This window comes from Abramis brama, assembly GCF_963993115.1.
Source record: "Abramis brama genome assembly, chromosome: 8".
Classification (NCBI taxonomy): domain Eukaryota; kingdom Metazoa; phylum Chordata; class Actinopteri; order Cypriniformes; family Leuciscidae; genus Abramis; species Abramis brama.
Window position 1 is genome coordinate 4606919 of NC_139970.1, and position 123960 is coordinate 4730878.

At 39.4% G+C, this 123960-nt stretch overlaps 6 protein-coding genes across 8 annotated transcripts; 2 read left to right on the forward strand and 4 right to left on the reverse strand.

Annotated features, from left to right (window-relative positions):
• The first annotated feature begins 13440 nt into the window (after positions 1-13440).
• LOC311088189 (SH3 and cysteine-rich domain-containing protein 3-like) lies at positions 13441-95784 on the forward strand. Of its 2 annotated transcripts, XM_084121936.1 has the most exons (5): positions 13441-13488; positions 24943-25034; positions 85001-85052; positions 95095-95224; positions 95591-95783. In XM_084121936.1, exons 3-5 carry the CDS (start codon positions 85027-85029, stop codon positions 95687-95689), a joined length of 255 nt encoding a protein of 84 aa, XP_083978062.1. In that variant the 5' UTR covers positions 13441-13488; positions 24943-25034; positions 85001-85026; the 3' UTR covers positions 95690-95783. The 2 variants fall into 2 exon arrangements, with proteins under 2 accessions (XP_083978062.1, XP_083978063.1); XM_084121937.1 differs by lacking the exons at positions 13441-13488; positions 24943-25034 and adding an exon at positions 84794-84850 and having other exon boundaries at positions 95591-95784.
• Positions 16610-19296, reverse strand: LOC311088739 (uncharacterized protein). 2 transcript variants are annotated; one of them, XM_084123019.1, is made up of 4 exons: positions 19070-19296; positions 18153-18336; positions 17992-18071; positions 16610-17756 (listed from the first exon to the last, which is right to left on the reverse strand). In XM_084123019.1, the coding sequence occupies exons 2-4, from the start codon at positions 18153-18155 to the stop codon at positions 16787-16789; spliced, it is 1053 nt and encodes a 350-aa protein (XP_083979145.1). In that variant the 5' UTR covers positions 18156-18336; positions 19070-19296; the 3' UTR covers positions 16610-16786. The 2 variants fall into 2 exon arrangements, with proteins under 2 accessions (XP_083979145.1, XP_083979144.1); XM_084123018.1 differs by having other exon boundaries at positions 18153-18347.
• On the forward strand, positions 29507-32022 carry LOC311088905 (putative nuclease HARBI1; the record flags this gene model as incomplete). The annotated part of the gene is made up of 3 exons (XM_084123287.1): positions 29507-29539; positions 30895-31728; positions 31819-32022. 3 exons carry the CDS (start codon positions 29507-29509, stop codon positions 32020-32022), a joined length of 1071 nt encoding a protein of 356 aa, XP_083979413.1.
• LOC311088551 (uncharacterized protein) lies at positions 32631-34453 on the reverse strand. The gene is made up of 3 exons (XM_084122738.1): positions 34377-34453; positions 33414-33507; positions 32631-33329 (listed from the first exon to the last, which is right to left on the reverse strand). The coding sequence occupies exons 2-3, from the start codon at positions 33489-33491 to the stop codon at positions 32784-32786; spliced, it is 624 nt and encodes a 207-aa protein (XP_083978864.1). The 5' UTR covers positions 33492-33507; positions 34377-34453; the 3' UTR covers positions 32631-32783.
• On the reverse strand, positions 58833-61204 carry LOC311088186 (uncharacterized protein). Its single transcript, XM_084121932.1, has 5 exons — positions 60990-61204; positions 60509-60907; positions 60232-60359; positions 60020-60135; positions 58833-59921 (listed from the first exon to the last, which is right to left on the reverse strand). Exons 1-5 carry the CDS (start codon positions 61135-61137, stop codon positions 59786-59788), a joined length of 927 nt encoding a protein of 308 aa, XP_083978058.1. The 5' UTR covers positions 61138-61204; the 3' UTR covers positions 58833-59785.
• A 13574-nt stretch (positions 95785-109358) lies between the features above and the next one.
• LOC311088184 (uncharacterized protein) lies at positions 109359-116628 on the reverse strand. The gene is made up of 5 exons (XM_084121920.1): positions 116353-116628; positions 114102-114464; positions 113768-113895; positions 110648-110754; positions 109359-110549 (listed from the first exon to the last, which is right to left on the reverse strand). Exons 1-5 carry the CDS (start codon positions 116483-116485, stop codon positions 110402-110404), a joined length of 879 nt encoding a protein of 292 aa, XP_083978046.1. The 5' UTR covers positions 116486-116628; the 3' UTR covers positions 109359-110401.
• Between the last annotated feature and the right edge of the window lie 7332 nt (positions 116629-123960).

Genomic DNA, 123960 nt, shown 5'->3' on the forward strand with positions numbered 1-123960 from the left:
ATCATTGAAAATGCAGCACCTAGCCCACACGGCTGATTGTCTTTCTGTGTGGATTGTCATTCAGTTGAACTTCAGGCTGATACATTGGATCGTCAGGCTGTGATGGCACTCTCCTCAGTCTGGCTTTTGATCCATCCTGCCATAAAATTTCATAATGCATGGCAAAATTGTCTTTAGGAAAAGTCTCAAGTGAACTGTCACCTTTGCAGGCTGAATCAGTCTCCCCATGCTGACCCCTCTCAGAAGTCTCAACTTCCTCTTTCAGGAGGGCGGCTGCAGGCCCCACTTCCTCTTTTATTTTTCTGCAGTCATCCCAGTTTTCAAGGTAGCTGTCTGAAATTCTTGAACACTCAGAGAACCGCAAAAATCAAATTAAACAGCTTAACTTCCAAAAGTCTCTTCTGGTTTACAACACAGCAATTCCTCAATTTATTAAAAAGCTTAGTCCTTCATTGCGGAAAAAAGCAAGCACTTCTTCTTTGCAAAGACGCAGGAAAAAGCAGGAAAACTCCTCTAACTATAATACAGTGTATAATGTAAACGAAAAGAATTCTTTGTCTTTTCTCTTTTTTCACAAGAAACCAAAATAAAATGACTCTTAGATGTCTGTTATGTGCCTGTTCAAATCACAATTTCTATTTAAAGTTGGTCACCCAATCTCATTCTCATACTATGCACAATGCACAAACATTATCTTAGTTAAACATAAACCATTGTCTCTTAGAATCTCTTAGATCAAAACCATTTTTTCACACTGTCTCCCAGGGATAACGGGATACAAATTCTAGACGCCTTCATATAGAAAGTATAATATTTAAACACGTGCAGTTAATATCTCATTATTTTTTCATCACTTTAAGAGCACCTACATTCAAAAGCAGTGAATTGCTTAAATTCTATTGCTCAGTTTTATATATCTCATCTACTTTAATAAATCAAAGTCTAACTCATAAAAGTTTCTTCATTACTCAAAATTTCCTAATTATCACAGAATGCATATTCCTATTATTATGATTTATAATTTTAACAATTTCTAAATTGATTTCAAAATGTAAAAATTTCATAAATCTCAGGATAACAATATTCTATTTATCTTGTTTCCACATTTCTTTCTTTATCTTTCTTTAATTCAATCAAAATCAAAGTCTTTTTCAAACAAAATTTCTAACAAAAAGCAAGTTTCATTACTACAGCATCTCAGGGTATTTTCCCCTCCTGGATCTGGTTTCCAGCATGACTAGTTGCTACTTGCAGAACAAAGTTTCATTGACAGCTTTCTAGGCGCACTCTCAAAAACAACAACAAATAAAATACTCAACATATACTAATTTGGTTGAATTTAACCATAATCATTCATTGCCCTTAATAGACAAGGTCAAACATTTTTAGCAAAGGTAAAACATTTTTTAAATCACTTAAATCTTTTAAATCTGATTACCAATTTTCTTCAAAATTTTACTTAATCAGAAAAGCCAATTTTTAATTAAACATTTTAATTAATTTAGAAGCATTTTAAAGGAAAAATGTCAAGTCTGTCCATCCTACCTTAATACTTTAGGTCCTTTTAGCCCGACTGGAATGGTCCCTCTGTCGAACAGGGTTCTGCAGTCTGCAGAGTGAAGACAACGCGGTTCCTCGCTCCCATCGATCCGACAGAGGGAGATTCCGAGGACTCCTGGATGGCCCGCCAATAATAGCCCACAATAGCCTACATCTAGAAATTTAACTCACTATCATCTCTGGTTAACCTACCAACATAGTTTTGCATAATACGGGTTAGAATCTAACTGAATAAAAGGCAATGTATTAGGCTAACTTACCATGCTCATGGGTTGTGGATGTTTGTCGCTTATCCAAGAATGAAGTCTCTTGAGTTGTGTCAGAGTGGAAGTGGGTGCATGCACTGTGTGATGGATTTGAATTAATCAACTTTAATTAATCAACTAACATTTGTTTTTCTTGCCGGAACAACATGCATATGCTTTTAATGTGTCCAAACTCTTTGGGGAAAACTTGTGACTTTGAGTGTATGAGTGTATAAATAACAGAAAGGGGAAATGAAACTAGACAGTCTGTTAGAATCTTGTGATTAACAAATGAAGTCATCATTAAAACAAAGTTTGCTTTACCTAGTAACAGAGGGGTTTGCATATGAAGAACCAATCAAATAGTGGGGAAATTATGTAATGCAGCCTGACATTTATGCCATACCTCTATACTATAAAAACTGTTGTATCCGTATTTTCCGGTGGGATTCTCAATGGAATTTGTCTGAGATCCTCCGGCCTTGCTTCTTGGGAGAGATTCCCTGAGAACTGCTCGGGAAGATCTCCTGGCCGTGATTAAAGCATTTAAAGGACATTTGCAGGTCTGTTTGTCGATTTATTCCTGCGCAGGAAGCTAGTTTAGGAAGTAAGTTAGTTTAGGGGAACAAGTTAACCCTCTGGGGTCTGAGCTGTTTTCTGGGCCCTGGAGGTGTTCTGACGTGCTTATTTCTGTTACTTGTGACATTTTCATGGCTAAAGTCTGATTACACTGTATTCAGCACAAACTCTGCTACAATAATATATCAGCAGCATGTATGTAAAAGTTTGTAGTTTTGAGATAATGACATTTATGTGTGGTTTGTGAAAATACAAAAAAAAATTCTCACTGAAATAAGGCCATGAAACCCATACTGATTATTTCTTCACAAGACTTTTGAAAATTGTATCACGTAGCGTAGAATATTTGCTCCAAAACTATGTGAAAATCACCCTGACTGCTCATTCAGATAAGACAATATGTTGATTTAAAATTTGTACGACGTGTTTTGTGTGAGAAAGCTCTATGCGGGAGGTGTGATCACATCATTAATATGTAAGCTTTTCACACCTGAGGTAGACAAAGACCATCCCCTAACGGCCCTATTAGGAGCTATCAGGCCCTGTCATTCTGAGCAACCTTGCGCAAAGAATGAGGAGATTTAAAAAAGAATGGCTTTTTGATTGTTTGGATTTATTTACAACACAACATAATCCAAAGATACAAAACAAATGACAAAAAAGCACTTATTGAAAACAATGATCCAAAGACAGAGACCTTTGTGCCATTCCTAAAAACATTGTACATACCTTTCATTTCCAAGGTGTTTGATTTTCACTTTACCATGTTCATGTACAGAGACTCATGTGAATGTTGAAGTCAGCAGGACTCAGTGGCATCTGGTCCCTGAAAAAAACACAAAAAAAACAAACATACTGATATCAAGAGGCCTGCACGATTTTGGGAATAAATTTTAGATTTTTCTGGTTAAAATTGCTTTTTAAAATTCACAGAATACACACACACACACACACACAAATGTTTCCAACAATATATAATATAATGAACACCAGGTTTGTTGTGCCTTGTAGGCATAGGCTATGCGCAGTGCTGCATGAAATAATAATAACAATAACCTATAGCAGCCTATAAATCTTCCAAAAGATTTCAGTAACAACTAAACTAGAGAAAAATATATTGATTATCATATGTTACTTCAAATGTTTCCATTCGTTATGATGATATGAAATGTAAGCTTTCAAACTCGACGAAAAGCAGAGACTTGTGAAGTTTTTTCGTGCTTTGTTTTTGAGGTAACGATTTGCATGTGAATCTCTTTTGCGCACGTGGGCGTGGTCAAATTAAAAATAATGAGCAAGCGTTTGAGATACTGGACATCTTGTTGGTTTTATACAAATTACTTAAACAGAGAATATTTGTTTTCAGTTTGAATCCGATCATTTAAAAGTACACACTTAAATGTTTATAAAGGTATATGACTCATAAATGTGTGACAAGTATTCGCTGAGTTTGGTTTCAGTTTATAGACATGCTCAAGAAAAAAAAGTTCACCGCGACGGGGAGGCAGAATGCACACCCTGTTTATTTTCTTTATTTTACAAAAGCACAATGTTTTGATTTGATTGTAAGTGGGCACATACAAAAGTAGAAATATCACAGATTCTTTTTTTATATTTCTTTTTTCTGTATGACCATAAATGACGGAGTAATTTAAGTTTATTGTGCTACAATGTGAAGAAAATCCAGCAAAACGCACGGGCACGTTTGCCGACCCCAGAGGGTTAAGACTAGGTCACTTATTGAGTGGGGACGTCGATTTGTAGACGAGACCCAGATACTGATTGGGGACGTCGATTTGTAGACGAGACCCAGATACTGAGTGGGGACGTCGATTTGTAGACGAGACCCAGATACTGATTGGGGACGTCGATTTGGAGACGAGACCCAGATACTGATTGGGGACGTCGATTTGGAGACGAGACCCAGATACTGAGTGGGGACGTCGATTTGTAGACGAGACCCAGATAGTTAGGTTTAGGGAAAAATCCACTACAACTGTAATCTATGTAAGCAATGGAAACACAAGCTGGGTAAGTTAAATTGGTCACCCAGAGAAGACAATCACAACACTGTTAGCCAACTTAAGCACAGCAGTGCGGAGCATTAGTCTACATTTAGGTTCATTACAATTTTTTGGATAAATCGATAAATCAAAGGATAAATCATGTATTTTCTGAAACAGTTCATTATTTATGCATGCCATCATGCAAAATAAAGATGTTGCATAAACGAATTACTTACGAGGCTCTTCTTGCTCGTTCTGCACTTCAGTGTTGCTGGTCGAAGCTGATGCCTGACTCGCGTTAGCTTGTACCTCCAAGTTATCCTTGCACCTGATGAGTTTTTGCCTTTTCTTAACTGGTTGTCGTTCATAACCAAGGAATAACTCCGGATTGGGGTGGAGCTCCATTGGTTTGTGGTCGATGAAATGGTAAGAACAGACATAAACTCTCTTCGGTGGATTTTTTAGCTTTAGGGCTGCTAACCATACTCTTGTTTTTGTCTCATCTTTGGGCATTGAATGGAGTGCGTAGGGTGCTGGGCAACAGGTCAAGCGGCTCCGTTTATGTTGGAAACAGGTCCCATTCATAAACTCCTTCAGTTTTCGCGTGTTGTTTGTGCACCTGACAACAGCACACGTTGAGCCACAAGGAGCCATTACTTAATCTGTCAGCATTACTAACGTTACTTGTCAGTAATCAGTTTCACTCGTTTGTACCGCGAATATCCCTTGTGTGCTAGCTTCATTAAGCATTAGGCTAAACTGGAACTGAGATACCGTCAACAGGAAGTATCGAGTGTCATGGAGACGCCCAATAAGACTCGCAGGAATGTTGTGAATAGCTCCCTGAGGTTGTGTTCCAGATGACTGTGGAGATTAGTTTCCTCTCGACGTGGCCAACATTTTTTGGCACGACTTAGTGACACCCTCACTTATGTTCACATATCGCGTTTTTTTGCGCGTGCAAATTCGTTATTTCAAAAGCGCGCTCAAAATGGAAGCACATTTTTCCAGGCCCGCCTATGTCGCAACGAGATGAGAACATCTCAACTTTTCAGAATTCCGCAAGCTCACACAGGTCATGGTTGCATAGCAACAACAGACGCAAGCGCTTATGGAAATAAGGAGATGCGTTTTTAGACGTGATATGTGAACGACCCCTTACACAGTACCTGCATTTATGACACGTCTTCTCCATTGAAGCCAAAATATTGCCATATTTCAGGCGTACAGTTCTTTTTAGGCACAGGTTCTTCGCTGTTGTCATTTTCCTCGCTTGTCTCTACTTCCACCATTAGTTTTTATTTTCCACTCTCTGCTCTGAGCCACCCTTTTGGGACCGCAAAAAGACTGTTTATATATGAATCCTGCATGTTATGTGTGTATCTGTGTGAATGAATGGCGTGCTTTTGTTTACTACACGCACTTACAGTAAACATGCTATTTTTACATTAACATGTACACATGGACTAGTTTGGATTTTCCCAAACTACATTGCTATACTGAGATGAGTGAAATCAACTGAATATGTTGAAATAAAAATTTCTTTGTATAAGCAACGTATTAAACTGCAAATTAACATTTATATGCCCTATATTAATATAACATAAAAATGATATGTTACAGATGTAATATGAATGTTTAGACAAGATTCCATTGACCTGTTTTGGATAGATTATAAAGTTTAGACTACTGCTGCATCAATGAAGCTTTTGTTTGCAAATTTCTGCTCATTGTCACAATTATGTTTAGTTAGTTTTGTTTTCATGGACTTTTAGTTTGTATTCATCTGTTGCCTGTTTCCTTTGTTCAGTTTCCCGCCACTCATCAGTTTTCATGGACACTCATTAATTATCACAGCTGTTTGTCAATGTCTCATTATCACTGTGTATTTAAGTTCCTCTGTGTGCTCACTTCAATTGTCCGGTATTGTTAGTGTATTGCGTGCTACATGCTGTCTTGTTGCTGTTTCTACACTTTGGATAATATGAGTCTACTTTGAATTTAAATAAAAGGACTCGTATTTGATCTTTTCTGCCTTTCGTCTTCATCATCAGACTGACAACGTTGTTCACGTACTGTGCAATAATACATGCATGCATGAGATCCCAAAGATCATGTTTTTTAATGTTAATACAATAGTGACAAAATAGTGACAAAAGAGAACACAAAATCCTTTATTTGGAGGAAATAAACACAATTTTAGTACAGTTATGCGAATCACAAAGAAAGATTACACTTGAAATATTTTTTTAAATTGTATTTGTTGTTGATTTACCTGTGAAAACTTTTTAATAAAATAGTAAACAAAATCTTAATAGGTCAATATAAGCCTTCTCACTAAATAATTTATTATTGTGTTTCGTTAGTGACACATTTGGGGAGAGGAACAACTTTCTGAAAATACAGTATGAGAATTAACTGCACAATTACTAGAAATGTGTACCTTGGATATTATACCATTTACATGCATACAAAATTTGTGGAAAAATACTTTCCAACTCTAACCTTGTACCAATTCTCTAGAATGACCCATATAGCCTATTTGAACGGGATTTGTTTCCAGGTATGACTGTGTACTCAATATGTGCCTTTGACTTTGACTTATATTTAATTTATATTGTTAACTATCTTCTAAATAAACTACAAACAAAAAAAATATATATTTTTTTGTCCTCACATTCTTTCTTATAGTTCCCTCTCAGTGACACACCTGAATGAAAGGCTCATTATGCAGCTCGTTATGCAGGCCATTGTCTTCTCAGGTGTGAATCACAGGTGTGATTATTCATGATCATTCACGCCCCCACGCATATTGCCTTTCCAAACAAAAATTGTCTTGCAAAATTTAAATCAATGTATTGTTTTATGTGAATGATTAGGCAGGATGATTTTCAAATCACTTTGAAGCAAAACATCTAAACTACAACATCCATTAGTCAGAAGTCTTGTGGACATATATTTAGTATGTGTTTTGTGGCCTTATTTCAGAAACTTCAGTTTTTAATTTTTTCAATTACCATACATAAACATTATTCTCTCAAAAATACAAACATGTACATACATGTTGCTCACATACTATGGTAGCCCTGTTTGTGTTAAATAGAGTGTAATGACACCTTTGCTATTAATATGTTTATAAGCAACTGAAAAAAGCACAAATGTCAGGGCATGTCAGAACATCTCAAGGACCCCAAAAACACGTTGGTCCCCTAAGGGTTGATATGAAACTGTTACTAAAGCAAAACAGTGAACATAATAATGCTGAGGATGTGTAGTTTGAAAAGTATGTAATTTCTGTTGGTGCATCTCTTCCACTTGTCAGTGCTGTTTGTAATGCTGAGTCTGTCTAACCGTTTCTCCTCCTAATCTCCTTCATATCGCTTTAAAATACAGCAATTCTGTGCAGAATTCAAATGGGTCTGATACATGTTCTGATCAGCACCGAATTGCACATATGATCCGCTCTGTGCTGTCGTGTCTCTGGACCAAAGCTGCGGCTGATCAGGTGACACTAAAGTGAAACCAGACTTCATTCGCCCCAATGGAAAGTGTATTTACACTGTCTGAAATTGTTCCCTATCCCCTATATAGTGCACTAAGTGCCATTCACCATGTAGAAAATAGTAAATGTGTGAACAAGTGACTGATTTCAGCCTTAGCTTCAATGTATGTATAATGTAGGGAGGCGGGGCTTCAGATTCTAGAGAGCATTTGATTGGACAGAAAATCTGATGAGAAGCTGAAGTGCAGAGTGATGTCATCAAAATAATGACATCATAATAAGTGTTTTGGAGCACACTTACTAATCTTATAAATCTCATGAGATAAGACTCCTGTCATATCAGTAACTTAATGTAGCTTCCTTTAGGCACAAAAGGTCTGATCAACATGTAAAAGCTCATATATCAAGAAGAAAAATTTATAAGATTATAACACATCAAAATTATCATTCTTTAGGGGTGAAACATTTAAAACAGAGATACATTACAAAGAATGTGCCTTAAGGTTTCTGCTAATGCTGAATGTCATTCCTGTATACTGTAGGTCTGTGTAGGTTGGCAGCTCTGCTCTTTTAACACCAGTTTATCCATACATTATCTGCATTGGCAGAGATAATCAACCCCTCTCCATCTTCTCTGTTCATCTCTTGTGTCTCAGCAAGGGTTCTATTGACATAATGTACGTCCTCTCAGAAATCTTCTGTCTATTTGGAATCATTCGATTGGTAAATGTTGTTCTGTTCAGATGGATTCAGAAGACTGTATGGAGCTGAAACTGGAGTAATTATGAAAAAGTAATTGGATGTTGTTGCTCTTAAGTGTTCTGCTTTTGCAACTGTGGTCATGTACATGTGATATCTTGATAAGATGATAAAAAGGAAACTTTTTTTTGATAACTTTTGATGATATAGTATGTAGTTTTATTACAAATTATATTAACAGCCTAAGTGTGAAGTTGGATTGAAAAATGAACATGAAGTTCAGAATGTCATCATCTTGTGAGGTTTAATGGAGACACGTCAGCCAGACATTTTGTGCGAAACTTATATGACTGCAGTCTTGCATGAATGTACATGGTTTGAAACATCTCAAAAGCACTACAATTTTTGCATCTTAAAATTAAACTGTTTTAACCTGCTGTGCTAAAACACTTTAGAGGAAGTAGAATAATAAGTGTTTTCTCACTAAGAGACACAGGGCTGCCAACTCTCACACATTCAGCGTGAGAATCACACAATTGACACTTTTCACAGATCTCTCAGATTCTGTCAATTTTATTACAAAATTCAAACAATAGCGTTTTGTCGATTGTAAATGTGACGTGACAGATCGTGGTCGTGAACCGACCATCTTTTACTCTTTACTAGTTAATAGTAAATAAACACGAATGAACAATAGGTATCTTAAAAGATACAGTACAGCTTACCGAAATGTGAATGCCTCATACATAATATCGATCAATCAGTGTTTATCAACCGTGGAAAGAGGATGATAAAACAGCTGGAGACCAATGCCACATAACTACATTTAGGCTACCTCAGGAAAACCATTTAATAACCATGCACGTAAGTTGGTTAGAAAAATTAGCTATAGAGAGGAGTATTTTGGGGTCCATAGGACCATAGATCCCAGAGTGAGTTTTAAAGATTATTTGTTAAATATAACAAATAATTGTCTGATTTGTCTCAGTCGTTACATAAGACATCATTACTATATCACAGCATATTTGCATGCTCATGTCAGGCAGCCATTGGTTTAAACACTGAGTCCAAATAGCCCACCTTGGCCCTGTCCAAAATGGCACCCTAAGCACTCGTGGTCTTCCTACGAGTCCGCACTTTCGTGACCTAATGCCGCTTTGACTGTCGGGAAGAAGTCTGCTGCGGAGTCCGCATCAGTGCGGGCTCGGTAAAAGTGTGCATCGAGGGCGCATATCGACCGCAAAGGGGGTGTTCACGAGCCCCCTTCTGAGGCCTAAAATGACAAATGGGACACTTTACGCCATGATGAGGTCAGAGGGTGTTAGTCCCTGGGCAAGAGAGGACTAAAAGTCGGGCTAAAACTTAGGCCCTGTGCCAAATAGCACACTTAATATTGCGGGAATATCTGTGGGAAAAAAGTGTTTTCTAAATACCATTCAGATCAAAAAGAAGGTCAAAAGCACTTTTTAGAGGCACAAAACTTCTTTCAGTGTTAGTACCTGGAGTAGAGGAATCCATTCAGCACATAGGTTTCCATGTGTGAGAATCCAATGTGACCAGGGCAGGAAAAATCTCTTTTCAGTTGACTGAAAGTGCTCTCTCAGTGTTTCTTCATCCTCAAACGGTCCAAGTGTTGTTCTCTGGCCAGCTCATCTCCACCTCAAGCCTCTCTGCTATTTCCCTGAGATGAGGGGCTTTTGCACCGGGTAGTTATAGGAACTCAGTTATAGGAACTAGCTACCATTTCCAATCTTGCTAGCTGAGGAGAAATACATGTTTTGCTTGGTCCAAAGTTGTGTTGGATTTTCTCCTCAGCGTAAAGGTTGAGAGGCTCGTCTATCACTGTTTTCCTTGTTTGTAGAGTTAGTTTGTGGAGTAAATATATATAGGCTGTGGCGAGTGGCACTAAGGGAACTGACTACGCCACCCAGGGAATTTCACCCCGGGAAGTAGAGTTAAATTAGTTGGATAATTAAACCACCAAATTTACAAAAAGCACACAGGTTCGATTCATGCACGAAGCCAGAGACGTAATTCCAGTAAAACAACAATAATTTTATTTATACCATTAAAATGAACAGCAAAAATAAAAATACCATTCACACTAAATAAAGAGAATAAAGAAAAAGGGGAGTGCTGAGGCCTTACCAGTGGAGGAAACCGGGTCAAAGGTTTGGGATCTCAGGGGTTAAGGATTCCCTGATCACACATAAGCACACACACAAAAAATAACCAAACTCAAAATACACCAAAAGGGGGAAAACACAGAACACAGGAGGAGACACCACCACCGAGGACACCGACACCACCACTTCCGGCACTCAGCACTAAAAGAAAAACATTCAGTTAATAAAGAATCAAAAAAAAAACATCAATCAATGGAAACAACCACATAGAAAATCTTCTTTATAAACACTTGAATCAAAAGAAAATATAAACTAATCAAACGTCACTCAATCAATAATAAAGTAAATTTAAAGAATTAAACAAGAAACCATAAGTCAATGGAAACAACCACAAAGAAAATCTTCTTTATAAACACTTAAATCAAAAGGAAATATAAACTAATCATAATCACTTAATCATAATCAAACAACAAAAACCTCACAAACACACACACACACACACACACACACACACACATTAATAAACACAGGTGGGCCCCAGAAAGGCAAAGTTACAAAGTTGTGTAACAGTCACTAAAATACAAACAGGTCGAACGCCCAATTGCGCGTCGAATCCCGCGCTGTAAAGTGCGTCGAGGCGTTCAGAACCCCGAGGGGGCTCATATAGCTTTCCCCGTTAACAGTCCGTTGTTGAACACAAACTAATTGAGACAAAACACTCCGTAGAGACAAAACAGCAGCGGGGCGGGAAGGACGAGACTCGTGCAGATACCGGCGCCAACACGTGCTTCACCGTCCTGACGTACATAAACAAATCACATTTAATAACAAAGCACGATTAAACATACACGCAATGCCGGCTCGCATACATACATACCTATCAGGGAGCTGCACATCTATAGGCGATATATATACACCAATCGTATCGTTAGTACAGCTACACAAAGCCTACAATACAACGGCCCATTAAACTCAGGTCATGCAAATGTTTAAAGAGGAAACGGATTCAACCTACCAGCAGCACAACGCAACCCGGTTCCGTTGCAGGAAAGGTCGGGTTTATGACAGGAGAAACACTGCAAAAGACATTGCACATTGTAATGCCCATCGCAACACTAACAAGGTCTCTAAGCAGTGAGAGAGTTAACCACGCTATATTACCTGTCCAATAACCACGACTGACCCACAGCGGAAGTGCGCCTCTGACAACAACACCGTAGTGTCACGAGCGCTCACCCTCTGCCCATATAGCACGCAGCTACGTCCTGATTGGTCCAACGGGTGTGATGACACCACTACAACCAATCAACCTGCTACATAGGCTATAATCTGTGTTTACAAGGCTTTTTAAAAAGTGGCGGGTGCTAGTGTTTCGCGTGTGTTCGGCCAATGAGCAAACACTAATGTCACTGTAGTTCCTATAGTGTTGGTTTAGACCCGACTCTGAAGTAGGACCTCATTTATTTCCTCCAAAAGGAGTTCCTAGAACTAAAATCGTTCCTAGTTCTTGCGGTGCGAACGCGCCCGAAATCCGGATACTTGCGCCAATAATTCTAGGAACCATGAAAATGCTCCTCCGGTGCGAAAGCTCCTTTGAATCTATCATTTTGACATTCCTGAGGGATTTCTGACACAGTCCTAATTTCTTTCCTATATTTGGGACTCTTCAGGATCAATGGTACTTACCACAAAAGGCCATCTCTGCAGCTACTGGCAGATCCTTCCAATTCTTCTCCCAAATCTGCATCCCATTTCTCTGACCTGCTTCTTCATAGCAGTCAATACCTTCAGCTTTACAGCTTCAACACTACTCTCCCACCTGGTCGGTGTGTGACCATATAAGGAACATAAATGCTTTGCTATTCAATTCTAGAACTTTCTTTTAGACTCCATGTTTTTTTTTTTTTCTCCAAAAGCTCTGGCATTGCTTTGCTTAATTTGTGCTCTGTCTGTACACGAGTTCGGTACTGAGTCGTCCTTCCGTTGTTTCCACAGATGAGCAGTACTTTATCCATGCAGTGACACACAGTATCAGGAATCAAGTGAATATAAACTTTTGAACAGGGTCATTATTTATTTATATATTTTTTAGTTGTTGGTCTTGTGAACTGTATGTAAACATCTGTTATGTAAAATAACTTATTCGGGGCAGTACTAAATAAAAAGCAACGGTTTCACTTTATTTTGATGGTCTCTTTAACACACGTCAACTAACTCTCAGAGTATTAGTTGAATATTAGTAGACTGGTAGGGTTAGGGTTAGAATAAGTTGACATGTAGTTTCAAAGTTACTCAGTCAATTGAATGTCTGTTGGAGGATCATCACAATTAATAGTTTGCAGATATTAAGCAGACAGACTTCTAATACTCTAATTAGAGTTAGTTGACATGTAGTTGCTTATAGCCAACAGAATGTTCAAAAGGGACCATCAAAATAAAGTGTTACCAAAGCAACATGCAATTTTATATGATCCCTCTTTTCTGTTAATTATTAAAGGGATAATTTACCAAAAAATGACAAGTCACCATTTACTCATCCTGATGTCGTTCTAAATTCATAAGACTTAACATGAGACACAATATGAGACTGGCCTGTTAATTCTGATTTTTTTTTTTTGTGGGAAACAAAGACAGTTTGAATCAATCTACAGTATATTGGCTCTTTATATCCATTAACTCCAAAAAAGACATGTTGAATGGGCACACTTTATCCTTTATTGTTAGGAAAGCAAGATGGAGACAAGAAAGACAAAACAGCAGCAGATGACAAGGTAAAATACCGCTGTACTAATGTCAAAAACCTTGCAAGTGTAGCCAGGTCAGTAGAGGGTGTAATTTCCCTTTAAATATGTCACTTCCTTTTGGGTGGAATGGCTGCAGTGCTTGAATTGTTTGGCATGGTCGGTCGCTGGAAGAACAAGCTCTGGTAGGTTTATTTAAGAGATTATGGTCTTAAGAATAGTATTTTAATGCTCACTGGTGATGCTTTATGATGGTTTTGACGTGTTGGCCAAGAGCCAGTGATTTTGAGTGTCAGTGTGGCTTTAATAGGCTATATGCACACGGAGGTGATGACGTACTTCCGCTAAATTCTCAGCCAGCTAAGCCATTTCCGCTACGGCTGAGGTGATTGTTTACAAAGCGATAACGATAGAGATAGCGTAATGTCTAGTAAGAAATCATTTAAATTTCAGCGAACTAACAACAGTACAGCTGAGCATTGTTGTGTGCCTCTGTGTCAAGCCTCAAGCAAGTATAACACAGTACTTAGTTTTCACACATTTCCATCTGACGCGGAAATCAGACGAAAATGGCTTGTCGCTATCCGGAGGGACAATTTCACAGTTAGTCCCCATACCCGAGTATGTAGCCGGCATTTTAAAAAGGAGGACGTTCATGAGCCAGTGTCAGAGACAGGGAGACGGCTATTAATCAAGGGAGCTGTTCCAGCATTGTTTGAGTGGAACAATTACACCCTTCCCACTTCAAGACCGGGGGTATGGGAGAGGAGAGAGCGGCCGCCGGTGTCGCGGGATGACGCTGCGTGCGAGGAGGCTGACATCCTCATGGACCACGACTATGCTTCGGCTCCAGATCCCGCAGTTGTCGATTTAGCCCTTGATGAAAACACGTCTCTCAGAGAGGAGAACCGCAAGCTGAGGGAACAGGTCGAGAAGCTGACAATGAATCAGCGCTTTGGGATTAATCGTTTTTCTGCCTCAGACAAGGACATACGTTTTTTCACAAGGTAAGATGTCCAGATTGTTCTGTAGTACCTTTGCAGCAATGGATATAGGTGTCTGTGTGTGTCTGTGTCTGTGTGTGTGTATGTGTGTGTGTGAGCAGATAAAGATCATACCAGGAGAGGGACAAACAGCAGCTGTGTTATCAAATGTTCACACATATTTTAATTTGTCACATTTTTACAATTAATTTAATTTGTACATTTAAATTTAAGTTATGTTATACTATTTTATTATTTTGATGTCTTTATAATAATTCTATGTAGGCTATTCCAAGCTTTGGCAATATTGCATTATGTAGGCTACAGTCATGCCAATAAAGTAATTTGAATTGAATTGAGAGAGAGAAAGGCTAATTGAGTTACATATTTGAAATGCTTCCTATTAATTTCATAGTATACACTGATACAAGATTTAAATGCTAATATCTGAATTGTATTTATTTAGATTTGCATCGTATGACCTACTGATGAGATTCTGGGCCTTAATAGAGCCTTCGCTGCCATCTATGGTCAGTGTGACACAAGCACAGAGAGGCACCTTTACAGAGCCAAGTTCCACTGTAGTAAGTAGTTATTTACATGGACCATACAATACAACTTAACAAAGCTCATGGTTAATAGAAGTTGAGAGAAATGTAATGTACATTTTATTTCTTTTGAACAGACTCGTTCCCTGCAGCCCATTGATGAGATGTTCTTATTTCTCAACTACCTTGCACTGGGCTCAAAACAGCGTGACCTTGCTGACCGGTACGGAGTCCACCAGTCCACAGTCAGTCGGATCATCACAACGTGGAGCAACTTTCTGTACACTGTGCTAGGGTCTGTGAGGATCTGGATACCAGAGGAGAAAATAAGGGCACATCTGCCAGCTGATTTTAAGGACTATGCAGACACTACAGTGATCCTGGACTGCACGGAGCTGAGGTGCCAGTGCCCTTCATCACCTCTTCTTCAAAGTGAAATGTTCTCAGCATATAAGTCCCACTGTACTCTCAAAGGGCTGCTTGGAGTGGCTCCTCATGGGGCGGTCACATTTATCTCTCCACTGTACGCTGGTTCCATCAGTGACAAACAGATCATGCGGGAGTCTGGAATTCTCTCCCTTTTGAGACCTGGGATGGCCATCATGGTCGACCGAGGTTTCCTTGTTGATGACCTTGTGCCCTGCAAGATTTATAGGCCAGCATTTCTCTCTGGAAGATCCCAGATGTCTGCCTGTGAGGTCAGGGAGACCCAAGCAATCGCACGCCTCAGGGTGCATGTTGAGCGCCTCATACGTCGTGTTAAGGAACACAAGTTCTTTGACACCGAGATTCCACTTAGGCTTTTTGGCAACATTAATCAGCTGTATACTGTTGCATGTCTTCTGACGAACTATGAAAACGGGCCTCTGGTAAAGGCTTGGGCAAAGAAGCAAGAGTAGAGAGCCACTTGTCTGTAAATAGCTATTTATTATAATTCAAATAAAAAAAAAATTGTCAATATGTTACAAAAGTTGCAATGTTACAATAATTTTTAAAGCCACTTTGTTATAATTGTTCACTTTTAGCAATGTTTAAAATTGACCAGAGTATGTCTATAGAAATCTAATCAGAATTGACACCAGTACTGAGATGTTTATTTTGTTAACTTTTACAAATGGCCAGAGAATGTATTTGTTTGTTTACCTATACAAATGGTCATACGTAATTTATTTTACATTTTTGTAAGTACTTTCTTTAAATGTTCCTTTGTAAATTACTTTTTATAAATTTCATTTTATAGTACATGTTATTTATGAACTGCTGTACATTGTACATACTTTTTGAATAAAGAACTACTGAATTATTTGCATGTTATATGTACTTTAGCTCAGTGTTTTTAAGCCATCTGTTATAAAAGAATAATACTTTAATGCACAGTGAATTATATTTACTGAGTAATAACCTTTGTTTAGGGCTACCAAATTACAAACAACAGTTATAAAATACTATTTTTAGGTAATGAATTACCTAAAAAAAAAAATCTTAGGAAGAACATGTACATTTGTAATAATCTATTTATTAAATTACATGTTACATCTCATTACATTAGTATACAAATACAACAAGAAACATAGTAATAAATATGTACACATTAGTATACAAATACAACAAGAAACAGTAATAAATATGTACACATTAGTATACAAATACAACAGGAAACATAGTAATAAATATGTACAAATATTTTGCAATGGACTGAACTGATAAGAGCTGCTAGATTAGAACTGCCAGTAAGAGAAATAGAGAAAAGAGAAATTAACAGCATTCTGTAAAAGAAGCGTGACAGGCTATCAGCATCTAATTATCCAGGCAAGCATTGAGATAACAATAAAAAAAGAAAGTGTCAATTTTTTCTTTCATTCTTTTGGTGACTTCATTGTCTCTGGGAAACCTCTGAATAAACATGTCTTCCTGTGTGTAGACAACAAAGTCACACCAGTCCAAACCAGAAACCAACATCTGGCCCTGGATCTGCCAAAAGTATGGATGAGATTTCCTTAATGTGTGTGTGCCCTCACTGATCTTAATATATGGGCAGTCAACATAGCTTGCTACATTGGGGCATTTAATTTCAACAAGGCCAAACACTGTCTGCCCCTTTGGATCGTACACGATGCCATCAGGTGATGACCCCATCCAGGGTGCGTCAGGGTGGATAAGGAAGCCACAGGGATAGTGGTTAACCTCCCTTACTCTGCAGTACTCCTCTACTGCTGCAGGTTCCATGTCAAGCCCCCTCCTCATGTCTGCAGTCTGATGGCTAGGTCTCAGAAGTCTTTTGGCAAGATTTTCAGCAGAGCTCTGTGCCCTGGTGTGACAGACCTCTCTAAATTTGGAGGAGGTGATGCGGGGCCGCCTTAGTTGGTGCCACTCAATGCAGGAACTCTGTTCTTTTGTGCTGTTGGCAATTTTGTGTGCGGACTCTAATGTTGTTGCCAGGGACATCATGTGGTGCTGCTGATGTTCAGTGCAGACAAAAGAGCAGGTAGAGGGTCCCAGCCTGTAACCCTGAAGTGGCAGTTGTGGGGGAGAAGGAGCATCTGTGTGTGGACAGGTGTTTGGAACTCTCTTTGCTGGCATGTGATAGGACAACACACTTCCTTCTTGCACTTTTCCAAATACAGAGTCAACCAGAGGAACATTAATGTTCATAGCCATAGTTGTTATCATTGGAGCCGCATCACTTGGAAGATCATGGTAGACTTCATCCACCCTGAGTGTGGAAAGTTCAGGCAGAGCTGAACTGACACCCTTATACAAGTTGCTCCTATGGAAAAGACAAAATATATATATATTTTTAAATGAGCCATAAAGTAAGTTACACATAAGTTGAACAAACAAAATAAATAAAAAAGTTTGGACTTTCTTGCTTGAACAACTGACAGTATAAATACTAACAATGAATATTAACATACACTGTATCATATGATCAGATGACTACTTTATCTGAGGTCTCACTGATTACTACAGAAAATGTATTTAATGATAACAACAACACTAACCTGATTCCTTCCATCAGTTTTCGTTCCTTGGGTCTGGCTGAAAGAATCACCATGTCATTAACCAGACCAGGTTTAACACCCTGCATTTAAACAAAAAGGTTATCAATAAACCCACATATCCATAAATACAATCAAAGTACCCCGTTAGAAACATTAGTTACCATGGTTCTTGGCTTATGCCACTTCTGTTCAGTATCTGTGCAGCTGTGTGTTGGGGGAACAGAGTTGATTCTTAGCTGGCAAAAATGTGCAGTCTGATACAACAGTGCTGCCACATGATTGCACAAAGCTGTACCTGCCACACAGGTACACTGGCAGCTTTGCAGCTGCACAGGACGGGCATCCCTAAGCACAATCTGAAAATACACAAATCTGTTACAATAGGAGACAAAGGTGTACTTTCAGTTTTTAAAAAGGAGAATGCATGAGTACAGTGAGAATGTTTGACAAAACAAACAAATATGTACCATCAACATATAAAGATGACATGGAAAAAAATAACTGCTAAACAATTTGTAGATTGTAGCCAAATTATTATTTCTTATTAATATTATTATTATTTATCTCACTCTACTCATCATCAACAGTGGACACAGAACGTGTGTCAATGCAGTGACAAAACAGAACTCAGTTTCTGTGAATCCCAGTGCTTAGCATACATATTTAAATATCGATAAATATTCCAACACACCAGTATTATTTATGGTGTAGTAAATGAAATATGTCTTTAAAATAGATTACATGCGATGATTCACAGAAACTTGATCTGACGAACGGAACCTGTCTCATGAACCAGCCTGCACTGAACCTGCAGGATAACTTTCCCTTACGCTCAAGCTGTGAGGCTTTTGGCTTTTCCTCATTGATCTGTAGCACTCAGCTCTTATGGTTACCTCTCCTGTACTTGAATCCTTGTTTGAAACTGACATTGACAAAGGCGTTAGGAAAATTGGATGTGATTGACACATAATAGTAGACAGACCGACACAGACGTTACACCTGCTGCGCTAGCGTTAGATAGCATGCATGCTACTAAGGACGTGTAAACACAGTAAAACACTACACGTCCAGATCTTACCTTCATAATTGTGGATGTAGCTTGAAACGTAAAGCTTGAAGCCCTTCTCCTTCTTGGTTGTCGATGTATGGGTTAGTGCTTGAATAATTCGACTCACGTCGTTCACCGTAACACGAGGGACATCTTGAAGCGACCGAGTGAAAAACGCCATAGTTGCTATTGACGCTACGCGCGCCGGAAGTGGCCTAGCTGGCTGAATTCGAATGCGGAAGAGAGTGTGCATATAGCCTATTGGGCCAGGGGTGTTTAATCCATTCATTGTGTCTATGAAGTTGTTTTGTTTAGGCATGTGGTTTAAATACCTTAATGGTGAGAAGGTTTGACTGGATGAGTTGTGGACACTGGGTTACCATTGCAGTACACTGCACGTGAGTGTTTGTCCTTTATCAAAATAGGTTGTTTTATTTTCCGAAATGAGATGTGAAAAACCTTTTTGTATGTATTAAAACAAATAAATACTTTTTAGAGAAGTTTCCTTAAAAGCCCTCACATTGGCTATGCTGAACGAGACGAGCAGTGGACATTAACGACAGTTGTACTTCCAGTGTCTTCTGAAATAAGGTATCTAATTATTCATGTAATTCTGGAATAGCTAGTATATTTTAACATTGATTGACATTGTAATTTTACTTTGTACGGGCTGTGGTTTTTAGTAGGAACTGATGTTATGTCTAGAGATAATACTTGTATGCTTTGATAAGAATGTGTTTTTGCTTTATTGTTTTTTTTCTTTATAGAATTCGATCCATCCAGTGCAAATGACCACTGTTTTTCCCTACCTTTATTTTTAAGTTTCTTAATAGGATTATGGTATTGTAATCGGTTTATTTTGTTTATTTGTTTGGTTGTTGGCCCAAAAATTAATCCATTGTATTTTCTTTATGGTTTATTTTGTGAGCTCCAAGCTAGGTCATATCTAACAGCTCCCAATAGAGTAACTAGTGGGGGAAGATACTCATTTTGATTTATACACCCGTGTGGTGTGGAAAGTTTGGTGTGTATTTGTATATGTAGTGTGCGGTGTAGAAAGTTTGTAATTTCTTTTTGGGGTGTATTGTATTTATTCATTTGTTGTGTATATTTTCTTTTTTTGAAGTATTGTTACCCCACATAGTCTCTTCTATTGCCACCCTGTATCACTAAACGTGGCTAGCTTGTGAAAGAAACTGAATGAGACTAGAATCCATGTATTTAATAAAAGCGATGTATTCATTTTTATAGCAGTCTTGCCTTAAGTTTATTCATTTAATTGGATAGCCTCGCGGGAAATCCCTTTATTGACTTGGGGACTCCTACCCAAACAAAATTGGAGTGGCGTAGTCGAAATCAGTAACCAAACATCTCTATTGCCTCGTCACACAAGGACAGGAGCAAAGGTTGCATGGACTGGTTTGTCAACTTTATGCAGCATTTTCAAAGTTTCTACTTCCAGCTCATGATTCCCTCATGAGTTTGGGTGTATACGTGTGTGCCCTTCAGATTGTCCTGTTATATGGTGTTTGTTGGGTAGTTTTTGTTGTCAATAGTGGTGCTTGTTAAAGCATGTATCACTAATACTATTGGTTATATGATGGGTTAAGGATTTGAAGACACCCCTAGTACTAAACTATAGTGCATAACTCACACTACAACATTTGTGCTATGGGCATGATTTGTACGTCAAATTGTGTGGCTTGTTGAGGAGAGGTGTGCTATTTCTTTTCTAAAAGACTAAAAATCCTATAAACCTGAGCCATATCTAGAGACCAGAATTTCATAGAGACTTAAAGGAATAATTTACCCAAAAATGAAAATTCTGTCATCATGTTGTTCCAAACCCATTAGACTTTGGTTAATCTTCGAAACGCAAATGAAAGTTTTTGTAATGAAACCTGAGAGGCTTTGAAAATCTAGCTAAGCAAAACCTACCAGATCCAAAAAGGTTATAAAGGAATTGTAAAACAAATCCAAATGGATCGAGCAGTTTAATCTAAAAGAAGTCTTGTAAAGAGATATGATCACTTTATATGATGAACAGGTTTTTATTTACATCTAAACAAAGAATGACACACATAGGACATCACATATGGTAATCACAGAAGATTGTTCCTCACTCAACAAACCTCTTTGTTCTTGTGCATAAGCTTCTATTGTTTACCAAATGTAATTTGTGTCAATCATTGAAATAAGGCAGACTGATAGAGAACATAGAACATATCTCTCAAACCCTTCTATTAGCATCTCTAATAGATCATTTTGATATCTCAAATCCTGTATTTTGCCATAAAACACTGGCATATTATTAGAAAACTTTTCTGTTACATGGCCATCATGTATGAGGCGCCACGTAGGATTTAAATCAAACTTCGCTTATCAATACATACATAACACACGTGCATATACACCTATAAATTACTTGCATATACATGTATACTATTGGATGTTCAAAATACATATATGAAATACACGTGCACACTAATATGAAATCCATACCAATACATATTATGTTAGTCATGAATGCATATACACTTGTGAATAACTTGCATATACATATAAACTTGACGCACGCATACACATATAAACACTCGCATATACATATAAACTTCCATGCATATACACCTATAAACACTCGCATATACATATAAACCTCCATGCATATACACCTATAAACACTCGCACATACATATAAACTTCCATGCATATACACCTATAAACACTCGCACATACATATAAACTTCCATGCATATACACCTATAAACACTCGCACATACATATAAACTTCCATGCATATACACCTATAAACACTCGCACATACATATACACTTCCATGCATATACACCTATAAACACTCGCACATACATATACACTTCCATGCATATACACCTATAAACACTCGCACATACATATACACTCGATGCGCGCATACACATCCATAAAACACTCGCGCATACATACAAAATAAAACGTGGATGTGTGCTTTAGTTGTGTATATATGTATATGCGAGTGATTTCATATGTGGATGTGCGTGAACTTTTCAGTACAAACGGAAGGCATTTCAATGTAACCGGAAGGCATTTCAGTGTAACCGGAAGGCATTTCAGTGTAAAAGTCATTTGTGTCATTTTGATAGTTTGTTTTCCAATTTGAAATGAAATAAGCATAAACGAGAAAACGGCCCCTTTATTCGTTTTTTCATTTAAAAAAAAATAAAAAATAAAAAATGAAAAAACGAGATTTCGGCTTGATTTTTCGTTTTTTAGTTCACAGGCAAAAAACGAATAAATGACTTCAAAATTCGTTTTCCACATGTGGGCGGCCTGACACGCCCCCTTCCGCCGATTGGTCAAGCAAGTCTGAGCATGTGACGTCATCAGTTGTCGCTCGGGTCTGTTCAACAAAATAATAGTCCTCTACTATGGCTACAGATTCTTAAGCTGTACAGGGCAGGTCTTGCAACTTTACGCGTTTCACAGAAATCTTTACATCAGAAATATTAATTATTAGTCTGCCACCAGCCTGTTTTATTTAGCTGTGCGGAGTTAAATATGTGTGGTGAAGCTGCGCTTGACAGCGTCGAGCGGGAGAGGCTCACTGACCAATGTTCAGTCAGCAGTCAGAACTTTTCTTTTAGACGCTCCGTTTTGAATTTTTGTATTTTTTTACAGTCTATGGTTTTGACACAGGATGGTGATTGCAAATACTGTAATGTCAATCGGCTGAGGGTGGGTACAGATGATGGTGAAATACATTTTTACTGAAACTGCAATCATATCCGCGACCCGCGAGAATGAGACAGATGATTGACAGGACGATAGCGAAGGCAATTAAAGGCGCAAGATAACTTCTGTTAACAAAAAAATAAATAAATGTTTAATATAAGTGACTATGTCTTTGTTTTGTTTTTTTTATCAAATAATTGTGAACCACAAACTGAGCCTTCGTTTTAAAGGGCAATTTCCAAATATATTTTATTTATTTGTTATAATATGGGTATTTTATAATACAGCATAAATAAATAAAAATAAAAAACACATGTAATGTGTATGCCTATAGGCTAAACACCACAGATTTTTGGTTTTGTTTGTGTAAACTTTTATCCACAACCATATTTCTTCATGGGCTCCACTCCAGGGGTCACGCTCAGCACCCCTACTTCCCATGGTACTAACTGTAATTAACAGTATGCTGACCCAGTTTATATGTAAAATCTTTGGTATATGTAATCTATATGTAATATCTAAAAACACAGTGTGATGGAAATACACTTTTCTTAAAGCGTGTTGTAGCCTACATCACCACAGATTTATTGGCAGATCACCTTCTATCACCTTCTATCTGTGTTGTATAATAGACAATTGTCCTGCAAAATAATGAGTTTTTTTGTAAGAAAAACATTGCGAGCAAATGTCGAATTGTTGTTTGAAATATAAATCAACAACGTAAGAGGCTTTAGGCTTTTAAAAAAAAAAAAAAAAAAAAAAAACGAAAAAACTAATAAAAGGGGCCGTTTTCTCGTTTATGCTTATTTCATTTCAAATTGGAAAACAAACTATCAAAACCGACACAAATGCCTTCCTTTTACACTGAAATGCCTTCCGGTTACACTGAAATGCCTTCCGTTTGTACTGAAAAGTTCACGCACATCCACATATGAAATCACTCGCATATACATATATACACAACTAAAGCACACATCCACGTTTTATTTTGTATGTATGCGCGAGTGTTTTATGGATGTGTATGCGCGCATCGAGTTTATATGTATGTGCGAGTGTTTATAGGTGTATATGCATGGAAGTGTATATGTATGTGCGAGTGTTTATAGGTGTATATGCATGGAAGTTTATATGTATATGCGAGTGTTTATAGGTGTATATGCATGGAAGTTTATATGTATGTGCGAGTGTTTATAGGTGTATATGCATGGAAGTTTATATGTATATGCGAGTGTTTATAGGTGTATATGCATGGAAGTTTATATGTATATGCGAGTGTTTATATGTGTATGCGTGCGTCAAGTTTATATGTATATGCAAGTTATTCACAAGTGTATATGCATTCATGACTAACATAATATGTATTGGTATGGATTTCATATTAGTGTGCACGTGTATTAATAGTTAAAAAATCATACATTGTGATTTCTGGATTTTTTTTTTAGATTATGTCTCTCACAGTGGACATGCACCTACGATGACAATTTCAGACCCCTCCATGATTTCTAAGTGGGAGAACTTGCAAAATAGCAGGGTGTTCAAATACTTATTTTCCTCACTGTATATGCACGTGTGTTATGTATGTATTGATAAGCGAAGTTTGATTTAAATCCTACGTGGCGCCTCATAATCATGTCCTGGAGGAAACTGAGAAGCTTGGGACCAACACCACCTAGTGGTCAAAGACTTGATTACTCTGGCCTGTTTTCATGGTCTAAAGATGATCTGAGACAAATTATGCATATTTTCACTTGTCACCATGTCATAACCAGACTTCTATTGACCACAATGCATAGAAATAATAACACAAGACTGTTGTATTTGGATATGCCTTTAATATTTCCTGCATAATTAATTAAAACAGCTAAATGCATATTTTGATAGGTCAGTTACGTTTGACAGCATTGTGTATAAACAGTAGATGCTCATCTCAATGTCAAAAAATACTTTACCGATTTCTTGAAACCTAATTTTTTAGTTCCATTGGGGGAAAAAATCCAATTAAATTCTTTTAACTGCAAGAGACTTTGTGGGACACGTGCTTTGGCATGTAGTGCACACTCTTTAACAGGTTGCAACCGAATCTGAATCTGGTTCCTGATCTCACCCCCACTTCTCTGTCGCTGTCCATGAAAGAGGCAAATCAAACCCTCTAACAGACTGTGTTTGATTCGCAGAACAAGAAGCAGCAGCAGACGTTCAGTCAGTCTCACTATTATATGGCTCTGTATCACTTCAAAGCCATTGAGAAAGATGACCTAGACTTCCAGTGAGTCTATTCACATATTTATTAATATTTCAATTCAGTCATCGCATTCATGCAGTCAAAACCATCATAAATGCGGTAACCCTTCCTTTTACAGTCCCCTAATTACTAGGTATTTACCGGGTAAATATATGGTAAGTTATAGTTGGTTATTGGTAATTACCACAGGTAACAAATGTAAATGCAGAGAAACTACAAACTAATTACTAAGTATTTACCTGGTAAGCATATGGTAAATTATAGTATTTTAGTGTGTAATTACTTAAGGTGATTAGTATGCAATTACAGAGAAACTACCAGGGGAAAAAAAACACCACTGTTAAATATCAACTCAACAAAGTACTGTGTACTTGTTACCTGTTTAGGTTGGTAATAACTCAGATTTAATTGTGTACTTCCTCAGAATGTAGGCAGCCAATTTTTAGAAACACCTCCAGTATTACCCATCAATTCAAGTTAGGTTTGTAGTTATCCTAGGGTTATGTTGGTAACAGTCCATGTTTATTTATTACTATCTTGAAATTAAGACGGTAGTTTCCAATAAATTACCTTGTCTTACATAATTGTTGTTCATTGCTACACCAATTTATAGAGGGTTTATCAAATAATTTACCTTACACTTACCTGGTAACTACTACTACCCCGCAGGAACAGTTTTCCCTAATGTCATAGCACATCTTAAATACTGGGTATGTTCTTGCAGATGTTTTTACAATTTACTCAGTAAGTAAAGTGCAACTGTACTGAAAATGAAGCCTTGTTTATTTCCATGGTATTACCGGAATTGTACCGTATAACCTGATCATTCCCTTTTCCATATAGTCACAATTTTTTACCTCGTATGTCCTGCAACGTTACCAAAGAAAACATGACAATTTACAGTACTCAGTCCGTAAAGTGCAACTGTACTGTAAAAGGAAGCCTTGTTTATTTCTATTGTATTACCAGACTCTTACCACATCCTTTGCTACTGCTTAAACATTTTTGAATCACAAACTTTTACCGTGTGTTCTGCAACTTAACTAAAACATTCCAGCCTGGTCTCATTAATACGTAGTATTAATACGTAATTTTCAAAGATAGAAAACTACATAGGCTACAATTATGAAGAAAAACAACATACGTGTAATCACAATCATTTATTTATGTGTTGCAGTCACAGTCCTCTCTTTCAGTATATCTTCTTTTTCTTTCGGCTGCTCCCATTAGGGGTCGCCACAGCGGATCATCCGTCTCCATACCATCCTGTCCTCTACATCTGCCTCTTTTACACCAACTACCTGCATGTCTTCCCTCACCACATCCATGAACCTCCTCCTTGGTCTTCCTCTTTTCCTCCTTCCTGGTGGCTCCATCCTCAGCATTCTCCTACCAATATAATTCATGTCCCTCCTCTGCACATGTCCAAACCATCTCAATCTCGCCTCCCTCACCTTGTCACCAAAACATCCAACATGCGCTGTCCCTCTAATAAACTCATTTCTAATCTTGTCCATCCTCGTCACTCCCAACGAAAACCTTAACATCTTCAGCTCTGCTACCTCCAGCTCCGCCTCCTGCCTTTTACTCAATGCCACTGTCTCTAATCCATACAACATCGCAGGTCTCACCACAGTCCTATAAACTTTTCCTTTCATTCTTGCAGATACTCTACTATCACAAATCACTCCTGTCACTCTTCTCCACCCACTCCACCCTGCCTGCACTCTTTTCTTCACTTCCCTAACACTCTCTCCATTACTTTGCACTGTTGACCCCAGGTACCTGAACTCCTCCACCTTCTTCACCTCTTCTCCCTGTAACCGCACCACTCCACTGCCCTCCCTCTCATTTACGCACATGTACTCTGTCTTACTCCTACTGACTTTCATTCCCCTCCTCTCCACCACGTACCTCCACCTCTCCAGGCTCTTCTCAACCTGCTCACTACTCTCATCACAAATCACAATATCATCCGCAAACATCATAGTCCAGGGAGACTCCTGTCTGACCTCGTCCGTCAACCTGTCCATCACCACTGCACACAGGAAAGGGCTCAGGGCCGATCCTTGATGCAGTCCAACCTTCACCTTGAACCAGTCTGTCGTTCCTACTGCACACTCCACTGCAGTCACACTGTCCTCATACATGTCCTGCACCACCCTCACATACTTCTCTGACACACCTGACTTCCTCATACAATACCACAACTCCTCTCTTGGCACTCTGTCGTACGCTTTCTCTAAATCCACAAATACACAATGCAGCTCCTTCTGTCCTTCTCTATACTTCTCCATCAACATTCTCAAAGCAAATAAGGCATCTGTGGTGCTCTTCCTCGGCATGAAACCATACTGTTGCTCACAGATGGTCACCTCTTCTCTCAGCCTGGCTTCCACTACTCTTTCCCATAACTTCATGGTGTGACTGATCAACTTAATTCCCCTGTAGTTACTGCAGTTCTGCACATCTCCCTTATGCTTAAAGATCGGTACCAGCACACTCCTTCTCCATTCCTCAGGCATCCTCTCACCTTCCAAAATCTTGTTAAACAATCTGGTTAAAAACTCCACTGCCATCTCTCCTAAACATCTCCATGCTTCTACCGGTATGTCATCTGGTCCAACCGACTTTCCACTCTTCATCCTCTTAATCGCTGCTCTCACTTCCTCCTTACTAATCCTATCCACTTCCTGCTTTACTAACACCACATCATCCAACCTTCTCTCTCTCTCATTTTCCTCGTTCATCAGCTGCTCAAAATACTCCCTCCATCTTCTCAACAAACTCTCCTCACTAGTCAACACATTTCCATCTCCATCCTTTATTGCTCTAACTTGCAACACATCCTTCCCAGCCCCATCTCTCTGCCTGGCCAGTCGGTACAAATCCTTTTCTCCTTCCTTAGTGTTCAACCTCTCATACAGCTCCTCGTATGCCTTTTCCTTGGCTATCGCCACATCCCTCTTTACCTGTTGCCGCATCTCCTTGTACTCCTGCCTACTTTTCTCATCACCCTGTCGATCCCACTTTTGTTTTGCTAACCTCTTTCCCCTTATGCTCCCCTGCACTTCCTCATTCCACCACCACGTCTCCTTGTCTTCCTTTCTATTTCCAGATGTCACACCAAGTACCTTTCTAGCTGCCTCCCTCATCACTCCTGCGGTAGTTTCCCAATCATCCAGCACCTCTTCACCACCACCGAGCCTCTGTCTGACCTCTTCCCTGAACCTCACACTACAGTCTTCCTCCTTCAGTTTCCACCATCTTATTCTTCTTTCAGTCCTTACTCTCCTCCTCTTCTTCTTCGCCTCCAAAACCATCCTACAGACCACCATCCAATGCTGTCTAGCTACACTGTCCCCTGCCAACACCTTACAGTCTCCAGTCTCTTTCAGGTTGCATCTCCTACATAGAACATAGTCCACCTGTGTGCACCTTCCTCCACTCTTATAGGTCACCCTATGATCCTCCTTCTTCTTAAAATACGTATTCACCACTGCCATTTCCATCCTTTTAGCAAAATCTACCACCATCTGCCCTTCCACATTTCTCTCCTTTAGGCCATACCTACCCATAACCTTCTCATCACCTCTGTTCCCCTCACCTACATGTCCATTAAAGTCTGCCCCAATCACCAAATCATTTCTAGGTACATCATCTACCACTTCATCTAATTCACTCCAGAATCTTTCCTTCTCCTCCATCTCACAGCCCACTTGTGGAGAATAGGCACTGATGACATTTATCATCATCCCTTCACTTCCACCTTCACTTCCACCTTCACGATCATCACCCTATCAGAAACTCTCTTCACCTCCACTACACTCTTACTGTACTCTTCCTTCAGAATCACCCCTACACCATTTCTCTTTCCATCCACACCATGATAGAACAGTTTAAACCCACCTCCAATGTTTCTGGCCTTACTCCCTTTCCACTTGGTCTCCTGAACACACAACATATCTACCCTTCTCCTCTCCATCATATCAGCTAACTCTCTCCCTTTACCAGTCATAGTGCCAACATTTAAAGTACCAACCCGAACCTCCACTCTCCTCCACTTCTCCTTTCCCTGTCGCCTCTGTAGACGTCGTCCTCCTGTCCTCCTCCTCCTTCGGCCAACAGTAGCCCAATTTCCACCGGTACCCTGATGGCTAACGATACCTGTGGCGGTCGTTGTTAACCCGGGCCTTGACCGATCCGGTATGAAATTCTTATTCGTGACCCGCATATTTGATTTGGCACATGTTTTACGCTGGATGCCCTTCCTAACGCAACCCTCCCCATTTATCCGGGCTTGGGACCGGCACTAAGAGTGCACTGGCTTGTGCCTCCCTAATGGCTGGGTTCCTCTCTTTCAGTATATAATAGTTTTGAATGAGGTACAGAGCAGAATTTAAGTTATTAATCCATGAAAATGTTAATCCGGCTTCGCTCTATGTGAAGGCGCGCGCTTCTCCATTTCAAATGTAGTTTACCGACTGAAATACGGCATGTCGCAATCTGTGACGAACATGGACGAACAGGCGAGAGCCAATGAGCGTTTGATATCACTGCCGTAAAACATGTCGTAACGCTTCTTGAGGGCGCAATTTTTGAATTTGAATTCATCACAGCTGTGTCCCAAAGTGAAGGACACGTCCTTCTAAGGACCCAGCCTTCCCAGCCGTCGAAGGACGCTCCGAGTCTAGCCTTCGTAGGATTGTAATTGCCACCAGGTGTTCCCCATTATGCTGTCGCCTAGCAACGCTGTGATAGGAGAGCTGCCATCCTACGCTTCCAAGGCTTCATCAATTAAAAATAAAAATGGAGCAAGACTACATCATTTTATTTTTTTTATTTGATGTTTTACTGGAGGAGATGGTGGGGATGTTTCATTCCAGGCGCCGCCGGGTGATGTATCTAAGGCTTTGTCAAGACCGTGGCCAGGTAAAGTAAACTGGTTTGCTGCATCCCAATTCAGAAGTTGCGTCCTTAATTGCTGGAGTACACAAGTTGAGACTGTACTTGAGTCATGTTATGATAGGCTACTTATAAAAATACAAAATACACATAAAGCTGTTCAAATGTTTAGTTATAGGCTAAGTTACCTTACGAAGATGCGATTTTTATGTAGTTTTATTCTCTTGATCATGGTGATCTTATTCAGGCATGTTTCCAGCGTGCTTTGTTTTAACGCAGTCGAAGCATAAAACACAAAACAATAAATAAACACAGTGAAATATACCTCTTAAATAAATACAATGAAATATACCTCTTTAATATATATATATATATATATATAGGTAGGCTACTCCCGCTCGCCTTTGGATGCAGCCTTTTATATGGCATGCATCTGTATAGCAACAATTCCTTAAAATTGTGCTCGTTTCATTTTCAAAATAACCTGTGGTTGACTGTAAGCAAGTACATTCGTTAAGTATTCACATACAAATGTGAAGTAATGAGGGTTTTTTTCTCTTTCACAGGACAGCAACACTACAAAACCATGGTATTTTACAATATGATAAATTGTTCTATAGTAAACTACTCAACAGTAAATTACTTTAAATATAACAACCTTCAACATATTCAGAATTAAAATGCAACATACACATAGCCAAGCAGTAATATGAATGCAACAACATATCTAAAAACCCTGACAAAGAGTTTTTTTATGCAGAATACTTAACTGTACTTTTACTCTTGATATCTTAAGTAAATTAAATACAAGTATGCAAGATAACACTTGTACATAAGTAAGGTTTTAAATATAACTACTAAAATTTCACCAATGTGCCATTAATACTTACTAAAAGTAGTTTAAGTGTCACTGTATCTTCCAACAATTACATTGTCACAACTCTAAACAATTTCTCTTTTGTTTGTTTCTCTAAATCAGACCAGACCCCTGTACTGCAGGATAAACCTGAGCGTGCCAGTGCTGGACAGGTTTTTTAATGACATGGACACACGACCTGATTTTCGGCTGAGCAGGAATACCCTGACAGTGCTTCTGGGCCTGTTGAGAAGTGACCGGCAACACGGACGGGGTTCCACAATAGAGACCCTGGTATTTCTTTTCTGGCTGGCGTGTGGTACATCCTACAGGGTCGTCTCCAGAGCATTTCATATGCCACGTTCCACTGTCCACCGCATTGTCCACCGGGTCGCTGAGGAGGTGGTGGCCATTCGCCACCAAGTCATTCACCTCCCAAACACCCCAGAAGACCTGGAGGCAGTTTGCCGTGGGTTTGCAGGGCTGGCCAGACACAGAGCTTTCTTGAAAGCTGCAGGAGCAATCGACGGCTGCCATGTCCGCATCAAGCCTCCAAGCGGCCCTGATGGTCAGAGCTACAGGAACAGGAAACTGTTCCCATCCATAATCCTGCAGGCTGTTTGTGACCATCAGGGCCGCTTCATTGACACCTACGTGGGCTGGCCCGGGTCAGTGCATGACGCACGGGTGCTCCGGTACAGCCCACTGTACAGGAGGTCAGTGTACCCTCCTCCAGGGCACTTCATCCTCGCAGACGGAGGGTACCCGTGTCTCCAACACCCACTCCCCCTCATCACTCCCTACAAGAGGCCAGTACGAGGTGTGGGAGCCCAGCGCTTTAATCTTCATCATTCCAGGGCACACTCCATTATAGAGCGTGCTTTTGGGATGATGAAGACCAGGTTCAGGGCCATCTTCCTGCAAGCACTGGAAGTGCACCACACCTTTGTACCTCATGTAAGTTAAATGAAAAATACATTTGCAAAAAACATAATTAACTTCTTTCTTCCAGACCATATCATTTTTTGTTTTGTTTTTTCATTTCAGGTCATCACAGCCTGTTTCATCCTCCACAACATCTGCCTTGGGGTTGGTGACATCATGGCCCCGGAGGATGAGCATGAGGAGGATGATGCGGAGGATGAGGGGGAGCATGTTTTGGAGACGGTCAGTGGGGCTCCCTGGCGTGACCAGCCGTCTGCAGAGGTGTCTACCCTGGAGGAGGTTCCCATTGACCATGATTATTTGTAACAGGCAAGTCAGAGAACTTTAAATTTTATAATGGCCAAAACCAAAAATGAATGTCCATAGAATGTCCATGTTGAAATTTTTGATGCTTTGATTTGAGGATGAGAATTTATTTTATTCTTCCCTCTTTTTGAAATGATCTCAGTGAGATGGCAGCCGTCGATTGAGTCAGCCCTGCAAACCTGTTGTTAGACAATGCAGTGGACAGTGGAAATTATGCAGTCAAACACTCTGGAGACCATCCTAGATGATGTCCCACCCACCGGCAGAGAGGCCTTACCAGGGTCTCTATTGTGGAGCCCACCCGGGTCCAGCGGCACCACCAGGGTCTCCCTGCTCAGCTGAAATCTTAATTTATGTACTGTTCATTTAAATGATGTTGTCAGATTATATTTAAGTTATGTTGTAAATGGTTATTTATTATTTATAAAACGTTATTTATCTATATAATTATTTATTTTTTCCAAATGTTATTATTGTATAAAATATTGTTTGTTTTCAAATTGCCTGTCAAACCTGTCATTAAAAAAATAAGCAATGTCAAGAACTGTTCCATTTATTTCATATCCCAACACATCAAGTTACTTAAAAAATAAACAATGCACAGAAATGGAACAAAAATAATGTTTATTATTCATTTTAAATAAACTGTACACAAGTTTGAAAAAAAAACAAACATCATTTAATATAACTTAGATTACAAAAATAAACTGTACAAAACTTAAGTTTCCTCTTTCCATTTAATGTAAATAAAAAATCCTCTTTTATATATACATAAAAAAAAATATAAAAAAATATTTCTCCACCATACGCTCAAGAAGCGCAAACAGCCTGTCCATCCTCTCCCTGCTCTCTCGAGCTCTCCTCTCCTCTGCCTCCCTTAGCAGAGCCATGTCCTCTCTAATGAGGTCCAGCATCTCCTCCTCATAGTCCTGCTTTCTCCGTGCTGGTGGTGCTGCTGCTGCGGGTGCTCCTACTGGTGGTGCTGCGGGTGCTCCTACTGGTGGTGCGGGTGCTGCTGCTGTGGGTGCTGGTGCTGCTGGTGCAGGTGCTTCTGCTGGTGGTGGTGCGGGTGCTGCTGGTGCAGGTGCTGGTGGTGCTGCGGCGGGTGCTGGTGCTGGCTCCTCCTCACTGTGGCCACCCACTGCTGAACTTGACCCTGGTCTGTCCTCGGGGATTGAGGCGATGAGGACAGGGGGATTGGTAGAATGCCTCTGCCCCAACACCTCATCCATGAAGACAAACCAGGGCCACGTTTCAGCAGTGGGTTTCCCACCCACTCCCTCTCCTGTCCCAGGACACTTGCAATCCTAAGGCAGAGCAAATTAACCATGGCTTGTTAACAACAACAGCACAATACATTTCAGCAAAGACGTGTGTATTAACTTTCTTACTTTGTATTTTGTTTTTAAGTTGTCCCATTTTTTATTTTTTTTTGCCTGCATGGGGGTCACCTTCCCCAGCAGGCCCATTTTCTCCAGAATTGCTCTAAAAAAGCAGAAAAGGGTACTTAGGAAAAATTATAACACAGGGGTGCAAATGAAATATTAACATTAGTGCATTATTAAAACTGAAAAAAGACACATCAGGACATGCATTCAAAATAGTTTAGAAATCATATTTCTGGATACTCAAATGTGGTTAAAACCTTTGTAAACATAACTTGCATGACAACACTACAAAAACACATAAAAGTGAAACCCATTGCATCATCTACTGCTTTTCTTATTGTTGTGGGTTTTCTAGGGTGAGTGATATTATAATACACAAGTGAGACAGACTACTGCAAATTTTAGAAGTAGGTGTTGTCTTACGCTGGCGGAGTTTTTCACCCTGGTAAATAAATGGTCATTTTCAGACCGCAGATATATATTAACAAATGTCTCTAGTATTATTATACAAACATTACTTCCAAATCTACATTTCTCAAATAAAGAATTATCAGGTTCGATTCTATATTAAATAAAGAAATCAATATACAAGCAATGAAAATATGCAACACCGCCACCCGGTGGTCAGAAATGGCATAACATTCAAAACCGAAACTAAATCTGAGGTAATTTAAATGAACGGCACATAATCATAAAGATCGCGTCCTTAAACTCGAAATAACAAGAGTTTCAAATACTAATGTAATGATCACACATACATATGTACAATCAAACACTGGGTGCAATATAAATATTATAAATTGCAAGTAATATCGAACATAAACGGCACATTCACGAGCCCTCAACCTCACGCGATTAACGGATTCATCTCTCTTAAACATGCATCACTTTATGAAAGTATGACATCAAGGCTTTACAGCTCCTTAACAAGTATTGATCACCAAACTAGGTAAACAGTCAACTTACATATATTTATTGACGCACTTCGCACACACAGTCTTGCTTGTACAGTCCCGCTCGTCTGCTGATGATGATGACTGACAGTAAGTAGCGCATGCGCACATGACTCGACCTTTCCAACAGCCGCCGTCGATGTGTAGACGCGCTAGAGTATAGGGTTAGACTCGGCCGACGTCGACTGTAGACGCGCTAGAGTATAAGTATTATAGGACATAGTTAGGTTTAGGGAAAAATCTACGACAATTTGGCGGGCCATCCAGGAGTCCTCGGAATCTCCCTCTGTCGGATGGATGGGACGAGGAACCACGTTGTCTTCACTCTGCCAGACTGCAGAACCCTGTTCGACAGAGGGACCATTCCAGACGGGCTAAAAGGACTTAAAGTATTAAGGTAGGTAGGATGACAGACTTCACATTTTTCCTTTAAAATGCTTCTAAATTAATTAAAAGGTTTAACTGGTAATCAGATTTAAAAGATTTAAGGATTCTTTTTTTTTTTACCTTTGCTAATAAGGGCAATGATTATGGTTAAATTCAATCAAATTAGTATATGTTGAGTATTTTATTTGTTGTGTTCGAGAGTGCGCCTAGAAAGCTGTTAATGAAACTATTTGTTCTTGCAAATAGCAACTAGTCATGCTGGAAACCAGATTCGGGAGGGAAAATACCCTGAGATGCTCTAGTAATGAAACTTGCTTTTTGTTTGAATAAGACTTTAATTCTGGTAGAATATAAAGAAAGATAAAGAGAGAAATGTTGAAACAAGATCAATAGATAATTTCAAAAATTCAGAAATTTTTAAATTATAAATCATAATAATAGGAATATGCATTCTGAGATAATTAGGAAATTTTGAGTCAGGAAGAAACTTTTATGAGTTAGACTTTGATTTATTTATGTATATGAGATATATAAAACCGAGCAATATGTGCTCTTAAAGATGAATAAATGGTATATTATATTACATATACTGCACGTGTTTAAATATTATACTTTCTATCTGAGGGTGTCTAGAATTTGTATCCCGTTATCCCTTGTGGGAGACAGTGTGAAGAAAAAAAACTGATCCATTGCAGAGATTCTAAGAGTCAATGGTTTAAGTTAACTAAGATAATTTTTGTGCATTGTGTATTGTTTGAGAATGAGATTGGGTGACCAAATTTAAATAGAAATTGTGATTTGAACAGGCACATAACAGACATCTTAGAGTCATTTTATTTTGGTTTCTTGTAAAAAGAGAAAAGATACATTATAAAACTGAAATTTCTTTTGGAACAAAGTTTGCTTTTAAATGATGGAAAAGGGAAACTGATCTACTATACTATTGATCTACAAACTAATGTACTACTATTAAAAAAATATGTACCATCATAAATAAAAGACACTGTATCCCAAATTTTGCCATCTATTAATTTGATTAGTAATTTTAATTTCAATATTGAAAGTCTGTAAGACTTTTTGTTTTTAAACTTGTATTGTCTCCATGATGTACGGCTGAACAGTGGTTTGTTTGTTTTTATTGTTGAGTTTGAAATGATTTACATTATTGAATATTATGAAGTAAACAAAGACTTGCCTCACAAGCTTGTGATTTCCATCTATGTGCCAAAGTGACAGTGGCGAGGGAACGGAGTAGGGTCTTCTAGGTATGAGCATGACCTCAAGGCCTCGTAAGACACTTCCAATAGGATCAATGGATGGGAGAGTTGCTCGTACTCTTTGCTGAGTGATCCTTTTACGGGGGAAAAAGCATAACACTAAATGCATGGCACTAAATGCACTAAAGTTATTTTATTTCTTAAGTAAAACTTGTAGGTTAAGAACATATTTTTGGAGTACAATATAGTAAGCATCTTATTTGCCATACCTTATGCCTATGCTCCTCAGATATCCAGAGACCATTCTGTATCCAGAGTTTGGAGTGGTTGCAAGAAAGTCTGCCACAATTCGTTGGAGACCCTCCTCACTAATGTCTGTAAAACTCTGCTTCACTGATAATTCCAGTTCTTTCATTCGTCTTCTAATTGTTCTAACACTCACATCCAAAAGTCTAGCAATTTCAGGAACAGTGAAGTCAAATTCAAGAAGGAATTCAAGGTGCTCTTTTGATATGTCAAAACGAGGGTGTCGCCTTTTTCCTGATCGAATAATTGGTGCTTGGTAACCATTAAGAACTGTGCACTGACAACTGTCTAGTATTTCCAATGCAGACACCAGATTCCGCAAAACTTCTGGAGCATTGGGTATTGAAGTGGTTTCAGAAAACCTGGACAATACATTTAGAACTTGTTCAGTTCTTATATAGACAAAGTCCACGTCCTCATGAATGGATGCCAATCTACATCTAAGGTCGAGTAATATGTTGGAGACCTCTTCCAAAAATTATTGGGGTAGCTGTCGCTCATCTCTGAGAAGACAAGACAGCATCACTGTTTTTTGACAAATGTTACAAATACATGCAAAACAAACAACCTATAGCAATCTTAGACCGCTAGCTGTTGTCACGGCTGACAGAAAAAGGAAGAGGGAGATGTGGATCTAAAAAAACATGTTCTGTGCTTAAACAAAAACAAAGAAGGTAATCCATCATGACACAAGAAAAAAACATGCAACAGCTTCACATAATATAAAGACAACATCAGTCAAAGATTTGAATCAAAATTAGGGTACATGAACACGTGATAATGAGTAATTCAAATAGAAACAGGTGTGGAACACAATGAGTAACAACTAAAGCAAACTAGTGACTGACAAGATCAGACAAAACAAGAACTAATAGGAGAAAGCAAGAACAAAGAAACGACAGGGCAAAAATTGAGCGTCAGTGTCAGTTCTGGCAGGCCAAGTAGCCAAGACTGCTAACGCTATTGGCCAACAACACGGTCTCATCAGCTGATCTGCATCAGCTGTTCAACTCCCCTCGCTGCTAATGGCTACGCTCAAAACAGGGCGCCCTATTTAAGCAGATTCAGTTCGCTCCTAACCACTTGATGCTCGCTTCTCTGCAGCCCGCCACCTCCCCAGCTCCTCCTTGTCATGTATAACGTGTCATTTGCTTTTCTGTCATCGTTGCTGCTCTGTTCATATGGGGAATAGTTCAGCTCTCCCAGTCCTAAACTGTGTGAGCGTTCCCTAATGCTGTTGCTGCTGTCCTCTGACTCTCTGCTATTTCATGGTGCTCATGAAAGGTCAGAGGACTCCCTGAACAGAGCCATACCGCCAAAAATTTAATTCAGAATTTATCAACTTGAATTGCAATTTATTCAATAAAAATTTCCCAAATCATTTTTATTGTCATGTGTGTTCTTGACTTAATGGACCTGACAGAAATGAATACAAAATAATAGTCATAGAACACACACACAAAAAAAAACGCTGGTTAGCAGTTAAACCAACTTTTGATAGATTTTAATTTCGCCAACAAAATCCAATGTAGTCAGTCAGTGAGCGGAATAGGTGCAGATTCAACGAAATTAACACAGCAGGAGACAGACGTCACGCCGCAGCCAGTTTCATTGGTCAACTGGAGTAATGGGCGTGCAAAAGGTCTTTACGATTGGTCGCGAAAGCTGCCTATTCCACGCAAAGGCGGGCCGTAAACTTAAATGCCTTTGGCCTAAAGATTAAAAGGAAATGATCAATTCAACAGGTGTCAGACAAGGTGTGTACTTTGTATTCATAATCCTATCAGACCACATTTGTAGGAAAGGCTAGTTTTCAGAAATGGGCGTTAAAGCAGACCAGGTTTGTCAATAATAGCCTCTGCTACTTTCTTTAACTTTAATAATACACTGCACATAAAATCAGCCATTGCAATAATCATATGTGGACTAGTTAGAGGATACAATCGAAGCATAAGAAGTTAAACTAAGGTAAGAAAAACACAAACGTGTTACAACATGTCTTCACACGTAAACAACAGGTTGGGAAGACGATCAGTTACTTGCGCTTCCACTGGTCGCCATAGGAACGCGTTAACAACACGTGAGCACATGTAGGAACATGTTGCTTATGATTTTAGGAAAATAATCAATACTTTAGTTTTGGCTCATTGTTTATATGTGGCACATGTGAAAATCAACGAACCCTAATTACAAAGTAAAGTATATTCAGCTGATTATTTCTAAATGTAATAGAATGCTTATACAAATGTTTTTAATAAACCTTTCCTTTTTAACATTTATGATGTTTATTTGTGAAAGATTATGATAATTTAGTAATTTTATTAAGATTGAGTCTGTACTGAGATCTCTTAGTTCTTGAAATAAAAGATTGTGCTTGATTAGATTTTATCCACTTTTTATTAGTTTATTTGTTTGATATTATGCACATTTTTATGCATGCTTTTAATCTAGGCTACATTACAGTTTTTCTGAATGGCTAAAACACATTTCTCGGAACTATCACCCACTTTCTCAAAACCATAAACACAAAACCAAACAACAGGAAAACCCCTAAAGCAGATCCAGCCTTGACAACATTCTCCACACCTGCTCTTTCTCGTCCACATCCTCTTCCTCTTTGTTCACCACCTCTTACTGTATTCATATACTCTTCCTCCTCTCCCTCTTATATTGTTTCCATCCATTGTTGGTATCAACATTTTGAGTCAATTTTGGCACTCTGAACTGACTTGTACAGTTGGTTTAGTCACATCATTAGAAAAAGTGTGAACAATCTATTGAACTTTTGCTTTCCTGTGTTAAGCATTTTGAAACATAAGTGCATCAAAGTGCAAAATGTGTTTTAGTGAATGAGAATGTGTTGATTTTTTTTTTTTTTTTTTTTGAAGAGTGCATGAGATTTGCAAACAGTGTTTTAACTGCCTGAACTTGTTTAATGTTTTACAGAAAGACTGTTTTATTCAATAAATTGGTTTAGGCGATTGAGAATTTGGTTCAGAGAATGGAGTTTAGTGTTTTAGCATTTCAGAAAAACTGTAAAAGGCTTATTCAAGTACAGCAGGATTCAGGAAATGTTTTAGTGTTATTTTAGGTGTATAATATCTAACAATTACCACACATTTAATGATCAGGAATGCAATTACAATAAAAGAAAAGTTCAGTAAAATTCAGTAACAATTCATCCAATTCTCACTATTGACAAGTTTCTTATTAGCATGGATATAACTAGTATAATGGCTGTTTATTAGTACTTTTAAAGCACATATTAATGCCTTATTCTACATGACCACATTCTACATCCAGACATCCCAAGTCTCCCGGAAGTTCCAGGAGTCTCCCGCATATTGATAGCGGCTCCCTGATGCCCACAAATCAGTTAAAATCTCCCGGAAGCAAGAGCGTGCAAGCGTAGCGCGCGCGGCAGAGAGAGAGGGAGCGAGAGACCTTGCGTGTGTGCGCTAGTGTGCGTGTGTGCCTCAGGATTTTATCTCTACTCTCGAACCGAATTAATCAGACTTTTTGCTTTTAGTTCATGTACCGCGTTTGTCCGGCTGTACTCTGGTTACTTTTGCTGGTAAAATGAAGCCTCAAGAGAAGAGGAAGAGCGGTGCTAAAAAAACGCTTGCTAGCACGTGTTCTACCAACATGGCTGAAACGTTAGCTCCCACTGAGCAGTCAGATACAAACAACATGCTCATTGATAACATGCACAACTACCTCGAGTCAGACACGGAGGTACTGAAGGTCTCGTTAGTGGATGATAATTTTCCGCCACTTCCCATCACCCCGGTTAAATCACCTGCACCTAAATGGAGACGAGTGGAAGATACGACAACTGCCGCAATCCTCTCCCAGCTCTCCTCCCTCTCTCAGCTGATAAACAGCAGGTCAGATGCCTTGGAAAAGTTGGTCAGTGACAACTCCATGGTGATTGCCGACGTGAAGATGGCATTTACAGAAAACACCAAACAGATCGCCGGTATTAAAGATTCCGTTGATGCTGTTTGTGCTGAAGTAAAAAGCGTTAAAGAGAGAGTTGACCGCTATGAATCGCTGATTGAGGCTTGCAAAGTTAATACTGACAAGACTGAGCAGCGTGTTTCTCATTTAGAAGCGTACTCCCGACGCTGGAATCTCAAGCTCTACGGCCTAGAAGAGAACGATCAGCAGGATCTGCGACATGAGATCATCCAGATATGCCAGGGTCTGCTTCCAGAGGCCAAAACCAAGCTTCCAGATGCCATAGACGTCGTTCACCGCCTCGGCCCCAGAAAGCCTGGTAACATTCAACCGAGAGGTGTCATCGTGCGCTTCTCTTCCAGATTCTGCCGTGATGCCGTGTGGCGCTCCGCAAAGAACTCCGGCTTCCTGAAGACCAAAAACCTGAAACTGGCGGAGGACTTGTCGGCAGAGGACAGAGAGAAAAGAAAGAAACTGTGGCCGTTGTTGATCAGGCTCGGAAAGATGGCAAGCCAGCTTTCTTTGTGGGTGGTCGTGCTTTTGTGGGTGGAAAGGAAATTCTCCCACCTTGAGACTTTATAGATGAGGTAATTCTAGTACACAGCTTAAGGCTGTCTTTACTTTATATGTTCTTTATGTGATTTAGTCAGGTTTTACTACCTGCTATTTATGTTACTGAATCAAAGTTGCTTTTTGAAGCAGAGGAGTGTCAAAAATTGTTCTAACATGCTTGTTAATGTATAGCATGTCACCCTATGTTCAGCAATATGTTTATTTGTATTTTGATGCTTCAAACTAACATGGCTCAATAGCGTTTCAAAGCTGTTTATCAGCCTTTCATTTATGTATAGTTACTTTTCCTCGGGGGAAATAAAATAAAATAAAATTAATTAAATAAATAATAATTATCTTTATAATTACAAAATTGAGTTGGAGTAAAGGAAACGGGTTCTTTTTAGGCTCTCCTTGCAAAGGACTCTTTTCATAAAACGTTTACAGTCTGTTTGATTGTACTGATAGCATATGTTCACAAATTTCATATAAGGTTTGCTGTTCTCAGACCCATGTTGGCGCTTTTGTAGAGACCTTATCCTACTTATTTTCGTATACGCACTACCATTTTTCTGGTCTAGTTTTTCTTGTTTTTATTTATTTTATCTCTTTCCTTATGTCTTTATCTATTATTTCTTTAAACACAAGAGGTTTAAGAAACCACCTTAAGCGAAAAGCTGTATTTTTATACTGTAAACAGCTTAATACTGACTTTTGTTTTGTACAGGAATCACACTCAATTGAACAGGATGCTAACTTTTGGAAATCACAGTTGGGGGGGGGGGGGGGGGGGGGGGGGGGGGAGACATGTGGCTGTCTCACGGATCTGAGCGCTCAGCTGGTGTTTGTATTTTGAAAAACCGCTTTAGTGGAAAAGTTTTAAACTCTGACTGTGACAGATGCGGTCATTACATATTTCTAGTTCTAGAAATTGCTAGCGTAAATTATACTATAGTTAATGTTTATGGCTTCAATTCTCAAACAGAGAACAACAGTTTTTTTGATAAATTGGAAGAACGACTCCTTTACTGGTTATCTAAATTCCCAAACTCTTTTATCGTTTTGGGCGGAGATTTTAATATCGTGTTAGATAATTGCCTGGATAGGTAATCCTGCATTCCTCTAATATTTATGTGAAGACGCTCTTACATAGTTTTAATTTAACCGATATATGGAGAGATACTCACCCGCTACAGAAATCATATACATGGAGCAACAAAACGTTATCAAGGCAGTCTCGCATTGATTTCTGGCTTATATCCAAGGATCTGAAAAATGTAGCTGCGAACATTCTACCATCGCCCCTATCTGATCATTGTCACGGTTGTCAGATCCACTGTCTCATTCTAGTCTCATGTGTTTGTGTCGGGTGGGTGTGTCTCGTTACGTTCCTTGTTTCATGTGGGCGTTGTCGCTGATCATCCTGATCAGCGACAGCTGTTAGCCATCATCAGCCTTATTTAATGCCCTGTCTTTCGTCTCATGTTTGTCAGATCGTTGTTTGATGCATCCTCTTCGCGTGCTTGTCTCCCTGTTCCTCGTGTTTCGTGTGCACCGGATCCTGGACTACATCACCGCCGATCTCACCACTCACCAGCCGTCATCTGCACTCTTCACTGCCCGTCTCAGTCCCTGCGTCACCTCTCCTGCTGTCTGCGTTCCTGATCGCCCGAGAGTGAGAGCGAGTGAGAGAGGAGTCCCGACGACGCTGAATGTTTTCATGCTGTTTAACTTCTGAGTATTTCTTTACTGAAATAAACACTTTTACTTGCAATTGCTTCCGACCTGTTTATCATTACAATCATAAGACTATTCAAATTCTCATTCTTTCTCTCTCTCCCGTTTCTCCTAAAACCTCTTATTGGAAACTTAATAGTACACTCCTTAAACACAAGGAAGTGACTTCTAAGATTGAGAGTTTTATTCGGCTTTACTGGGACTGTAAGGCCCGCTATATTGGCCCAATCTGCCGGTCCGCCAATACACGGGGAAGGTAATCACGTGTTCTGTGCTTACTCGTGCAAAGTATTGGTTGGTTAAACGCTCTCAACCTCACGGACCGATCTGGAGTACAGAAAAGGCCCCGAACTCCCTGCTGCACTTCATTAAATAGCCAGACCTCTTTCACATGTAAACATGAGCTAACAAAAGAAATTTGCATTCAGAGGTAGCACCTCTGGGTGTAGGGAGACCATTTGTCTACAGGCCAACCCCTCCTTGTATGCTAGTTATCCATAAACCTTCAAAAACCTTATTACCTTGTGTTTTACTTATTCTGAAATGAGACATTTGTACCAGTCGCACTGTGACATTTTAAATGATACCAAACATGAAAATACTCTGTGATAATCATTCACATTAAACTATACATTTTCTTGGGAGAAACCAGGTGATCATCTGAACATGAGAGAGAGGGGGTGAGGGGAAAGGGAAAGAGATGTAGATTAGGATGACTCGGAGGTGAGACTTTCGTCTCGATAGTGCACGAGGGCCAGTTCAAATGGTAATCTCCAGAGAGGTCCTTTTGTCCTCTCAGGGTCTGGTCACCCCCAAAACAGACTGTCTGGAATTTCCTAATTTATCAATTCTTACAGTTTTCCCTCCTTGACTCCGTGGGTCAAATTCAAATGAGCTCCTATGGAGTCACTGATAAACGTCTGTTGTAATCCTTGAAAAAATTGTCTTTTCAATGTTAGCATCTGTAGAAGCTCAGAGGACTGTGTTCACCTGCAGAACACCTGGTCTCACCAGGTGTATGTTGCTTGAGTCCAGCAGGTGGATGAAAGCTTTCAGGTTTTCTTCCTGTGATCTTGAGATGTGAGCAAAGTTAGTAGAGTCAATCTGGACCTTTGTTACTTGTTCAGTTGACGTGTCATTCCTCCATGGAGAAACTTCTGCTTCTCTGGCACCTTCTCCACGATGATGATCTGACCCTTCTTGACCGATCCTGTCACCTCCAGCGGTGCGGTTGTCTGGGCAGACCTCAGTGGATGAAGGGCTTCTCCTTGGCTTCACACTGCTTTGTGTGAAAAGCCTGAGACACCTGAAAAGCATCTTAAATGTCCACTTCACGATTGAGCACTTATGAACTTGAAGTCGTATGGAAATGCATGGGAACACATAATGCAACAAAACAAAATCATGTCACGTCTAATATAAGATATCATGTTCATGTCAGCAAGTGCGAATGGTACATCTGGTCTCAAATGTTTCTCAGGGTCATGTAGAATGGTCTCATTTTAAATATCCAATTCTTCACTACCACTGTGATGTTAAATGGTAGTGGAATTTAAATATTCTTGGTCTGAATTATTCAAAGGAAATGCGAAGAGGTCGGTGTAACCTAAATAAATAAGGCAAGGCAAGGCAAGGCAAGGCAAGGCAAGGCAAGGCAAGTTTATTTATATAGCACTTTTCATACACAGTGGCAATTCAAAGTGCTTTACATAGAAGAAATTAAAATAATAAAAAGAAATAAGAATAATTAAAACAGTGTAGAAAAATAAAAAATAAAATACAGTACAGTACAAACAGTCGGACGAACATTGGCACAGTGCTCATTCATTAAATGCATAGCTAAACAGATGTGTTTTGAGTCTGGATTTGAAAGTCACTACTGTAGGAGCACATCTGATCTCTTCTGGAAGCTGGTTCCAGCTGCGGCTGGCATAATAGCTAAAAGCGGACTCGCCATGCTTAGAGTGAACCCTTGATATTTCTAGCTGATATGATCCTAGTGATCTGAGTGATCTGTTGGGTTTATATTCAGTGAGCATATCTGCAATGTATTGAGGTCCTAGGCCATTAAATGATTTATATACCAGTAATAATACTTTAAAATCAATCCTAAATTTAACTGGGAGCCAGTGTAAAGACCTGAGGACTGGTGTGATATGTTCATATTTTCTGGTTCTGCTCAGAATCCTGGCGGCAGCGTTCTGTATGAGCTGCAACTGTCTTATGGTCTTTTTGGGAAGGCCAGTGAGGAGTCCATTACAATAATCCACCCTGCTGGTGATGAAAGCATGAACAAGTTTCTCTAAGTCTTGTCTGGAAACAAAGCATCTAATTCTTGCAATATTTTTTAGATGATAGTATGCTGATTTAGTTATTGCTTTGACATGACTACTGAAACTAAGGTCTGACTCTAGTGTCACACCAAGATTCCTGACTTGATGTTTAGTTGTTTGACCCCTAGAGTGAAGGTATGCGTTCACCTTGAGAACTTCATCTTTGTTTCCAAATGCAATGACTTCAGTTTTGTCTTTGTTTAACTGAAGAAAGTTTTGACACATCCAACTGTTGACTTCATCGATGCATTGGCACAGGGAGTCAATGGGGCTGTAATCGTTAGGCGATAGGGCTAAGTAGAGCTGTGTGTCGTCTGCATAGCTGTGGTAAGCAATTTGGTTCTTTCTCATTATTTGGCTCATTGGGAGCATATACAGGTTGAACAGGAGTGGCGCAAGAATTGAGCCTTGAGGGACTCCGCATGTCATGGATGTCCACTCAGACTTATGATCTCCTATACTCACATAATAACCTCTCCCATCTAAGTATGACCTGAACCATTTTAGGACTTTCCCAGAAAGCCCCACCCAGTTTTCCAGCCTGTCAAGAAGTATGTTATGATCGACAGTGTCAAATGCAGCACTGAGGTCGAGTAGTACCAGCACTGATAATTTGCCTGAATCAGTATTTAAGCGAATATCGTTTATTATCTTTATGAGCGCTGTCTCTGTGCTGTGGTGCGGTCGGAAACCAGATTGAAAATTGTCAAAGTATCCATTCGAGCATAAGAATTTGTTCAGCTGATTGAAGACAACTTTTTCAATGATCTTGCCTATGAAAGGAAGATTTGAGATCGGCCTATAGTTGCTTAATATGGTCTTATCCATATTGTTCTTTTTCAGGAGGGGCTTGACAACTGCAGTTTTCAGGGAGTTTGGAAAACTCCCAGAGAGAAGTGAGGCATTTACCACTTCTAGAAGATCTGCTTCTAAACTATTTAACACACTTTTGAAAAATGATGTGGGAAGTGTGTCAAGAGCACAGGTTGATGTTTTAAGGTGCTGTACGGTTTCTTCCAAAATTTTGCCATCAATTTCTTTGAAGTCAGACATAGTAACTACTTTCTCAGGTGGTTTGATGGTCTGTCTAACCCCAGGGTAACTCAAAGATGTGCTGATCGCCTTTCTGATATTATTGATTTTCTCAGAGAAGAAAGAGGCAAACTCACTGCACTTGTTGTCTGAGAGCATTTCACTGGGAATCTGGCTTGGGGGGTTTGTCAGTCTCTCTACAGTAGCAAAAAGAGTGCGTGTGTTGTTTAAATTACTGTTTATAATATTTGAGAAGAAAGTCTGTCTAGCTTTGCCTAGTTCCATATTAAAAGCATGGATGCAGTCTTTGTAGATGTTATAATGGACTACAAGTTTTGTCTTCCGCCATATGCGCTCTACTTTTCTGCATTGTCTTTTCATATTTTGCACTGCTGTTGAGTTTCTCCAAGGTGCTTTTTGTCTGCCACTCTTCTTCCTGACTTTAACAGGAGCAATATCATCAATTACACTTTTAACTTTTGAGTTAAAGGAATCAAGGAGAAAATCAACAGAGTCTGCAGATATGCTTGGTGTTAAGGATATAGCCTTCATAAATAGTACACTAGTGTTCTCATTTAAGCATCTCTTCTTGACAGACACAGATCTAGCTTCAGTGGCAGGAGAGATCAATATATCAAAGAAAATACAGAAATGATCAGACAGTGCTACATCCTTAATAACAATCGATGAAATGTTTAGACCCTTACTGATAAGTAAATCTAGAGTGTGTCCACGATTGTGTGTGGGTCCATGAACATGCTGAGTCAGATCAAAAGTTTTTAAAACAGTATTGATTTCTTTTGCCATATTGGTTTCTGCATTATCTATGTGGATGTTTAAATCTCCAGCAATGGCAAAACAGTCAAACTCTGATGTAATTGTTGATAACAGTTCTGTAAAGTCCTCAGCAAAGGCTGGAGAGTATTTTGGAGGCCTGTAAATAATGATAAGTAAAATGCGTGGAGCACCTTTTAACACAATGCCCAGATATTCGAAAGACAAGTAATTCCCAAATGATTTTTGCTTACATTGATAGATATCTTTAAAAAGAGCAGCTAGACCCCCACCTCTCTTAACAGCTCTGCAGACACTCATAAAAGTAAAGTTCGGGGGGGCTGCTTCATTGAGGATTGTTGCACTGCAGCTGTCTTCTAGCCAGGTTTCATTTAGAAGCATAAAATCCAGATTGTTTGTGGTTATTAAGTCGTTGACTAGAAGTGATTTATTTTTAAGTGAGCGAATGTTAAGGAGTGCTAACTTAACAGACTTACTTTTCCCCACAGCAATATTAGTTTGACGTGTAAGAGGCACCAGATTAGTTAGGTTTGCTGTACGGCTATTGAAGGCCTTAGACTTTCTATCTTGTAATAGAACAGCAATAGAGGAAGATACAGGCACACTGGGTTCCCGTTTGTTCTGTAAACATTTGAGAAAGTTACTGTTATCAAAACGGGGACCCAACACATATCACTGAGAGCTGGTATCAGTTGTTTTTGGTTCACCTCGAGCAGATGGAGGAGGGTGTGGGCCCTGGCGTTGTGGCAGAGGCCGAAGAGCTCTCACAGGAGGGGGAGGGCGAGCTGGGCCCGCAGGCTTTGGTGGTAATGGTGCCTGTCTTTTTTTGGTTGGTATTTGGGGGCTTGCAGCAAAAGAGTGGGATAGTCTGGTTCCAGCATACACCAGTTCTTCCATTTTCTGTGAGAAGCACAGGAGTGGAGTTGCTGGGGAGAGGGAGAAAGTGTCTGGTGAAAGGGGCTGTTGCTCTGGTGTTATCGGAGGTTGTGATATGCTGTCCTGGATTCCCTGGCTGTTTTCCAGGAAGTCGTCCTTGGGTGGTGAATCTTGGAGCAGTTCTGATATGTCTGTCTGTGGTGAGCTGTGTGGACAGGGCTCAGCTGATATTGTGTCCGTGAGCAGAGGTTGTTGTGGCGGAGTGGTGTTATCATGTCCATTTTGCTGTTGAAGTGAAGTCCCGTGGTCATTCATACTGTGTCCAGATGTGTGTGTGCCGTTCAGATTGAGTGGATTGGCACACACTGCAGAAGGATGATTGAGGGAGAAGTAGATATTGTCCTTTAACACTCTTGAACCAAGTTTGTTTGGGTGATGGCCATCCCGATGAAAAAGTTGTCTCTGACTCCAGAAAAGATTGAAATTGTCAATAAAGTTCACTCCTTTTATATTGCAGGTTTTTTGCAGCCACGTATTAAGCCCAAGCAACCGTGAAAACCGGTTTGTTCCTCTTGCTGGGAGTGGTCCACTGATGAATGTTTGCACTTTCAGTCTTTTAAGTGTTTCAAAAAGTTCATTGAAATCCTTTTTAAGGAGTTCTGACTGCTCTTTATGAATATCATTCTTCCCCACATGAATGATGAGTCGATTTGCAGTCTTATGTTTCATCAGAATGTTATGAAGTTCCCTGTTTACATCAGAAGTTGTTGCTTGTGGAAGGCAGCACGTAGTTGTATCCCTGCCGCTAATGTTTCTGATTATGGAGTCCCCCACTATCAGAGTCCTGGGCTCGGCTGCGCTCTGAGCTGAGTGCCGCTGTCTGCTCGACCTTGAGCGCCAGTTAGCATCAGTGTTAGCCACTGGCCCATTCAGTCTGTGTTCGATCACATTCATCACATTTGGGGATTCCTCATTTACATTCATTAGCACTTCAAATCTGTTCTCAAGATGTATAGGCGGTGGTAGTAGACCAGTGTTTGCAATCCTTGTCAGAGCTGTATCTGGGGTAGAGGATGCTACTGCGGCAATATGTGATGCTCGTGACACTCTGATGTCTCGAGTGCCTTTAGGTCTCCCTCCCTGTTTGTGCCATCGATTAGTAAGTCGATCGGCTTGTTTCTCTACCTGTCGAGGAGCACTAGTTTCATGGGACTCACCGGTATGCTGAGGGTGTCCATGATGAAGCTCTGTTGTGTGCTCCGTCTGGTTTGGTGGTCCCGTAAGTAACTTTGTTTCAAGAACTGCAATCCTTTGTAAAAGTCTGTGGCAGTTGGTGCAGCAAGTAGATTTCAGAAGAGGCATTTTCTCTTATCCTTGTAGGCAGTTGTGTTTTCCTTTCCCGGAATGTAAGCTGGTCGGGTAAAAGAATTCTCAGTTTTTGTAGTAATCCAAACTTTGTCGTCTGAGCACTGTGCTGATTTGCTGAAGTTAAAATTAGGTGATAAAAGGAAATAAAATAAAGGAAATAAAATATTAGAAAATAGGAGATAAAATGTAAAAGCGATAGAGCAAAGCGCGGAGCAGTAAGCGAGAGCGTCCGAACAGTAGCTGAGCAGGAAGTGAAAGCAATAATAATAACAGCAATAATAATATTAATAATAATAATATTCAATCACAATTAGGATAATAATCACTTTGTTCATGAATCCTCCAATGCAAGCCACCTATGCAGATCTAAGAAGTGACTTGGAACATGTTTAAGCATATAAGAATGGAGATTGTTCATTCATTGCAACAGTGTTGTGTGTGTGTGTGTGTGTGTGTATGTGTGTTTGTGTTGGTGCGAGAGAGAGTGTGTGTGTGTGTGTGTGTGTGTGTGTGTGTGTGTGTGTGTGTGTGTGTGTGTGTGTGAGTGAGAGTGAGAGTGAGAGAGAGCAGGCTAAGTCACAGTCAATGACGGTTAAATTGTAAATTTTGTAATTGATTGAAGTGCTCACACTTCAGATCTATCCGTTTTTATGATATTTCTGTTATTAGTGGTAAGTTGAGAAATCAGGGGCCCTCTGATTTTCCAACCACCTTAATAACAATCAGAAAGTTTGAACATTTTGAAATTTTATAGCAGGTCTGTCTCTGCTTTATACTTTGCATCATTGACTTGTGACTGTAGTCATTCATATGTATATTTCAGTGTTTTCCAATGAGTTGGCAGTGTGTTGTGAATAGTGTATGCTATGTGTGTCTCTTTTAGACTGTCATGACCAATCTATGTGTGTGAAGCTATCTGGATCTGTTTGTGTGAAGATGACACATCTTCTTATTATGTGTAGTGTTCATTTGTGAGGGTATAGTGATGGAGGTGTGTGTTCAGTGTTCACTTCTAGGAGATGGGTGTAATCTAATCTATAACAATTGTGTTGCAAATTTAGTTCCAGTTCTAAACTGGGAGGCCATATTTATTCAGTGATGTACTATTGTGAGTGTGAATGGCCTCTTGAAGTGTCTTTTCACCCATCTCCCGAGGTTATGTTCTAACAATTCCGCTGTCCTGGCCTTGATCCAGGTGGGGTCCGGCCCATCCTGGCGTCCGTCCTTCGTGGAATTTGCAGAAGTAAACCTGAGACATAAAACAGAGGAGAGCGAACCACAGACAGATAATTCCAATATTTCAAAAACATTAAATTCAGACGTGTGGAATTCTTTTACTTGTTCCATTATCATGTCAATTGCCATTTTAATTCCAGATGTCACATGAAACCGAGTTTCATTGACCACGTCTGGATTGTTGCTGTTGTCTCAGTGTGTTGTGACACCTGAAGCTGCTTTTTCAGTTCAGCCTTCAGTCCGCTGCATGTGCAATGCGTTCACACATTTTAGTTAGTGCAGATATTTTTTGACCTGCAAAAAACTGTGGTACTTCTGTCTGCTGTTTAGCATTTCACACCCTCCTCGTAAATTTACTTCTCTGATTAAATTACATTTTAGTTGTTGCACAATTTGGTTTGCTATTACCTGTGCCACACAATTCTAGCCGTGTTTTCTAACGGTGAAAAATCAAGGCATACTCCGCCCCTTTTTGGCACTGGGTAGCACACAAATGAAATTCTGTTTCAGAAATTCAATTTTAATGACGAAAGTCACACTTCTCCAATTATTGTCCTGCTCGGCGAGTGTAATATAATGTTTATTATAATTCAAGTTATAATATAATTATATTCTTTAACAATACAAGTCAAATTATATTGTTTTCGGTCTCTGAAGAGTCTCTGGAACAACTTAACGCATGGTCAAGTCTCTACCTGTTCTCATGTCAATACATTTGAATATTAAAAGGCTTTTTGGCTCAGGGCTGATAAGATGTACATTCGCTGTTTTTCTTTTTTCCTTTGCTAGGTTTCAAATACCTTTTCTTCTCATTTAGTCTTTTTAAATGGCCATTATAACGTTTGATTCTTCTATTTACTCATTAAATAAACATTACATTTAAAGTAACATTAAATTAGAACAGAAGACATCGGAACACATCCTCCCACCCAAGTCGCCAGCACACTCCCTGATATCAGCTATTAGCCGTCGCTAATCTCTGATGCAATCTTGTGGAAATATACGAATCCGTTGATCTATTTTGGAAAAAACAAATCTCAGAGTAATTCAGAATACATTCAAACATAACAATATTTAGTTCTCTGAAGCCTTAAATATAAAAAGGTTTTTGTTTCAGGATTAATGTTAACGTTTTGAAAGCAACATGGACAATAGCATTTAGCATTAGCCTTGAGCGCAGCATGGCTTTAGCATTTAGCATTAGCCTTGAGCGTTTTGAAAACAGCATGCCAATAGCATTTAGTATTAGCCTTAATATTTGAGTTTTAGCCTGTACATCATATCATCCTGTTTTCCCTAAATTTTCTTTCCATAAACAATGCATCGATCTGCCTTTTATTTTGTAAAATCACGTGTTTTCCGATCGTTTACAAACTTAGATTTCTCTTTCTGTTGTTTGCTCATTCTCATCACGTGTTGCTAGTGTTTAAACAAAGCCAATACAACAGTGGGCGGAAAACATTTAGGCTTGACTTTTTTAGCTCTTCATCGAGTTATTAATTATTTGGAAGATGATATTCTTACTTTAGGTTTCGCTTCCTGTTGCTTAGGCAAAACAAGGAGATCTTTAAAATCGAATCATTCTTCATCTGGCTGCCGCATCAAACATTCCTTCAACACTTCTAAAAATGCAAAGAAAAGTGACTTACCACAACCGCAGAAGAAAGAGAAGATGTTCTCAACCTCTTGTTGATTTTAAAATCCCAATACTTGCTGGAAAGGACATTTCTCGTGAAACTGTTTTGATCTGTTTTGAGATCACGTCGCGAGGTCACCATTTTGTAAGGCCCGCTATATTGGCCCAATCTGCCGGTCCGCCAATACACGGGGAAGGTAATCACGTGTTCTGTCCTTACTCGTGCAAAGTATTGGTTGGTTAAATTTACAATACATTTAGTTATGTATTCTCTCGTTAATTCATCTGACTCCATAAATGAAAGGTTTTAATAATATCTGTGCCTCACTAAAAGTGAGTGAATGTTTGACTATTCCTTTTAACCATTAAATGAACAACGTCAAGATCAGTTAGAATAATCAAACGTTTACAATTTATTGACCAGGTAATGAAGCAATAATTCAAAATCCAATTCGCAAGAATAAAATCATCAGTTAATCATAACATACCAACAATTCAGAAATGGAATAATTTGTAGAAATTATTACCTGGCAACGAAAATTACACACAGCGTTTGTGTGGGCAGTCAACCTACAGACTCCTCGAGCTTTCTGTCCCTTTTCCTTATATACCCAGATAATTCAATATTCTTACCAAATGGCCGTCTATCATTATAATTAGATTTTGGTTCCCTATTCAGGGGTTCACACTGGGAGATCAGAATTTGTATTTGAATAGGTTCTTGTTTTACATACAGGAGGTACAGTCTGAATGGAGGATCTGGGGAGGGAACACCTTTAGAAGATACATAACTTTCTCATATTTTATAACTTCTTTTAGCTTTTCATTATGGTTGGGAGAATGAGACCATTTTACCAGGCGCACTGAGACGATCAAACATACATAGATACTTCTTGTACATACTTTACATTGCATAGGTTTTTCAGTGTATTTCAGGTGAGGAGGAGGGGGGATGAAGGGGAGACAGTGAGTGTGGAGTGTGAACTGCACTGTGTGTTGCATCTCAAAATCCCTGTTACATATGCAGGAGATAGTTCAAGTGTTAATGTCCAGGGGGGCCTTTGTTCCACCTAGAGGTCGACCAGACATACTGGCTCCAGCCTTACAGGACAAAGCTCAAAGTGAGAATTTTTTTAGCAATAACTGGGAGTTGTTAAAGTACGAAATTGGTAAATTTCTCAGGAAATACAGTAGTGATTTAGCTAAAAAAAGAAGAACAGAGGAAAACGACACTATACTTAAAATTGCATCCTTAACTTCTAAGCCTTTAGATGTACTCACTGAGTCAGAACAGTTGGAGCTTACTAATCAGTAGCATAGATTGGACGAGATATATAAACGAAAAGCGGAAGGTGCTTTTGTTAGATCTCGCCGTAAGTGGCTCGAAGAGGGCGAGCAGAATTCTGCATATTTCTTTAGACTAGAAAAGCAGCAATCAAAAAATAACACCATTCAGCAATTAAGAATTGATGGAACAATTACTGACGATTCAAAGAAAATTGCCAAGTACTGTGCTGGATTTTACAGTGATCTTTACACCTCAAGATATTGTCCTCAAGATGCCACAAGTTTTTTTAATTCTATTCCTAATATCAATCAGATTTCTGAAGCGAATTGTGACTTTTGCGATGCCTCTATTTCTCTAAATGAAATTACTAATGCCATTAATCAACTAAAAATTAATAAATCACCCGGAACAGACGGCTTTACTGCCGAATTTTATAAGCTTTTTTCTCTGAGCCTTTTTGCTGAGTTTTTGCTGAGAGTGTTTATAGAGGTTCCTTGCCACCTACGTTAAGTCAGGGTCTAATTACACTCATTCCTAAGCCTAAGAAAGATTCTCTCATGTTAGATAATTGGCGCCCCATTTCCTTATTAAATAATGACTATAAGATTTTTGCCCTGATACTTGCCAAGAGACTGAAATCAGTACTAGACTCTATTATTGATGAGAGCCAATCTGGGTTCATGCATAATAGACATATCTCAAATACTGTGAGATTGATTTTAGATTTATTAGACTACTCTGAGCTAGTTCATGAAGACAGTTTTATTCTTTTCTTAGACTTTTATAAAGCCTTTGATTCCTTAGAGCACGATTTTATAATGGAAACCTTAAAAAAGTTCGGTTTTTGGTCAGTTCTTCTGCAAATCGGTCCAAACTTTGTACACTAATGGAAACGGTTCTATTAAATTAAGCAATGGTACATCCCCAAGGTTTGATTTAAAGCATGGAGTACGGCAAGGGTGTCCTCTTTCTGCTTACCTGTTCCTTCTCGCTGGCCAACTTCTTAATTTACACATTAAAAACAGTCCTATTAAAGGCATTAGTGTGGCAAATAATCATATTTTAATCAGTCAGTTGGCGGATGGTACAGCCCTGTTTCTGGCAGATGCTTCACAGGTTTCAGTTGCGATTAACCTTATTCGCTCTTTTTCCAAAGCTTCCGGTCTCACCCTCAATCTTAGCAAATGTGAACTGTTACCAGTGAATAACTGCTCTGCTTCTGTAGTGTGTAATATCCCTGTAAGAGATTCAGTCACATATCTTGGTGTTCATATCACTAAAGATAGAGAAGCCAGAGGTAAATTAAACTTTTTTCCTCTCATTGAAAAAACTCAAAAGGTTTTCAACCGATGGTTACAAAGAGATCTTTCTTTGAAAGGCAGAGTTCTAATCACCAAGGCGGAAGGTATTTCTCGTTTAACCTATGCTGCTCAGTCATTACATGTAGATAACTCCTTTTGTAAATCTGTCGATAAGATGCTATTTAATTTTCTATGGAAAAATAAAACTCACTATATTCGTAAGTCCGTAGTTCTGAATTCTTACAACAAAGGGGGCTTAAATTTCTTAGACTTCAGCTCTCTCAACAACACATTCAAGATAAATTGGATCAAGCAATATCTCAAACACCCTACTTCCATCTGGAATTTTATTTCTCATCATGTCTTTTCACAACTAGGTGGCCTAAATTTTATTCTGCTCTGTAACTATAAAATACAAAAAATCCCAGTTAAACTCTCCAGTTTCCACCAACAGACTCTTTTAGCATGGGCTTTGCTTTACAAGCATACCTTTTCTCCACAGAGATGTTATATATGGAACAACTTTAATATTGTTTATAAGAACAAGTCGCTTTTTTACAATAATTGGTTCAACAATGGTATTTTATTAGTCAGTCAGCTCTTTAATAAGAATGGACTACTATACAGTTATTCAGAATTTCTTGCCAAATATAAGATTCCAGTAAGCCCAAAAGAATTTTCTATAGTTTTTGATGCTGTGCCCTCAGGTCTTCGTATGTTATTCAGGTCAATTGATATCTCTCCGCCATTATCAATGTCACTTCCAGATCCAGCTCAGCTTCCGTTAGGTAAAGTCTGTTTCTCTACCTATAAAGCATCGAACTCCAAAATTAGATCCTTGTTTCAGACGGACATAGTCTCTATTTCTCCTGCATCCTTCTATTGGAATAAGTTTGACCTTAACAAAAAGTCTGGTCCCTACCCCAGAAGTTCCTTTTAACTAACAAAATTAAAGAAGTCTTGTTCAAGTTACTACACAGGTTTTACCCCACAAATGTACGCTTAAATAAGTTTAACAATGACATTGATGTAAAATGCTCCTTTTGTGGCTTACATCCAGAAACTATTTCACATTTATTTTGGTCTTGTGAATTCACATATAAGCTCTGGAAAGACATTAATTCATTTTTAATTGACAATATTCTTCCTGAGTTCTCCCTGTACTACAAAAATGTAATTTTTGGTTGTTTTAGTGACTGTGGGTGTAATAAGGATCTACTGGAGGCAAGTTGAAAGATGAGAACCCAAGTGCAGTTTATTATAACTAAAACAAAACATGAAACAAAAACATGGCGTGGCATGAAAACAAAAACCAAAGCATGAACATGAACTTTGCACAACAGCAGACTACAGGAAACAATACTTGACAAAGACACATGGCAAACATGAGGGCTTAAATACACAGACTAATGACAAAACAAGGGACACCTGTGAACAATGATCAGACAATTAACCAATGACAAGACATGGCAGGATCACATGACAAACAGGGAATCACATGACAGACATGGAAACAAGACATGACACAGAAACATGACAAGAACAAACCCAAAACGTGACAGTGGGAAGGACAATGATGCACTCTTTCTAGTAAACCTGATCTTATTTGTTGCCAAATTCCATATCCATAAATGCAAATTCAGTAATAAAAAACCACTTTTTTTCGGTGCTAAAAACTGAAATGGAACAATATATTTCTACCATCTCTTCCATACAAAACAAAAAAGCTGTTAAAACTGTGGTTAATTGTACTATGTTTAATGTGTTTATTTGATTAACAATCTTGTGTTTTGCTCAGTGTCTGTATTTATTTATTTATTTTTTTCTCTCTTTTTATGTTTTTCTTTAAATTTTGCTCCTTTGATTGTACTGTTGATTATCTTCAATAAAGGAATTTTTATTTCAAAAAAAAAAAAAAAAAAAGCCAACGACATTGACGGAAGGGTAACTTGCAGGAAACTGAATAGATAGATCACGAGTGTAATCTCCAAATCTGTCCAACATATTGGCGAGAACATAGCATAATCTCTTGTTCTGTGTAGTATTACAATATATTTTAATAATTGTTGGTCCTATATTCACTGATTTTCACATTTGAATATCCATTGTAAAATGTCATTTTACGGCAGGAGTTCTGTCTCATTTCAATTATTAATAATTCAAGCCACTCTTGTTTTAGATTATTATTATGACATACATACGCATGTGTGTGTGTGTGTGTGTGTGTGTGTGTGGTGTGTGTAATGTAGTATAATGTGTAAAGTGTAGTGCGTGTGTTGTAATATAAATAACTGTAATATATATATATATATATATATATACAGGTGCTGGTCATATAATTAGAATATCATGAAAAAGTTGATTTATTTCAGTAATTCCAATCAAAAAGTGAAACTTGTATATTATATTCATTCATTACACACAGACAGATATATTTCAAATGTTTATTTCTTTTAATTTTGATGATTATAACTGACAACTAATGAAAATCCCAAATTCAGTATCTCAGAAAATTAGAATATTACTAAAGACCAATACAAAAAAAGGATTTTTATAAATGCTGGCCAACTGAAAAGTATGAACATGAAAAGTATGAGCATGTACAGCACTCAATACTTAGTTGGGGCTCCTTTTGCCTGAATTACTGCAGCAATGTGGCGTGGCATGGAGTCGATCAGTCTGTGGCACTGCTCAGGTGTTATGAGAGCCCAGGTTGCTCTGATAGTGGCCTTCAGCTCTTCTGCATTGTTGGGTCTGGCGTATCGCATCTTCCTCTTCACAATACCCCATAGATTTTCTATAGGGTTAAGGTCAGGCGAGTTTGCTGGCCAATTAAGAACAGGGATACCATGGTCCTTAAACCAGGTACTCTTAGCTTTGGCAGTGTGTGCAGGTGCCAAGTCCTGTTGGAAAATGAAATCGGCAACTCCATAAAGTTGGTCAGCAGCAGGAAGCATGAAGTGCTCTAAAACTTCCTGGTAGACGGCTGCGTTGACCTTGGACCTCAGAAAACACAGTGGACCAACACCAGCCGATGACATGGCTCCCCAAACCATCACTGACTGTGGAAACTTCACACTGGACTTCAAGCATCTTGGATTGTGTGCCTCTCCATTCTTCCTCCAGACTCTGGGACCTTGGTTTCCAAATGAGATGCAAAATTTGCTCTCATCAGAAAAGAGGACTTTGGTCCACTGTGCTTTATTAAATCCAGAGTCAACGCAGCCGTCTACCAGGACATTTTCAGAGCACTTCATGTTTCCTTCATTTTCCAGCAGGATTTGCACCTGCCCACACTGCCAAAAGAACCAAAACCTGGTTCAATGACCATGGGATTACTGTGTAATTACTGTGTGATTTCATGTAATATTCAAATTTTCTGGGATTTTGATTTTGTGGGTTTCATAAGCTGTAAGCCATAATAATCAAAATTATAACAAATAAAGGCTTGAAATATCTCACTTTGCATGTAATGAGTCTATATAATATATTAGTTTCACCTGTTAAGTTGAATTCTTGAAATAAATCAACTTTTTGATGATATTCTAATTATATGACCAGCACCTGTATATATATAAATATTAATTTCGAAAAACAGAATCTCAGATTCATAAGGCTTAATGATCTTAATCTCTAACAAATAATGCATAAATTATAAAAAGATGCTTTAGAAATATGAAAAGATGTCTTGAAAAGACGTCTTCAACATGTATTTTCACATTAAAAACTGCTTTTTACAAGCTGAGCAAGAGCACCAAACCAGTGGTGCTAATGTCCAATAATTTACGTGTTAACACACAATTTACGCGTTAACACGTCATTTACGTGTTAACACGGCAGTTTCACACGTTTTGGCCCTTTTGGGCTTCCATATACAGCGTTCACGACGCGTTAGTGACGTTGACAATGACGTTTACCTCAAGCACAGGTCTAACATCTTTTATATTCTCATGGTGACAGCCAATTGGCTTACGACCCACATATTATTAGGGAAGGTAATGGGCTTCCCTACCACAGTTGGTATAAGTAGTAGTGGGTGGTTATAGACAAGAAATGTACAGTTTTCTACCATCTTGCTGATAACGTTTCTTTAGTCATTGGGCAGTCTTGCAGCCTGAACCCCTGCAGGAAATCCACCCTTACAATAGCAAGCCAGATTTAATCTACTGCCGATCAGCCTAAATCCATTTTAAACTCCCACCAAGTTACCTCCCCGTACAAGCAATGCAGCACACAGTAAAACACAGAACAACAGGGAAACCGTCACATGACTAACCCAGGCTTAACACTCACTCATAAACAGAATTTTATACTTATATCTGTGAACTAAGATTTTTAAGTAAAGATTTCAAACTCTCTGTCAGAACATACAACAGTCAGAATTCAAATCCAGATTATTCCAGTTCATAGTTTATCAACTACATTATGAAAACATGCTTTGTCTTTATTAATCAAATATATGGACAACACAACACAAACATGCACTTAGGTACAAATAATTTTTTTTTTTTTACTGAAAAGATTTCTGCATTGAAAACAGAACTTTTGCTGTCTTTCCTTATTTGAGACCACATGACACATGACTGACTTTAAATGGCAACTAGAAGCGAAATAACAATATAAATTATTTTAATTTATCTCTCTCTCTCTCTCTCTCTCTGTCTCTCTCTCCATATTAATAAAAGTTGGAAGAAAGTAATTTCCATTGTTTTCTATTTTTCAAAAACATTTTTTTTCTATTTTTCAAAGAATGAAAGGCTTATTACAACTGATATTATCAGCCTAAAAGTGTAAATGAACTACATAATTTTGTGAGCTTTAGAGAAGTCAACTCAGCAACAACGTTTTATACTGTGTTGATACAATAAGCATTTACATGTTGAACAGACCTGAATAAGCTACTGTACATTAAGCTACTGATATTTCTTCATCTCATGTGAAATCACATCATTTATTTTAATCAGTTAACTTTTTTTGCTTTAGTAAACAAGTTCACTTTTAATAAGAACTTTTTAGGGGCGAAATTGTTAATCTGGGGGAAGTTATGAAACTGAGGGGTGGTTTAATTAATGCAAAAAAATAAAATAAAATAATACAAAAATATTTGCATACAAGAAAGTTTAAAATTGTTAATTGACCCTCCGGTCAAATTGTTCAGATTAAAAAATCAATACTGTAAAGGCTGAAGATCATTAAAGGGCATTTCAAAAAGTTGCCATGTTTTAATGTGACCTTCATATAACAAAAAGACTTAATAAAATAGTTTGAATTAAAAAAAGTGGATGAAACTGAAGAAACACCCATGTTCCACATTTCTTTCATCATCAGTTGAATGGACTGACATACTAGGAAACACCTTTATGTATGTTTTACCTAAACCTGCAGTTTATGGATTTACTTATTTTAAAATGACCTCCTCACAGATCCACTGAAAAACATGATTACATGGATAATCAGCCAATCCTGGCTCATGATTTACAGCACAATCTTCATCCGTTCCATCGTGACTATCTGGCTCTCCAGACGCCCAGAGCCTGAAATTAAAGATCAGCATTTGCTTTCTGTGTGATATGATACTGACTGTGAGGATCATTTATTAGACAATAATCAGTTGAATTCAGTGATTTCTCACCCAGAGGTCAGTGTGCTGTTATCAACCCATTTCCATGTGCCCTCCACATCACGGTCAGTCAGACCAGTCCAGACGTTAACATTAGCAGATATATTAGCAGATAGCATAACAAAACCCTGAGAAAGTGAAACAATAACACATTTAGATCTTAAAGAGAATTAACAATTTTCTTCATATAAACTGTCATCCAGTCAGAAAATGAGTTTACTCACTTGTTCTTCTCTGTTGTTTATGATGACCAGATCGGCTCCTCTCTCTGTACAGTATCTTCTGCTCTCAGTCCAGTTCTTCTTCTCAGAGGAAATTAAGTAAAGACTGGATTTATAATAAATCCATCCATCTGTAAACACAACCAGTTTAGGTTTAATCACTTTATTCCCATCACACTGATCCACAAATTTTATTTTTAACCGGTTTCACCTAAATAATTAGTAATGCATCCTGTAAAAACGAAACAACCAAGTTTAGTTTTTAATATAGTTTGTTTACCCTTTACACAAAGAGTTTTTGACAGTTCATTTTTCTCCTTATTTAACTGGTCTCTGTGTTTAATCATGTCAAGGTTACTTGATGATAATCCATCTCTCTCTTTTGTCAATTGCGTGTTCCTGGTAAGAAGCTCATCTCTCTCTTCTGTGAGGTTGGAGATCTTGGTTTGTTGCTGGTGTGTCTCTTCAGTGAGGTTGGAGATCTTGGTTAGTTGCTGGTGTGTCTCTTCAGTGAGGTTGGTGATCTTGGTTTGTTGCTGGTGTGTCTCTTCAGTGTAGTTAGTGCTCTTTGTCTTGATGTGGACACACAGCACTATGACCGCAGTCAGCAGAAGAACACACAGCAGAGCCAAACACACGAGAGCTGCTCTGGAGCTTCTGTTCCTCACAGTATCACTTCCTGAAAACCACAGATATGAAGATCAACGCTAATTGCTCGTTTTACTCAAATGTGTGTGTTATAATGAATTTAATCTCAGTACCTGTGTGTTGAGGTGTTTGGGAGTCCTCTGTTTCTGTCCTCACATCAGAAGCGTTTATAGGATCCACATTGGCATAGATATTCATCTCTTCTTCATCTTCTCTGTCCATGCCATCTTTCCTGGGAATGTTCATATTGCCGTAAGACATATTCAGTCTGCTGAAGTAGATGTGAGATTATTAGAAGTTGTTTCTTCAAGTGGATTGCACTGCTCTGAACTTCTGCTTTTGAGATTTTACTTTCAGCAGACACAACCACTGTCGTCAAGATCATGTGATATCCAGTTAGGGGGCTAAAAAAACCCAATGCTGACTATTGACAAAAACTTTTTTTTTCCCTCTCTCGCTGTAAAAACAATTTAATTACTCTTAACATGGTCATAACATTTCAGAAGCTTGTGCCTCAAATGGGTTCATAGTGGAAACCAGTTTATGAATATTATATTCCCCCAAATACATTAGCTACAGGTTGAGATTGTGACTACTACTCTTGCCAAAGGATGGACGCATGTTCTCTGTTTATTTCAAACTTAAACATAGAATAATACTAATAATGATAATTTGTTTAAAATTTTAAATAATTAGGAAGTGATGCTGACACTCATGATTGGATTAGTTCACTATTATGAGCTCTATTGAGTGTCAGTTCAATATGTCTCAGACTCCAAAGACCTACCTTTATGTTACAATAGCCGCCAGAGGAGGACTTCTCTTTAGGATATGAATATAAACATTGATGTTCTCTTGTCAAAAACAATTTGCATCCTTAATGAAGAAATTGGCTGCATTTATGTTGCGATAATCGCAAAACCACATCTTCCAGATTACAATGTTTGTTAGAATATTACTAGTGCCTGTACAGTATGTGTTAAATATAAAATTAAATAACTTGTATTATTTGTAAAAAACATGCTAACTCTCCCACTAATTACTCAAGTGTTACCTTGTCATCCCGCAGGAACTACTAGTGATGTGGCCCATTATTTTAAAGTGAAAAACATGCTAACTCTCCCACTAATTACTCAAGCGTTACCTTGTTATCCCGCAGGAACTACTAGTGCAGCCTGGTCTCATTGTTAATACGTAGGTATTAATACGTAATTTTCTCAAAGATAGAAAACATACTTTTTTTTTCTCTTTAATTGTGCTTTTTACTTTTTTCGATATATGCTGAAACGTATAATATGGACGTATCTGCAACGTTTAAACGTAACATTATTACAATTTTACAGCTAAAAAACGTAAACTATTTACAAATATTTCATATCATAAAGATATCTGGTATCTAGTAAAACAGTAGTCGATTGTCGAATTCATGCGCGTGATCATAGGTAACTAAACAACAGTGGAGAACTCGACAATCAACTACTGTGGACTTCGACCGAAAACAGGAACTCGAGTTGGTTCACGTAGTGTAATAGCGTAGCGCGTCTGTGTTGCACGTCACCACATAGGCTCACTATTGGTCGACACTTGTCATGTGTGTGATGCGTGATGACGTGCAACACAGACGCGCTACGCTTAAACACTACGTGAACTAACTCGAGGCCCAGAGAGAAGGAAATGAATAGTAGAATAAAGTCGTTATTTTTGTTTGTTTTTGCGCACAAAAAGTATTCTCGTCGCTTGATAAACTTAAAGGGCACCTATTATGCAAAATTCACTTTTACATGGTGTTTGAACATAAATGTGTGTTGGCATTGTGTGAGCAAAACCACCCTAGAATGATAAAAATCCACCCAGTAGTTTTTTTACTATCTCAATAAATCACAAGCACTGTCTCAGAACACCCTGTTCTAAGATTGCTCTCACTGTGACGTAGAATTGCGCAAGCCCCACCGACGTGGTTTGATTGACAATCTGGTTTTGGCCCTCGGTGATCTGTACACCATCCTCCATTGTTTCAACGACAGCCGGTAATGTCTCATAAGAAATGTAGGTGTTCTGTTGTGGGATGTAAGAATGGACATAGTAGTCTTCACTGACATCAGAGCCACTGAAAACGCAGCGGATGGATTTTATTTATGAAGAAAAGGCGCCACTTAAACTTCCTAAATACGTTTATGTTTGACTGACTGTTAGTGAACGAGGGTTAAAGTTAATCCTCAAGTGTGGATCGTTGCCTACTGTTCGCGATCCAACGTCACCTCCAGAAGAAGTAAGTGTATTGTATGATTTCGGTTGGTTGAGTCCTTACATGCGCTTCGTGAGGCACACTAGCACACACACGCAAGGTCTCTCGCTCCCTCTCTCTACACGTTCTTCCCCCGGTAGACGTAGAATCCACAGCTAGATCAATGAGAAGCACTATTACAACGACCATCATTTGAAGTGTCACACAGTTCTGAAATTTTTAAATTCAGATTTTTTCCAATATTGATCGTACATCGTACAGAGGTCAAAATTATCGTACAAATACGATAATTATCGTACATCTGGCAACACTGGCGGGGATATGCAGCTCATTTACATTTAAGGTGGTACACACCAAAACAGCTCTTTTTAAAACAGGCCCCAAAAATGACATTTTCAAATGGTTATAATAAATTAACTGTGGGGTATTTTGTGCTGAAACTTCACAAATACATTCTGGGGACACCCAAGACCAATATTACATCTTGTAAAAAGGGGCATAATAGGTGCCCTTTAAGATTGAGCCACTGTAGTCACTTGGACTATATTAACAATCTCTTTAATAACTTTTCTGGGCCAGCAAGTTTCAATCACTTAGAAGCCTATGGAGGAGTGATCAGCTCTCAGATTTAATCAAAAATATCTTAATTTGTGATCCGAAGATGAACGAAGGTCTTACAGGGGTTGGAACAACATGAGGGTGAGTAATTACTGACAGAATTTTCATTTTTGGGTGAACTAACCCTTTAAGTTCAGTGTTAATGCAGTACTACCTATTACTTCCTGCATAGCTACAGTACTTCTTAACTACAGACCATTATTCTAAAGTGTTACCCTTTACTTTAACAAGTACTTATAAATTTATGTACAAAATTCTGTTTATGGGTGTGAGTTTTAAAGGAACACGCTGCCTTTTTGGGACTCTGTCTGACGCACCCACCGCTAGCCTAGCTTAGCACAAAGACTGGAGGTAAACGTCTACAGCTAGCATACTGCTCCCAATAAGTGACAAAATAATGCCAACATTTTCTTATTTAGCACTGCTACTTGGGCGGAGTGATCAGTAATTCGCTCAGAGTTGGAGTAAATCACTCCACAGAAGTAGCAGTGCTTCACCTTCTGAGAATATAGTTCCAGTATGTATACGGTTAGAAGATGGCTGTGTCTCATCTGACCTTGTTATTTGTACACGCTGTGACTATACAAACTGCAACATGTAAATCGGAAAATGTTGGTGTTATTTTGTCACTTGTTGGGAGCAGTATGCTAGCTGGAGCCGTTTACCTCCAGTCTTTGTGCTAAGCTAGGCTAGCGGTGGGTGCGTAAGACAGAGTTACGGCACACACAGAGATGAGAAGGGTATGTATGGACTTATCTAACTCTGGGGGATACGGTGAATAAGCTAAAGTCCCTAAAAGTCAGCGTGTTCCTTTAAGTTTGGGAGGAAGATGTGTGGTATTTTTAAATGTGGGAATGGCTGCAACACATAAAACGTGTCAGATGAGGCCCTACTGACACATACATGCAAATTCACACACTCACCAAAGAAGTAAAGTGTGAATGTTTTTTTTTAATTGTTTGTCACATGGTATGTTTCACACATCATCTTCTGTTTTCTTCTAAATTGTGATAGATGATGATAAGAAAAGACCAGAGCTGCCAACTTAAACAGGCCTAAACAGGAACATTAAAATTCTGCATTAACCCTTAAAGACCTAGAACATTTTTGGGGCACCTGACTCGCCAATCCTTTCTTTGTTTTTCTAACCCATAATAGCAGTCAGCATCAAGTGCTATATATCATTTTTAACAGGAGAACTTGAAGTTTCAATTTAGCTCATTTAAATTTATTTTGTCTTAGAATGGATTAATTTACCAGATTTAAGAAAAAAGTCAGCAAATGTTTTTTTTGTTGTTGTTTTTTTTACTTTTTTACTCAACTCAAAAAAACCCTCCTGAAGTTTGGAATTTTTCCGTTAGAAAGTTATACTTGGATATTCTAGATTTCCAGATTAAATTGTGTCTACATGTAACAATCCCCAAGCAAGTTATAGCAATTTATTACAATAGTATAGGCGATTTTCAGTGAAAAGCTGGTGTTTTTTGAAAAGTAAATAGAAACATTGTTATTTAATAATAGAACACTGAAGCAAAAGTGACAACATACAGTACTGTGCAAAAGTCTTAGGCATGTTAATATCCCCCCCCCAAAAAAAAAATCAGTTTACATTTCCAAACATTCTTTTTGCCATTAATAGTAATAATCCAGTGAGATTTGTGTATGCACAAGGAGTCTGACACCAGCCGGTATGATCTGATCTCACCATCATCGAGTTCGTACTTTTCACAGTACTGTAGCTTTGCAGACGACAGTAGGGTTAGACTCAGCCGTCATTGAGTAGGCTATATAACCCTATACTCTAGCGCGTCTACAGTCGATGGCATAGGATTAGAGCTGCCGTCGATGTGTAGACGTGCTAGAGTTTAGGATTAGCACTCAGCCGCCTTCGATGTGTAAACGCGCTAGAGTATAGGATTAGACTCAGTCGACTGTAGACGCGCTAGAATATAGGATTAGACTCAGCCGCCGCCGACTGTAGACGCGCTAGAATATAGGATTAGACTCAGCCGCCGCCGACTGTAGACGCACTAGAGTATAGGGTTAGACTCAGCCGCCGTCGACTGTAGACGCGCTAGAGTATAGGATTAGACTCAGCCGCCGCCGACTGTAGACATACTAGAGTATAGGATTAGACTCAGCCGCCGTCGACTGTAGACGTACTAGAGTATAGGATTAGACTCACCCGCCGTCGACTGTAAACGCGCTAGAGTATAGGGTTAGACTCAGCCGCCGCCGACTGTAGACGTACTAGAGTATAGGATTAGACTCAGCCGCCGCCGACTGTAGACGCACTAGAGTATAGGATTAGACTCAGCCGCCGTCGACTGTAAACGCTCTAGAGTATAGGATTAGACTCAGCCGCCGTCGACTGTAGACGCGCTAGAGTATAGGGTTAGACTCACCCGCTGTCAACTGTAAACGCGCTAGAGTATAGGGTTAGACTCACCCGCCGCCGACTGTAGACGCACTAGAGTATAGGGTTAGACTCAGCCGCCGATGACTGTAGATGCACTAGAGTATAGGATTAGACTCAGCCGCCGTCGACTGTAGACGCACTAGAGTATAGGGTTAGACTCAGCCGCCGCCGACTGTAGACGTACTAGAGTATAGGATTAGACTCAGCCGCCGCCGACTGTAGACGCACTAGAGTATAGGGTTAGACTCAGCCGCCGCCGACTGTAGACGTACTAGAGTATAGGATTAGACTCAGCCGCCGCCGACTGTAGACGCACTAGAGTATAGGAATAGACTCAGCCGCCGTCGACTGTAAACGCTCTAGAGTATAGGATTAGACTCAGCCGCCGTCGACTGTAGACGCGCTAGAGTATAGGGTTAGACTCACCCGCTGTCAACTGTAAACGCGCTAGAGTATAGGGTTAGACTCACCCGCCGCCGACTGTAGACGCACTAGAGTATAGGGTTAGACTCAGCCGCCGACGTCTGTAGATGCACTAGAGTATAGGATTAGACTCAGCCGCCGTCGACTGTAGACGCGCTAGAGTATAGGGTTAGACTCACCCGCTGTCAACTGTAAACGCGCTAGAGTATAGGGTTAGACTCACCCGCCGCCGACTGTAGACGCACTAGAGTATAGGGTTAGACTCAGCCGCCGACGTCTGTAGATGCACTAGAGTATAGGATTAGACTCAGCCGCCGTCGACTGTAGACGCACTAGAGTATAGGGTTAGACTCACCCGCCACCGACTGTAGACGCGCTAGAGTATAGGGTTAGACTCACCCGCCGCCGACTGTAGATGCACTAGAGTATAGGGTTAGACTCAGCCGCCGACGACTGTAGACGCGCTAGAGTATAGGGTTAGACTCAGCCGCCGCCGACTGTAGACGCGCTAGAGTATAGGGTTAGACTCAGCCGCCGACGACTGTAGACGCACTAGAGTATAGGGTTAGACTCAGCCGCCGACGACTGTAGACGCACTAGAGTATAGGGTTAGACTCAGCCGCCGTCGACTGTAAACGCGCTAGAGTATAGGGTTAGACTCAGCCGCCGTCGACTGTAAACGCGCTAGAGTATAGGATTAGACTCACCCGCCGCCGACTGTAGACGCGCTAGAGTAAAGGGTTAGACTCAGCCGCCGCCGACTGTAGAAAAACTAGAGTATAGGATTAGACTCAGCCGTCGCCGACTGTAGACGCGCTAGAGTATAGGATTAGACTCAGCCGCCGTCGACTGTAGACGCACTAGAGTATAGGGTTAGACTCAGCCGCCGCCGACTGTAGACGCGCTAGAGTATAGGGTTAGACTCAGCCGCCGCCGACTGTAGACGCACTAGAGTATAGGATTAGACTCAGCCGCCGCCGACTGTAGACGCGCTAGAGTATAGGGTTAGACTCAGCCGCCGCCGACTGTAGACGCGCTAGAGTATAGGGTTAGACTCAGCCGCTGCCAACTGTAGACGCGCTAGAGTATAGGGTTAGACTCAGCCGCCGTCGACTGTAGAGCGGCCGTAGACTGTAGACGCGCTAGAGTATAGGGTTAGACTCAGCTGCCGTCGATGTGTAGACGCGCTAGAGTATAGGATTAGACTCGGTCGACAGTAGACGCGCTAGAGTATAGGATTGTATGGAAAGCCTTTAGGGCCAAAAACACATGAATTTTAACGCGTATTTCACGCGTCAAATACGCGTTAAATACGCGTTGTTTACGCGTGACAAATTAGCACGTTAAATGCGCGTATTCAACGCATATTTCACGTAAAATACGTGTGAAATACGTGTTAAAAATCAGTTTGAACGGGTCAGTATCATTGGCTGCTGAAGACTTGGGTCTAACCATTTATGTGAGCTTAGGGGGGTGTACCGTTCTACCACCATTTATCATGCTATAGATCAGCTTATTCAGCAGCCTATTTATTTTGTCCTTTTTTTGTATAACCTATATAAATACTATATTTAAATTGCAGTTTTATGAAAATTTAGCTAAAAATAAAAGTGCCTTGTTTTTCTCCACTCATGCCTTTTTGTTAATAAACACATTAGTGGACATTCTAGCTTTAACATCAAAGCATTAGCATTTGTGTGGGGAAATCAGTTACAGTGGAGGTTAGCAATCAATGCAGGTATAAGATAGGGACAATTGTAATCAATATCTGTCGCGATCAATGAGAAGGAAGCAAGAATGCAAGTAAAACTCTTTATTAGAAATAATGGTAGTGAAGATCCTCTGGTAGGCTGGTGACGCAGGGACAAGATGGTCAGCAATCCGGTGATGAGGTGATGTGTTGATGAAACCGTGACGAAATCCAGATGACGAACGAAAACCAGTAGAACATGGAACAGGAAACCAAGACACAAACTGAAACTCCAACTGAGACTGGATACACACACTGGAGACATCAAACAACGATCTGACAAAGAGAGACAAGTGCGATGAGTATTTATAGGTGAATGAATTGACTGCAGCTGGTGATGAGAGTGAGATCAGCTGGATCGCTGATACACTGATCTGAGAGGTAACGCCCACTCGCACACACCCACACACACATAAAAACAAGTACACGAGACAAGAAGGAAACAGTGAATTCATGAACCGTGACAATATCTGTCTTTGGAAAACAACGTGAGCTTGTGTTGTTCTTACATTTACAGCTATCACAAGCAGGTGGCGCTTATTGAAACCTTTTTTTTTCAGAGATTGGGCACTCATCAGACAAACAGTAATTGAGGACACAGGTGATATTAACAATTTAAATTAATTTAAAGACTTAAATATGGTATTTAAGACTTTATATATAAAGTATTTAAGACTTTCAGGATTAGAATGAGAGCTTGTGCTCAGGTCAGGACAGGTATAAGAACCTGATTTGGCTTTCCTGACTGCAGAAGTATTCTACTGTACTAAAGTAGGCCATGCACCCTGATAATGGGTATTAAAGCAATTTATCTGTGAAAATTATGAGGCAGTTTGTTAAAGCACTTTTATAACATTTAAGTAAACATAAACATAAAAATACTAAGTAAGTGATTATGTTTTTGTTTTGTTTTTTAGAACCACACACAGTTTATTTCTGCAAGTAATCTGGATTGTTACTGAGAAGCCTATTGTACACTTCATAACAGCTAGAATTAATTTTACGGCTGCTTTTGTGACAGTTTATATGCTTGTTTAGCAATGTGACAGACTTGATTGGCTTACTGAAAGCATTAAAAGGCTAGGAGAAGACTAATTGTACTGCATACTGCTCAAGGACCTATACCATGAAGGTAGCTGAACAAACTCAGGGTTAAAGGATTAGTTTTGAGCTGACATAACCAAACCAAAGCAATCAGGCTGTTGATGCCATGAAGCAGCTCATGAACTTTCTCTGTCAACTTTGATCTTGAAGCTGAACCAAACTCCTGCAACAACTCAGTGTTATTGGCACCAGATCAAGAGAAATTATAATTCAAAGCTATAAGTATATGTCACAGCCTTTTTTTAATTAACATTGGGGAAAGCAGGCGCGCTAATTTGTCAAGCGTAAACAACACGTATTTAACGCGTATTTGACTTGTATTTAACGCGTGAAATACGCGTTAAAATTCACGTGTTTTTGGCCCTAAAGGCTTTCCATAGATTAGCACTCAGCCGCCGTTGATGTGTAAACGCGCTAGAGTATAGGGTTAGACTCGGTCGACGTTGACTGTAGACGCGCTAGAGTATAAGTACTATAGGACATAGGTTTAGGGAAAAACCTATGACAATTTGGCGGGCCATCCAGGAGTCCCCAGAATCACCCTCTGTCTGATGGATGGGACCAGGAACCACGTTGTCTTCACTCTGCTAGACTGCAGAACCCTGTTCGACAGAGGCACCATTCCAGACGGGCTAAAAGGACTTAAAGTATTAAGGTAGGTAGGATGACAGACTTCACATTTTTCCTTTAAAATGCTTCTATACTAATTAAAAGGTTTAACTGGTAATCAGATTTAAGGATTATATTTTTTTTACCTTTGCTAATAAGGGCAATGATTATGGTTAAATTCAATCAAATTAGTATATGTTGAGTATTAATCAAATAGCAACTTGTCATGCTGGAAACCAGATTCGGGAGGGAAAATACCCTGAGTGTCACGAAACTGCTCCAAGACACGAGAGTAGAGGATCCAAATGCAGCTTTATTGGCTGGGGCAATCCAGAGGCGTAATCCAAAGTACAGGCTAGGGTGATACACAGGCAGGCAGTCAAAACAAAGAAACAAAGAAACAGGCAGGGACCAGAGGCAAGAGAGTAATCCAGGGAACAGGGCAAGATATCAAGAACCAAGAAACACGAAAACTAGGAGAATGCTCAGAAATGCAGTGTGACACAAACAAGACTTCGCGGTGAGTGAATGAATGAACATGGTATAAATAGACAGACTAACAGGATGAGACAGGTGAATGCAATCAGTGAATGAGGTACAGGTGAATGTGATCAGTGATAAGTGATGATGAGTCCAGGCAGTGAGTATTGGGAAATGTAGTTTGTGAGTCATAATAGTCTTATGTGGAGTGCCCTCTGGTGGCTCTCAAGGGCACTCCAGCTGGTGACCGTTACATAGAGATGCTGTAGTAATGAAACTTGGTTTTTGTTTGAATAAGACTTTAATTCTGATTGAATATAAAGAAAGATAAAGAGAGAAATGTTGAAATGTTGAAACAATATCAATAGATAATTAAAAAAAATCAGAAATTTTATAATTATAAATCATAATAAAAGGAATATCTGAGATAATTAGTAAATTTTGAGTCAGGAAGAAACTTTTATGAGTTAGACTTTGATTTATTTATGTATATGAGATATATAAAACCGATAGGTGCAATAGGTGCTCTTAAAGATGAATAAATAGTATATTATATTACATATACTGCACGTGTTTAAATATTGTACTTTCTATCTGAAGGTGTCTAGAATTTGTTTCCCATTATCCCTTGTGGGAGACAGTGTGAAGAAAAAAAACTGATCCATTGCAGAGATTCTAAGGGTCAATGGTTTAAGTTAACTAAGATGATTTTTGTGCATTGTGTATTGTTTGAGAATGAGACTGGGTGACCAAATTTAAATAGAAATTGTGATTTGAACAGGCACATAACAGACATCTTAGAGTCATTTTATTTTGGTTTCTTGTAAAAAGAGAAAAGATACATTATAAAACTGAAATTTCTTTTGGAACAAAGTTTGCTTTTAATTGATGGAAAAGGGAAACTGATCAACTAATGTACTACTATTAACCCTAACCCATCATAAATAAAAGACACTGTATCCCAAATTTTGCTATCTATTAATTTAATTACTCATTTTAATTTCAATATTGAAAGTCTGTAAGACTTTTTGTTTTTAAACTTGTATCGTCTCCATGATGTATGGCTGGACAGTGGTTTGCTTTTTTATTGTTGAATCTGAAATTATTTACATTATTGATTATTATGAAGTAAACAAAGACTTGCCTCACAAGCTTGTGATTTCCATCTATGTGCCAAAGTGACAGTGGTGAGGGAACGGAGTAGGGTCTTCTAGGTATGAGCATGACCTCAAGGCCTCGTAAGACACTTCCAATGGGATCAATGGATCGGAGAGTTGCTTGGACTCTTTGCTGAGTGATCCTTTTACGGGGGAAAAAGCATAACACTAAATGCATGGCAAAGTTTTTCTTTTAAGTATAGTTCAGGATATTTAACTAAAGATAGATTCTATACATGTGATAATGCAAGTTTGTTTACTTGAATTTTAGAGTTATTTTATTTCTTAAGTAAACCTTGTAGGTTAAGAACATATTTTTGGAGTACAATATAGTAAGCATCCAATATACCTTATGCCTATGCTCCTCAGATATCCAGAGACCATTCTGTATCCAGAGTTGGGAGTGGTTGCAAGAAAGTATGCCACAATTCGTTGGAGACCCTCCTCACTAATGTCTGTAAAACTCTGCTTCACTGATAATTCCAGATATTTCATTCGTTTTCTAATTGTTCTAACACTCACATCCAAAAGTCTAGCAATTTCAGGAACAGTGAAGTCAAATTCAAGAAGGAATTCAAGGTGCTCTTTTGATATGTCAAAACGAGGGTGTCCCCTTTTTCCTGATCGAATAATTGGTGCTTGGTAACCATTAAGAACTGTGCACTGACAACTGTCTACAGTAGTATTTCCAATGCAGACACCAGATTCCGCAAAACTTCTGGAGCATTGGGTATTGAAGTGGTTTCAGAAAACCTGGACAATACATTTAGAACTTGTTCAGTTCTTATATAGACAAAGTCCACGTCCTCATGAATGGATGCCAATCTACATCTAAGGTTGAGTGATATGTTGGAGACCTCTTCCAAAAATGATTGGGGTAGCTGTCGCTCATCTCTGAGAAGACAAGACAGCATCACTGTTTTTTGACAAATGTTACAAATACATGCAAAACAAACAACCTATAGCAATCTTAGGCCGCTAGCTGTTGTCACGGCTGACAGAAAAAGGAAGAGGGAGATGTGGATCTAAAAAACATGTTCTGTGCTTAAACAAAAACAAAGAAGGTAATCCATCATGACACAAGAAAAAAACATGCAACAGCTTCACATAATATAAAGACAACATCAGTCAAAGATTTGAGTCAAAATTAGGGTACATGAACACGTGATAATGAGTAATTCAAATAGAAACAGGTGTGGAACACAATGAGTAACAACTAAAGCAAACTAGTGACTGACAAGATCAGACAAAACAAGAACTAATAGGAGAAAACAAGAACAAAGAAACGACAGGGCAAAAATTGAGCGTCAGTGTCAGTTCTGGCAGGCCAAGTAGCCAAGACTGCTAACGCTATTGGCCAACAACACGGTCTCATCAGCTGATCTGCATCAGCTGTTCAACTCCCCTCGCTGCTAATGGCTACGCTCAAAACAGGGCGCCCTATTTAAGCAGATTCAGTTCGCTCCTAACTACTTGATGCTCGCTTCTCTGCAGCCCGTCACCTACCCAGCTCCTCCTTGTCATGTATAACCTGGCATTTGCTTTTCTGTCATCGTTGCTGCTCTGTTCATATGGGGAATAGTTCAGCTCTCCCAGTCCTAAACTGTGTGAGCGTTCCCTAATGCTGTTGCTGCTGTCCTCTGACTCTCTGCTATTTCATGGTGCTCATGAAAGGTCAGAGGACTCCCTGAACAGAGCCATACTGCCAAAATTTAATTCAGAATTTATCAACTTGAATTGCAATTTATTCAATAAAAATTTCCTAAATCATTTTTATTGTCATGTGTGTTCTTGACTTAATGGACCTGACAGAAATGAATACAAAATAATAGTCATAGAACACACACACACACAAAAACTGCTGGTTAGCAGTTAAAACAACTTTTGATAGATTTTAATTTCGCCAACAAAAATCCAATTTTTTTAACCCTTATTTAACCAGGGAAATCCTTTGAGAACAAGTCTCTTTTACGAAGGAGCCCTGGCCAAGAAGGCCACCATAAAAGTTCCACATAGAATACAAAATATAATACAATGAACATACAAAACATAATACGTTAACAGTACAATGAATCGACCAACGTAAAAAAAAAAAAAAACATCCCCCATTGTCACCATAGACTTATCCTAATTTGGGAAGCAGGGACAGGTGCCCATTGTGCCTGCTTCCTGGTACTTTACTAGCCTCTTAAATTGACCGTGTTGCAATGTAGTCAGTCAGTGAGCAGAATAGGTGCAGATTCAACGAAATTAACGCAGCAGGAGACAGACTTCACGCTGCAGCCAATTTCATTGGTCAACTGGAGTCATGGGCGTGCAAAAGGTCTTTACAATTGGTCGCGGAAGCTGCCTTTTCCACGCAAAGGCGGGCCGTAAACTTAAAAGCCTTTGGCCTAAAGATTAAAAGGAAATGATAAATTCAACAGGTGTCAGACAAGGTGTGTACTTTGTATTCATAATCCTATCAGACCACATTTGTAGGAAAGGCTATCTTACACACTATCTGTTAGGCTATCTGTTAAGGGTATCATAAAGTAGACATGTGGGCTTGTATTTGATATGTCAGTTTGTCTGATATAAATGGTCAGCATATTTTATGTAGCCTACTATATATAATTCATTGCCTATGATTTTTATATTTAGGCAAAGCAGATGGGATACTGATTGCAGTTTTTTGCCGCATTTGAATATGGTACAGCGTATTTCTATTAAATAAGACACATTCCAAAATTAGATCTATTCCTGAACCTTCCGATTTAATGGGAGATGGAGAAAAATGATGTAGAATATCGTGCTTTTCAGAAATGGCTGTTAAAGCAGACCAGGTTTGTCAATAATAGCCTCTGCTACTTTCTTTAACTTTAATAATACACTGCACATTAAACCAGCCATTGCAATAATCATATGTGGACTAGTTAGAGGATACATTTGAAGCATAAGAAGTTAAACTAAGGTAAGAAAATCACAAATGTGTTACAACGTGTCTTCACACGTAAACAACACGTTGGGAAGACGATCAGTTACTCGCGCTTCCACCGGTCGCCATAGGAACGCGTTAACAACACGTGAGCACATGTAGGAACGTGTTGCTTATGATTTTATGAAAATAATCAATACTTTAGTTTTGGCTCATTGTTTATATGTGGCACACGTGAAAATCAACGAACCCTAATTACAAAGTAAAGTATATTATTCAGTTGATTATTTCTAAATGTAAACTTTTATAGCCTACAAATGTTTTTATTAAACCTTTCCACTTTAACATTTATGATGTTTATTTATGAAAGATTATGATAATTTAGTAATTTTATTAAGATTGAGTCAGTAGCCTACTGAGATCTCTTAGTTCTTTAAATAAAAGATTGTGCTTGATTAGATTTTATCCACTTTTTATTAGTTTGTTATTTGTTTGATATTATGCACATTTTATGCATGTTTTTAATCTAGGCTACATTACAGTTTTTCTGAATGGCTAAAACACATTTCTCGGAACTATCTCCCACTTTCTCAAAACCATAAACACAAAACCAAACAACAGGAAAACCCCTAAAGCAGATCCAGCCTTGACAACATTCTCCACACCTGCTCTTTCTCGTCCACATCCTCTTCCTCTTTGTTCACCACCTCTTACTGTATTCATATACTCTTCCTCCTCTCCCTCTTATATTGTTTCCATCCATTGTTGGTATCAACATTTCTAGTCAATTTTGACACTCTGAACTGACTTGTATTATGTACAGTTGGTTTAGTCACATCATTAGAAAAAGTGTGAACAATCTATTGAACTTTTGCTTTCCTGTGTTTAGCATTTTGAAACATAAGTGCATCAAAGTGCAAAATGTGTTTTAGTGAGTGAGAATGTGTTTAGAGTTTTTTTTTTTTTTTTTTTTAAGAGTGCATGAGATTTGCAAACAGTGTTTTAACTGCCTGAACTTATGTACAGTTGGTTTAGTCACATTAGAAAAAGTGTGAACAATCTATTGAACTTTTGCTTGCCTGTGTTTAGCATTTCGAAACATAAGTGCATCAAAGTGCAAAATGTGTTTTAGTGATTTTTTAATTTTGTGTTTTTTTTGTTGTTGTTTTTTTAAGAGTGCATGAGATTTGCAAACAGTGTTTTAACTGCCTGAACTTGTTAAATGTTTTACAGAAAGACTGTTTTATTCAATAAATTGGTTTAGGCGATTGAGAATTTGGTTCAGAGAATGGAGTTTAGTGATTTAGCAATTCAGAGAAACTGCAAAAGGCTTATTCAAGTACAGCAGGATTCAGGAAATGTTTTAGTGTTGTTTTAGGTGTATAATATCTAACAATTACCACACATTTAATGACCAGGAATGCAATTACAATAAAAGAAAAGTTCAGTAACAATTAATCCAATTCTCACTATTGACAAGTTTCTTATTAGCATGGATATAACTAGTATAATGGCTTTTTATTAGTACTTTTAAAGCACATATTAATGCCTTATTCTACATGACCACATTCTACATCCCATAATACACCCAATACCTAAACTTAACAACTACCTTACTAACTATTAATAAGCAGTGATAAGGGGTTTATTGAGGCAGAAGTCATTGTTAATAGTGAGAAATTAACCCTAAAAGTTCAAATGAAAGCCGTGAATAAATATATAAATAACTGATACTTGTAAGCCAGACTTTAGTTTGCTGTTAGACAGTAAAGTTAAATCTCGTTTTGTATTTTTCACTGGAACCATTTTTTGCCAGCGTGCGCTTGTCTTTCAAGAGTTTATCATAAAATGCGGAGCAGTCCAGTCCGAAATTAATTCGTACGAAAAGCATTGCCTTCATTGTTGTTACACTCAGTCAAGATTTTTCATTCGTTCATGATGCATTCATTAACGAGAACACACGCTCCACAGGTGCAGATGTACCAGGCAGGCATAAAACAAACTCCACAGCCAAAGATAAGACTCCAAAGTTGAGTGACTTGCTCACTAAACATGTCTGTCCATCTATCAGACACAGCCACCTTGTTTTTGTTCCACTCAGTGATGTGACAAGTGACAATGTTTTTAGCACAGGCCCACTCATCAAAGAGCATGTTTCGTCAACCGATGTGAGAGCAGGTATTCTTGAGTAGAAGTTGCTGAGGCTGCTCTGAATGTCTCTCCATTCTGGAACACTTCTCAGTAGGACCCACTCTAGTTCTTTTGTATTCTCCAGTAAGCAGCTCCAATTATCAAGGTAATCCACTGATGCTGAGTAAAAGCTTCTCACTGCACAATAAAAATCATCAGCTTTTATGTCACCTATGGAGCTCATAATGTGACAAAACGATTTGAATTTGAATTGTGTAAATTTGAATTATTTGCAAGTGTAATCTAACAAAATTGAATTTTAGGTGGTAGTTTAAATAGTTCTGAATTAGATTTTTTTTAAACGAATATTGAACATTTGAAATTTAACAAATTGAAATGTTTTTATGGCTGAATTTTATAGACATGTATTTTCAAACAGCTATTTTTTTGTTCTGAATTCGTATACTGCAAATATTCAGTTTAAAAAAATACAGATTCAAGTTTTCAAGATGAAGAAATTCGGAACTTCAAATTCAGTTTTCTAAAATTCAAGTTCAAAAATTCAGATCTTACAGAAAGTAGGTCACAGGTCATCCACAGGGAAGAGTAAAGGATCTCAGATAAGTCGAACAGAGCATTTTGGCTGCACTGCAGTAGTTTTCTGCCGCAAACGCGGTGGTGGTTCAAGAGAATCCGAATCTTTCGTTCAGTCGTTTTTTATTTAATATTAAGAGTAGAAAAATGAGAAAACAGCTTGAGTATTGAATCCGTGTATCATTCGTTCAGTCGTTTTTTATTTAATATTGAAAGTATAAAAATGAGAAAACAGTTCCTTTTTCGATTTTTCATTTTTTCCAAAAAAACGAAAAACAAGAATTCAGCTTGATTTTTCGTTTTTCGTTCTGAGGTAGAAAAAATAATAAACAGCTTGAATATTCGATTTCTACACATGGGCGGGAATGAAACGCCCCTTTCCTCTGATTTGTCAGCCGAAGATTTTCCTCAGTTCTGCACTGCAGAATAAGAGTCCTCCGTTGTGCAGATTCTTAACGCATTTATTGCAACTAGGCTACATTTAATCTTTTTTTCATCAAACAACCAGACTAACGAATGGTTCGACACAACCCGTACTGGGGAATAGACTAGACAGGGCTTTCTTCTGTGTAGATATAAATTCACCTACGCTTTGCATCAGCTGGGTATGCAGGGTAAATGACGGCTGTGGCGGCTACCATGGTCGCCTCACCCAGTAATTATTTTATTTTTTTAATAATAAATGAAGATATAAATCAATATAATTAGTTGTAAATTAAATATTTTTAACACTAATACACAAAGAAAAGAATAATGCATTGACTATATAATAGGACTATTTTAACGTAAACGCATGAACTGTCATTCAGACTGACTATCTAACAACCGGAGAACAGAGAACAACAGAGATAAATACATAGGCCTACTCTTTTGAAATGTATTAATTTATATCTCAAAGATGTGCGCTTGCGCGCAGCGCACGGTCATGTTGAGAGGGAAACAAACGCATTTTATTATTAGCCTATTCAGAAATAGTGTAAAAGAACGTAAATAAAATACAACATTAACATTATAAACACTATTAATAACATATGTCTATGCGTATTTTACTTCCCCTTAGTGTAGCCTGTCAAATCCTTAAATGAATGGTATTCAGAAAACAACAAGAATGAAAAATAAGTAGCCCGTATAATAAAAATATAGCCTAACCTAATAACTTATAATAATAGCCTATTATGTCCTTTATTGAAACTGAAACTGTACGGACATTGGTTTCGCGCATCTCTCATTCGGTCCAAGGTTTCCATATTTGCAATGTAACATTTGGATGCTAACTAGTAATTTAAAGAAGGCTTCGTACTTCAGTCGAGTCCCAATATACACGTATATGCTAAATCATCATCTTCACAGCAAGGGAAATGAGTTTGGAATAACAGCAAGTAGGACTGTGCAGCACAGCCTTTATATTGTACAAAAGACCAATTAAATTAAGCAGAATATTTTTTATATATTTGGTTGACTGTGTTTTATTTTAATAATGAATAGGCTGCGATGTCAAGTTAGCAATGCCAGAAGTGAACTGATAATAGCCTAGATGTTGTGTGAGTAGGCCTGTCACGATAACAAATTTTGCTGGACGATAAATTGTCCAAGAAATTATTGCGATAAACGATAATATTGTTGTTCGAGACCATTTTCATCTAATATAATGATAATGGCATAATAATGCAGGTACACCTTTTCAAAGATCTATAAACTTTTATTTCTTAAGAATATTAAACATTGAAAACGGAAAAACATTTTAAATATCCACAAAAAATGAACAAAACAACCAAAAACAATAAAAGCAATGGACTCTCAGTGTCTGTTAACAAAAAAATTCACTTGAATAAATACCAAAAACAATAAATAAAATGGATGTAAACAAAATTGCACTTCAAAAAATATTAAACATTAGGCTCAGACATAAATACTGATACATTCCATAACAGGCAAAACTGCCGGTTAGGACCTTTGTAAACAAATAAAAAAAAGCCTCAACAGGATACCACAGCATTTTGCACTGTCCTCCTGTTACTTTGTCGACTAAACGCCCGGGTGATTGTGTAATTTACTGTCGGGAAGACGGAGACGCACTTTATTGCGTGTATATGCCACTGAAAATACTTGGTTAGGATTAGGGGTGAGGAGTGCGTGCGTATTACACGCCATAAAGTGCGTATCATATGCACGCAAAAACTATTTTTGGCGTATAAATGGCACGAGAAATAACATTCGTGGTATAGATACGCATTTTCATGAGAGCGAGCTCGCTGTCGCGTTTGGCTTTGAAACCAATTCCATCTCTTTTTTTTTCCCCTCCAACTCACAACTAACGTCTTTTCTCTCTCCCGGCAGTCGCCGCAAGCAGTCCCGCGTGACTGACAAGCGCCGCCTCCCCAAAAAGACCATGCAACTGACAAGAGAGTTCACTAAGGAACTGAGAGTGGTCATCCAGTCTCTTTGGTAGAGAGAGAGAGAGACGAGGAAAACAAACAAGCATGCAAATGGAATTATCGCGGCCGGAAAAATTATCGAGCTCATTTTTTTTTTTATCGTGCGATTAATTGATTTATTGACTATCGCGACAGGCCTATGTGTGAGCGAGCAATGCGCCAGCGCCATCACTTGGATTTGTTGCTCAGCAGGGGAAATAACTTAATATTCTGTCTTTTAATACTGTCATTCGAAGCAGTAAAATTTCGTCACCTTCCTAAAATAATTGCCCAAGTCATTTTTTCAGGTTTCTCAGAAAACACAAAAACGGAACCAATAATTGAATATCATCACCTTCCTAAAATAATTGCCTAAGTCATTTTTTCAGGTTTCTCAGAAAACACAAAAACGGAACCAATAATTGAATATCATCACCTTCCTAAAATAATTGCCTAAGTCATTTTTCAGGTTTCTCAGAAAACACAAAAAAAAATGAAAAGTTCGTTCTTCTTGATGCAGCTCCCATCTTGAAAAGCTTGTAAAATTGCCTTTTAAAATTGCTTGTAAAATCTTTTGACTTAGGCCAAATAAAACGGCCTAAGTCACACTCTTGACATAGGCTATTATACTACAGGGGTAGAAATGCATGATCTGTTCAACTGAGGATGTGGGGATTTTACCAGAGGTGGCCAGCATCATCAGGAGATGACTTATTCAAAAAAATCATTTTTGTCAAAAAATGACTTAGGCAATTATTTTAGGAAGGTGACGATTTATATTTTTATTTGTGTACATTCAAAATGACTACAAATGACCTTTAAAAAATAAAGAAAACAACATGATGCGCTGCGTCTCAGACTCCTTGAACATCTTTCTGGCGCACACCAAAAATGAACCAAAATAGAGTGAATAGCCTTCTGACGCACCTACTTTTGAAAGTCAACATTTAGATTATTTTAAGTAAAATGCATTATATTGTCACTTAGAAATAAAACACAGCATGGTTCATGATAAAAAAATAAATAAAAAAAAAACGTTACTTTACAGTTCGGAAAATAGCAAACCCCTGGCACTTGAGAACTCTGGTCTATAAAGAAGAAAGCCCTGTCTAGTCTATTCCCCAGTACGGGTTGTGTCGAGCCATTCGTTAGTCTGGTTGATGGAAAAAAATATGAAAAAGTTGCAATAAACGCGTTAAGAATCCGCACAACGGAGGACTCTTATTCTGCAGTGCAGAACTGAGGAAGAACTGATGACGGGACAGTTTGATCTTCGGCTGACAAATCAGAGGAAAGGGGCGTTTCATTCCCGCCCATGTGTAGAAATCGAATATCAAGCTGTTTATAAATTTTGCTACCTCAGAACGAAAAACGAAAACTAAAGCTGAATTCTTGTTTTTCGTTTTTTGGGAAAAAATAAAAAATCGAAAAATGAACTGTTTTCTCATTTTTCTACTTTCAATATAAAAAAAAAAAAACGACTGAACGAATGATACACGGATTGTGTATTAGATTTCTAATATTCTAGTAATAATAGTCCGCTGCAGCAGTTGCACGGAGCTTACAAAACGCGTGTATTGCAACTATAGGCTACATTTAATTTTCTCATCAAACAACTAGACTAACGAATGGCTCGGTACAACAGAAGAGCCTAGAAAGGGCTTTTTCTCTGTGTAGACCAGCAGTTGGTCTGAATTTGCTATAACCTATAGCCTATTTTCCGGACTGTATAGGCTAAGTCACATTTTGTCATGAAACACGCTGTGATTTATTCCAAAGTGACTCAGGCATATATAATGCAACGTTATAACGTTAAATAATCTAAATGTCGACTTTCAAAAGTAGGCGCGCCAAGAAGGCTATTCTCTGTATTTTGGTTCATTTTTGGTGAGCGGCAGAAAGATCTAAAGAGACCGAGACGCGCTAAAGCAGCTCATCATGTTGTTTTATTTATTTTTCAATGACATGATATTTTGTAGTCATTTTGAATGTACACAAATAAAAATATACATTTTACTGTTTCGAATGATGTCATATTATCTGTATGACTATAAATAACAGCAGTGGAACAAATCCAAGAGATGGCGCTCTGAATAAGTGGTATCTGAATAAGTCACGGCTGAAGGGCGTTGTTAGGCACGACGCGAATGAAACATTGGCCGAGGTTCTCGGTTAAAGCCAGTGGGTATTAATGTCTGGCTATAATTGTTGTAGAAATTGTGTTACTAAGACTTCTGTACACCCAAATAGTTGAATTTCCAAAACAGCCTAATACATGAATGAACCTCATCGTCGATTATGGTCTAGTATGAGTCTAACATCATAACATGGTCAGGCTGGTTGTTTCCATGTTCTAATGCTGCGGCAGCTTCCCGCAAAAGCTCACTAACAGATTTCGCCATATCTCGTCGTCTCGATTACAATATAATCACATTTAAATAATTTTGTTTCACACATTCAACTCATGCGGGACGTCGATGACTTAGCTTTACAGAAGGCGTGTCTCAGCGCCGTTACTAGAATAAGCCACACCCACTCATTAACATAGAATTTGCATGCAGGTTGTCTTTGAAAATGAAAACGAAAATGAAAACTGTGAAATAAAAGAGGAATTAAAATGAAAACGAAAATTTACATTTGTATTTGAATTGTGTCACTATTATTGCGTGAGCGTTAATAAAGAGCATTGTAAAAACTGCATTTGTAGTTTCTTTTTCACGTTTGGCTTTTCATTTTAATATTGGCAGTCTTGCCTCGAGACTGTAGTGAAAATGAAATGTGAAATCACCAATTGCATTTTATTTTTCAATTTGACAGGGATAATGCTGTGAAAATGAAATCATTTAATTTCATTCTCAATTTTGTCACATATTTTGCGTACTGTTTTCTGTAATGAAATCGTTAATCTGGTTTTAATTTTCATTTTAAAACCGAGGTCCTGACTCTCTGTGGTCATTAAAAATCCCAGGATGTCTTTCGAAAGAGTAGGGGTGTAACCCCGGCATCCTGGCCAAATTTGCCCCTTGGCCTCTGTCCATCATGGCCTCCTAATCATCCCCATATACTGATTGGCGTCATCACTCTGTCTCCTCTCCACCAGTAAGCTGGTGTGTGGTGAGCGTTCTGGCGCAATATGGCTGCCGTCGCATCATCCAAGTGGATGCTGCACATTGGTGGTGGTTGAGGAGATTCCCCCCTTCTATGTAAAAGCGCTTTGAGTGCCGAGAAAAGCGCTATATAAATGTAATGAATTATTATTATTATTATTATTATTTTAATCATTTAATTTATTTATTTAAATTTGGCAGAAAATTCCCTCCATACTACTGAAGAGAGTGCTTCACTGAATTATTAACTCTGACCAGTAGAGGGCAGCACACAGCATGAACTTCTGAAATTTAACTTAATGTATTTATTGTTTTAACTTTTCCAACAAATAACTTATTTAACCCATTCACTTAACTTTAAAGACAGCACAATGCGCTTTGTGCATTCTCTGACATTACATTTATTTATTTCATTAATATTGAGTATCAATTGATGTTAAACAAAACTGTGTGTTATTTTCTCTGGCAACTAAACTTCCAAAATAAATAATAATAATAAAAAAATAAAAATAAAAAACCTTCCAAAGCAAAGCCATTGTGTGTTCTCTCCACGCTCCGCAGCTTTTCCACACAGATTTTGAGAATTGGCCAGCTAAAAAAAATAGCCCAAAGAAGTAGACTAATGGCTAGTGTCCAGGAGATGCGAGGTACGTTCATATTTATGAAATAAACATAACTGATTTTGTCTCTGATTTTTGTCACCTCTAGTACTAAACTATAGTGCATAACTCACACTACAGCATTTGTGCTATGGGCATGATTTGTATCTCAAATTGTGTGGCTTGTTGAGGAGAGGTGTGCTATTTCTTTTCTAGAAGACAAAAAATCCTAGAGACTTAAAGGGATAATTTACCCAAAAATGAAAATTCTGTCATCATGTTGTTCCAAACCCATTAGACTTTGGTTAATCTTCGAAACGCACATGAAAGTTTTTGTAATGAAACCTGAGAGGCTTTGAAAATCTAGCTAAGCAAAATCTACCAGATCTAAAAAGTCTATAAAGGAATTGTAAAACAAATCCAAATGGATCGAGCAGTTTAATCTAAAAGAAGTCTTGTAAAGAGATATGATCACTTTATATGATGAACAGGTTTTTATTTACATCTAAACAAAGAATGACACACATAGGACATCACATATGGTAATCACAGAAGATTGTTCCTCACTCAACAAACCTCTTTGTTCTTGTGCATAAGCTTCTATTGTTTACCAAATGTAATTTGTGTGTCAATCATTGAAATAAGGCAGACTGATAGAGAACATAGAACATATCTCTCAAACCCTTTAGCGTCTCTAATAGATCATTTTGATTTCTAAAATCCTGTATTTTGCCATAAAACACTGGCATATTATTATAAATCTTTCTCTGTTACATGGCCATCATGTCCTGGAGGAAACTGAGAAGCTTGGGACCAACACCACCTAGTGGTCAAAGACTTGATTACTCTGGCCTGTTTTCATGGTCTAAAGATGATCTGAGACAAATGATGCACATTTTCACTGAACAGTTTAAGTAAAGTTTAATTTTTTTCCACACTGTTGTGACAACCATGTCATAACCAGACTTCTATTGACCACAATGCAGAGAAATAATAACACAAGACTGTTGTATTTGGATATGTCTTTAATGTTTCCTGCATAATTAATTAAAACAGCTAAATGCATATTTTGATAGGTCAGTTGTGTTTGACAGCATTGTGTAAAAACAGTAGATGCTCATCTCACTACAGATGTAAAAAAATATTTTACTGATTTCCTGAAACCTAATTTTTTAGTTCCATTGGGGAAAAAATCCAATTAAATTCTTTTAACTGCAAGAGACTTTGTGGGACATGTGCTCTGGCATGTAGTGCACACTCTTTAACAGGTTGCAACTGAATCTGAATCTGGTTCCTGATCTCACCCCCACTTCTCTGTCACTGTCCATGAAAGAGGCAAATTACTATCTCACTATTATATGGCTCTGTATCGCTTCAAAGCCATTGAGAAAGATGACCTAGACTTCCAGTGAGTCTATTCACATATTTATTAATATTTCAATTCAGTCATCGCATTCATGCAGTCAAAACCATCATAAATGCTATTAATTGGTTTAATTTCTAAACCTGATCAGGTGTGTTGTTTGTGTGTGTGTGTGTGTGTGTGTGTGTGTTTCAGTCCAGGAGATCGCATCACAGTGCTGGATGACTCTAATGAGGAGTGGTGGAGGGTGAGTTCATTGTGGTGGATTGCTATCAGAAGTTAAGGTTAGTACAGGAGTACATGAGTGAGTCAGGAGTACAGTTTTTCAGCCAGGGCTGGGCAACTTTGGTCCTCGAGATCCACTTCCCTGTAGAGTTCAACTCCAACCATGAACCCAATCACCTGCCTGTAGCTTTCTAGTAGTCCTGAAGACCTTGATTAGCTTGTTCAGGTGGGTTTGATTAGAGCTGGAGTTGAACTCAGGAAAATGGATCTTGAGGGCCAGAGTTGCCCAGCCCTGGTGTAATGACTGGGAGATTTCTAAGCAGAAGTCTCCTCAACACAAAGTAGTACAATGTTACTTAGAGTCTTATCAAAAAAAATATGCAGTGCTAGAACATTATTGGTTCATATTATTATTACTAAGGTTTCAAATTCATCTCCTGTGATCATTGTGTTTGATTTCGTTCAGACCATCCCCTTTTGATTTCTTCTCACACTACATAATTTTTGCTGGTAAAATTATTTGTCTCACACAAATATGATTTAATGGATAAAACCATGTTACGCAGTTTACAAGAGAATGGGAATGAATAAAGGAGACCCCGGTCTTTTCACGCACATTGTCATGGTTCCTGTCTTGTGTTCCCCTTGTCTTGTGTGGACTTATTTCCTGTTCTGTGCCATGTTTTGTAGTCCTTTGTAGTTTTTCTTGTTTTTTAGTCTTCCCAGGTGTTTCTAGTTAGCCACAGCTAGGGTTGGGTATCGTTTGAATTTGAACGATTCCGATTCCGATTCCAATTCCTTGTTTCGATTCCGGTTCTTAACGATTCTCGATTCCGATTCTTTTAAGAGGTAGGGTCAAAAAAGTTTAGATCAATTTTAATTCTATGAATTTTTTACTTTTTATGAACTTTACTATGAATTTCTCACAGGGCTGTTTTCAACTACAGTACAATATAAATATCAAATCTATTTTAAACAATTTTTTTAGGATATTTTAAATGAGCTAGCTAACCAACGGTCTTTCTTAAGGAAATAGTCTGACCTAAATGGGCTATCAGGTAAAATAGGCTAAATAAGGTTGTTTACACTCATGTGTAAATGTGTTTTCATCATTTATTTATTTATTTATTTATTTTACGTTCGCCGGCATCGCGCGCAGTTTTCAAACGAACGAGCAGAGGACGAGAGAATATGGTTGTAACTTGCAAGATACCGAAGAATAAGAAAACATCATATAAGTACGTTTTTAAAGTTTAACGTCAGGGTTGTTTGCTCTGAATACATTTTATGAGGCACTGTGAGTTAATAGGGGAACGTGAGTAAAATGAATCCGATCGCTCAAACCACTTCAGGAGGTGGCCTGGGCCGCATTCCAGACGAAACTGGACAAGTGTAAATGCATCTGGTTGTTGAAACCACATATGTAAATTGTCCTCCTCCCAAAAATGCAAAAAAATAAATAAATAAACGTGTGAGAGCGTGTTATAGGCTATGTAATGTAATAGCCAGATACGACGATACTGGAACACGCGCGTCACCGCAGATGAGAAGCTGAGCATCTGTTCATTAAGCCAACGTGCAAACTATCGCAAAGTAAAGTGAAAGTAAGTCGCAGACGCTTAACACATAATCATCATCATTAAAAGTAAAGAAAGAAATGATCTTACCAGGGCTGTTGTCACTCTCTCTTATTGCGGTCTTAATTTTGAAATTAGCTGATGATCAATAAAATGCAGCTCATATCTGTTGCTTTCAGTGACGTGCACAATCTGCATATAGCGCGGGAATTGAAGATCGGATTTAAATCCGTTTCGCAAAAACACATTTATGTGACCAGGTGTAAATGGAATCGTTTTGATTAATCAGATAGCTATCCAATCTGAGAAAACGCATGAAGTGACCAGGTGTAAACAGCCCCTAACAGCGGTGTCTTCTTCCGGTCGGCAGACTGGGAATCGAAACTAGGAATCGAAATTTAAACTTTTGAACGATTCCGGGAAAATCGCAAAGCTAGTCCCGGTTCCAATCGATACTCGATACTCGATACCCAAGCCTAGCCACAGCCCCTTGTTATCTTGTTTAGCTTGTTTGTCCCTGTGTATTTATAGCCCTTGTGTTTCACTTGTTACTTTGTCAGTTGTTGTACATGTATGGGTGCTTCTAGTTCGGTCCTGCTCGTGGTTTTGTTTCTTTGTCCTTCGTGTTCTTTATTATTTGTACTACGTGTTTCTCCATTAAAACCCTGCATATAGATCCTCGCTTCCACCTGCTTTCTCCGGCACACTACACACATGGAGTGCACATTATTATTATTTTTTGTATTAAGCAAACAGAGCAATACAGATAAGTACGAACACACACACACACACACACACACACACACACACAAAAAACATATATACAGTGAGGAAAATAAGTATTTGAACACCCTGCTATTTTGCAAGTTCTCCCACTTAGAAATCATGGAGGGGTCTGAAATTGTCATCGTAGGTGCATGTCCACTGTGAGAGACATAATCTAAAAAAAAAAAATCCAGAAATCACAATGTATGATTTTTTAACTATTTATTTGTATGATACAGCTGCAAATAAGTATTTGAACACCTGAGAAAATCAGTGTTAATATTTGGTACAGTAGCCTTTGTTTGCAATTACAGAGGTCAAACGTTTCCTGTAGTTTTTCACCAGGTTTGCACACACTGCAGGAGGGATTTTGGCCCACTCCTCCACACAGATCTTCTCTAGATCAGTCAGGTTTCTGGGCTGTCGCTAGAAACACAGAGTTTGAGCTCCCTCCAAAGATTCTTCATTGGGTTTAGGTCTGGAGACTGGCTAGGCCACGCCAGAACCTTGATATGCTTCTTACAGAGCCACTCCTTGGTTATCCTGGCTGTGTGCTTCGGGTCATTGTCATGTTGGAAGACCCAGCCTCGACCCATCTTCATTGCTCTAACTGAGGGAAGGAGGTTGTTCCCCAAATCTCGCAATACATGGCCCCGGTCATCCTCTCCTTAATACAGTGCAGTCGCCCTGTCCCATGTGCAGAAAAACATCCCCAAAGCATGATGCTACCACCCCCATGCTTCACAGTAGGGATGGTGTTCTTGGGATGGTACTCATCATTCTTCTTCCTCCAAACACGTTTAGTGGAATTATGACCAAAAAGTTCTGTTTTGGTCTCATCTGACCACATGACTTTCTCCCATGACTCCTCTGGATCATCCAAATGGTCATTGGCAAACTTAAGACGGGCCTTGACATGTGCTGGTTTAAGCAGGGGAACCTTCCGTGCCATGCATGATTTCAAACCATGACGTCTTAGTGTATTACCAACAGTAACCTTGGAAACGGTGGTCCCAGCTCTTTTCAGGTCATTGACCAGCTCCTCCTGTGTAGTTCTGGGCTGATTTCTCACCTTTCTTAGGATCATTGAGACCCCACGAGGTGAGATCTTGCATGGAGCCCCAGTCCGAGGGAGATTGACAGTCATGTTTAGCTTCTTCCATTTTCTAATGATTGCTCCAACAGTGGACCTTTTTTCACCAAGCTGCTTGGCAATTTCCCCGTAGCCCTTTCCAGCCTTGTGGAGGTGTACAATTTTGTCTCTAGTGTCTTTGGACAGCTCTTTGGTCTTGGCCATGTTAGTAGTTGGATTCTTACTGATTGTATGGGGTGGACAGGTGTCTTTATGCAGCTAACGACCTCAAACAGGTGCATCTAATTTAGGATAATATATGGAGTGGAGGTGGACATTTTAAAGGCAGACTAACAGGTCTTTGAGGGTCAGAATTCTAGCTGATAGACAGGTGTTCAAATACTTATTTGCAGCTGTATAATACAAATAAATAGTTAAAAAATCATTTTATTCAAAAATCAAAATTATTTTTTTTGATTATGTCTCTCACAGTGGACATGCACCTACGATTACAATTTCAGACCCCTCCATGATTTCCAAGTGGGAGAACTTGCAAAATAGCAGGTTGTTCAAATACTTATTTTCCTCACTGTAGGCAAATATAGATCTTGAAAATGCAAGTCTCAGACAAATAAGCTAGTTTACGAAAAAGAAGAAAAGATGCATAATACGAGAGGAGACAAATGAACAAACAAAGAAACAAACATAAAAACAGCATAAAAGCAATATAGATGAACATGCATATATATTAGGATGATACACCTATCTCGATACTTGGGTGCCAATACGATATGTATTGCGATTGTTTTAAGAATTGCGATTCTACAAGTATTGCAATTCGATATTGCAATTTTTTATTGTTTAATGTTTAAAATGAATAGGATTTATGATAACATGACACGGAAGTACTCCAGCGACAGTACCTGGGTGACCTCTCAGCTCTCTGTATTGCACCTGCGGACACCTATCAACCAAGACGACGACGCTATCTGCATGACTTTATTGGCGCCGGCGCAACAATAGGTTTTAGAGCTTTTCAGTTCTTCAGGAAACCTTCAGACAGTGTTTCGCTTCAGTTTGAAACCAGATAAACTTCACATGCTTGTCTTCCTTCACAAAAATTTGCCATAGACTGAGTATGCAAGAAGTAAAAATGCATTATCAGTATCCTTATGTTTGTTGGGTAAAAAAAAAAAACTAAATAAACAAAGTAAAAATTAACTTGACTGATAACTTGACTGCTGACCCAGTTCTACTCAGTCGTCACAGAGTTTCTATAGATATCGCGATATATCGATATTGTGAATTCTTTTGGCCACAATAACCGTGGTGTGAAAAATCTAACATCATGGCAGCCCTAGTTCAAAATATGTAAATGTTTATTCTGAAACAACCTTACTGTCATTATTTATTTTTATTTTTTTCATTAAATGTGTTTTGTAGAAAAATGAATAAAGCTCTTTCTGATTCTGATGAATTTGTCATAGACAATAGAGATGGAGGTTGGCTCTTTTGACGCATGCTAACAAACAGGACTTCCAACATGCTACACGTTAGCAGTGAATAGCTACATGCTAATAGCAATTAGCTTAGGGTTAAAACATGATAAAAACAAGTAAAAATGTGCTAGCAACATGGTAATCATGTTAGCATCATGCTAGCAACATGATAATCATGTTGGCATCAGGCTAGAAACATGTAATCGTGTTGTCATGATGGTTTGTTATGATTGGTCATACCAGAGGCATTTCACCTATTGAGATGCCTCACTCATGTTATCAGATAACCAGGGTTACGCAAGTAACCTAAAGCTTTTGAAACCTTTTAGAATCATCATGAAATCAAAATTGACTATTGTTGTTGAAATACTGCAGTATTTTTTTTTATAAATTATTTATCGATGAACATAATTTTCCAAAAATTCATGTTCCCTTGTAATCTTCAATCAAAATAACTTTTCCTCCCTCTTGGAATAACTTCTCTTCTCTAATGAAGTGTTTACTGGCGCAAGGGCGGGGCAAACTGTCACTCACATGAGATCATCGCAGCAGCAAACCACAATGATCTCGCTTGAGTCTCGCTTAACAATCCAATTAATTCTCGATAGACAAAATCAAGTTCTGCCCTACTTTTTTTTTTTTTTTTGGTCAAGAAGCCATTCAGTTGGGAAGAAAAGACTAACACAACTTCCATTCCATGCCGATATTAGCTCAAAAGGTTTCGGTAAACACAGACTTGTTGAACTATGCTGATAACGACGGAACTTGCGACCATAGTTGGCTAAAGATGCTTTCAGGAAACTCACCCCTGCAAAGTTTTTTTCAACCGGCTACAGCTCACCTGCCTGTGATTTTTCAGGTGATCCTGAAGAGCTTGATTAGCTGATTCAGGTGTGTTTGATTAGGGTTGGAACTAAACTCTGCAGTACATTTGGGTCTCTATTACCCCTTTTCCACCAGCAAGAACCGGGTGCTAGTTCAGAGCCAGAGCTCTGTTGAACTCTGCCAGTTCAGAGTCGGTCCGCACCGCTCCGATTCATCTCGAACAAGCCTTCCATCAACAATGGCAGTCGTTGCATTACTATTGATGCTCATGGCCAGGGCCACACGGAATCTGCTGACTTTTTTTGTGATTTCTGTGTGGAATTTTTGGGAAAATCTGCGGAATTATGCGGAATGGTTTTAAATGTGTTACAGGTGCAATGTGTCATATTTCTGAGGATCTATTGACAGAAATGCAATATAAGATCCATAACTATGTTTTCAGTGGTGTATAAAGACCTTACTTAATGAAACGTTATGTTTTTATTACCTTAGAATGAGTCATTTATATCTACATAACCGCGGGAACCCCCTTCTATGAAGGTCGACATATCATGACGTCATGTTTCTACCGTAGCCGAAAGCGAACAAACAGCGCTAAAGAAACCTCATTGCTTGACTTGCTACTCTCTGCTGCTGACTCAGACAACAACATCTTTTGTCTTACGTCGGCCACCGTAGCTTCTCCTTCGAGTTTGAAAACGGAGGGATAGGCCGTCAGTGACTGGCTGTTTGCAATTCGCAAATCACACACTGCACCTTTAAACAGATCTTAGAGTATTGGAACTGAAAATATTACAAAATAAAATATTAAATATTCACTTCTTAATTTTTATTTAAGGTTTACAATACAAATACAAATAGAAAAAGAACATTTGATCTATGTTATTGTCCATACACTAAACAGCGGAGAAAATTGCATTGTGCACAGATCATTAAACAAGTAATTGCATATAATTTAAGAACAGGGCAAAATAAATATCAATATTAAAATAAATAAAGTATATAAAGTAATGAACTACTTTTAAGAGCTATAAATTACTTTTAAATAAATAAATAAATAAATACTGGTGTGACAATCAGTTACAGAACAGTTCATTAAATACATAAATACATAAAAATATAATTAAATAAATATATTAATAAATACATTCATATTAAAAAAAAACACTAATTTACTATTTTACTACTAATTTAGCATCAGAAAAAGTCATTTGACGTCAGAAAAGCTACTGAATGTGTGTGGAGTTTGGAGCTTATTTTGAGTCTCTGCTGTTGAATTTGGCAATCAGCATCATCTTAACATTGTCTTCAGTTAGGCTTCGTCTGTGCTGTGTCAGAAGAGAAGAATAGTGGGAAAAAAGTCTCTCCACATCCACTGAAGTAGTGGGCAGATGCAGGTACAGTGCAGCCAGTGGGGCAAGTGTTGGCATTCGATCTTCCCTTGCAGCCCACCACTCCACTGCACTAACCTCGCCTGTATCACTCTTGTCCATACAGATGTAGCGATGCCACTCCTCTGCAGACACCTTGCTCAAAGCAGGGACAACTTGGACATAACTCTGCATATCAGGTTTTAAGCCAGATACCTTGGCTGGATCAAAGATTGGGAGGGCTTTAAATAGTTCAGTGGAAGGATGTCTCTCCATCACAGCCTGAAGCTTGGTAGAACATTGTGCCATTGCTTCTTTAAACATCTCAGAACAAGTGTACCGCTCATCATCATTTAACTCCTTCATCTGCTCTCTGGTGCGGGGACGCCAGTCCTCAGCCTCTGCGGTGCGCCCATACTCAAACAACATGCTGAGGTCCTCTAGCTGACTGAAGATGGTGGCAGCCACGGGTCTGGAGGTTTCTTCAAGCTTGACCAGGGTGGCAAGTATATCGGAGCTATGCTCAACAATGAAGGTGGCCTGGATTTTCATGAGTTTTCCGTTCTCCTCTAACAGAACTCTAAGATCCCGCACAGCTTTAGAGGACAGTGGCAGCGTTTGGATGAAGCCGTGCAAAATATCAATGTTTTCTGCCAGATATTGCACAGCTTTTATCCAGGAACCCCATCTTGTCTGGACAGCAAACACTGGCATGAGAGGAGACAGACCCTGCTGCATCATGAAGGCCCTCAATTCAAGACGACGCTGGGGTGACTGGCAGAAAACACGCTTTACCAAACCACACATCCGGTTCAGTTCTTCAAATGTCTCTGGAAACACTGCTAAAACTAACTGCAGAAGATGTGCAAGACAGGTGACATGTACGGCATTGGGAAAGAGGCCATAGAGAATCGTGTTATATGCTTTTTTCATATAACTTGCAGAATCTGTGACAAAAGCCCATACATCATTAAAATCAATGTTGTTGGAGTTAAGACAGGAGATGACAGCCTGCGATACAGTGCTGAAATTAACCCGATCCAAAAAAACGAGATCTGCTGCAACAGGTGGCTTGCCCACTGGCTGGAGGAGAATAGCAAGAGCACAACGTCCGCAAGCATCTGTTGTTTCATCTGCAATTACATAAACAGGACTTCCATTTACAGCCTGCTTGATGTCCTCCAAATACTGAGGAAATAAGTGTGGAAGATAATCAGAGCGTAGGTGAGATGGAGCTGGAATTGACCCTCCCTGTTTGCAGTACTTCTGTAAAAATGAGGAAAATTTTGAGGTTTTTTCCAGAGGGATGTCGGCTTCAATGAAGGTCTTTATGAAATCATAAATGAACTCCTTTCTTTCAGCTGTAGATAGAGTCTTAGACATACAGGAGGCCAATGTCTGTGTTCTGAATGATGCTGGGGGGTAAAAAAGTATTTTATTTTTTTAGGGGGCTATTTTAATTCCAAAGCCAAGGGAACTTTATCAGGATGCATAGTATCCGGAGAACATTTATTTATTTACGATACATTATTCATTCACAAAGAGAATTGATGCCCTTGAAGGTTAGAGTTTTCCTCATTTTATTGATTAAGGCATTAAGATTTCCAAAAGATGATTTTGTATTCCTCTTTTAAGTCAACTTTAGCATGGGTGTGTTCACTTATGCTAAGCACTGTATGTGTATGTGTGTGATTGTGTGTGTGTGTGTGTGTGTGTGTACTGTTCACAAGTTTGGGGTCGGTACGATTTGAAATGCTTTTAAAAGTCTCTTCTGCTGTGTTGCACAACAGAGGTTTACTGGTTAAATAAAATAATGTGAAATGGTTTGATTTTACTTAAAACATTTATAATAAATAAATATAGTACTATTAGCCTATCAATATTACTTTGAGAAGTACGTTCGATTGTATAGTATATTTCTGTGATCATTAATATTCATCAAGTTAAACCGAACTTTTATTTTGACGGGTTTCTGAGTGTATCTGATGCTGAAATGCAGAACGTCGTGTAATCAAATCTGCGGCACTCATTTACAGAGACTCGCAAAACTATCAGACTTTAATAGCAGTCTTTAATATTCACAGACACTAGTCAATATAGTGATTTGATATTATAATCGGCAGTGAGACAGAGTAGTTATTTCCACTTTGCGCCGGTATTGCGGTAGCAATAAACACAAATAAACACAACCCAGCACTGTTCTCATCATGATTACTTTTTATTATTTTTCAACACAAAGAAAATAAAACTTTAAATAAACTTGCCAAGAGCACTCCTCTTTCTATTCGTGTGGCGAGCGGATTTGAGATGTTCCAGTGCCGTCTGTCGCCTCAGGTAATCAACGTGTTGACAGGCTTTACAAAACATAACTCCGCCATCTTCATAAAAATCGTTTGCAAATTCTTTTGCTCTGTCCTGTGCCGTGATTTTGACAGACAAGTGACGTTTCCTTAATTCCTCCGCGTTCAGTTTTATTTTAGACATTTTCAACTTTCACTCTCTCATAAAATGTAAACATCAATCAGCGCAGCCTACTACCCCCTCACAATCGCGTGCGTGCGCGCAGGTTGTAGCCTGTCAATGACTGACACTACATTCCGGGGAAAACTGCGGAAATCTACAGAGGTTTCTGCGGGAGTCTGCGGGCGCGGATTCCGTGCAGGCCTGCTCATGGCTTTGCAAACCTACAACTTGCATAGACGGAGATTACAATCGAGCTGCTATTAGCTTGATTAGCTGCTATTTAAAAAATGGCAGTCACAAGTTTCTTTTTGTCTTGTTGGTCACCCCGCTTTGGGTGTTGAAAAACAAAGAACCAATTTGAAACTAGGCTCTGGCTCTGAACCAGCACCAGCACTGCCTTGGTGGAAAAGGGATGTGAGCAAGGCTTTAGACCTAGGCTTTAAAGTAAACACTAGCCCACTAGTTTTAAACTGTGTCTATGTGTGTCTCAAAGGGTAAGATTGGTGAGAATGGTGCCCATGAATTACATCATCAGGGTGCGAGTAGGCGAGAGGGTATATAAAGTGAAACGCTCCTTCGTGGGAAACAGAGAGATGGGCCAGATTACCCTGAAGAAAGATCAGGTCAGTGTGGTGAGGATTGAAGAAGGATGAGTGATTGCCATGTGGATCACTATTATTTATAAAGTGTTGGGGAGAGTTACCCAGCTGCTTTCTGTTGAGGTCTTACTGCTAACAGCTTCTCAAATTATATAGCAAGCTAAACCTGAGAAATGGCAAATGTGTTTTTATGTGCTCCTCTCTCCTCCCCTGAATAATTCAGCTGGAATACCTCTGTATGTCCCATATGATAATCTAAAAATCTGGTCTGCCTATATCATTTTTGTACTTAAGCGTAAAGGAGCCGAATCAAAATGCATTTAAGAGGCAGTTTATTGACTGATCACCGATTGATTTTTTTCAGATTTATAACTGTGTTCTGCTTTGTAGATTGTGGTGAAGAAAGGAGAAGAGGTGAATGGATATCTGAAAGTAAGCACTGGCCATAAACTGGGCTTCTTCCCTGCTGACCTTCTACTGGAGCTCTGAATGATGGAGATTCATTAATGAAGAAAATATGTGAAGCTCAAGAATGGACAGAGAAACAAATGAGACAGGAGAGAAATGACAAAATCTGACCTAACTGGCTTACATAGGGTCTAAATTTAACTTTTACCAAGCACTGTATATGAATAAAGATATTTGCTGAGAAAATAAAAACAAAGTTTCTCATTAGTTGGCCAGTGATTTTATTAGGAACTGCAAAAATAAGTTTGTATTGTCTAAAACTCTTTGTGGTGACACATACATTACTCACATTAAAAACAGGTGTAACACATAACCAAATCAAAGAGAAACCATAGCAACAAACTGAAACCTAGGTCAAAGAACTAAAGCGCATAGTAATCCCAGACAATCCCTTATATATATATTTGTAGGAACACCAGTTTTGTTTTGTTTTTACACACCAGTTAAATGAAAACAGAAAGTGTGAACATGTGACATACAAAGATACAAAGAAACGTTTTTTTTTGTTGTTGTTGTTTTTTTTTTACATTCTAATACTTAACTTATTGCAGCAGTATACAAGCTTACAAAAATATATTTTTGATATGCTTTAACATGTTATGACCCAGACAACTACTGTATGAGATAAAAAATCAGGTCTTTTGTTGTGTTTGTGGGTAGGATTTTATTATTGACTACTCTTTTCAAAGAGGAAGTCAGAACCATTGAAGTGATGAGTAAACAAGATGGATGAAGTGTGCTTTATTAACTCCTGACAGAAACCACAAATTGATGACGAAGATTAGGCATTTTTCGCTATCGTTGGTCATTAAGATGGCTGTTGCTAATGTGCCTTCCCAAGTTTGTTCCTGCCTTGCCATGGTTAGCCTGCTATGCCGTTCAGCACATGGCTGCTGATCATTGAAATTTACCCATGAGTTATTGAAAAGCGACTTTGTGGAACAAGCTAACATAGCGTTTACAGAAGGCATGGCGTTCAGCTACTGTCATGCGCCTCACGAGACCGAATTCTGGTAATGTGGGACACTTTCTGAAAATGTAACTTCTGCATATTTTTTTATTATGATCCAAATGTCTTAACCCTCATATGCTACTACTTTAAATAGCTTTAGAGCTCTATTATACTATACAGAATAAAAAAGAAGGAAACATTAAACACTAGATGCATGACTCTTCCTCAAACACACATTGACCCCAAACGTGGGCTAATGCATCCTTTTCCCTCGAAAATAATGGGCGGTGGGGATGTTCTCTTTCGATGCAAAAAATATTTTGTTCCACCAAAATGCTCCAAATGATGCGGACCACCTGGGGGTGGAGTCTTCATTCCACTCGAGGCGGTCCGTTCTGGGACAGAATATCTGCTCTCGTGTTCAGTGAGCTCGGCAAACGTATTGCTCTTACTGAGTGGAGATTGTCTTGTTCCCACAGGAGGTGGCAACACACCAGTCTGTTCAGCAGATGGGACCTGAGACCCCCCTGGTGATTTAAATACAAGGTTACCACTGTCATGTTGCTCGACCGGACCAGAACATGGTGGCCTTGTCATCATATCCATGTAGTTGATCTTGCAGCCTGATATTGGCTCTGTCCAGGTGCCCCACCCAGTCTTGGAGGTGTCTGTCAGACTACTTTCCTTCTGGAAACCAAGCCTAATTCCACTCTCATCTGATACAGGTGGGCCGATTTCCAGGAGACCAGGGCTCTGATTCAGCCATGGGTTACCCTGTAAAAAATACGGCTCTCGCGCCACGCTCGTTCTGCGAGCGAATTGGAGCGAGTAACCCTTTTTATTGTCTCTAAAACCCAATTCGGCATGCCAGGAATGGCTTCCCAAGTCTGACTCCGGGCGGCAAAGGGTTGGAGAGCCACAGATAGCAGCTCGCCGTGCTGTGGTGGGGGGCTGACACTTACAGCAGCATGAAACAGAGGAAGAATGCTCTTTTTGTGAAGGTGTTTGTTTTTAATCTGATTCGCCTTAACAGCGGGAAAAGGTCTGGGTGCCTGGTGGGGGGAACCCTGCATGAGACACACTCGTGGCATGACATTTTGCAAAAAACGTTGCAATATTTGCTTTCGCCAGAAAGTCGTAGGGTAGAAGTGCAGAGTCAGCTTTGAGCTGCGAGGAGGCTTGATGTCAATGGCGGGTAGAAAAGCTTCTGAGGAGATGATCTTTGTGCTGAAGGAAACAAATTCAAACTCAATGGCTTTTTTGTGCGACTTAAATAGGCAGTCGGCTTTGCCCATTTCGGTGATGTGAACCAGTCAGGCTTCAGTATGCGGAGAAAACTGAGTTTCCCCATAAGCCTCAGAGACCGATGTAATGCGAAAGAAACATATAGAAAGGGAGACAAATTATTCCAGGCCCTATTGGTAAACTGGGACACTTTAAACACATTCAGATGTTATTCAAGTGAACAACAATTATAATAAACATCACTTTTTTTTTTTAAGGAGGGGTGCAGGTACAGCAGAAGTCCAATCCTCAGTCTTCTTGGGAACATTTTCATCACCATATCTGGCTTTGCAAATATTGCAAATGTCCCGGCCATCTTTATTGTATTTTTTTTGGCAGGCTTTGTTTGTTTGTATGAAATGTATGAAAACTGTTAGCTGCATAAAGCATGTCTATCCTCACTCCAATGATGATTCAGGGACTTGAAGAGGGACTTGTCCACTGGTTGCAGACAGTGGGTGGTGTGGGAAGAATAGCCCACCACATGTACCCTGTGTGACTGCATGAGCCTCAGGAATTTGATGTTGAATACATGGCTGGTGTGGCCGTCCAGCGGCAGCACATGTGGTCTGAGGTCATCCTTAAGGAGCATGTCCCACAATCCAAAAATAGCTCAGTTGTTATCCAGCCGTTATCGGACACCTTCACCACTGTTGTTGGGGGTAATGTTATAAAGCCACTTTGGCTTTGAAAATGACTAAGAGGGGGGCCGTAGTCCCCTGCAATATTAAAGCTGGCCAAAGGATTTTTCATCTCCCACTTTTAACCTGACGTGACCTCATAGCAGGCACTCCCCACCTCTGAAATCACAGTGGCTGACAGAAAATGCTCCTGTCTCATCGCAATTCAAAATGTGGGAAGGCACATCCTTGATTCCCAGCTCAGTAAGGAGATTTTGATACTGCTTAAACCATTTCTCAATTGCTTTGGGGTTAATCCCTGCTGCTCTTGCAGCAGAGAGGGCCTCCGGTTACCTTTGGCCGAGAACATTTCGGCGCATAAAATTTTCCAACCAGTACTGCACATACAATCATGCAAAGTTGTGGACCCTGCCCTGCCTCCACCTGCTCCCTATACTCCATTATCACACCCTTCATCCTATTCTGAAATGCCTTGTTGATGCTAGAGGTCAGAGGAGAATGGGCCGACTGATTCAAGCTGATAGAAGAGCAGGTTAGGGTTAGGGTTAGGGTTATTTCCTTTGACTGAAATAACCACTCGTTACAACCGAGGTATGCAGCAAAGCATTTGTGAAGCCACAACATGCACAACCTTGAGGCGGATGGGCTACAACAGCAGAAGACCCCACCGGGTACCACTCATCTCCACTACAAATAGGAAAAAGAGGCTACAATTTGGACGAGCTCACCAAAATTGGACAGTTGAAGACTGGAAAAATGTTGCCTGGTCTGATGAGTCTCGATTTCTGTTGAGACATTCAGATGGTAGAGTCAGAATTTGGCGTAAACAGAATGAGAACATGGATCCATCATGCCTTGTTACCACTGTGCAGGCTGGTGGTGGTGGTGTAATGGTGTGGGGGATGTTTTCTTGGCACACTTTAGGCCCCTTAGTGCCAATTGGGCATCGTTTAAATGCCACGGCCTACCTGAGCATTGTTTCTGACCATGTCCATCCCTTTATGACCACCATGTACCCATCCTCTGATGGCTACTTCCAGCAGGATAATGCACCATGTCACAAAGCTCGAATCATTTCAAATTGGTTTCTTGAACATGACAATGAGTTCACTGTACTAAAATGGCCCCCACAGTCACCAGATCTCAACCCAATAGAGCATCTTTGGGATGTGGTGGAACAGGAGCTTCGTGCCCTGGATGTGCATCCCACAAATCTCCATCAACTGCAAGATGCTATCCAATCAATATGGGCCAACATTTCTAAAGAATGCTTTCAGCACCTTGCTGAATCAATGCCACGTAGAATTAAGGCAGTTCTGAATACGAAAAGGGGTCAAACACAGTATTAGTATGGTGTTCCTAATAATCCTTTAGGTGAGTGTATATAACTGACATAAACGATCCATGATTTTTTTTTTTTTTTTTATAACCTCACCATTATTCACCTCAGAATGCTATGTCATTTTACTTATAATCACGGTTCACTGCAAGGTTGAATATGTTGTGCCACACCCCCGGAAGTGATGTCATAGCCACAAAACCATTTTTTTTTATCCCATACATGCTTATGATGAGCTCAGTGTTTATTTAGTTATTTTAGTAATTAAAGCATATGTAAAGATATAAATTGAGAAGCTTAATGTCTTTTACCCATCTTGGTAAAACCCATCTCTTACCCATTGTCCCACTTTACCAGTATTCAACCTACGTTATTAATTTGCGAGAGCTTGTTGTAGTTACTAATTACCTATTCAACAGTGTAATTAGATCACTGTACTAATTATTCTCTCTAGAAAGTATTTAATTACTAATTACTTTCTTAATCAACCTCAACCAGCAGAATTGTTTTAATTTTTTCAAATAAATACTATAGGTTGCATATGTAATAAACATACTTTTTTAACATCAGACAATACTTTTTTTATGTTAAACCCACTATTGTTTTATATAGAAGTTTATACCAGTGGTTCTAAACAGCAGTCCTCAGGACCCACTGCTCTGCACATTTTGTGTGTCTCCCTTATTTAACACACCTGATTCAGATCATCAGCTTGTTAGGAGAGACTCCATGAACTGAACTAAACATTTATATTATCGAATTTCATTCAAAAGATGGCCGACACAGCAGCAGTGCTTGAGTGAAGCTCCTCAAATCTCAGTCTGCTAAATGCTCTAATCAACTTACGTTCGTGCATATCTATCCCACGTCAAGTTCTGAGTGTTACTAGAGTTACAAAACCTCCTTTTTATGACTTGTTAGATGGATACTGTTACAATCTGTTCACTTGTTCATCTCTCCTGTGCTCCATCATGGAACAAAACGCAACCAACGCATTCATTCTGAACGCTCTCCAACGACTTAAGCAAGAGATGTTCACGTATTTTGACCCGAAACTTGACAACCTGCAAACAGCTGCCAATGCGTTGCAGTCTTCCCTTAAATCTCTCGGGGATCAAGTAGGCGAGCTCGAATTTAAAGTCAGTTCAAACCAGGATAACATAACTGATCTAAAGCAACGCATTGAAACGCTGGAGAAGCAAAATGCTGTCCTGCTACAGAAAGCCGAGAACGCCGGAAATCGGAGCAGAGCCCTAAATCTTCGCATCATTCACGCTCCTGAGCGAGCTGAAGGTACTGATACAATCGGCTTTATTGGACGTCTACTCACCCTTCTCTTTGGCGAAGCTAGCTTTCGGGTTCGGGTCTGTCCTGATTTGCACTTCTCCTTATACTTTGCACTTTGTAACTCTCCTACCCTGCATTCAATTCATGAATCTTTATTTGCCGTAAACTGTGGTGCTTTGCGACTTGACGCAGGGTCATGCTATACTGACGCATGCCCTCACCGATGATTTTTAAAAAAAATTTACAATTTTTTTTATTATTATAATCATCTTAATTTATCATACTTCATTTTTTTTTTTTTTTTTTTTTACAGGCTCAATCTAATTCCATTTATTGATGATGCATGGAATTTTCTATATACTGAGCTTCTGAATGTTATAAACAAGCATGCTCCTTGGACCATTGTTAAAGTTAAAGGTAGTCATTTACCGTGGGTAAATGAAGACCTTATTAATCTCTTTAAACAGAGGGATAGGGCTTGGTACAAATTTCGACGATCGACGTACAAAATACACTGCTGACTGGGAAGAATACAAACGATTAAGGAACATTTGCACTATGCAAACGATAAACTCCAAATCAAATTATTTCAGAAATTGTCAAACAAATGATTTTAGAAATCCACAACGATTTTGGAAACAGGTTAATAATGTACTTGGGAAATCAGGGCGGGCTACAGCTAATTTGAATCTGAATAATGAAAGTATAGATGATCCAGCTACCATTGCTAATGCTTTTAGTTTGAATTTTTCCCTAGCACCACAAGTACAGACTTCTACTTTTCAACCTGATCTCACTCCTTGTTTCCAGCCAGGCAGTTCTTTTTCATTTACAGAGGTCAGCCCAGCTGATGTGTAAAGGGCCATAAGGGAACTGTCCTCTATCAGTGGTGCTGGTCCAGATGGCATCGAGAATAAGTTTATTAAAATTGGTTCTCATGTACTAGCAGTGCCATTGGACTCACTTTTCAACTTGTCGTTCTCTTCTTGTAAATTTCCTTTAGCCTGGAAATGTGCCAAAGTTATCCCACTTCATAAAGGTGGCGATCCTGAGAATATTAATAACTACAGACCCATCTCAATCATCAATAGTGTTGTAAAAGTTTTTGAGAAAATAATCTTTTTCCAATTATCGAATTATTTAGCTGACAATAACCTATTATCTCAATGCCAATCTGGATTCAGAAAACATTTTTCTACCACTACAGCACTTCTTAAATTTATCAATGATGTGTTTTCGAGTTTTGATAATCGTATGTGTACAGGTGCATTATTTTTAGATCTTACTAAAGCTTTTGACTTAGTTGATCAATATTTACTTCTAGATAAATTGTATTCTGTTGGTCTGTCTACCTCTTCTTTGCTTTGTTTCAATTCTTATCTACACAATCGTCGCCAGTGTGTGTCCTTTGGGGGCAGCATCTCTTATTTCACTGGCATTGACAGAGGAATTCCTCAAGGTTCCTCTCTAGGGCCTTTACTATTTTCGATATTTATCAATGATCTTCCGCGTAACTGCACTGATTGCAATATCCAACTTTACGCTGATGACACGGTCATTTATTGTTCCAAACCTAATATTTATGACATCAGCACTACATTACAAAATGGTTTTGATTCAGTCCAGCGGTGGCTATTGTCCAACAAGCTTCTACTTAACAAATCAAAATCATATTCAATGCTTTTTCAAAAAAAGCAGAATCCTTCATCTGAAAATTCACTAAAAATTACATTTCTTGATCAAACTCCCATAAAACCTACTAGGCAGGTCAAGTATCTTGGCATTTGGCTTGACTCTGATCTTTCTTTTAGCACTCATGTACATAATATAACTAATAAGCTCAACTGCTCACTTAGAATTTTATACCAATAAATGAACTGCTTTAATTTTCCTGTCAGAAAAAATAATTGTTTCTCAACTTTTATTGCCAATTTTGGATTATGCCGACATCGTACCAAAATACTACAGCCTCCTGCCTTCAGTCTCTTAACACTGCCTACAATAGCCTGTGTAGATTTATCCTCCGCTGCCCCTACAGAACACACCATTGTGAAATGTACCATCAACTGTCCTGGCTGAAGAAGGCATTTTCATTGGTTACAATTTATTTTTAAATGTATTTATATGGACTATCCTTCCTATTTAAAACAATATCTAATTCCATTTAGCTCATTTTATAACTTGCGACATAATAACCAAATCTATTTTCTCATTCCTCAAATCAATAAAGAAATAGGAAGATATGCATTTCAACATAAAGCACCGTATGAGTGGAATAACCTTCCAATTTCAATTCGCTCTTTGACTTCCTTTCCGATGTTTAAAAATGCCTTAGCTCAACATCTTCAGAATACATGCAATTGTTTTTAATTTTTTTTTATTTAATTTGTACTTTTTTTAATTTTTATATCTCAGTGCTGCTTTGAGGGTACAGGCCAGGACAGATGCTGGAGCATTATCGGTGGTCACTACTGCACTACTGCTCTACAGTTTTTGGTTACCACTGATAGAGTTTATACCCTTAAACGGGATTAAATGAAACCTATTTTAAGTATGGTGCATTAATCCTTAATCATTTACATTTTTGTGTGCATACGTGTTTACTGGTGTCTAGATGTGTGTTTCGGTACATACAATTACATGTGTTTACTCTGTTGAGGGATGAGTAAGCAACCTTTGGAGAGTCTTGTATGAGTTATGTATTTCTGCATTTACCATTATTGTAAAATAAGTTGTTGTTTTTTTGTTTTTGTTGTTGTTGTTGTTTGTTTGTTTTCTGTTTCATTTTGTGTATGTGTTTTTTGTTTTATTTGACTGCCGCTGTACGGTCAATGTCAATATCTGTACCTGGACTCGAGGACCCCCTCGAAAACGAGATGGTTCATCTCAAGGGGTTATTCCTCTTCAATAAATAAATGTCAAATAAATAATAACTGAGTGTGTCAGATAAGAGAGACATACAAAATGTGCAGAGCAGTGCGTCCCAAGGACTGGAGTTTAGAACCACTGGTATAAACTAAAACAATTCTATATAAACCAATAGTGGGTTTAACATCAAAATGATCACTAAATAAATATGGGAAGTCTGGTCTCAATTTTTTTTCTTGGGGGCAGCTAGGGGGTCATAGGTCACACCAAAGGGGCACGGTCGACCTTGCTGCTGGTATGCCAAAGCAATGCCGTCCACTATCCAGTGAGACAACCTTTGCTTGGAGAGAGCCTTTCCCTTCAGCTTCCCACCATAACAGACAAAGAGCTGGTCTGAGGTCCTGAAACACTGCGTTCTGTCTACGTAAGCACGGAGGGGTGCGTACTGGACAAAGCAGTGCCAAGGCTGGGTCTGCCTCCTCCAAGGGCAGCGCTTGCATGCTCACCACCTGGTCTCGAAAGAGTGTGGTGGGAACCTTGGGCACATATCCAGGCAGGGGTCTCAGGATCATGCGAGAGATAGTTGGTCCGAATTCCAGGCACGCATCGTCAACCGAAAATGCCTGCAGGTCCCTCTTAGTGGAGGCCAATGCAACCAGGAGCGCTGTCTTCATTGACAGGAACTTAAGCTTCACTGATTGCAGAAGCTCAAAGGGAGCACTCTGAAGGGCAGTTAGAACCACTGAGAGGTCCCAAGAGGGTACGAGGGGAGGACGAGGAGGATTCAGTCTCCCCGCTCCCCTCAGGGACCTGATGATCAGGTCGTGCTTTCCCAGAGACTTACCATCAACTGCATTGTGATGTGCGGCAATGGCGGCAACATACACTTTCAGGGTGGAGGGAACCCTTCCAACCCTTCTTGCAGGAAGGAAAGCACGACACTGATCGGGCATTTCGTGGGTTCTTGATGTTTAGAAGAACACCAGTTGACGAAGAGGTTCCACTTTAACGCGCAGGCATGTCTCGTGGATGATGCTCTAGCGGAAGTGATGGTAGCCACCACCACTGGTGGTAGGGTACTCAAACCTGCCTCGTCCCATCCAGGAGCCACATGTGGAGGTTCCAAAGATCGTCCTTCCTCAGAGGGATTGGCCAGGGAGGTGCTGTCATGAGGAGTACTAGTTCTGGGAACCAATACGGGGCAACCAGAATGACCTGCTCCTTGTCCTCCCTGATCTTGCGCAAGGTCTGCGCAAGAAGGCTCACTGGGGGAATCGCATTGCATCCATGCCGAGAGTGCCCTCGGTCAGGGAATAAAACAGGTCGCAATGGGACGAGTCGTGGGAGGCAAACAGATCTACCTGTGCGTCCCCGAACTGATCCCAAATCAGCTGAACCGACTGGGGATGGAGTCTCCATTCTCCAGGGAGAGGCCGAAGCCGAGACAGCTCGTCGGCCGCAAGGTTCAGGTCCCCACGGGATATAAATGGCTCGAAGCGACCTCAGATGCTTCTGACTCCATAAGAGGAGGTGGCGAGCGAGTTGTGACATACGGCGGGAGCGCAGAACACCTTGGTTGATGTACGCTACTGTCGCGGTATTGTCTGATCGGACTAGTACGTGCTGACCCTTGAGCAACGCACGGAAGTGGTGCAGGGCGAGACGTACCAGCAACTCGAGGCAATTGACATGCCAAAGCCGCTGGGGTCCTGTCCAGGAGTCCGCGGCAGCATGTCCATTGCACATGGCGCCCCAGCTCGTGGTGGAGGCATCTGTTGATACAACAACATGCCGAGAAACTCGTTCTAAGGTCACTCCGGCCCGTAGAAAACTGAGGTTCGTCCACGGGGTGAAGGTCTGATGGCAGGCCGGAGTCACTGGTACTTGGAGCGTGCCGTGTTGCCATGCCCACCTCGGGACTCGATCGCGAAGCCAAAGCTGAAGTGGTCTCATATGAAGCAATCCGAGTGGCGTTACTGCGGCTGCGGATGCCATATGCCCCAGGAGCCTCTGAAATAGTTTCAGTGGAACCACACTCTTGTCCTCGAACTGGCAAAGACAAGTCAGCAGTGACTGCGCGCGCTCGCTCGTAAGCTGCACGCACATGGCGACCGAGTCGATCTCCATACCGAGAAAAGAGATCCTCTGCACGGGGCAGAGTTTGCTCTTCTCCCAGTTGACCTGAAGGCCCAGACAAGCTAGGTGCCAGAGCACTAGGTCCCTGTGTTTGCAAACCTGGTCTCGAGAGTGAGCTAGAATTAGCCAGTCGTCGAGATAGTTCAGGATGTGAACCCCGTGTTCCCGGAGGGGAACAAGGGCTGCCTCGACGACCTTCATGAAGACGCGAGGAGACAGGGCTAGCCCGAATGGGAGAACTGCGTACTGGTATGCTCCACCCTCGAAAGCGAACCGAAGAACGGTCTGTGTCGAGGTAAAATCGAGACATGGAAGTAGGCGTCCTTCAGGTCGATCGCTGCAAACCAATCCTGCAGCCGCACGCACTGGAGGATGCGTTTGGCCGTGAGCATCTTGAATGGCAGCCTGTGAAGGGAGCGGTGATGGTTCTCGCGACCCAGCGGGATAGTCTGGGAAGCTCTAGCCAGGCTCCCAGAGACGTACCGTCGGTGGTGCAGCGGAATGGTATAGCGGCACTGTGCGGGGGCACGGTCATTAACCGTGTCCTGCCAGAGGAGGCCAGGGGATGACCAGAGTCCCACGGAGGCGTGCCCTGGCAGGGGTCTGGCGACAGAGGGGGATGAGAGGAGCGTGGCCCGTGGGCGGCGCATGCTGTCATCCACAGCCTCTTGGGGCTTGGAGGAAGGGGCATCAGTTCTAGAAACAAGAAATTCTCCCTGAGTGGTCCTGCTACCAGCTCCTGAGAAGAACTGAGCCCTAACTCCAAGCTGCCCGTCTCAAGAGTGCTGCTTAGCCGGGTGTTTTGCCAGCTAAGGGACAGAGACGGGCAGTGCCGCCCTCCTGCATCCTCCTCCTGCTCGGGCCGGTGAAGGCTCGAGGGGAGGAGCCGCAGGGAGGCGGCCTCGGCGGGAAGCAGACTAAGGAGTCTGCACGGACGGATGACCATTGGTGCAGAAGGCCTCAGTCCGCTTCAGGGGAGGGTCGAAGACTGTTGGGCGCAGTCCTCAACCACACCGCCGAGCAAACCGCCCGTCTCAAGAGTGCTGTCTAGCCAGGCATTTAGCTGGCTAAGGGGCGGAGACGGGCGGTGCCGCCCTCCTACAACCCTCTCCTGCTCGGGGCCAGTGAAGGCTCGAGGGTAGGGGCCACAGGCGGGAAGCAGACTAAGGAGACTGCACGGACAGATGACCGTTGGTGCAGAAGGCCTTAGTCTGCTTCTGGGGGGTCGAAGACTGTAGGGTACAGTCCTCAACCACACCGCCGAGGAGCCCAGCCTGGGACATGGGGGAGCTGAGAAAATGAATTCTCACCCCCTCACATCAACCTGGCTGAGCCCAGCCCTGGACCACACCTGTGGACATCACCTGGCCCGAGATCACGCAGGTACCGATGTCGCCCGTAGAGCGAGGTCAGTAGTGTGCGTGGCGGATCGACCAGCCCGGACATGGGAGGCATAGCGTCCCTGCGTGGGGGCGTGGTCGAGTTTCTGCATTCTGTCAGTGTTGGCCAGGGAAGGACCAGCGTTCCACTGCGGCCGGGTCTGACAGAACTCCCGAGTCAGCACTGCCTCGAAGGCGAAGGCGACACACAGCACTGCATGCCTGTGCCACGATAGTGACAGAGAACATACAGCCCATGATCGCCATGCGATCGAGTGCAGCGAAGGCGGAGGACGGAGGCGTCCTGATGCACATCCGGGAGAAAGGCACTGGGAGCGAGTGCTGTAGAGCAACACGCGCCCAGGAACCAATCGTAAGCCTACAGCGCTCGGGGGGAGGGCGCCACTCCAACCGATGCTTTCAACTGCCCGGGAAAGCATGGCCATCAGCTCTGGATCTGACTCGACTAACGCTGACACTCCCAAGGGAGGCAACGCAGTCGAATCCTCATTTCCAGAGGAATCAAGCCCGCCTTGTGATGCTGTGAGTGACATGACACCCTCTGCTGGAGCCCCAAATGAAAACACTGGGTCCCCGAGAGGAACCAGGCACACACAGAAGCCCCACGGTTTGCGACGTGGAGGGGGGCGTGGCCCGAGGAAAGCTCATCGAAATTATGCCACACCATAACCCTCAGATCAACCTGGCCACCAGCCAAAGTATCCCCTCTCGAGGAAGAGATAGATTGGGGTGTGGCAGAGGGGACTCTCACACAGAGATCATTGAATCTCGATCTATAAACATCACAATGGTCATGTTCCCGCAATGAAAACATCCACGAGCACTGCCGAGCGTGATTAAGCCCAACACACGAAACAGCGCTCATGACCGTTAGGCAGAAGAATCATGCGCCCACATCCAGTAAATACACGGGCGAGCCGTCTTGAAAAAGACGTGCCGCTCTTTTAGAGAGAGAAAAAAGCTCAGCAGAGTGCTGGCCAGGCGCCCAGGGAGAAACACACACACACTGTCGGCAGATCACTGCACAGATCAGCAGCAGGCAATGCGATCTCGCTGGAACGTGCCATCACTCCAACACACTGAAGCGCCGCTCGTCTCGTAGAGTGAAGATGATTCAGAATGGCTTGCAGGACTGAAGAGAACTCTTGGCTCCGAAGCGAAAACATATCTGCATGTTGCCAGCGTACTTCCTTATATACCCACGACGTGGGCCGGACTTACGCTATGCAAATTCCGCAGACCCATGGCATTTCATTGCCATTGGCTCGTTTTGTATACTCGAAGGTGAGAGGCTTTCTAAGCGAAACCCCATTCGTCGTCATCCGACGTAACTCGGAGTGACCACGAAAGGGAACCCTATTGTCATTAAGTCCTTTCAATAGCAAATTAAAGGGTTAGTTCACCCAAAAATGAAAATTCTGTCAGTAATTACTCACCCTCATGTTGTTCCAACCACGTAAGACCTTCGTTCATCTTCGTAACACAAATTAAGATATTTTTGATTAAATCTGAGAGCTGATCACTCCTCCATAGGTTTCTATGTGATTGAAACTTGCTGGCCCAGAAAAGTTATTAAAGAGATCGTTAATATAGTCCAAGTGACTACAGTGGCTCAATCTTAAGTATATCAAGCGATGAGAATACTTTTTGTGCGCAAAAACAAACAAAAATAACGATTTTATTCTACTATTCATTTTCTTCTCTCTGGGTCTTACGCGGTTGGAACAACATGAGGGTGAGTAATTACTGACAGAATTTTCATTTTTGGGTGGAGAGAGGACCCAAAAGGTAACGCAAAGGCACTTTAATAAACTCAGAAAGTCCACAAGGCAAAATAGAACTCAGGCTGCCAATAGGCGATTTCACAAACAGAAAATGTCTCTATAATATAAATAACAGAAGAAGGCTGGCACTCTGCCAGTAACGGGGAATCCCAGAGAAAGTAGAGAGCGGGTCCAGGCGAGCGGTGGGCGCTACTGGCAACAGCAGACTCACGTCAGCAGGAGGCTGGGTAGAGCAGAGGTTTAGCAAAGATATATCCAGTAAACAACATGCACCAAACAGGACAGGACAGGACAGGACAGGACAGGACAGGACAGGAGGTAAGGGAACCAGGATCAGGTACGTATGAAACATGAGATAATAATCTGGCGGAGAACAAAGGGAAGAGGAGACTAGAAATAGAGCGTCTAATCAGAGAAAGAGGGTACAGGTGAAGAGAGGAGTGAATGATGAGCAGAGGAGATGGGGAACAGCTGGGAGTGATAACGAGAGGATAATGGGATAAGTGGATGTGTGTGTGTGTGTGTGTGTGTGTGTGTATGGAAGAAACTAACCAGGAGAGGGAGAAAGAAAGACAGAAAAGGATACCCGGTTCATGACAACAACACAAAAATGCACTTAGGTACAAATACATTTTTCATATTAATAAAAGTTGGAAGAAAGTAATTTCCATTGTTTTCTATTTTTCAAAGAATGAAAGGTTTATTACAACTGATATTATCAGCCTAAAAGTGTAAATGAACTACATAATTTTGTGAGCTTTAGTGAAGTTTGTTAATTGACCCTCTGGTCAAATTGTTCAGATTAAAAAAATCAATACTGTAAAGGCTGAAGATCATTAAAAGGCATTTCAAAAAGTTGCCACGTTTTAATGTGACCTTCATGTAACAAAAAGACTTAATAAAATAGTTTCAATTAAAAAAAGTGGATGAAACTGAAGAAACACCCATGTTCCACATTTCTTTCATCATCAGTTGAATGGACTGACATACTGAACTAGGAAACACCTTTATGTTTTTTTTTTTTTTTACCTAAACCTGCAGTTTATGGATTGACATATTTTAAAATGACCTCCTCACAGATCCACTGAAAAACATCATTACATGGATAATCAGCCAATCCTGGTTTATAATTTACAGCACAATCTTCATCCGTTCCATTGTGACTATTTGGCTCTCCAGACGCCCAGAGCCTGAAATTAAAGATCAGCATTTGCTTTCTGTGTGATATGATACTGACTGTGAGAATCATTTATTAGACAATAATCAGTTGAATTCAGTGATTTCTCACCCAGAGGTCAGTGTGCTGTTATCAACCCATTTCCATGTGCCCTTCACATCACGGTCAGTCAGACCAGTCCAGACGTTAACATTAGCAGATATGTTCTTAACAAAACCCTGAGAAAGTGAAACAATAACACATTTAGATCTTAAAGAGTATTAACAATTTTCTTCCTATTGTGGCGGGTTACACGAGGGCAGTAAGGGGGGGATTTCTTAAAGAATTATAATTAATAAGATTGTATCATTCACACTCCGACTACACCACTCTGGGAATTTCACCCAAAGAATTAGAATAAGCCCAGACAAAAGGCACACACAGGTTCGTATCACCTAATAGAGTCAGAGACATGGGTCATCGTACAAAAATAACCTTTATTGACAATTCTTAAAAGGGAGCAGTATAAAAAGGATATAAGGCACTTTGTTCAAATTCAATGAACCCCTAAAAGGTTTAGGACCAGGTCAAGGCAGGAACGAGAGACGCAGAGGCAGAGAGTCATAGCATGCCACCCGCAGGTGCAGGACCACTGCACTTCACTGTGCGCACACACACACACACACACACACACACACAGATGTTAATACCAAACACTGCACACGGTGAGAAAGATACCGTCACCCAAAGAAAACTCCTCTGCCCCCGGTGCTCAGGCCCTGCTAACACACACACACACACAGGTATACATCAGATATGGAAATAATCAAATACAGAAATAAATCAAATGCCAAAATAAATCAAATAAAGAAAGTCACTCTGATAGCTGGAAGAATTATTAATGCTCAAATCAAAATAACCAAAATATTACAACTAATAAATTGGAATAAACAGTTGGTTGAAACTAAACCCGAATGTCAATGGCAGCAAAATATATAAAATAAATAAATAAAGAAAACAAACCAAACTTCAGTCAAAATGATTAATCAAACAATTAAGTCAAGCAATTTGAAACAAGATAAAGCAAATTAAAGAAAACTATTTCAGAAAATAATTGGAGAATAGATAGTTCAACTTCAAAAGCAAAATCAAATACAAATAAGAGAGCCAGTATAAAGAATCAAAATAAATTAAAATGAGAGAAAAAGTAAAGATTTGAGTTGAATCAGTTGACAATTAACAATTGAAACAGGGTCGAAGCAGGATCGAAACAGGATCGAGGATCGAGACAGGACCGAAACAGGACAGCACTGCGGCCGTAAATGAACACGGAGCACCCCGACTGGAATGCAGTTATAGCCCTTTACGGACCTATAAACAGGGCCCTATAAACAACATAAGATTGTTACTCTACTAGATAAATTCTCTAACTTAATGCAAGAGACAAATGACCGTAGCTTTCTCTGGAGAGGAACTCAGGTTCTCACAACTGAGAAAGGGGTATGGACACATTCTTAAATACAAACTAACACTTCAAAAACACGCATTTCACACAACAGAGCACGATCAGCGAGAGGTTAGCAAACTCTCCCTTACCTTCTCCAGCGTCCACATCCAGTACACGCAAACAATAACAATCGTAACGAACTTGTGCAGCGGAGAACAGCAGCTAGTTATGTGACATTTGAACCGAGGCGTCAGAGCGTGTGTTGAGAAAAAGTGGGCGTGCCAGATGAAGCCGCGATTCGAGGCTTGTGTTGTTAACGTGAAAATCACGTGACTAATGACAAACGAGGCCTCGGTTTGTGTGGATACGTCATCGGTTCGGTCCGAGTGTAGCTTCAGGATAAAAGGCGGTTCGAAACTTGCGCCACCTTGTGGGTGTTGTCAGGAGTAGTAGAAGCAGTTGTAGTAGTGTCAGAGAGTCAGAGAGTTAGATAACTATCATTGTCGTTATTGTGTCATATATGTGTTAGGGCTGTATATTATTACATTGTCAGGTTAGAATAGTTATAGTATATTGTTATTATTAATTATAGTAGCTATATTATAGTCTTGTTATATTAATTAGATTAGATTATTTGTCTTGCTCTGGATATTTGGATCTGGACTGGACTGCTTTTTGATTTTGATTGCCCTTTTGGATTTGTTTGCTTTTTGTGGTAATGGAACCAGCAAGAGGGAATCCTCCCCTGGGCTCAACAGAAGCATCAATATCCTCATTTATACCAGCTGGCACTGGCATTTTTATGTTCCCCTGCATCCTCTGTTCCTTGTGAAAGGATCTTTTCCAAGGCTGGAGAGATTTTGTCCGAGAAGAGGAATCGTCTAAACCCCAACACACTTGAAATAATTATGTTTCTCAATAAAAAATCTATTGTAATCCTTCCTTCAAGACTATTCTGTTGCAGTTTACTTTATTACACTCCCTCCAACATAAGCACTACACTCAACACAGTGTCACTGTTTTTGTTCATACTGTCACTATCCAAACAATTTATGAATAATTAATTAACTGTGTGTGTGACTCTGCACAAGTAAATTCAGACAGAGATAGATACGTATTTTATATTATACACAGGTAATGGACAAATGTCTGCTCATGTCTTTATATTATTGCAAATGAAAGGTTACAGACATTAACAGTGAGTACAAAATAAAAAAATAATTTTATTTATAAAAATATTTTATAAAATATATATTTTTTATATATATAAAAAAAATATTTTTTTATAATATATTGGCCACTGGTTCAGAATGAATTAATTTGTCTGCTATTTCTTTGCACAGTAGCTAGGTGTCACTAGTGAGCAATGCTGAATGAAGCTTCGAGTAATGAACCTTTGGTTGAAGCAATGGGCTGCGAGGTCTCAGTGGTTCAGGAAGCCTCATTTTGCCATCACTAACAGCAGCACACTCTCCAAAGCAACGCAGTGTCTCTAAAAGGTACATTAAAAGAGTGCACTTCTCATAACTACTTACACTTCATGAGCTAAAAACAACTAGCAGTGCATTCTCCTTACCGACTCGGGTGCTTGCATCCGGTTTCCAGGAAGCAGTGACGGAAGCGCGTTAACGACGCAGTGATTCAAAACGTGACGCCTGACGAGCGGTAACTGCGTTGCTGTTTTAAAGCCCAGGAGCACAGATGATAGGCCAGAATGGCCATCAATCACAATGACCAAGAAAAACAGAAACGCCCTTCCTGCCACACTATAAACTGTCATCCAGTCAGAAAATGAGTTTACTCACTTGTTCTTCTCTGTTGTTTATGATGATCAGATCGGCTCCTCTCTCTGTACAGTATCTTCTGCTCTCAGTCCAGCTCTTCTTCTCAGAGGAAATTAAGTAAAGACTGGATTCATAGTAAATCCATCTATCTGTAAACAACCAGTTTAGGTTTAATCAATTTATTCCCATCACACTGATCTACAAACTTTATTTTTAACCGGTTTCACCTAAATAATTAGTAAACTTGGTTGTTTAGTTTTTAATATACTTTGTTTACCCTTTACACAAAGACTTTTTGACAGTTCATTCTTCTCCTTATTTAACTGGTCTCTGTGTTTAATCAGGTAAAGCTTACTTGATGATAATCCATCTCTCTCTTTTGTCAATTGCGTGTTCCTAGTAAGTAGCACATCTCTCTCTTCTGTGAGGTTGGAGATCTTGGTTAGTAGCTGGTGTGTCTTTTCTGTGAGGATGGAGATCTTGGTTAGTAGCTGGTGTGTCTCTTCTGTGAGGTTGGAGATCTTGGTTTGTTGCTGGTGTGTCTCTTCAGTGAGGTTGGTGATCTTGGTTTGTTGCTGGTGTGTCTCTTCAGTGTAGTTAGTGCTCTTTGTCTTGATGTGGACACACAGCACTATGACCGCAGTCAGCAGAAGAACACACAGCAGAGCCAAACACACGAGAGCTGCTCTGGAGCTTCTGTTCCTCACAGTATCACTTCCTGAAAACCACAGATATGAAGATCAACGCTAATTGCTCGTATTACTCAAACGTGTGTGTTAGGGACCGTTCGGTATTTATGGAAGGGGCCACCGGAGGAAAATAGGGGAGGGTCATGTCTTTTTATTCTTTGTTGAGGGGAGGGTCATCCAACTTTTTTTAGTCTAAGGGGAGGGTCACCCAACTTTTATATTCATGAAAACAGCAACATTTCAAAGTGGCTTGTTTGGTGCTATTTTTTTCCATTTAGCTCCATGTTGATCTCGCGTTATCAGCCCCCCTTCGATATCAGATGGGTCTGACCCAACAAAAATCTTTAAATCTTTAAATTACTATTAGTATTATTTAAGTTAACATAATAAAATACGTAGACCTACACCACAAAAACTAGTTGAGGATAAATTCGTTAAAATTGGGCGATTCCAGTGTTATGGACGTGACATTTGCAGTCAAAACTTGAAATATAAATTCTCAGAAAACGCATTTAATACCAATATTTTGAAACGTCTGAAAGGAGTCAAGACATTAGAAAAATATCAGTCTACAAATGCGTTTTATATTTAATATGAGGGAAATACACGTGACGTGACACAAAAAATCTTTAACTTTTAGGTGGCAAAATATTTTTTAGTAATTCTATAAATTACACTGTGCAAACCAAAAGATATATACCCACCGGATGAATAAAGATCGGCCTCCACAGAACATAAAATATTATTTTTATTTTATTTTTCGTGTTCGCATTTATGTGAAAAAAATAAAATAAAAACAATGTTACGGGCGTGACAGTTCTCCATTACGGACATGACTGCTCTGAAAGCGACTTTAAAAATTTCACAGAGACCTCAAACAGAAAGCACAAAGCCTTTCTTTAAAGTGTATTTCGTTTTTTTATTAATTGTATCTTAATTTTAATCAATGTTTCATCTGGATTTAATAAATAGCCTAAGAAGTAAATATAGTAGAAAATAGATAATCATGACACGGAGGCGCGGGCGAGTGAACTGGACTCTTGTCTCATAAATGAACCGAAACTCCGCGTAAGGTATGCTACTTGCCTCACAGACCTGAGAAATATATAGAAAGCTTGAAATGTCTACTTTTAAACAGAACAATTCAAAACGAAGGAAAACAGACTGCTTTCTCCTTATGAAATGTGCATTTCTCTATGGCGCGTTCTGGGAAGATCGCGACGCATTGTCAACTTCATCTTTGCAGTCGACACAGAAAACACTTGTTTATTAATAAACAATCAAAATGTCTCCTTGCTATTGAAAAGAAGGTTCTCTGTTCTGTAAGGACTCTGATGAAGATGTAACTTTACATCGAAACGTTAGTCATTCATTGTTATGCACCTTAAATAAATATTTTAATCAGTAGACATCTGTGCTGCACCGGCGATTCCTTTTGTCTGTCTCCTTGCTATAGCCTATTTGACATATTAATAATCATTACTTTTGCCGGTTCTTTGTGACAGCTTTTAGATGCTTTATTCGCAGCGCCACCCACATGTTGAACGAGTCACACCGCATCAGCACCGAAAACATGATTTTTTTCAAATCTAAAATCAAAAATCGTGATACGAACCGAATCGTAGGTTTGGTCTATCGTTACAGCCCTAGTAAGATGAGAAAGCAAGAGTTTATGGTTTAAAAAAAAAAGGCTATCTGAACATCTTTGCCAAGCGCAAACCAGTACAGAAGTAGGCTAATCAATAAATTATCGGGGAGGGTCATGCCTTTTTTCACAATCATTTTGGAGGGTCATAGAAAAATTTATTGCTGGCGAAGGGAGGGTCATGTCTTTTTTGACAACAGATCTCAAAACTCCTCCGGTGGCCCCTTAAATAAAAAACGAACAGTCCCTTATAATTAATTTAATCTCTGTACCTGTGTGTTGAGGTGTTTGGGAGTTCTCTGTTTCTGTCCTGACATCAGAACCGTTTAAAGGATCCGGATTAGCATAGATATGCATCTCTTCTTCATCTTCTCTGTCCATGCCATCTTTCCTGGGAATGTTCATATTGCCGTAAGATATATTCAGTCTGCTGAAGTAGATGTGAGATTATTAGAAGTTGTTTCTTCAAGTGGATTGCACTGCTCTGAACTTCTGCTTTTGAGATTTTACTTTCAGCAGACACTGTCGTCAAGATCATGTGATATCCAGATGGGGGGATAAAAAACCTCTTTGCTGACTATTGACATAAAAACAGAATTTTTTTTCAGTAAAAAGTATTTATTTGTACTTGTGCATTTATGTCTTGTGTTTAGATGAAGTTAATAGACCTGCACAGCTACTACAACTCGTTTCACCATATAATTAGAGATCAACTGAAATTATTTGGATCTTGACTGTTTGACATAAATTTTGACATCTTTACTTCAACAAGTATAAATATATGTACAAAATTCTGTTTATAGGTGTGAGTTTTAAGGAAGACGTGGTATTTTTAAAAGAGGGAACACTTTACATAAAATGTGTCAGATGAGGCCCTACGGTCGGAAAAAATCCGATATATGTAAAAAATATATTACTTACTTACTTACTGCCCATTATGCCTCTGGCATGTAGGGCAGCAACGAAGGTCCTCCACTCTGGTCGATTCTGGGCTATTTTCTGGACATCTCCCCATGTCAGGTTCATAGATTTCATTTCTTCCTCTACTGTACGACGCCAGGTGATCTTTGGTCGTCCTCTCTTTCTTCTACCTTCGGGTGTCCAATGAAGGGCCACTCTTGGGATGCTGTCTTGCTCTCTTCTCAAAATATGGCCAATCCAGTTCCAGCGCCGCTTTGTTACAATGCTACCCATGCTGTCTTGTTGACATCTTGTTAATAGATCCTCATTTGATATCTTGCTTGGCCAAAAAATCCGACAGATTCTTCTCAGACTCCTTGTGTGGAAGACTGACAGTTGGCATATGTCACTTGCTGTCATTCTCCAGCATTCTGCGCCATACAGTAGGGTGGATAGAACGCAGCTCTGATATAATTTGAGTTTTGTCTTGGTTCTATACTGCCGAGACTTCCATATGTTGTTTAGCATTCTGAATGCATTTCTGGCTTTGTTGATTCTGTTTTTAATGTCATTGTGTGCACCCCCATCACATCTTACAGTACTCCCAAGATAGGTGAACTCATTTGTTGTTAGTAGAGCTTCTCCATTCACATGTATTGGTAATGGATCTGAGATGTTTAGCACCATTACTTCAGATTTCCTCTGGTTTATTTTCAGGCCAACTTGCTGTGCAAAGTAGCTGAGACGTGATGTTTTCTCTTGCATGTGTTGGTGAGTGTGTGAAACTAGAGCCAGATCATCAGCAAAATCAAGGTCTTCCAATGTTGAGAAGAGGGTCCATCGTATACCTCTTGATTTGTCTTCTGTTGTGCGGCGCATCACCCAGTCGATAACAATGTTGAAGAGCAATGCTGACATCACACATCCTTGTCTGACTCCTGTCTTTACCTGGAATGCCAGGCTACTGTTTCCCACCTGGCATTTGAAGTTGGCATAAAAGGTCTTGATGAGGTCCATTATGTGTTGTGGAATTCCATACATCCTTAAGATGTTCCAGAGGCCGTCTCGGTGTATACTATCGAATGCCTTTTCAAAGTCTATAAAATTGATGTACATTTGCCTCTGCCATTCTGTGCATTGTCCTATGATATTACGAAGTGCAAATATCTGGTCAATGCACCCTCTCCCCTTACGGAATCCTGCCTGTTCATTCCTGAGTTTCTTATCTACTGCCTCTGTAAGACGGCGCTCAATGATTTTTGCCATGATTTTGCTTGGTATCGATAGGAGTGTGATTCCGCGCCATTTGTTACAATCTCTCAAGTTGCCCTTCTTTGGTATCTTTATGATAATTCCTTCCGACCAGTCATCAGGTATTTCCTTTTCCTCCCAGATAGTTTTGAATAGTGGTTGAAGTATTAAAAAATATATGACTCCCACAAAGACTTTAGAGAGAGAGTGGACACATCTCAAACAAAACCTCTATTCCTTCTCAAGAACACGCTACTGGAAAAGTGTTACAATGCCACTCCTCCATCAGCAGAACAACAGGGCAGTTCAAAAGAACAGGGAACCATCAATGATTTAACATTTCTGTCACATCAAAATCATGACAGTGATCTGAGTTGTGTGAAATGCTAGAAATTCTATCAGGCTTATGTTAATATGGATGGCAAACAAGCTGATACACTGGAACTTGAGACGAGGGGGCAGAGTGCATCTGATCTGTGGCACAGTTCTAGGAAACTTAGAAATACAGCCAGTTCAGCAAAGAAGGTGCCTGTACGTGCAGGCACAAATAGTGAAAAGTTTTTGTGTGAGCACTTTTACCCCAGCTTTCGTGGTAACTATGCCACTAATAATGGGAAAGAAATGGAAGAAACAGCTTGGAACCAATTGAAAGAACAGGGAATAAACATAACGCACACAGGCACAGTTGTATGTGGTGTAGAGCCATGGTTATCAGCAAGTCCGGATGGAATCATCAACTCCTGTGAGCTCCTAGAGATTAAATGCCCTGTCCCCAATAAAAATCACCAGACACTCAGTGGACTGTTATCTCAGAGATTCAGTGATTTCAAGATAGTGGATGGAAAACTTGAGATTCAGAAAACTGGTAGCCAAGGCTATTACATGCAAGTCCAACTAGGAATGTTTTGCACGGGTCTCAAGACAGCCAGACTGATGATCTGGACACCAGATGAGAGTGTGGTATTTAGTGTACCATTTGATGAGCTGTTTGTCACGGAACAGGTGAAGCGGTTGAGAGCTTTCTACTTCTCATCCATGCTGCCTCAACTTGTTGATGAATTTGCTGCGGGGCGGCTTAAGTTTGATGGGAGATACACTGAAACTGTGAGGAAAGTGTAAAGCAAGAGTAAGGAAAGAAAAATGTGACCAAGGGCCATTGTTAGTGCCCACTGTTGAAAATAATTCAATTTACAGCAATTAAATGTTAATTTATGTTTATTACGATGCACTTAAATAGATAATTAACTCCTCTCCATCTTCTCTGTTCATCTCTTGTGTCTCAGCAAGGGTTCTATTGACATAATGTACGTCCTCTCAGAAATCTTCTGTCTATTTGGAATCATTCGATTGGTAAATGTTGTTCTGTTCAGATGGATTCAGAAGACTGTATGGAGCTGAAACTGGAGTAATTATGAAAAAGTAATTGGATGTTGTTGCTCTTAAGTGTTCTGCTTTTGCAACTGTGGTCATGTACATGTGATATATTGATAAGATGATAAAAAGGAAACTTTTTTTTGATAACTTTTGATGATATAGTATGTAGTTTTATTACAAATTATATTAACAGCCTAACAAAAAGTGTGAAGTTGGATTGAAAAATGAACATGAAGTTCAGAATGTCATCATCTTGTGAGGTTTAATGGAGACACGTCAGCCAGACATTTTGTGCGAAACTTATATGACTGCAGTCTTGCATGAATGTACATGGTTTGAAACATCTCAAAAGCACTACAATTTTTGCATCTTAAAATTAAACTGTTTTAACCTGCTGTGCTAAAACACTTTAGAGGAAGTAGAATAATAAGTGTTTTCTCACTAAGAGACACAGGGCTGCCAACTCTCACACATTCAGCGTGAGAATCACACAATTGACACTTTTCACAGATCTCTCAGATTCTGTCAATTTTATTACAAAATTCAAACAATAGCGTTTTGGCGATTGTAAATGTGACGTGACAGATTGTGGTTGTGAACTAGTTGGTAACCCTTCCTTTTACAGTCCCCTAATTACTAGGTATTTACCTGGTAAATATATGGTAAGTTATAGTTGGTTATTGGTAATTACCACAGGTAACAAGTATGTAAATGCAGAGAAACTACAAACTAATTACTAGGTATTTACCTGGTAAGCATATGGTAAATTATAGTATTTTAGTGTGTAATTACTTAAGGTGATTAGTATGCAATTACAGAGAAACTACCAGGGAAAAAAACACCACTGTTAAATATCAACTCAACAAAGTACTGTGTACTTGTTACCTGTTTAGGTTGGTAATAACTCAGATTTAATTGTGTACTTCCTCAGAATGTAGGCAGCCAATTTTTAGAAACACCTCCAGTATTACCCATCAATTCAAGTTAGGTGTGTAGTTATCCTAGGGTTATGTTGGTAACAGTCCATGTTTATTTATTACTATCTTGAAATTAAGACGGTAGTTTCCAATAAATTACCTTGTCTTACATAGTTGTTGTTCATTGCTACACCCATTTATAGAGGGTTTATCAAATAATTTACCTTACCCTTACCTGGTAACTACCCCGCAGGAACAGTTTTCCCTAATGTCATGGCACATCTTAAATACTGGGTATGTTCTTGCAGATGTTTTTACAATTTACTCAGTAAGTAAAGTGCAACTGTACTGTAAAATGAAGCCGTGTTTATTTCCATGGTATTACCGGAATTGTACCATATAACCAGATCATTCCCTTTTCCATAGTCACATTTTTTTACCTCGTATGTCCTGCAACGTTACCAAGGAAAACATGACAATTTACTCAGTAAGTAAAGTGCAACTGTACTGTAAAAGGAAGCCTTGCTTATTTGGATGGTATTACCAGACTCTTACCACATCCTTTGCTGCTGCTTAAACATTTTTGAAATCACAAACTTTTACCATCTGTGTTCTGCAACTTAACTAAAACATTCTCAGTAAATAAAGTGAAACTGTACTGTAAAAGGAAGCCTTTTTATTTCCATTGAATTACTGGGATCTTACCCTATAATCTGTAATAGCTACAGTTACTGTGTAAATCAACAGTATTTACTCAGTAAGTAAACTGAAAATATACCGTAAAAAGAAGCTATCTTTTACATGGTATCACAAAGTATTTAAATAAAGAAATATTTACAAACTTAAATCGTATTAACAACCCTTAATAGAAACAGTAGAAACTGGGTTCAAAGAAACACAGAACCCTTAACAAAGTGCAAAAGTGGGCATTAACAATAAGGACAGCAGTGTGGCCTCTCACTTTCTAAATTTATATTTAATGGGGAGCAGGTCTGAATCTTCTTTCATTTTTTTTATTTTTTCCCCAAGAGGATTGTTGCCCTCTAAGAAGGCCTTGCAGGTTTTTGCATAATTGCCTACAGTGTCCTCCTCCTTGAACACTGGCAGCGGCCCGAAGTTTTCACCTTCTGCAGCAATCACAATTTCAGCAATGATAGCAGTCAACGTGATCGTGTTCCGGTCCATGTCCAATGTTATGCAGCTGAGGCTCATGCTCCTGGTGCGTCTAAACTCTTTTAAGACAGCACGGTACCTGTGCACAACGTCCTCGGGACTCTGAACTACAAGACAAATCATAAAACCACATTAAAACATTACATCATAACCACACAAAAATACAGCTTTGATTATATAAAACAGGACATTCAGGCATTAGGTGAATAACCCGAAGAGATCTAGTGCCTTCACAACTCTTCTTCTGTAACATCAATAACGTATTCCAATAAAACACATAACTGATTCATAATTGGCCCAGACTTGAATATGGTAGCTGTATATGGAGTTGTGGATTGTTTGTTGGCAGTAACCTTAGCCTTATGCTTGTAACATTGAAAATAACATTCTTATATTAAGAAAATGTCATATGTACACTGTAAAAAATTATCGTGATTTTAACGATAAAAGACTGTAAAAATGCTACAGTGAAAAACTGTTAATTGGTTAACAGAAAGTTTCCGTACTATATACAGTAAATAACTGTGATAGATCTAATGGTACATTTAATGTAATTTTACTGTAAAATACCATTAAATTTACAGTTTTTGAAAGTGAAAAAGAACAACTCATTGTATAATTTACAGTGAAAAAACGTAAATTGACATTCTCACAATTCCCTGCGTGACACTTCACATTTGATCTATTTTTGTTAAAATAACTATGTTTCTTCATAGTTTTCTTAGTTTGTTCTAATCAGTTATGTACATTAGGGTTTTATGTTACATGTGTGTTACCATGATGGTGTTTAATGTTTGTGTGAATGACACTGCAGCTTTTATTATATATTAGTATTACATTTCTTGTGGAAGAGCTGCTTGTGATGAGCTTTGATTGATCATGTGACTCATCACTGCTGTGATTGTTGGTTATCAGTGTATTACAATGGTACAAAACAGATATTAATACTTCAATAGGACGTTAAATTCACATTATATCAGATAATGAATTACGGTTTATTACTGTAAATTTTAAGTTAAGTCTGTAAAACCAATAACGTTGCTACTGTATTTTTGACGGTAAAGTACTGGCAAGCACAGCTGCCGTTTTTTTACCGTAAAAATCACGGTTTAATTTTTTACAGTGTACATACAAATGTAATTTAGTTGTGAGCCTTCTTTTTTCAAATTATACAAGTCACCTCTTTTTCCAAATGCTGCATGGGTTTTCTTGTTCTTCTTCTGCTTTCTCTTCCTCTTCCCTCTTTCATAATAGACTAGGTCGATTTTCAGATAATGTGACACCCTTGGGCATTTTTTAGTAAAAGTTGGCAAACAGACTTTTCTAAGGGTATTTTTTCTGCTGAATCCATTTTTGCTGTTTGCCAAGCTGTATCTCTTATGTGAAACTCAGTAGAGCGCAAACTTCAAGATGACCTCTAAAATGTGAGGAAATTCTATATTTATAAACTTTACATCATGCACGACATCAATTAACGAGAAAGTTTATGTAGGTGGGAATTAAGATACTTGTATGTGACAATGATAATTGCATTATTTCTCATTGTAGTCATGAAAATATCTGTTTTTCTCTTTATTTCAAATGGACAAACAGAATATCTAAAATGCGAGAGTCATTTGTTTGGAGTCACATGCATACTATTGTCTTTGGATCAAAGTGTGTGAATTGAGTTCGGAGTTATCCAAGAGGTTTTTTATTCTACTTTCTATTACTTTCTGCAGTTATTTCCACACATCGTATTTTTCATCAGAATTAATTTTTATATCCAAAGAGCGACATGAACCAACACAAAATATTTCCAGTTGTGGAATTGTACCCATGAAGTTGGTCAGATTATAAGATCACCAATTATGGAAGCTGTGTGTAGTTTGAAGCCTGACGGGTCAGTGTCATTGGATACTTGCATTATATGCCAGGAATCCAAGAAAGATAAGCTATACAATGCGACAGAACAGGGACTTTTGACACTAAAAGCAGCTGCACAAAGTAGAGGCAAGCTTCACGATCCTCAACACAGAGAAGCAATTGACAGAGTGCTTCTTGTCCAGAACACAGAACAGCACGTGGTCTGGCACCGCTTGTGCTATGCGTTCGCGGTATCCCCATCCAGAGCGCTGGTCTCTGCATGTGTGGATAATCAACAAATAACCGTTGCTTTGCCAGAAGGGGTCGTGAACACGATCACGCAGTCTAGAGCTCCTTCTACGAGAAGACTCTACGCGTCTAAATGGTCAGTGTTCTCCAAATGGTGTGCTACAAAGAGCC

Coding starts and splice junctions, on each gene's coding strand:
- LOC311088189 (XM_084121936.1), top strand. CDS start 85,027: ATGACTCTAATGAGGAGTGGTGGAGG. Junction 85,053..95,094: donor CTAATGAGGAGTGGTGGAGG/GTGAGTTCATTG, acceptor TGTGTCTCAAAG/GGTAAGATTGGTGAGAATGG. Junction 95,225..95,590: donor TTACCCTGAAGAAAGATCAG/GTCAGTGTGGTG, acceptor TCTGCTTTGTAG/ATTGTGGTGAAGAAAGGAGA.
- LOC311088184 (XM_084121920.1), bottom strand. CDS start 116,485: ATGAACATTCCCAGGAAAGATGGCATGGACAGAGAAGATGAAGAAGAG. Junction 114,465..116,352: donor CCAAACACCTCAACACACAG/GTACAGAGATTA, acceptor TGTGGTTTTCAG/GAAGTGATACTGTGAGGAAC. Junction 113,896..114,101: donor GAGAGATGGATTATCATCAA/GTAAGCTTTACC, acceptor GGTTGTTTACAG/ATAGATGGATTTACTATGAA.
- LOC311088739 (XM_084123018.1), bottom strand. Junction 18,072..18,152: donor GGCATAAGCCAAGAACCATG/GTAACTAATGTT, acceptor GTTTAAATGCAG/GGTGTTAAACCTGGTCTGGT. Junction 17,757..17,991: donor AAACTGATGGAAGGAATCAG/GTTAGTGTTGTT, acceptor TCTTTTCCATAG/GAGCAACTTGTATAAGGGTG.
- LOC311088551 (XM_084122738.1), bottom strand. CDS start 33,491: ATGGGCCTGCTGGGGAAGGTGACCCCCATGCAGGCAAAAAAAAATAAA. Junction 33,330..33,413: donor ACTTAAAAACAAAATACAAA/GTAAGAAAGTTA, acceptor GCTCTGCCTTAG/GATTGCAAGTGTCCTGGGAC.
- LOC311088186 (XM_084121932.1), bottom strand. CDS start 61,137: ATGTCTTACGGCAATATGAACATTCCCAGGAAAGATGGCATGGACAGA. Junction 60,908..60,989: donor CCAAACACCTCAACACACAG/GTACTGAGATTA, acceptor TGTGGTTTTCAG/GAAGTGATACTGTGAGGAAC. Junction 60,360..60,508: donor AAAAACTCTTTGTGTAAAGG/GTAAACAAACTA, acceptor TTGTGTTTACAG/ATGGATGGATTTATTATAAA.